Raw genomic sequence first — 121,487 nt, forward strand, 5'->3', positions numbered from 1 at the left:
ATAATCTGCGACAACCTCGCGCGGGCTAACGGCGAGCACGGTCCGCTTCCGCCCATGCAGCTGGGTGACCTGACGGTGCGCTTCGCTACCATCAACAGCCAGCCAACGATACGTCTGAACACTCCGTCCGGACGGTTGACCCTGTCCGCACCGACGGTGCGCTTCCTATACGGATTGCGGCACTGCGTCCAGCGCGTGATCGCCACGATGATCGACGTCGTCGGACGCGCCGAGGCTAAACTTCGCGCCTTCAGGCACACCGCCGCGGGTATGGAAGATCCTTCCAGCGCTCTCAGGGCCATAAGCGGCAGCGCGGACTTCGACCGGAACGATCTGCTCGATTGCGAACTGCTGGTTATGGTTTTTGGTAATTTTTGAGTTACACGCCGCGTACCAGCAGTCTCCATGCGCACATTATCTATTGTATTATAATATGTTATACATTTATATATATATATATATATATATATATATATATAATGCTAGCCACTGATACTACATAGATGTTATACAGATAGGTACAGGTAGGGGAGGTGAAGAGGTCCAAAGCGATAAAAAGACGCAATCTGATCGGAAAAAATACTTTAATTAACGTGAAAAATGTGTTTACATACAGAACAATATATGTTCTGTATGTAAACACATTTTTCCGCCGCCACGGATCATCGAATGTCACAAGTGTCAAGTAATCGAGGCGCGAGGGTTGCACGGATCGGTCTATGACAAGGCTACGCAGACGTAGACGTGTGATCGGCGATCTCCGCTGTTCCGACGTGCGAAGATGCGAGATTTGGTCTTCAACGAACGCATGAGCCCTCTCGAGGAGGACGTCAACGACATTCTCGGGGACGTCCACGACATTCTTGGGGACGATACTCCGGAAGAGACCGGGCCCGGGAGCGTTCAGCGAATCTCGGTAGTGCGTTTTCTGCGTGACCGCGAGATCGGTGTATGTCGAACCGGCGAACGTTCCACGAGGCAGGGAGTCGTGATTCAAAAGAGGAGCGTCGTGGACTGGCCGTATCACGTGCGAAGGGCACTGTACACGCGGATGCTGAGAGAGTGCAAGGACGCGGCAACAGGGACGCGAAGATCATGGGACTGGCGGTACTACACGGAGGACATCGCCTACAACGTCGAGGACAGGGAGGTAGCGCTGTGCGTCACGATTCCCGCCGGTCTCGGGCAGTTGTGCGAACTGACGGTGATGGACGGCCTATATCGAACGACCTATACCTCATAATCGATGGCGAGGAGTGAATCATGAAATGTCGATAGCGGAAAGACAATATTATAACGAACGGGCAAAGCGGGAGGAGGAACGGACACAGTTACAAAGTGAACTGGCGAAGTACGAGGGCGTCCCGTTCTATGCAGAGCGGTTGAAGGCGATGAACGAGGACGTTAACGACATAGAACGTCATTGCTCGACGTGCGAGCGACGGACGTGCGCGTGCTCCGAGGTGTAAAAACGCTCTCCGTCGCGCGAGGACGATGTCTCCATGTGCACGCGCACATTATCTGTTATATTATGTTATACATTATATATATATATATATATGTTCTCTATGTAAACACATTAATCACGTTAATTAAAGTATTTTTTCCGATCAAATTGTGTCTTTTTATCGCGTTGAACCTCCTCACCTCCCCTCCCTGTACCTATCTATATAACATCTATGTAGTATCAGTGGCTAGCATTATAGAGAGTAATACGATAGACGCCGTATCCGCAAAATTAGCGATGGTATCACCTGACCTTGCACGTGTTCGTGCAGGCCCAAGCGTATATAAGAGTAGTGCTGATGTTGCACTATGTAATGTGCTGCTGTTGCACTATGAGTTTCGAGCCACGTTCCGAGACAAAACGATGACACGATACCTGACCTTGAACATGTTCGTGCAGGTCCAAGCGTATATAAAATTGTGCTGATGATGCAATAGGTAACAATAGCGCTGTACCACATGTAACAATATACGACCCCCCCTGCTGATTCATCCCTCCGATGTAAACATGATACCCCTGCTGAGTCAGCACCCCCTCCCCCCTGCTGACTCATCCGTGACCTTGAACATCCCCCTCCCCCTGCTGACTGAGCTCCCTCCCCCTCCCCCCTCGTTGCCCCATGAGTCATAACCGGCCCTCTATATCTACTCATTAGAAAATGTTTTTGGGACGATACGGAGCCACAATAGACGTAATATTAATCCTACATGTACAAATTTTGAATCTTCATTCAAAACACTATTAATTAACAACTTAACGGGTAAACGTACTGTAGGTGGTAATTGTGAAATTGATAACGGAAAAGCATTATTTTCATTGCAACACTTTGTTGAAAATAGTGTTGAAATATTAAATTCAACTGCATCAAATATGGATACAGATACAGAAGAAATAGCAGAAATTGATAATATATCCGTAAATGCAAGCAGCATTTGTACTAATAATCACGAAGCTATTATTAATAAGTTGTTATCTATGCAGCCTTTTAATACTTGCTCTTCTTGCAAAGAAGCTATGTTACTTAAAGAAATGGAATTTACTGTAATTAATGGTTGTACTACATGGAAGAATATGTCATCTGTATGTTTTCGTACTCATGATGTATCCCAAAAATTAGGTGCTATTATTAAAGAAAAAGTTGATTTTTCATTTTTTAATTGTGCAGAACATAAGCAGGAGTTTTACAATAGTTTTTTACAAGTAATAATAGAACATTTTTCTATTCCTCAATGGTGTTCGAATATTAATAAAATACTTAGAGGTAAAAATATCAGGAAACCGCAAAATATTATAGAACACCAAGCTGTACAATACTATCATATGAGATATAAAAAACATCATTGTGCATTGTAATAATTTTTTCACTTTTCGTTTATTACTTTTATACTTATATATAGATTAACATACTTATATTATGCTTTTATTTACATTTTACAGTTATATTAAGTTGTTTTTGAAGTAATTAAATATTTTTGTATGCATTATTAAATGCGTTGCCTACATTACATTGCGAGGTTCGTCATTCGTCCAAACCGATCGAAAAGACAAATGTTTGCATAATTGTGTACAGTTATATATCTGAAAAATAAAAGCGAAACATCGTGTACTGTCTTGCAAGAGACAAAATGTATGTTAGAAATATAAAATTAAAAGAGAATTGTTGTCTTTGAAATGTTTCAATTATTTAAATAGTAACATTTAGTATATGATTATGATATTAGATTTAATCATTATCTTGCTATTGTATTTTGTCAATAATTTAATTCTGTTACTTTGATACTAAATTTATTTTTTTATATTAATTATTAATGAATATAATTTTTTAATGAATATATCTTATAATTCCAGGTTCTGTAACTTTTCATATTTAGTCTAATTTTAATAATATTAAACTAAAAATATCTTATATATGTATATATAATAATATACATGATATTATATGTATAAGATATTTTTAGTTTAATATTATTAAAATTAGACTAAATATAAAAATTTATAGAATCTGGAATTTTGAGATATATTTATTAAGAAGTTATATTCATTAATAAATAATATAAGAAAATTAATTTAGTATCAAAGTAACAGATTTAAATTATTGACAAAATTTATTTCCTAATTTTTTTACATAATTCTACTTACCTTCAGACACATTACCGACCACTCCCAAGTTTACATTGTAGTACCGAAAAAGTGGTCTATTAACCTACGCGGCGCTGAAACATTATCCTTACTTTTTAACACGGGAGTTTCCTTCCCCTGCATGTATGTGCGTGCTACACGGCTGCTCGCTTGTACGTGTATCTCTTCCACAGGCTGCAGCGTGCTGTACCGGGCATCTCAGTCTCTGCCTGATTGGCTCGACGGAGGGTGGTTGGAGATGTCCGCTCCGAATGATGTAAGTATATGCGTCATTTAGCATATTTAATATGCGTAATTTTATAATATATTATAACTATTGTTTTAATGTGTGTTGTAATGTTATTTTGTTGCAGATGAACCAAACAGAAACGATGGCGACGGCATCGGTGATGCCTCTCGCACTGATGCCGACGGCGGTCCCGGCGACAGCCCCGGTGATGGCTCTGGCGACGGTGCCGGGGCAGCCCCGACAACGGCACTGGTGACGACCCTGGCGACGGTGCCAACGACGGTCCCGGCAACAGCACCGGCGACGGCCTCGACAATGGCACCGGTGACGACCCTGGCGACGGTGCCGGCAACGACACCGGCGGTGGTACCGGCGACGATCCTGGCGACGGGCCCGATGACAGCACCGGCGACGGCCCCGACAATGGCACCGGTGACGAACCTGGCGACGGTGCCGGCAACGACACCGGCGGTGGTACCGGCGACGATCCTGGCGACGGCCCCGATGACGGCTCCGATGACAGCCCCGGTGACGGTCCCGGCAACGGCCTCGACAATGATCCCGGAGACAGCCCCAGCAACAAGTCCACAACCAATGTTATTAACTGTAAATATAAAAATTATTCTATTTTATGTTTACAATTTCTTAATACTTCGATAGTCGCGTACATAATCGCGCGTTACGACGCATCTGTGACAACGGCCGATAGTGTTCATACGTCGCGGAATGTTTTGTGAAAATCTTGCTTTTATTAATGCCGCTCGTTCGGCCTCGGCGACGGCACCGTCGACAGGGTGCAGCAAACGAGCGGCGTTAAGAAAAGCGAGAATTTCACAAAACATTCCGCGATTTTATGTATGAGCACTACTAGCCGTTGTCACACATGCGATTATGTCCAGCTATCAAAGTGTTAAGAAAATTTAGCAGCCCGACAATCGGTTATTGGTGTGTATCGTATGTCACCTGTCGCTTCACCTAAAATATGTAATAAGTAAGCCGTTTTGCATCTCTCCTGAGACCAACTTGTTCTCGCGCACTCATTCGCCTTCATTCGTTTTCGTTAATTACTCAACCATTGCAAATTGTACAAAATGATACTTTTCTTGTCTTTTCTTGTTAATTGACCCAATTTACCTTTACCTTCCGACTGGATCCTTTTGTTTGAGACATCCTGCATATATCTACGAAAGCATATTTTTTCATACGCGTAATACATATAATATTTATTTTTTGTTACAGGCAGAGAATATACAATTCATGATTCAAGATGCAGTGTCACGACTTTGTGCACGAGGTCGAGGTCGAGGCCGGGGACGAAGCCGAGGCCGGGGCCGGGGCCGAGGATTTTCTGGGGGGGGGGGACATCAATATATTTTATAATAACAAAAAATAAACCTATCTATGTGTTACAAAATATATATATAATAAAAAAACAATTATGAAAATATGCAATATTTTTATATTTATTTATTTTGCCTACATGACCCATTTCATCCTATCCCTCGTATATAAGTTAAGTGTAACGCTCACGTTAACGTAGTGATAAAAATTAATAGTAATCATTAGTAGTAATTAACGATACAACGAATTAACGAAACAACAACCATAAAAATATTTAAAAGGGATTTATATAAAAGGGATTATTTCTTAGGTATAAATTGCCAAATATTTACGGAGCATACATGTTGAACATTTTTACGCACAAACATTAAACATGTTAATTTATTGTCTGCAATCTCAGTTAGATATACAATTTTTACACATATATACAAATATTGTATAATATATAACGTATATTGCTTCATTATCTGTTTCGCATTCGGTGCTGCATTTCTCAATGCGAAAATTATCGGCGCAGTACTACGCACACGCACCAAACGAAGATTTTATCGACAGCGTCGGTAAATAGGTGTAAGGCTAAATAGTTCCAAAATCGAAAATGGGCGTAAAGTGCTGCAATCAGTCTGGTAAAACGGTATCAAGTAAAACGGCCGCCTGGCCGCTCTCAGGTTTCTCTCTGTTCAAGTTATGTCTTTCCATGGCGATGGCGTTATTGTATGCGTGCGCCGCAGCTACTACATTCCTTATTGGTTAGTGTGTGTACTACATCGCTCCCGTATGCGCATACGTTACTGCGCAATCTTTTTGGCTTGTGATTGGTGTTTACACATCGTGTGATAACAAACGGCGCGCGGTTGATTGCATCAGACAATCGTCGTCAGATCAGACTTTGTTTCGATCTCATGTGAACGTGATGTACCGTGCGTTATTCGTGACAACGTATATTTCTATCTATCTCCCGTGTTCATCTAGCTTATTATATCAACTCGCGTTGGTGTTTTCGTGCGTCAAATATTCGTATTGATTGATTATAACGACCTGTTTTTTGCGTTTCTTACGAGTGTGCTGTCTCCCGCTATTTCGGGTATCCACGTGCTTTCCTCTAGGACTCTACGACTCTACGTTCTTGCATAATGAAAGTAAAAAAATATTATAAAATCACTAATGTACTTTTGCGTACTTTTTTGTACAATAAATATTTTATTCAAGGTGCTAAAGACACACACGCACACACGAACCCACGAAATCACAAGGAAAAAAAGGAATAATATGAAGAGAATAATTAAGAGAGTTAACATTCGGTTTAGCAGCGCCAAATTTTTTAAATACAATATATTAAAAGTGATCGCTACCTTACTATTATTATCTCCTTTATTTTTTCTGATAGAACCTTTTGTTTGATTTTTTTGGACATAACATTTTAATATCAAAAAGTAATATAATATATAGATAGAAAAAGTAATATAATATATAAATTAATATAAATAAATATTCATTTTTACAGTTGGCATAATTTGTTGAAGAATATCAGGCATAATCGTCGTCGGACTTTGTCTCCAGTTGTCTGCAATGTCGATCCTGTACCGTGCGTCAAGTATTCGTATTGATGATAATATAACAACGGACTATTCTTTGCGTATGAGAGTGTCCTGCCTCCCGCAATTCGGGGTATCCACGTGCTTTCCTCTATGACTCTACGTTCTTGCATATTGAAGGTAAGAAAACATTATAAAATTACTAATGTACTTTTGCGTACTTTTTCGTAAAATAAATATTTTTTTCAAAGAACTTGGCTGCTAAAGACGCACACATACACATACATACGCATACGCACCAAATCACAAGAGAAAGAAGAAATAATATTATAAGACAATTAACATTCGGTTTAGCAACTAAATTTTGAATAAAATAGTTATTTATATTAAAAGTTATATGCTTTATTATTATCTCTTTTATTTTTTCTGATAAAATCTTGTGTTCGGTTTTTTGGATATAATATTTTGCAGGTATTAACTAATTAAAAATATAATGCCGCGACGTAGAAAACCAGAGGAAAACATAAGTAAATCGCATTTATTTTATTGCGCAAAAAAAGAAACAATCCGAGAATTAGAAACTATTGAGTTTCAATCGAAACAAAGTTCAGCTATAACGAAATCGGAAGATGAAACCTCTATAGAAATGATTACTAATTTTCCTTTTGTGAATGACAAAAATTACAATCAAACAGAATCAAATATCCAAGAATTATATAACGAAGACGTTAATAATGATACAATGGATCTCGATACGGAATATCAATATGATAGTAACGTTAATTCTGAAATAAATACATTCAGTATGGATGTAAATGTCGATGTTCATGTCGATGATATAGAAAATTCAGATGGATGGCTTGCTAAACAATTTCAACTAAAAATAAAAAACTGGGCTAAGGAGTTTAGAGTAGCTCATAACTGCTTGAATTCATTGTTAGTTATTTTAAATAAATATACGGAAATAAAATTTCCTAAAGATTCTCGAACGCTTTTGGGAACGCCGAAACAACGCGTATAGAAAATACAGGACATGGACAATACTGCCATATAGGATTGATAAAAGCTGTAGAAGAAATAGTAAAGAAACGGCGAAAAGCTAGTCAAAAAATTGATGATGTCAAGTTATTTATAAATATTGATGGTGCACCTATAGGAAATTCTACCGAAAAGGGATTGTGGCCTATATTATGCACTGATGATACAGAATTATGTCAAGTTAAAGTGATAGAAATTTATTATAGCGCAGGCAAGCCTGAAAATGCTAATGACTACTTAAGAGCTTTTACTGATGAAGCAGTAACTCTTGTAAGAAACGGTTATCAGTTTGATGGTCAAATAATTAAAGTAACCATTAGTGCATTTATATGCGATTCACCGGCGAAAGCTTTCATTTTAAATGTTAAGCATTATACTGGTTACAACAGTTACACTAAATGCACTATTGAAGAGAATTATATAAGAAATCAAACGTGTTTCCCCACATTAAATTATGCTTCATTGAGACAAGATGATAAGTTTAAAAATTTTGATTATGAAGATTATCAACATGGAGAAACTATTTTGAAAAAAATACCAAATTTGAACTTAGTATCAAACATTGCATTGGATAGTATGCATCTTGTTTATCTTGGCGTAAGAAGAAGGCTTATTATATTGTGGATGCAAAATGGACCACTCAATGTACGACTTTCATATATGCAAGTAATAGAAATTTCAAATAAACTTAAAGATTTTATGAAAATCCTGCCAGACGGATTTGCAAAAAGATCTAGACCCTTAAAATATTGGAAACAGTGGAAAGCTATTGACAAGGAAGGTATCCCAGGTGTCCCTCTCCGATTTTAATGAAACTTGGTGGGTTTGTAGAGGGGGTCAAAATATTCGATCGGTGTTTTTTTTTATTGGCAACGAAACATGTTTAAGGGGTGAAATCAACCCTCGAAAATCGATGAAATTTTCGTTTTTCGGCTATAACTTCTGAACGAAGCATGATAGTGCAATTTTGTAAATATAACATACAAAATACATAACATATACAAAATGTACAGAATTGCGAAAGCTATCTACCGACATAAAACTTAATTTTTTTGAATAAAAACCTTTTTGCATAAAAAAATACAAGTTCTAGAACTCAACTTTTTATTTTTCCACTAATAAACATGAAATTTGTTCTAGTGGAGAGTTTTTATTTATAAGAAAACGTGTAATAATGCATTTTTGTTCCTACATGTTAGAAAAAATCGAAAATATATTTTAACTATGCATGAGTAGCGAACTTGCAAGCTGCAGTGGCGCCGCACGCCGATCATGTTGCGCGTATTATCATTAGCGAATACGAATTCGCTGTGTGCATTAGTTGCATGATGGTCAAGCTATTAAACGGTGAAATATTCGAAAAGGCGAAAAAAATTAAACCAAGATATAGAGTAATTGAAAGTCAATACGCAATAACGTGTTAGAAAAAAGAGTTTGCGAAGTCTACAGAGTTTTAAGTTTTTACGGACTAAACGAAAAACATATTAACAGGAAATCTTTTCTTCGCCAGGGAGTTCTAAATTTCAGATGCATATTTTAATCGCGACATTGGCAATATCTGATGATCGGATATAAAAAAAATATATTCGACCATCAGATATTGCCAGTGCCAGTGTCGCGATTAAAATATGCATCTGAAAAACATATTATTATGCCATAGTGAATTCCGCCGTGATGAATGTCTTTATTGGCCACCTATAGCTTTATTGCGTATTGAATTTCAATTACTCTATATCTTGTTTTAATTTTTTTCGCCTTTTCGAATGTTCCACCGTTTAATAACTTGACCATCACGCAACTAATGCACACAGCGAATTCGTATTCGCTAATGATAATACGCGCAACATGGTCGGCGTGCGGCGCCACTGCAGCTTGCAAGTTCGCTACTCAAGCATAGTTAAAATATATTTTCGATTTTTTCTAACATGTAAGAACAAAAATGCATTATTACACGTTTTCTTATAACTAAAACCTCTCCAATAGAAAAAATTTCATGTTTATTAGTGGAAAAATAAAAAAGTTGAGTTCTAGAACTCGTATTTTTTATGCAAAACAAGTTTTTTATGCAAAAAAATTAAGTTTTATGTCGGTAGATAGCTTTCGAAATTCTGTACATTTTGTATATTCACAAAATTGCGCTATCATGCTTCGTTCAGAAGTTATAGCCGAAAAACGAAAATTTCATCGATTTTCGAGGGTTGATTTCACCCCTTAAACATGTTTCGTTGCCAATAAAAAAAAACACCGATCGAATATTTTGACCCCCTCTACAAACCCACCAAGTTTCATTAAAATCGGAGAGGGACACCTGGGATACCTTCCTTGTGAGTATCGACATTTTTTATTTTATTTGGGACCTGTACTTTTGAAACATATTTTGCCATCAAATGTATATAAACATTTCTTAATGCTTCATATAGCTATCACAATACTTAATAATCCTTCTTTGATATTATTGGAATATAATTTGTCTTTAGCAGATAAACTGTTACGTAAATTTGTTCTAAAATGTTTTGATATTTATGGACCTGAAAATGTAACATACAATATCCATAATCTAATACACCTGACTGATGAAGTAAGATTCTTTAAAAATACTTTAGATTCATTTAGCTCATTTATATTTGAAAGTTACATCTGTTCTTTAAAAAGATTGCTACGTAAAGGTGAAACTCCTTTACAACAAATTGCACGTAGACTTGAAGAATTTGATGATCAGGATTTAGATGACGTTTCAATAAAAAGTATTTATTCTATGCAATTTGAAAAATGTCATTACGGAAATGAGTTCATAAATCTGCGTAAATATGATGCTCAATATATGGTTTTAAGGACACCTAAATATTTAATCAATTGCATGGATAATAAAAATGATTGTGTTTTATTGAAAGATGGTTCAGTTATTAATGTATGTAGTTTTGCTACATATAATTCTACAGCATATGTTATAGGGAGAAAATTAGAACCTGAAGAAACTCTATATGATAAACCAGTTTTATCAAATTCTTTAGATATTAAAGTTATGAAAGATACATCTTATCTCTGTAATGAATGACTTTGTAGTGATATGGTAGCAAAGATGTTTAAAATACCATTAGAAGGTCGTACAGTAGTGTTTCCCATTTTGTATACATATGAAAGCAATTAAGCCGTATTAACTTATATATGGTATTTGATTACAAAATTTTATTACTCGAACTGATATTGTTGAGATCATATTGAATGAAAATATTACGTATCAAGAGACACGGTAGTGTCTCGCGCCAAGTATACGCGCAGCGAGACCGACCGTGTACTATTACGCGACGCGACGTTTTCAGAGACGCTTCGATTATTGGATCTCAGTAACGGCTGATCCGATCAACTTCTAAGTAGGCTCAATGGATAGCTTGCGGTCGAATTATGCAATAAAAGTGTTTTCATTTTTCTCCTATGTACCCTACGAGCGGAGATATTGCGATGCAAAGTCTGAAATTGGCAAATTTTCGATTAAGAAACGTCGTCGTCATCATTATTGTCATCGTCGTTTGTACAGTACAGTTTTGCTCCGATAGGTGGCAGCAGCGCCGATCTCATGCGTTGGTATATCCGTGTGACTCACACATAACGATCATATGTAGAGGCTCTACATTAGAAAACTCTAACTTATCGACCCGACCGTCATGTATAAGTCGCACGGATATACACGGACAGCATCTCCGCCGGTCGGTGTACGACAAGTGTACGACGCGATGTAGTGCAAGAAGTTGGAGTGAGAAAAGATATATTTGCGAGAGAACGAGTGAGTGAGAGAGCGAGTTAATGAGAGAGCGAGAGGGCGAGTGAGTGAGAGAGCAAGAGAACGAGAGGACGAGGGAGGGAGGGAGGGAGGGAGGGAGGGAGTGAGAGAGCGAGAAGAGAAGAGGACGAGGGAGAGAGAGCGCGAGTGAATGAGAAAGCGAGAGAGCGAGTGAGTGAGAGAATGAGAGAGCGAGTGAGTGAGAGAATGAGAGAGCGAGTGAGCGAGAGGGCGAGAGATCGAGAGAGAGAACGACTGATGAGAGAGCGAGAGAGCGAGAGGGCGAAAAAGCAAGTGAATGAGAGAATGAGAGGGCGAATAAACGAGAGAGCGAGAGGGCAATTCGATATATGTATCGATATTAGATTTACAATCGTTTATTTACTCAAAAATACATTTGTTATTACTTAATTGCAATAGAATAAAATAAACCATGTACGCATTTACAATCATTGCTGTCAATAAAGTAATCCCGATAATAATCTATTAAAGCATATATCAGCATCGCTGTTTATTTGATAATTACATCGGTATACAATTATACATATTGTATAACACATCGTAGCAGAACTTTAAAAGGCGCATTAGCACAGTAAGTGCAAAAGTAAGCCATGTAATATATATATTTAACCGAGACCACTTGCCGAGAAACGCTAACGTGTTCGATAAGTAAAATAAGCAAAAGTCAAAAATATTTCGATATAATATCGAGTCTCCTACAAATACGATATTAAAAATGCCTAAGTGATGATCCTTTGAAATAATTATCAAAAGTATACGAGTTACTCAAAAGAATAAAGTTTACTGAAAGTTTTTGTTTACTGAAATTTAGCGTAACTGTGTATGTATATATAATGTAATGTGTACATATATTACATTTTACATTCTCTGTGTTGCGAATCTCATCTACCGTGCCGTTTGCTTCGATGAATTTCGGAGTAAACACGTATCAATATCAAATCGGTCGCTTACGTAGCGAGTTCGACCCAGCGCGTCTTGCGTGGCCCTTTTTTGGAGCTCTACGAGGCTGTCTCTGATTGGCAAGGAACGACAGTCGATCGATTCCGCCAATTAGCAGCCGCCGCGAGAAATCGCGATCGGGATCGCGACTCGCGCGTGCCGTCGTAAAATCAGTGGGAGCAACGAGTCTTGCGAGAGCGGAACGAACGCATACTGTGCTGGTCCATCGTACGATATCACGTTGTCCGTAATAAAGTTGTGCCAAACAATCTGGAAGAACATTCACTCTGACCGACACCCGATCCAGCTACTCTAAAATATTCCTGTGTTCGCGTGAGCATCGAAGGCGCGTGGACACTCTGCTTTCTGCTTAGCATGCTCGATATCATCTTCAGTTACTGATTGGCCTCTTTTGGACACACGCGTCTTCCGAAAGTCGGCGAAAAATGACCGACACGCTCGAATGGATTGCGGATTGCGCGCTGGATCGGGATTGGGGCGATTTAGGCACACCACTCGACATCGCTTTGTACATAGCTGACGCTTGGGATACATTAATCGTGTCGCCGGCTAACTTTCGGTTTCCCCTTTCTTCGTCTTGACGTGTATGCAATCGCTGAATTTCGTCTTCCGTTTCGCATCGAGAACAATCATGATGAATGACAGCGCGAATGAACGTTCACTTGTCAAGCTTTCAGTGTTTCTGGAATAAAAAAATCGTCCGGTCGATAGGATCTACGACAACTCGAAGCCGGTGTTGCTGGTGACGGCGTAACGCAACTTCTCCCGCAGCGTGCTCTTCTTTTGGTAATTCGGCAGCTTGAAGCACGTCGACGAAGTCGGTAGTCGGTTCTGCGGATCCTTCTTGCGAATCGTGAAGAATCCGCGAATCACGCTGCCTGGTTTGCAAAGATTTCGAATAAGTTTAATCAGGAAAATGAGTTACGTTCGAGAAAAAAGCAATCGAGAAACTAGTCGGAAGAACGTTGAAAACTCTTTCTCATTCAAAAAGTTAATACTTGATAAATTTGATGATAAAAAGGTCCAAATTGAGAATATAAGAAAATTAAGAAATTTAGAAGAAATGTGGAAAAAATTCGCTCATTGTTTTATTGTGAAAGTTATTTTTAAAAATTCTTTATGATAATCGTACCTATCGTATCTCCAGTGTCCTCGTCGTCGCAGACTTCCACGCATCGTATGGAGAAGGGTGGTTCAAGATGTGCGAAGCCCAACAACGGCGATTTAGAGCAACTCGTCACAAATTGTTATCGCGAAAAAAGTTAACAGTAGAATGATTTTTATAAGGTCGTCAAATGAAGAAATTACTACTTGATCTTATCATCGATCGTACCTTGAGGAACAAGCCTCTTTCCTCTTCCGTAAAGTCCTTTTCCAGGATGTCCCATAACCAACACACCACTCGGTGACTGTCATGAAAGCCGCCGTAATATTGCGTGTGCCTTCGTAGGTCTCGCAGGTCTAAAGGAACGTTGTCTCCCGAGATTAATTTCTGTAGCTGCAAAGCGCAACGCGCATGATCAATTAAACGCTAATTAAATTAATTAAATATAAAAATTAAATAAAAAATAATTAACCGCTAGTTGAATTAAAAATATTATCCTCAGATTATTATTATTCAAATCAATGATTTCGTTTTTAATTTCTCTCTGTTTAACATGATGATCTGCCAATGTAATCGTGCATTACATCGCGAATGAGAGCGAATGAAAATTTCTTGAGTTTCTCACCTCAGGCGTGGAGAACAACGACAGCCACTCGGAATTGATGATCGAGCGGAATCCTTTGATGAAGGCGGTCGTTTGTTCCTTGATCTGATGGTACATTCTGTAGTGCGCCATGTGATGGATATACTGGATCTTGTTCTGATTGGTGACCGCCGTGGTGCGCCCGCCGGGGATGAGCTCGTGCGTGGCCAGTTTGCCGAGCACGTCCTCGTCGAGCGAGAACGTCAGCTCCAACTGCCGGATATCGCCCTTATAATGTTTTACCAAGGTCAGACTGCGGTAAAGATCGCGATCTAACGAGGCGAGCTCGTCCAGCCAGCTGTATAACGCGCCACCCGTCTGTCCGGAAAAATTGCGACACGAAGAACGATGCGAAAGGCACATCCACAACGATGCCCTAGAAAATAATGACAGATATCATTGGATCATTGTAAAAGCAACAGTTTTATGTGAAATTGTATATGAAAATAATGTCTGTTGTACACATGTAATGTACTTATTATCTTATTACATTAGTACTTACTCTTTTAATTCGGATGATTTGTCGTACATGTAGTGCAAATCAGATAATTTGATTTCAATGTCTAACCCCTAGTCACCAGACAGGGATTGGCATCAACGATATTTTCAGTAATATTTTCAGCTTTGATTAACAATTATTTTGATAATCAGTAATCAACTTCGAGAAATTTATTATTAATTGATTAATCAGTAATCAAGATCAACAATATTTTAATTGCTCGGTTAATCAGTAATCAAAATGAACAATTTCTTAATTACTCGATTAATCAGTAATCAAAATAAACAATTTTTCAATTACTCCAGTAATCAGTAATCAAACAGTAATTATAGTATAAAATATTTTTGTTACTTGAGTAATCAGCAATCAGAACGTAATAATTTTAATTATTTGATTAATCAGTAATCAGACCGAAAAATTTTTCAATTATTTCATCACTCAGTAATCAGTGTCAGATGTTTCTTGATTATTTAGTTGATTTTTTTCTGGATTATTTTCTTGATTATTTAAGTAGTTATCAGCGTACAGCACCAATTCCATACAGAAAAAAATGAAATTAACGCAATATTTTTTTAATAAAAGTAGTTGAAGTAGGATTTTTTATGACTGATAAAAAAATAATTTAAATAGTGAAATTTTTCTGTTTTCAACAAATATGTAATGAATGAAAAAGTCTTCGTTTATGTAAAACATTGTCGCGGAATTCAGTGATTTCCATGAGTTTCCATGAGAGTAGTACCTAAAGCAAATGTTCAGTGAATAGTATATATAGAAATATCATCAAATTGATGAAAACTAACAGTGGCAATATCAAGTATGTTTTATTTTTAATTCTTGAAGGTACAGTTTGCTTTTGAAAGTACTCTTTTTTCAAAGTTTTCATCTGTGAGACGATTGAATTTCGCAATATTAAACAGTGTGGGGAAACTAAACATTCTTTCGACTGGAGCTGAAGATGGTAACAAAGTATTAAATTTAAGAAATGCTGATTTGATGATAGGATAGGCATGCAAAATCGATAAATCATTTTTCTTCTCTTGACAAAAACGTTGAAACTCGATTTCATACGCAGTAATTCCTAAAGTTATTTCAATATGTGATTGATCTTCGTTTTCAGTATCAAAATCAAACCTATCATTACTGATGTCTATCTGTGTGAAATTTTGTGATGGAAGATGATAACATGACGCTATTCCATTTTTTATAGCAGTCATTGCATTGTCCTGAGCCGTTTTATTTAAGCATTTCAACCATCTTATTTTGAATTTCGGATGAACTGTCGCTGCTACAGCTGCTTGCTTTCCTTCCTCGACAACTTCGAACAAATTCGAAAATCTACAATGAAAGAAAAAAACATATTTTATTTTAAGTTACTGAAATATAAACATAAATTAATTTTTTCTAAATTAATATTTAAAATTTATTCTGACAATTAAAATTATTTAATTTTACTTTTTCGCATCTGTAGATTTATTCGATATTATAGATAATATAATTAATGCAATCAAACTTACTAGAGAAAAATTTGAAATTGTAACTTTACAATATTGTTTTAAAGTATTTTTAAGAAACAACATCTATTGTTACAAAAAATTTATTGTAGAAATAAATTTTTTTACCTTTTTTCCAAACTCGTTATTAATAGATTAACCAATGCTGTACAATAAATTAGATCTGCATTGATTATTTTCTGCAATTTATTTTTAGCAGAAATAATTGTTGGTAGCAAGTAACCATAGCTAACGTCAACGTCACCCTGAAGAATATCAAGTGCTTCTGCAATTGGCTCAGTGCATTTGACATACTCCTCTATAAATCTGTAGAATTAATAACATATTAACAAATCAGTTGAAAGTTTTACTTAGCATGTATTCCAAATTGTGTATATTACATAAAATCGCTCGTTGTTAAAGGATCTACAATATCCAATTGACAATATAAGATCAAAAGTTTGTCTTTCAATTTTATAAGTTGTTTAAAACAGTCGAACAACGAATTTCATCGCGTAGCAACGGGTCGTTTTAAGGCTTCTCCCAAAGTTTCGACCACTCTCTCATATTTTTTTGGAGATCTTATCAAGTTCCATAAACTCGTGCATTTCTTGATTATATCATTGTACAACAATTTAATATTTTCCAGTGAATTGATACCATTTAAGATATCAGTTGTTGCAACTAAATGCAGAGTGTGGCTAGCACATCTTTGATGAGGAGGTAATAACGGAGAAACAATTCTTTCAAAAGACACTGCTTCCATAGACTGATGTTCATTTTGATCTTGTTCTCCATATACTTCGATGTAGTCTAAAACATATTCCGTAATCATTTATCGATAATTATTGATGTCGTTAACTATTGTTGCGCAGCTTTTTGTAGATATAAAATCCGAGCATCGATAGTTGTCGGTAGACGTAATATAGGGGCTGTACACTATTGAAAAACTTTGGAAATTATAGGACGGAAGATTTTTGAATTTTTTGTAAGTTGTTAAAATTTCAAATTTTTACGGAGGTTTCTGTAAAAAGTAAATTTTCACACAAAGTTGCTTTCGAATTTTGATGACTTAGAATTTTCAATATATGTTTAAAATTAAACAAAAATACAAAAACTAAAAGGTTTAGACTTAGACTTAGACTTTCTAATATCAAATAACAATAGAATTGACTAATAAAAGGATTATACAAAAAGGAGATACAAAATTTGGTGCACACAATATTTTTTAATACCAATCTTAAATCTTCATAAATAACGAACGTTTTGGCTTCACTTCGAGCCTTTTGACCATTTTTGAGCGTAATATTATAAAACGCAAAAAGTTTATCCTCTCATAACCCTTTTTTAAAATTCTATTACTATATCTATCTATCAATGTCTTTATTGTTTGCATGTAAGTGTATATACAAAAATTCTTAATTGACTCACCTTCATAAAACAAAGAATCATCTAAATGAACTCCAAAATTTTGGAAAGCTTTGACGAAATTGGAACCATTATCCGTTACAGTGGCTATCAACTTCTCACTAGTAATTTCATAGTTTGAATGAATTTCATTCAAAATATTGGCAATTCTGTCATGTGTGTGGCTTCCGGAAAATCGTTTGCAGGCAATGGCATATGAAATTCTTTTGACAGACTGTGCATCAATCTGAATGTAAACGCAAGACGAGTTCTAAATGAAATGACCACTATTGCAGATGTTGAATTGATAATTCAATTAAAAAATTTTGAAATCATTAAAAAGTTTTATTTATTTGTTGTTGGAAATACTTTGAAAAAAACCTCTTTCTGACATTAGGAAAAATACAATCTAAAAAATCTCCTAGTCACATTTAAGATTGTGATGATCCTTAATTTACTTTTTAAATTAAGAAAAGAGCAGTTTTTATTTAAATTTTTGAGCAATAAATATCTGTTTATTTAAATTTGGTATATTAATAACATAAATTCTACAATAATTACCCAATGAACAGTCACACCAATGAATCGACGACTGTGGCTACTCCAGATATCTGCTGTCGTGCATACATGTTTGGTGTTTAAAATTTCATGTTTTATACTTTTCATTTTATTATTATATGATTCCTCAATTCTACGCAATAATGTGCGAGCAGATAAATGGTGTAGTTGTTTGCCATTTTTACGAATATTCATATCTGTAATGCACATTTATGCTTGAAATTCACTATTTCTCTAGATACAGAAGCATTAAATTTGATTAAAAAGAACTTGACATCGAATAAGCTCTGCACAAGGTATTTGTTCAGCTACTACACAATTTTCTTTGGTAATATTGTAAATGGAAATAAGATATGAAAAGTTTCATTAATTAAAGTGGAGCCCATAAGGAAAAATTATATATTATCCAAACTTATTATTAGAATCAAAATTTAATCAAAATTTTTGAAAACGTATTGATTTCTATTATGAAGTATTTTCATGGAATCTTTGCAAAGTAATCTTTTTCTCACGAAAATTTATTCAGATTTCTTTACATGTACACCTTTCCTTTCACTACTATTAATACGAAAAACTTTCTTCTATTTAAAACTTTACAACCTGTAGACCCACTGTCTACAAATAGATTATTTTTCTATAACCAATTTCAATCGAATTTCACATTTCTGTTATAAAGTATTGTAAATTCCAAAAAATCAACTTTACAAGATCAAAATTTTTCTTTATATTTAATTGAATTACATTAGAAGTTATCATCATTATAGATCAAACTTACCATCAAAAATTTTCCGGAATGCTGGTAAATCTACTGTATTATATGGCACAAAACTATCTAAAATAAAGTTTGTAACATTGTCTTCGAATTCTTTTTGAGAAAAATCACAATAGGTTCTTCGAGGTTTATTATCCTGAGAATTGTGAAGACGTTGCCTTTTAGTTAAACAGTAATTCTCAAATTCCGTCAATTTTTGACTATGTACTCCCTGAAAACAGTATAAAAAGCATTTATTTGTTAGATTTTTAGCACGTTGACTGTCCCCATAAGGAATTTTACTGTACTATTGAACAAATTTAAAAAGAAATCACTCTTATCAAAATAATTATCAAATTAATTAAAATAATTAGTTTAAAACATCCTACCTTCAAATGAGTTTTAAAATTAGGTGAGGAGTTTAAACTTCCACATATGACAGAATGTTTGTTAAATTCTACTTTACACAGCTGACATATGCCGTAAACTTTCCCAGTAGAGGACGATTTAGATAAATCAGGAGTAAACCATGTACCATCTAAATATGCTCGTTTATTATATTCTTCTTCCAAACTTGTTTTCTCAATGGATGCTGCAAATGAACTATTTATTCCAAAATTCGTAGATGCCATTTCTGTTTCAGAATCATTTGAAACAATGGACATTCTAGAATTATTGTCGTCATCGTTCATATTGGAAGAACTATCGGGTGATATTCTGTATAAAATAAAGTAAATCAAATTTTAGAAACGTTCGTCGAAACGTTATTACATTAAGAAAAAACATTACTAAGATATTTCTTTCTCGACTCATTTTTCTAGTTTTCTCTCCAAAAGAAATTATGTTATTAATTATTTCATATTATCATAGCTGAATAAATACAAACACGTAGATTAACACTTACACTCAGTTAAATATCCAATCTTCTTCAACAGTGTTCTCTTTTTACTTCAAAATTTTCAGAAATTCCTAGAAATTTTCCGAAAGTTTTGAAAATGTACTAAATATTCACTGACTTCACTCGCACTGGAATTCACTCATTCACTGACGATCGACAACTCAAGTAGTAGTTACGCAGTGTCGCTTGACTGTCAATATTTACTGAATGAGAAGCAAAAGAACTTGCTCTTAACATATGTGTGTGTATGTATGTTTACGAAGGATACCGAACAAAAGTTTCATATGCTCCAGAATTTAAGGTGTGTGTGTGTGTGTGTGTTTTGTATTGTTGCGTCCTCGCTGTTTGTATTGAATTCTTTCTCGCCTATTAATTATTAAAAAAATTTGTAATGATGTATAGCAATGTTTATGGCCAAGCTCGGCAAGAAATGCACTCCGCGGCCGATTTTCAATTCGCTCCTCCTGCCGCTGCTCCCCTTACCTCAGCGTCCCGCGCGCAGCCTACGAGCCGCTCGAGGCTCAGGAACGTATGACTCGCGTACATTTCCAATAGTTTTCCACATCACCCGTGAGGTACTATTGTTGACGCGTTTTTTTAAGTGGTATCCCCAGTAGGCCTAATCCACTGATGTTTCATCAATACAAATTTGACAGAATTGACAGCTGCTGTTTTCACGTTCCTAAGAAATAATAAATAAAATTGTCAATATAACCGCACTGACAGCCACTATGACATTCTGATATTCGCAACACGAAGTTCAAATCACACGAAGTTCGAGCAGCAATCATTAGCGGCGAGAGTCTTTGTATTTTCCTTTTATCAATTCATACTTGATGATGGATAATCAAAAGTATATTCAAGAATTTGATAGATCGTGGGAAATTAATTATTTTTTAAATTATATTTCCAATCGTACGATTTGTTTACTTTGTGGTTTCGAGCCTTCAATAATAAAAAAGTTTGTAATAGATAGACATTTCAGACGTTGTCACTCGGTACAATACTCCAATTATTCAGATACAGAAAAATTGAATATCATCGAAGCGTTAAAATTAGTTTATCAGGACGATGTAGTATCTTCTCCTCCTGAAAATTCTTCTGAAAAACCTCTATTAGCTTCTTATGCTATTTCCTTACTTATAGGACAAAATTCAAAACCATTTACTGACGGTACTTTCATAAAAAACTGTATCATCGAAGCAGTAAAATCTTTCGGTAATTCATTAACAATCGATGAAGCAATGAGCATTCCGCTCAGTGCAAAAACTATAACGTCAAGAATTACTGACATCAGTAAATTCTATACAGGAAAAGTTGAAAAATCTTTTAATATCGTGTACGTATTTTTCTTTATGCATTGATGAGAGCACCGACATTCGGCACATAAGTCAATTGAGTATTTTTATTCGAATCGTTCAAAACGATTTCTCATGTGTCGAGGAGCTTTTAGATTTCGTCCCGTTACATGGCACAACAACGGGTCTGGATATTTTTTTAGCTGTCGAAGGAGCGCTTAAAAAATTTGACATTGATCTTAGTAAATGTTCTTCGATTACAACTGATGGCGCAAAAGCTATGATAGGTTCAAAAATAGGATTTGCCGGCCAATTAAAGCAGCGAAACTTTAATATTCCCGTTATTCATTGTATAATACACCAGGAAGCACTTAGTGGCAAAGTCGTAAAATTGTCAACAGCAATGGAAACAGTAACCAAAATAATTAATACAATTAAAGGTGGACAGAAATTTCTCATGCATAGAAAATTTCAATTATTTCTTACTGAACATAAGGCTATTCATACAGATGTCCCTCTCCATTGTCCATCACGTTGGCTTAGTGCTGCAAAATGTTTAGAAAGGTTTTTTACGATAAGAAAAGAGATCTTCCTTTTCTTGCAAGAAATGAATAACTCCAAATTTCAGGAATATATATCTCTTTTAGAAGATGTTACATTTCTTTCCGAACTTGCTTTTATTACAGACATGACTAATCAACTTAGGCTTCTCAATTTAAAACTGCAAAGACAGAATCAAAATATTTCCCAATTAGTTAGTCATGTCGATTCTTTCCGAAGGAAATTACAATTATTCAAAACTCATTTAAATAATGACATTTTTCATTTTTTTCCTTCTTGCCAGATTCTTCTCGAAGAATACGGCAGTAGCTGTAATTTCAAACAATATATTTCTATTGTAGATTCTCTTATAACAGAATTTGATACACGTTTTACTTGTTTTGAAAAACTTAGAACCGAATTAATTCTTTTCAAAAATCCCCTTACAGCACCAATCGAAGAACAGCATCTTGACTTGCAAGATGAATTGTGTGATCTACACAATGATATTTCTCTTAAAACGGTTAAAGAAACCGGTGTTGATTTTTATAAAATTTTATCACACTCATCATACCCTAAGCTTCGTAATTTCGGACTTCGAATTTATTCCATGTTTGGATTCACATATTTATGTGAGACTTCATTCTCAAAAATGAAATTCATAAAAAATGAAAAACGTTCTTCTCTAAGCGACAATTCTTTACCGCGTCTTATGCGGCTTGCTACGTCTAATATAGACATTGATGTTCCTTCTCTCGTATCTAAAAAATCTCGAAAGTCGTCTGATCAATAGGAATAATTTTTATTTTATTACTTTATTTTGTTATTTATTATTTAAATATTCTGTTTTAGTTAGGTAGTTAGTTAATGGGTCGCTTTAGTCATCAGTGGATTAGGCCTACTGGGGATACCACTTAAAAAAACGCGTCAACAATAGTACCTCACAGGTGATGTGGAAAACTATTGGAAATATACGCGAGTCATACGTTCCTGAGCCTCGAGCGGCTCGTAGGCTGCGCGCGGGACGTTGAGGTAAGGGGAACAGCGGCAGGCGGAGCGAATTGAAAATCGGCCGCGGAGTGCATTTCTTGCCGAGCTTGAGTTTATGGTATGCAATTATAATTAATGTTCACATGAATTAGATGTAGATAAGAGTTTATTTTGTTATCATTCAAGAATTTCAATAAATAGTTGATCTTAAAATCTCAAGTCAGAATTTACTGCATAATTCATAGCCCTCAATTCATAATGCATAATTAATAATGAATACTTTTGTTGTTATCTCCCACAACTATAATTACAAATTATAATTAGCACTCATCAATTTGATGATAAGTATTTCTGTATACACTATTCACTGAATGTTTGCTTTAGGTACTGCACTCCTAGAAACAATCACTGAATTCCGCGATATTTTTTTACATAAACGAAAACTTTTTCATTCAGATTACATATTTGTTGAAAACAGAAAAATTTGACTATTTAAATTATTTTTTTATCAGTCATAAAAAATCCTACTTCAACTAATTTTATTAGAAAAATATTGCGTTGAATTTATATTTTTCTGTATATAATTGCTGCTGTACGCTGATGACTTAAATAATCAAGATACTTAAATAATCAAGAAAATAATCCAGAAAAAAATCAACTAAATAATCAAAATTATTACGTTCTAATTACTGATTAATCAAGTAACAAAAATATTTTATACTATATTACTGATTAATCGAATAATTAAAAAATTTTTCACTTTGATTACTGATTACTGGAGTAATTGAAAAATTGTTTATTGTGATTACTGATTAATCGAGTAATTGAGAAATTGTTGTTTTTGATTACTGATTAACCGAGCAATTGAAAAATTGCTTATCTTAATTATTGATTAATCAATTAATCGGAAATTATTTTTTCCTGTTAAATAAATAATTAAATACTCAAGTAATATTAATTTATTATTAATATTTTGCCGATTCCTGTCACCAGATCGTTCACCTGACAAAGAGACTTCTTCAGGACGTTTCCAAGTAATTTTGTAATCGGCTGTAGAGATGACGTGGTAGAAGTTTGTTATTCCCAAGACTAAAGAGAACAAGGAGAACAAAACCGAAATCTTTAATTCTACAGGAAATATAATACAAAGAAGAGGAATTCTTCTTTACCTTAGTAAACAAGTAATTTCTTTAGCGCGATATAGACATAAACATAATCAGGATGGGCAAACTCTTGTGGAACAATTTGCATCAGCGTTAGTAATGTCATCTGCCATGTACGATTTTAATAATCAAACTTGATTTTGATTAAAAATTTGATCTGCGATAATAATTTACTGATTTATGTGCGATACAAATAATTTTTCATAAATAAAACATTATCAGAACTTTTTATATTCTAAGAATATAGATTTATAATTGTAGCGGCTGGGCGCCTGCAGAGCGGCAGCCACCGCTACACACACGCTAGCCAGCAAGCAGCGCGAGGCCACTCACGCGGCGTAGTTCCGCGAGCGCCGCTAGGCGTCGCACGCCAGCGGTCCTTACTCGCGCGCAAGAGTCAGCCGGCGCGGTATATAAGACCGCGCGGCAGAGTCTCGAGCATCTTCTTCGACTCGCTTACGAGTCTACGAGTCGGAGCGCTGCCCAAACCAGAGTACGGAGCGAAAACCTACGAGACCATTACGGCCGATAGTCCACCGCAGACCAAGTATTCCGGCGATAGCAGTACCAACTCTCGTCGACCAGCCACAACCAGGACGAAACGTATCGGCAATATCCATCAGTCCACCGGAGGTAGCGGTAGCAGCAGCACCTCTGCGCCGAAAGGCAAAGATCCGAGCCATCTCAGCTGTCCAGATACCAGCGGCTCGACTACCACTACAACGGCAGCAGGCTCCAGCGCCAGTAGCTGACACATTTCCAGCACTCCCGACCGAGATCTTTCCGGCGGACAGCACATCTCCACCATCAGTGGACAGAAGGTCTCCAACACCAGCAGCCGGAGCATCATCTCCGGTGCTAGCAACTGAGGCGCCATCAACACCGGTGTCAACTTCACCACCGGTAGCCGGGGCCTCCGGCAGTTTCTCCGAGGACGAACCAAGACCGAGGATCTGCGAGAACTTCCTACCGTGGACTCTGCAGGAAATTCACCTGTCTCCACCTCGGCGAACACGTCCACCCAGGAACACCCTGGACCCGTGGGACATCCGAGTTCGCCGCCTCACCAGCCCTCGGTTGAGGAGAAGCTCGACAACACCGTCACCGAGAAATCGGCCAACATCCGCCGATAAGGAGAACGTCGCGACCCAGACCAACATCTCGTGGATCGACGTATCCAGCAACGAGTCTCCTTCGCCGCCGCGAGATAAGTGGGACCCTATTCTCGTCACCCTGACGAAGCCCCACATATCGTATAGAGAAAGACGCCTGGATTAACATCCGTCCACCAGGGGGCACACCATCGCCTCCAGCCGCGCCAGCGGCCACTAAACTTCCACAACACCAGCGCCGCCACCGGTGCAGTCTCCTATAAGAGAGGCTACCCGACGACGAGCAGCAGCAGTCAGCGGCAGCCAACGCTCCTGACAACTCAGCCCCTGCAGAAGACACAGCGCAGCTCGCCGTTGCGGAGCATGCCACGCGCATTACCACGACGTGGAATCATCGCAGACAACCATTGCCAACTGTATCAACTTTACTTAGAATATAATAATAAAGAATAGATTGTTATATTCATCGCCTCATTCTCTTCTCCGAGCGAACCGACCAACCATTTTCCCACAATAATTATTGTAATGCATTCAGTTCTTTTTATATTGTAAGAATATAGTTTATACTCACCCGAAATAATGTTGATCCACCTGATAGGACAATATACAAATGATGGCACAGATCGGACTTCTGAAGAACGTTAGTTGCGACGGTAGGTCCCACGGTTTGCTGAAATTAAATAGACAGAAATTTAATATAATTCATGCACTTTTTAAGAATACTGGAACATATTTCTAACGAACATGTATAAACTATAATATAGTATAGCTAAATTAAATATGAAGAATATTGCGGAATACTTACGTCTTCTTTGCGGTGCGCCATTCTTTGGCTGATGGCAGAGAACGCGACGTAAGCGCTTACGTCGGACGTAGTCGCAACGTAGTTCAAGGCAGAAAAAAACCATATATCATATACGCCATATACGTTTACGTTTTTCTCTGCCTTGAACTACGTTACGACTACGTCCGACATAAGCGCTTACGTCGCGTTCTCTGCCATCAACCAAAGAATGACGCACCGCAAAGAAGACGTAAGTATTCCGCAATATTCTTCATATTTAATTTAGCTATACTATATTATAGTTTATACATGAAAATATATAATTTTTTTTCCAGATGATAATAGACAAGGATCTCTTCTCGGAGAAATTTCCCCAAGAGGATCCCGCGGTCGCGGGTACCGTTGCCACGGATCCCTCCATCGCGGGTCCCACGCCCGCGAGTCGCGTCGCCGCGGGTCCCTCCGTCGCGGGTCGCCCTACCCAAAGGAGCTTCGCTGCACGACATGTAACAAAGGGTGTTCGTCCTCCCGTCGTACGACAACTCTTTCGCACGGGTCCCGTCGCCGCGGATCCCGTCGCCGTGAATCCTATTGCCGCGGAATGTCGATTCTGTTATCGCAGAGGATGCCGTCGCAGAGGGTCCCCCCGTCGTAGAAGAGGTCGATCCCGATGAAAGAAACGAACGAGGTAATATTTTAAAATTAATTAAGTGTCGGCTCGGTAAATCTACCGATTAGCGTACCCACCTCCTATCACCTTGTTCTTGATATATATTATAGAGGTCTCCTCTCTGAGTAATATTGTGCAAGTTTTAACCGTCGGTCGTTGTTTAATAAAAAGTTATTAACAAAAGAAGTTGAATGATTTTGCACGAATTTTCAGCTGTCTACGCGAACCAAGAACATAATATTGACATATACAGGGTGAGCCATTTTAAGAAACGCATTGATTTTTCTCGAAAACCAAATCTTGTATCGAAAAATGTTTCAGACAAAAGTCGTTTGGTTCGAAGGGGGCAAAATGATAGCATTATCGATTTAATTGTAGATGGCGCCACTTTAGAGATTTCATCATGGCGGCCATTTTTTTAAATGGAAGTTGATTTTTCTCTCTAAGTGAAAGTTGTAGCTGATAATGAGACGAATACAACTTTTACTCACGCGGAATAATGTTGATCCACCTGACAGGACAATATACAAATGATGGCACAGATCGGACTTCTGAAGAACGTTAGTTGCGACGGTAGGTCCCACGCTTTGCTGAAATTAAATAGACAGAAATGTAATATAATTCATGCACTTTTTAAGAATACTGGAACATATTTTTGCAAAAAGTTTTTTGTTTTTTGCAATTGGACCATTTTTCAGTGAGTTACAGCGTTTCAAAGTAAACTGTTTTATAATTTAAGTATACACATAAACCAAATCTTGTATCGAAAAATGTTCTTACAAAAGTTTTATGACTTCAAGGGGGACATAAGATGCTGCCACTGATTTGAACTTGGGTGCACCTGTCAAGGTTATGTGAAGGTTAACTTTTTTTTTAATGGATCTCTTTATTTCTCATTATACAGTCTTGTAGCTTACCTCGAGAGCTTTTCAAAACGCTATAATAAAGTATTTTGTCGTTAAATATTATTCGAGTTATGAGAACTAAAACCGTTTCTCGAAAGTAAAATTCCACAAAGATTGTATATAAGTCGCTAAGCCAAACCGCGAATTAATTCTGTCGTATTGCGGCATACTGAGAGGAAGCTCTGCTACTCTATGGCGTGATAAGTTAGATATACGTTAAAGTTTCTTCTCTGTTCATATTTTCATTTCTTAACTATAATATTATCAGTAACATATTTTTTACGATAGTAGACATGGGTGATTATACTCCTAAAGAAATCGTCGATATGTTAGTAGTTTTCGGAGAATGTTTTGGCAATTACCGTGAAGCTGCGAGACTTTACTGAAATCGGTATCCAAACAGACGACATCCAACTAATACCGTCATTCGGAGGCTTAAGATAAGAGCCGAACAGGGTCAGTTGACTCATCGTCATGCTAAACGTGATTATGATGTTGATGATGTACGTGTTCTGGCTGTCGTAGCGGCTGTTCATATTGATCTTCATATTAGTACGCGCCAAATAGCTAGACAAACAGGTATACCTCAGAGAACGATTGTGAGAATTTAGAGGAAAAAGAAGCATCATCCATACCATATCACATTAACGCAGGCTCTAACTCCAAATGACATGCGACAACGTGTACTGTTTTGTCAATGGGCTAGACAGATGATTGCGCATGATGCAGATTTCTTTAAATACGTTCTATTCTCTGATGAATCGACATTTAAAAATACCGGAGAATTAAATACACATAATTGTCATTACTGGTCGGATGTCAATCCTTATTGGCATAGGCAAGTTAATAATCAACATCGTTGGAGTGTAGTTTGGTGTGTAGTAGTTTGGTGTGGAATTGTCAACAGTTAACTAATTGGTCCTTATTTTTTTCATCAGAATGTGACCGGACATAGCTTTCTATAGTTATTAAGAGACCACTTACCCACTTTACTTGAAAAAGTCGATTTGGAGACAAGGCGAAGAATGTGGATCAGATAGATGGTGCGCTACCACATTTCGCACGAAACATAAGACATTTTCTGGATCAAAACTTCAACGGTAGGTGGATCGGACGGGGTGGTCCAACTGCATGGTATCCTCGGTCACCAGATTTGACTTCATCTGATTTTTACTTGTGGGGATACGTGAAAAATTTGGTGTTCGAACGGGAACCGACGACAAGGGAAGACATGATCGAACGAATTCGAATGGCTTGTAGAGCAATACTAAGGGCTGTCTTACTTCGAACGGTCGAACACTTCGCAAAGAGAATCAGGTTATGCATTCGAGCCAACGGGGATAACTTTGAACAGCTTTTCCGATAGATGCTGAGAAACAGTTAATCAAGCACCCAGAATCGCGAGAGGCTAGGGGACTCGCGTAACTCAAGCACCCCGAATTGCGAGGCTAGGGGACTCGCGTAAATCAAGCACCCCGAATCGCGAGAGGCTAGGGGACTCGCGTTAATCAAGCACTCCGAAGGGAACAGAAACCTACTACGTCCACGCCGTTGTTCCTGGGTAGCGCTAAAAGTAGGATAGTTGATAGAACGGTACACTTTGGATAATGCAAATGCCGGCAGTACTATAACATGTAGTTCGCATAACTCGAATAATATTTAACGACAAAATACTTTATTATAGCGTTTTGAAAAGCTCTCGAGGTAAGCTACAAGACTGTATAATGAGAAATAAAGAGATCCATTAAAAAAAAAGTTAACCTTCACATAACCTTGACAGGTGCACCCAAGGTCAAATCAGTGGCAGCATCTTATGTCCCCCTTGAAGTCATAAAACTTTTGTAAGAACATTTTTCGATACAAGATTTGGTTTATGTGTATACTTAAATTATAAAACAGTTTACTTTGAAACGCTGTAACTCACTGAAAAATGGTCCAATTGCAAAAAACAAAAAACTTTTTGCAAAAATATGTTCCAGTATTCTTAAAAAGTGCATGAATTATATTACATTTCTGTCTATTTAATTTCAGCAAAGCGTGGGACCTACCGTCGCAACTAACGTTCTTCAGAAGTCCGATCTGTGCCATCATTTGTATATTGTCCTGTCAGGTGGATCAACATTATTCCGCGTGAGTAAAAGTTGTATTCGTCTCATTATCAGCTACAACTTTCACTTAGAGAGAAAAATCAACTTCCATTTAAAAAAATGGCCGCCATGATGAAATCTCTAAAGTGGCGCCATCTACAATTAAATCGATAATGCTATCATTTTGCCCCCTTCGAACCAAACGACTTTTGTCTGAAACATTTTTCGATACAAGATTTGGTTTTCGAGAAAAATCAATGCGTTTCTTAAAATGGCTCACCCTGTATATTTTGGTTAGAGATATATCTACAAAATCGAAGATTATTTGGGAAGAAATAGTAAATGTTAATAAAATATTTCATGCTTTAACATGGTTAAAACATAACAATCCTATTTATAAGCATCAAGCGACGCGGCAGCGTCGCGACGCCAAATACATAAAAAATAAGTTTCCGAGCAATGAGCATCACTGCATATACGTCGAGCGTTGCCAAATGCATTGCATAAACGTCGAGCGCTACCGCAAAGCTTATCTGGAATTCATGTCATTTGACAGGTCACATAAACTTATGATTAAAATATTTCAGGAACTAAAACCGATATCAAAAATCTAATGGCACTTTTATTATATAATATGAATGCAAGCTTTCGATTGCGACCAATTTGAATAAGATTGATGCAGTCAATCCTTAGTCTATTGTAATCATATATTATAACTACGAAGTTCCGTTTTCCATTTCCAGACTCACGTACATATGTTCGCACATACACATGCAAAGCGATTTTGTCCCTCAAGCTTGTGTTCACACATGCGTTCATACATGCACGATTTAATTTATTATATAAATTATGAAAATTTAAGATATATTTTGGAACATTTACTCATAGAACGAAACTGAGGAAGAAAGTGGGAGGGAGAAACGACGTTGAACAACGACGACGACGACGTTGCACAACGACGACGACGACGTTGCACGACGACGACGACGACAACGACGACGACAACGACGACGACAACGACGACGACGACGAAGACGTTGCACGACGACGACGACGACGACGTTGCACGACGACGACGACGACGACGACGTTGCACGACGACGACGACGACGACGTTGCACGACGACGACGACGACGTTGCACGACGACGACGACGACGACGACGACGTTGCACGACGATGACGACGACGACGACGTTGTATGACGATATCCAATCCAATAAGAACATTTTAAGGATTAATATGACGAGAGAGTGAGAAGGTGAACAAGTGGGAGAGCGAGAGGACGAGAGAGCGAAAAAGCGAGAGAGTAAGAAAGCGAGAGGGCAAAAGAGCGGAAGAACGAGAGAGCGAAAAAGCGAGAAAGAGAGCGAAAGCGAGAATGAGAGAGTGAGAGTGAGAGAGTGAGAGAGAGCGACATATAATACTATATATAATATATATGCATATATATGTGCATATATACAGATTATCGATTTTTTAATTGTTCAATCGCTAATCACGATTGAAGTCGCGATTACTCGATATTACTTGATGACTTCGCGACGCTATTGCGTCGCTTGATCAATAATTACGTGTTGCTACGCAATGAATTTCTTTTGCTGTGAGTGCAGTTGTATCCTCACATTGACAAGCTAATATACAATTTGTCGCAAGCATCCGTCTTCAACATGGAAAGGAAAGAAAGCGCAGATGTAAGTATTGTTACTACTCATAATAGTTTATTTAACAACATTCCTGATTGTTCTAATTATTTTAAACATTACAATAATAATACTGTTATTTTAAATCGCAGATGATTTTGGATGACTTAGAAGATGACTTTGATCTGCAGTTTACTCAAGAAAAGGATCAAATGAGTCCCGTCTCCACATCCGTGAAAGATAAGCGCAATTCCTCAATCACAGCTTCCGTTACAAGTCCCGTCACAGCTTCCGTGAAAAATACACGCAATCCCTCCGTCGCAGCTTCCAGTGCCGCCGCTCATGTCACCGCTGGATTCGTCGCCGCCAGCCCGGTTGCCGCTGCTTGCGTTGCTTCACCTTCCCTTGCCGCCGCCGGTCGCATCGCTCGCGGTCCTCTCGCAACTCGTCGTGTTGCTACCGATCCCGTGCCTGCCAATTCTGTTGAGATAAGACACGGTACTAACTTAAGTATTTAATTAGTTGTTTTAATTCGAATTTAGTTAAAGATCTATACTTTATGCTTTATTAAAAGATATAGTATACTTTATCTAGTATACATAAATTTTATGGTTTTAAAAGATCATATACTTTTCGTAATATATAATCTTTTAAAAACTTCAAATTTATATATACTAGACATTTTTCATAATACTTACGTGTATATTTTCCTTCGCATAATTATAAAATATATATTCGTTTTTATCAATTATAGATTTACAGACCAAGAGGGAATCCAGTAGTACTGCAGAGGCGCCAGGAGCAGTTTATGCAGTTTTTATACAAATTGTCGGCAGCTCCATATACTTGGGGCAGGCGCGGAAGGTACACGTACTCACACAGGAACAGGAATGCAACAGAGGATGGGGAAAAACGAATTGGAAAAGAATAAAAAAATGTGTTCAATACTTAATTTAAATGTAAATGTTATTACTTTAATGTTATACCTTTAATTACTATTATTATTATGTTATAAATATTATTATAATACCTTTAATTATTATTATGATATTGTAAATGTTATTATGTTATAATTTTATTAAAATATAAAACTAAAAACATTCCTAGTTATTATAATTGAGAGCGTAAGACAGACAGAGAGAGAGAGAGAGAGAGAGAGAGGGGAGAGAGGGAGAGGGAGAGGGAGAGGGAGAGGGAGAAAGACTAATAGTTGATGATGATAACTTGAAAACAATGAAAACAGCAGTAAAAGCACTGATATTTGACGACGACTTTATAGATTCAGTAAAAGATAATATTGAGCTTTTTGAACCAATATGTAATTTAATAAACTTTGCACAAAAATATGATTCATCGCTTGCAGAGGTAGTACATTTTTGGTTAACTATTTGCTTGCCAGCGAAATTTTTTGATTTTCAATCTGTATTACAACGTCGAAAAGAAATGGCTCTTAATATTTATGCACTGTTGCGTATTATTTGCATTCTAAATATCATGATGATGCAGGTGAAACATTGTCGACTGAACAATTAAAAAATATACATAGGGGAGACCGGGGCTCGTTGGCACAAGAGGCAAGTTGGCATTGCGTTCAATTAATGTATTTGTGGCAAAAAGAACTATAAGAAAGTTACTTCAAAATAACTCTTTCATGACGTAGATACTTTTCTCAAAGTTTCATTTAAATCAAAAAAGTATTATAATAAAAACAAGGAACATTCTGATTCAAGAGCAGCCAAGTAAAGGACCCCGCACATTTTATAGGAAAAAATCGGGCCCGGTCAAATTGGCTGAAATTGAAATATGTTGTAGTTTAGGTGATGCTGATTAAAAGTTTCCTTAGGCAAAAACGTCAAAAATCAAAAATATAAAAGATACGACGACTTAAAGTGAGCAAATTGGAGTTTAAAAAATTTTTGAACATGTACATAAATATTAAAAAAATATATTAATGTGATTTCATACGTACAATTAGTTAAAGAACATGTAAATACAGGTAACACATACGTATTTTTAATGCAGAGTGATTTAAATAAGATTTTCAAGCTTTAACGGTTTTCTGCGAAAGTAGCGTAGCACCCTCAACAGTGACAAATTAAATGGAGCATGTAGCGACAATTGTAGCGTAATCCATTTCGAGTACACGTAATTCTCGACTGATTTATGCATTTAAATGAGAGATATCACTTACGGAGGCATTGCTCTGCCGCAATAAAGAATATAAAAAGTTCATTCTTATTTGATCTATTATTTATGTTTCTTATATATTCAATTTGATAAACGCCGTGTATATTTATAAGTGCTACTCGTATTTATAATTACATTTGTAATTTGAAAGGCTACATCTATAATAATTTGCATTTTGCATAAGCATATGTTGAAAATTTTACGCGTGATTTATTTTTCAAATGTAATCCAATATTGTTACCACACGAAAAGAAGTATTGTATCATATAATTGGCAACATAGAACGTATAAGAAAAATTACATATTCTACAATGAGAGAATATTGATGCCATGGCTGCAAATAACAAAGGATGTGCTCTGGTGGTGCGGTGGCAAGAACTTGGTTGGTATTGAACGTAGGGATCAACTGACACAGGAAAATAGGGACGAAAGCCGTTTTAGTCACAATAATCCAAGCGTATCAGAAGACATCTCGAAATTTGTCCTTTGGGACAATTTCATTATAAGTGGCCATAGGTGCGTTATTTAGATCGAATATTATTTATTATGATGCTTCTCCTTTTTTCCTATGATAAATTATTTGATCATACTCTTTGCAGCGATGGCAGTATAATATATTGGTCGGATACGTTATGCACAACCAGACCTCGTTTCCTGACGTCAGTAAACAATGTTCATCCGTCATTTTACATCTATGCCATAGATGCAACATCGCGGAATGTCATTTCAGTTTCGTGTAATATGATAAAGGTGAGGTTTAAATAATTTCCATACAATATAATGATAAGGTAAACTGTAAAATCCGTTCTTCTTTAGATTCAGGAGAATATAAGTACGTTAGCCGAACAGTTAGACGAACAGTTAGCAAACGATTACAGTACATCTGGGGTTTCTATACGTATTAAGGATAAAGTGCAATCGCTCGTAATTGATCCCACGGAGACGAAATTCGCCGTTGGATCAGAAGGATGGTTTTTTTTTGGGGGGGGGGGGGCTAAAAAGAGGGAAGTGTGTCGGCTCTTCATCTTCGCGGTCCTTATATCCTCAGCCGGGGGAAGTTTTAATTACGAGTAACGATTCCGCGAATTAGCCCTCTATCGTCGTTTTGTGGTGTTATCTCGCGGGGATGTTTGTGATTACGCCTCGCTCCGCATAGTGGTCGACTGGCTGCCCGTTGTTAGGCGCGGAGTCGCCACACACTCCAAAACTCCAATAGAGTGACTTTATTCACTTTAAGATAAAAAGTGAAGAGTTTCACTCTTATTTTTAAAGTGAAGACATAAGCGCTCCAAACTTCGCTGTGTTTAGAGTGAAATTGCCTTGCCATTTCCCGGTTCTGCGTGTTCAGAAGGTTTTAGGTTAGAATACCACATAGGCTGCGTTCAGAAGACAAAGCTGATTAGTGAGCTCTCAGTGATTTTTCATTACAATATATTGGTTTCTGCACTTGGATCCGACGAAGATCTAAAGGCAAGAACTAATTAGATTAAAAAATCACTGAGTGTTCACTGATTAGCTTTCCCAGCAAACGCAAAATATAACTATTATATATCTCAGAAGTAACACGTAATATAACAAGTGTTATACATTAGTAATGTTGAGGCTACATAATGTCCTTTTATAACTGTAATATTACTTTGTTTTAAAACTTTATTATAATTGTGTTATTTACTGGTTATAATAATATAACAGCAATATAAATTGCACATAACATGTAATATTACAAATGCTATATTATTATTACTTTGATGTTATATAACGTGTTATGTAGAGATGTTATATTCATGTTATATTATATATATTATAACATGAATATAACATATATATTTAAAGTGTTTTTCGCTGGTTCTTTCGATCGTGTCAGTATGTTGTTGCGTGTTATAGAAGTGCTCTCTTTATTCAAGGTAATCCTTAATTTTTGACAGCAACATTGATTAAAAATAAGTATTATTATAAAGATTAAATATTTGTTCATATATTTTTGCTAGTATTCTTTAACTTATTGCAGTTAATCATTGTGCGGGATCCAATTTTCGTGTTCGGATTCCGGCACTGACTGCTGATTCCGTTCGGAAGAGAACGTGCGACGTGAAAAGTGACCACTTGGTGATCACGGCAAGGACTGGGGCGTGTGACAGGAGTTCACTAATTCCGCGGAATGTTCGTTTAACAAGTTTATTGTAACACAGTCAAATAAAATGAACAAAAAGTCAGTCACGGATTGTCTCGAGAGAACGCGAATCTACGTGAACGTATAGTCCGTCGAAGATATCGAGCGGAGATCGTGAACGCGCGTATCCGCTAATGTTGAATAACGCGACGTTGTTCCACGGATGCACTCCGAACTCGATCTCGAGAAATTCGAACGATTTAAAGTGCGGCCGAACTTGGGCGAAATAGATGTGTACTGTCTGCGACAACGATTGGTTAGCGAACGAGGCTGAATCTTATCTGGATTTGTTCTCGATGTGCGATCGACAGCGACGTCTCTTGTTTGTCGCCTTCGGTGGAGAAAAATAGGCATACACGACCAAACAAGCGATCTCTTTCGTCTCTGTCCATCGCACGTAATGATTTAAGCCGTGCGAGCGAGATCGTCGGGGTTCGCGCCCGTACGAGGTCAATTTTCGATCGCGAACGACGCAAATATTGTGAGATCTGGATAACGCGCGACAAACATCTTGTGCTCGATTTGCCACGCAAGACTCGACGAAATTTTAATCGAAGTCTAATTACAGAAATGGTTTGACTGTGGTCCGAATCCCGAACAATCATCTATGCATATGTAAAATGGTGTAAGTTATGGTGCACTAGGTTATGTATGCAAAAGTCGCATTGCAAGAATACAATGTCGGATCATTTTCACTTCTACGGAACATTTAGAAATGCTTATCGTTATCAAATGTACGAAACTCTAAAGATGATTGATAATGAAATTATTTTTAAATGTCTCGTAGAAGTGGAAATTACTCGGCGTTGCATTCTTGCAATGCGACTTTTGCATCTACTACACCATTTTACATATGCATAGATTAACTGCAATAAGTTAAAGAATACTGGTAAAACTATATGGACAAATATTTAGTTGTCTTTATAATATAATAATATTTATTGTTTATAATACCTGTTATATTTTGAATACTTTTAATTAACACTTTACTGTTAGAAAGGATTACCTTAGACAAAGAGAGCGCCTCCATAACACACAACAATACCCTATGTATATAAATATTTTAATGTTTCGAGTGCAAAATATAATATATAATTAAATATTTATATTTTTCCTTTGTTATTTCTATAATAGTTAAAAGTTTAATTCTGAAGTTATCTCAATGTAACTTGTAATAACAAAGTTGAGGTATATAACAAGATGTAATAACATGTTATAAACGTGTTATACTCATGTAACATAACGATTATGTTACACGTTACTTTCATGTTATACAGGGTGGGGCAATAACTATTACCACCTTAAATATCTTCTAATTTATAAGGTCCAGAGGAAAATTTATGTAATCAAAATTATACGGTACGAAGGGGGCTAACATATGGCGATAATAATTTTTGTCCTGGTGGAGGCGCTTCGAAGATATCAAGGTCAACTTCATTTTTTTTAATGGGTTCGGTATGTTTTTTTCCATAATTTTATAGAGGAGCTTAAAACAAGTACGGAACTCATGACACAAAATTATTGAACAAGATTAAATGTAAATGAAAACGATAAAAAATACATTTTTTTAAATGAAACTATGTTATTTTATTACGTACGTAAGTTATGCAACAAGTGCACAGGCACAGGGCCCAGAACGAAGGGGGGCCCTGAAATAGAACTGACAAAGAATTCTTAAATATAATTTCACATTTTTTAAGTTTGAATTTAGCAAATTTTAAATTTATTTAATAGTTTAGTGATTAGTCATTGTGTCGATTAATGCCAGGACGTCGTCGACGCACTTTGATCACCAACATCTGAATGACTTAATTGCTACAGATTATAAACTACATACAGATTGTTAACAAAACTTCTAGTGACGTCATGTTTTAGTTTCTGACAAATCGGCTGCAGATCTCGCTATTAAGTATAACAAAGATTAAAATGTGTATGAATTTACAAATGAAATTGAAAGCTTTAAGTTTGAAGCCTCGACATTAATACAAAACCTTAAAACTGCAACTTCAATTGATTTTACAGGCTCTTCACCACTTTAGATTAATTGAGTCATATCCAAATATCAACGTTGCTCTCCGAATATTTCTCACTCTTCCCGTTTCTATTGCTTCATGTGAGAGAAGTTTTAGCAAATTAAAATTAATAAAAAATTATTTACGATCAACTATGGGACAAGAACGATTATCCAGTCTTTCCATACTGTCAATTGAACATAATATCGTTAAAGATATTAATTATGATGATGTAATCGATGAATTTGCTGAAATGAAAGCCAGAAAAGTGCAATTACATTAAATATTTTTATTAATAACTATATGTGATTTGTTTTATTATTTTATTATTTCTCCCCCCTAAAAAAATAATGGCCCAAAAATAAAACCTTGCACAGGGCACATGAAAAGTTAGTTACGGCACTGTGTAACAGTTATATACCCGTGTTTGCTGGGCACATTTCGTTTATTTCGCGTTATTCTTACCGGACACGTCCAATCGTGCTGTTATTGCCATTTCGTACGTAACATTACATAAAGAACATGGAAATACAGGTAACACATACGTATTTTTACTGCAGAGTGACATAAATAAGATTTTCAAGGTTTAACGTCTTTCTACATTTATAATACCATTATAAATGTAGCGGCTGGGCGCCTGCAGAACGGCAGTCGCCGCTAATAGAACGCCTGCAGAACGGCAACCGCCGCTGCATACACGCTAGCCGGCGTGCAGTGTGAGACCGCTCACGCGGCGTAGTTCTGCGAGCGCCGCTAGGCGTCGCAGCGCCAGCTCCCTTACTCGCGCGCAAGAGTCACCCGGCGCGGTACATAAGACCGCGCGGCGGGACCCTGAGCACTTCTTCGACTTGCTCTCCATCACGAGCACACGAGTCGAAACGCTGCCTGAAGTACAGCACGGAGCGAAAGTCAACAAGATCACGAAGGCCGATAGTCCACTGCAGGCCAAATAACTCAGCAGTCGCAGTACCCACTCCTGTTGATAACCCGCAGCTAGGACGGAGCATTACAGCCGTATCCACCATACCACCAGAGCCGTTAGCCGCACCAGCACCTCGGCGAAAGGCAACCATTCGAGGAGTTACAGCAGTACAAATTCCTGCAACACGACTACCTCTGCGACGACTACGGTTTCCAACGAATTACGGGATAAACTGTGTTCTGCACCGATCTTGCAATACCCAAATTTCAATTAACCATTTGTAATAACAACCGATGCATCTGGATATGGGCACGATTACGATTTCTGAGGCCCCTCGATTTGACCGTTGATTCTTCATCTATCGGCCATTACAAAGCGAATTTGAAGAGTGACAAAAGTTGATTTTCCGCTTAATTTTTGAGTAAACACGTTATTAAAATTGTAAAGATCGCAAAAGGTTTTACTGTACATCGGCGAAAATATTGATTTGAGGAAAAAAAGTTGTAAGCAAAAAATGAAATCACTAAAAAAACCCTATAAAAAAGGTTATATGCATTTTTTTTATAAACCTATTATTTTGCCTGTTATGTAAAAAATAACAATTTTAATACATTTAAGTGCGTAAAACACGAATTTGAAAGTTAAAATCGTCGCTTTCAACTAGAAAAAAAAGTTACAAAGTGTTAAAAAGTGATAGTTTCGGGGTAAGAAAATCTGTCATACCGACAGTCTACTAGTCTACAGGCGTAGTACACACTGACCGAGCATGCGCGGTTTTCAGCCCGCCGGAGCTAGTGTAACAGATTTTACCAAACAGATTTTGATCACCTGCTACATACACGGCACGGATCCCGGTAAGGAGCTCTTCTTCATATTTACCAAAATTTATTTCAATGGAAAAATACCAACCCTTTATAAGTTAAAATGGTAAACAATGATTGATTGATCGCCAGGAAGATTAATAATATGAAGTATTGTATTGACCACACTGGCAAATAATTTATTGATGACCAAGCGCAACGTTTCGGCCGAATACAAATAATTATAGTAATTATTTGTATTCTGCGCTTGAGATGGGCTGGAATCTCGGCCGAAACGTTGCGCTTGGTCATCAATAAATTATTTGCCAGTGTGGTCAATACAATACTTCATATTATTAAAATGGTAAAACTGCTGTTTAGGGGACCCACCTCCAATGACCTTGACCTTGACATATGTTATAGAGAACACCTTCCTGAGTGACCTACACAACATATGTCAAGGTCAAGGTCATCGGAGGTGGGTCTCCTAAACAGCAGTTTTACTGTTAAAATTACTATTTTCTAACACAACAGCCAAAATAAATCGTTTATGTAAAAAATGCATATAACTTTTTTTGTAGAGTTTTTCAGTGGTTTCATTTTTTGCCTAAAACTTTTTTCCTCAAATCAATATTTTCGGAGATATACAGTAAAAACTTTTGCGATCTTTACTATATAAATAATGTTTTTACTCGGAAACTAAGCGGAAAATCGACTTTTGTCACTCTTCAAATTCACTTTGTAATGGCCCATAGATGAAGAATCAACGGTCAAATCGGGGCGCCTCAGAAATCGTAATCTCCCCTGGATATGCAATAGGAGCTATATATTAAGTCAGGGCAAAATTGGTTCTGATTTACCTATAGCCTATGCATCGCGAGTGCTTAATGACGCAGAAACGAGATATTCATGTACCGAACGGGAACTACTAGCTCTAATTTATGCTGTAAAACATTTTCAAACATATATTTATGGTCGTAAATTTATCTTGTTATGGACCATTATAAGCCTTTGGTATGGCTGAACTCAGTAGCTGACCCAACCTCACGCTTGATGCGATGGCGATTAAAACTAGCCGAGTACGACTACGAAATTAAGTACAAGCAGGGCAAGAAGAATAGAAATGCAGACGCATTATCTAGGAACCTGCACGAGGAAATACACCATTTATATCCCATGGAATCAAAACGTTTTCGTTCCACATCAGAAGAAACATCGCGACAAGATAAAAAACGAAACGTTACCAACTCAAGACCAAAAAGACAGTTCGCACCTGGAACCAGTGGATCCGGGAATCCCGCACCGTTCAAGAAAACAAAAATCAAGAGCATATTTAGCGAAGAAATTACAAGTGATACTACCATACCATACGATACAGGGGAAAGTGACATAGATCGTCCATATAAGAGGAAACATCAGAGTACCTCCTATACCGACGAGCGATTCCCACTCAAAACAAGGAAGAAAAAGAAAAAGAAAACAAACTCTTCAACCGAAAACATAAATCGCAGTAACGCTAACGAATGGAATTCACCACATCGAGAATATGAACAGATGGAGCAGGATTCACCATCAACAAACAGCTTCGAGATACAACGTGATATACCAGTCACTGCACAAGTACATGCACCACCTGGGAAAAGCATTCAGGATATGGACATCGAAGAAGAAGTATCTGAAAGCGAACCACATACCATGAGTGTTTAGGAGTACAAAATAACAGAACAATTAAGATACCGAGAACCAAGAAGTTGTAATGATTCTACAAGTGATAGCGATTCCAATGATTCCAGCGCGATATTTCCCTTTCCCAGATATCCTGCAAGGATAATTCCATTCCATATTCCACAGAAAAGAAAAGAAGAAGAACCACGACAATCAACCAGTTTACAAAAAGGGAATTTCAAAAATCGCAGGTGAAACATAAGCCAATAAGCAAACAAGTTTCGCAATCAAAACAAGAAAAACCACCAAGAATCAAGCATACCGAGGATGCCCCAGTGAATATTCTAGATTCAAGAGACCACATATGGATGAAAAATATACATGTAATTTATTTTATGGATACAAGAGGAAATCCGATCAATGAGATAGGCAAAGAATTAGTGCAGCAAAAAATATGTCGTAAACCCAACAATTTTAAAGGTACGCTTGGAAGTGTCATAGTATCAGGAGGGCGCAAGCGATACACTTTCGGAATCGTCATTAAACTGACACCAGTATCTATGATACAAGAGGAAACGTTATTACAAGGTTTCAAAAATCTCAAAAAAGAAATGACACGATTAAAAATATTACAAGCTAGCATGTCGGAAAACAAAAGCCAACTTGGTGTACCATGGTTCAAAATACGTAATGTCCTGCGACTCGTATTTTTAAGAACGGCTATTCAAATAACTATATTTAAAGGAACTGTGTATACCGGAACCAGATGATAGATTACGGATTATTCAAGAATGCCATGAATCGAGTATCGGAGGACACAAGGGGATTTCAAAAACACTAGCGCGTATCAGGCATAAGTACTATTGAGACAATATGAAGTCACAAGTACAAGTGATCAGTACATGTAGAGAGTGTCAACGAAGAAAATTGATTCGTGTGAAAACCAGGCAACCGATGGTTCTCATCGATATATCTGCAAACGCTTTTGATAAAGTGGCAATGGATATTCTTGGACCACTACCTGTGACAAATAATAGTAATGAATATATACTGACAATACAGGATCAACTCACAAAGTATTCCATCGCCGTGCCAATTCCACAAGCGACTTCTGAGGAGATTGCAAAAGCTTTCACTAGACACTTTATTTGCCAATTTGGAAGCCCAAAGGCTATACTAACAGATCAAGGATCAAACTTCCAAAGCTCTATGATGAAGAAAGAACCACCGCAAAAAATGCCCGTTTTTCCGTCCTCGATTTTTCAAATGAATTTTATGCCAAATGATAGCTCATGATGAGACATTAATCACAGAAAAATTTTGCGATGAGCATATGATTGGTTTCAGAAATATTCAGAGGGTCAAAGTGGTTACCACCTACTGAGAAAGTATGACACTATCAACACTGTATAGCATGAATTTTGGTTGACTTTTTTCGAAACGTAGTACCTATGTGTTCTTTGAGTTGCTGATTACGAATCTGATGTCAGATTTCAAAAATTCAAGATGGCGGATATAAAATATAAAAAAATTAATTTCTCCAAAAATTGTTATCTAAGCGGATTCAGGATCGCAAACGAGTCGCACAGGAGAGCGCGATCCTGAACACGCTTAGGTAACAATTTTTGGAGAACTTAATTTCTTTACATTTTAAATCCGCCATATTGGATCCGCCATCTTGAATTTTTGAAATCTGACATCAGATTCGTAATCAGCAACTCAAAGAACACATAGGTACTACGTTTCGAAAAAAGTCAACCAAAATTCATGCTATACAGTGTTGATAGTGTCATACTTTCTCCGTAGGTGGTAACCACTTTGACCCTCTGAATATTTCTGAAACCAATCATATGCTCATCGCAAAATTTTTCTGTGATTAATGTCTCATCATGAGCTATTATTTGGCATAAAATTTATTTGAAAAATCGAGGACGGAAAAACGGGCATTTTTTGCGGTGGTTCTTTGATTTCGAATTTGCAATCCCAAAATACAGGATAGTTTATTTTATAATATTCATCAAATACCTCAATCCAAGACAGGTCCATTACAGTAGGAACGCGTTTTTACAAGAAAACCAAAAAATATTAATTTTAAGAAAAATTGGCTTAATCCTTAGCTAGCACACTTCACCAGAATCACATAGCTGGCACACTGGGCCGTTTCAGACCCTAACCACTAAAATGCTTGCTGCGAGGAAGCTATTGATTGTTTTCACTTGAAAAATTCCAAGATAGTCTTCGAATGTTGTTTTAACAAATGTCCATAGGGTATTTTGATAAAATGTAATATTTAGTATGAAAAAATTGGAGAACGTAGAAAAAACCAAAAATGACTATTTTCACTCAAAAATTCATAACTCTTCCATTTTTGCATATTAAGAGCTAAAAATTTAACTTGACATTCTTAAGATACAACACTTTAAGGAAAAAAATGGTTTGATAGTGGTCGTTTCAAAAAAGGTATTTATTTGGAGAGTCGAAGAGAGACGAATTTCAGCCAAAAAAGTACTACTTATTTTTTCAAAATATACTTGTTTATTTATTAGATATAAGTAAATTGTACTCAATTAATATAAAAAAATGAATAAATAATATAAAAAAGGACTATATATAAAAGGATATAATCGTAAAAAATATAAAAATAATAATATATAATAATCAGAATCTTCTTCAGAGTGTTCAGAATCATTTCTAGTATCTTCATCAGAGGGATTTTCGTCCAAATTATCCTCACGATCCTCCTCGAGTAGCTGCTGGCGTATGGGTCGAGGCCGTAACTGATACGCCATCTAATAAAACCGAAATAATATTATACGCTCTTGAAAAAAAAATTAAACATCGTACAACATGATGATCTTACCTTTTTCTATATACTAATGACGAAAACCAATGAAAAAAATTCAGAAAAAATATCTTCAAATAATTATAGCTGGCACACTGGGGTCCCTGATGACCCCGGTCCGTTTCACTCGACTGTCACAGCTACAGTAACACTTTTAGGATTACGCTCTGTACTCCAGGAGGAAGAGCGTTCCTCGTTCTAACAAGAGATGGTACCACGAGTACCATTTTTCGTACTATAGGGGGGCTTAAATTGGAGCTGAACTAGGCTGGGGCGTTTAAGACCCCACAGTGCCAGCTAAGGGTTAAGTTTGATGAAATATTTTAGGTACTTGTAGTGAGATACTCATTGAACAAATATCCGTGCAGAACTTCCTGGCACAAGTTGGCGGCAGTCATATATTCGATTTCTAATTTAGACTTTGTTCGAATTTTTGATATTTTCCGTTCAAACAGTAATATTAATATTGTTTAAATATTAAAACTGTGTACGAATTGTTTTTATATTGTATATTCCGCACATGCTCCTCTTTAAAATAAGCTTTGTTTTTTTAAAATCGGACAATAATTGTGTTTATGACATTTATTTGAAACCAACCTAAAATACAACATGATTTAACGTACATAAAAGGTGTTCATTTTTAACCACCAAACCTTTGTTCCATTTTGAAAAAAACATTATTAACACTAATTTCAAGCTTTACTTGACCTAATAACTATTATTATTGATGCAAATTTGAATTTCTGAAATTCATCATTTTCTATGAATATGTCCGCTTTTTTCGTCGTTCAGCCCACTGTGTGTCGTCGTCGTTGTCGTCGTCGTCGTCATCGACGTTGTCGTGCACCGTTGTCGTCTTCGTCGACGTGGTGCAACGTCCTCGTCGTCGTCGTCGTCGTCGTTGTCGTCGTGGTGCAACGTCGTCGTCGTCGTCATTGTCGTCGTGGTGCAACGTCGTCGTCGTCGTCGTCTCGCTCTCTCGCCCTCTCGCTCTTTCTTATTGGATTAGATGTTGTCTGTGCACGAACCGAATTTATTGATTCGGAATTATGCACGTTGCGCCGTTTTCGTTCTGATATGAACGTACACGAGAAGCGTGATCATTCGCGATCACTAAAAGGATTGTAGGCGGTTGACAGGGTGCACTACTCGTCTTGGTTGTTCTTGATTAAACAACACGTTTATTCGTCACAGAACAGTCAACAAAACACAATTAACGACGCAGTTCCAGAGTTTATCGAGAAACAAGTATGGTCATCTTTCAGCGTCGGTCCGTAGATCGTACCGGGCAGAGCTCGTCCTTTGATAACCGGCAGCGACTACGGTCTGGTCGGGTCCGACGGAACACGCCGATCGAGTTCGGAAAGGTTGCAGCGGCGAATTATTCCGGTGATAACCAAACGAAGCCAATCCGATATACGGCGCGAAATGGCCGGAAGTTTAAGAAGGTGGCCGACGATGGGCGATAATGTTGCAAACGTGCGAGCAGCGTCGATCCGTTAGCGAACAAGGCGGAATCGACAGTGCCTGTGTCGTGCCGAGCGACCGGCCGAGACATGCCGTATTTGTCTAAATCTGACGAAGACAGTGTGAGGAATAACAACCAAGCCGAACTAGATGCGGTGGTAAGGCTGTGGTCTCTGTCGATCTTACGGCAATCCTTAAGACCTGTGCGAGCGAGATCGGCGGTTCTATGCTCTCACGAGGTCAAAGCCGATCAACACGTAATGAACGCGTCGACCAGATAGGAACATATGATCAATAAGTGGTGATATCGATTTCGATAGCCAGATTTGAGAATTTTACATAACGACGATAAGCTAATGCGCGTTAGACCTAGTTGTTCGATTCCGAACATATGTCGTACATCAGATGCAGTGTGAATTTTTCATAATCTAACGCGCCTATGTGAACGCATCTTGACGAACAAACGCGCTTTGCTTGTGTGCGTGCGAGCATACGTACGTGAGTTTGAACCTGGAGAAAAAGGAAAACGAAACGTCACAATTCTAGCATACGATTACAATATCTCAGGATGGACGGTACCAATCTTATTCGAATTGGTTGCAATCGGTAGCTTGCATCCACATTATATTATAAAAGTGCTGTTAGATGTTTAAATGAGCGGAAGATTGATAGATAGAGAAAACAAGAGAGCGAGAGATGAAAGAGCGAGAGATGAAGGAATGAACGATGAAGGAGCGAGCGATGAAGGAGCGAGCGATGACGGAGCGAGCGATGAAGGAGCGAGCGATGAAAGAGCGTGAGAGCAAGAGAGCGAAAGATTGATAGATCGAGAGAACGAGAGAGTCGTTTGTAGTTGTTTGTAGTACTTTTCGTTTCATTTGTAGTTGAACCGAGATCTCTCAACAAATGACAAAGCTGTGGTTCCTGAGATATTTTAATCGAAAGTTTGTGTGACGTGAAATTCCGGATAAGCTACTTGATAGCGCGCGACGTCTATGCAGTGACTCTCATTGCTCGGAACCTTGTTCTTTATGTACTTGGCGTCGCGACGCTACCGCGTCGCTTGATTTGGCAGTTCTCTTTACATAGCTGCTCTTTTAAATCATGCCAGAGCGCATATTTTGCGCGTTATTAATAAAATATTTTTACTTCGAATTTAATTTAGCATGTGTTACGAATTTAATTACTTCGATTGAAGAAAGATCGGAAAATTGAACCGAAAATTTGATAGTTTTTAACACATTGAACGAGAGATCTATATCGAACATAGTAATTATGATTTTTTTCTCTGGAAAAATTCGATTTCTGCGGAATTACATGAATGACGTAAAGCGCAGATATCGTATCGCGTAGAAATGCAATTTTGCGTTATACCGTCATAATTTGCATCGGCCGTACGTGTCATTAAGCAGGTGAAAAAGATTGATTTCAGTCGGGTTTGAGAGAAGATGTGATATCGCGTACCGCGCGGTAACACCCAGCGCTACGCTTTACCTCGCGTAATACATACACATTGTGACGTAGTCACACGTCCGCAACGCGAGCCGCCGAATTCCGCTTTCCCACCGCGACGGCTTCCCGCAACACGCCGCCGAGCTCCGCGCCACCGAAGAAACAGTATATAAGCGCGACGGGCGAAAAGACCGACACCCCTTCTCGACCAGAGTTCTTCGGCTCTGGTCTCCGGAGCCCGCGTATTGAACGGCAATTCCTCCAAGCCCGCATAGTGAGCAGCGATATCCTGGCCTAAGCCCGCGCACTGAGTGGCAAAACCACCCAGAAGCCTGCGCATTGAGCGGCAGCTATCCTACTCGCATCCTGCACGCTGATGCCACGGATCGCGCATTAGTCTATAAGTCCGCGTTATGTTCCGCCGTCCGCCGCTAGTCTGTAAGTCCACCGCTAGTCTGTAAGTCCGCGTTAGTCTGTAAGTCGGCCGCTAGTCTACAGTGCGTGGCAAAAGTTCCGAAACGGTCAATTATCTCAGAAAATATTGATATACGAAACAAAAAGTTTAAAATGCTATTTATAAAAATCAAAACTAAATATGAAATCAATAGTTAACTAGCCAAGTACCTCGAAGCAATTCAGTTTGAGTATTTTATCCAAATGTTTTCCATGCATACTCTCTTATCACATGACGACATTAAAGTACTTGGCGTGCCGGGGTCGCATTAAAAACATGTTGTCCTACCTATAATCTGTACTTTACATGTAAATTATTTCTATCGACTAAGTAATGAAAAGGGATGTTCATAATTACTTTCCTAGTCTGTATAACTGTAAATGTGTTTATTGTAATACTCCCAACTAAAAAGATTTGTGAGTTATTATTGAAAATCAAGATACATGATATAGTAGGAATCAGGCACGATTACGATTTCTGAGGCCCGATTCAGACTCGATTTGACGACGGTTTTTGATAGTACTTTTACCGCTGAATAAATAAGTATATAGGTGTTATAGTGCTAACTGCTTTCGTTTATGAGATATTCGGTGTTAAAAATGATTATGAAGGTTAGAAAATCTGTTATCGATGGATAAACTTATACGATTTCTTTCGATCTGATGGTTTCTAATAGTACATTTAACGCTGAATAAAAAATTATATAACTATAAAGGGGCTAACTGCTTTGGTTTTCAAGATATGAAATTGTGCTAAATGTTTACTTTGACCCCGTCCTCTTAATTTAATTTAAAGTTCACTCTAATAAGAATCAAAATTAGATGTAGGATAAATATTGCTTCTTCTCGCAAACATGCGTGGATGCAGTGTGTTCCACCCCCCTGCGGGGGGGACTCCACTTCCGAAAAATCTAATCTAACCCAACCCAACCCTGTTTTTTTATTTAAAATCTAAATTAGACTTCCGAATAGCCCCCCCCCTCCGATTGTTATGAAATTTTTAGGATATATAGAGGTAGAGATGAGGAAGGTGTGGGTGGAAGGATTTTTTGCGGAAACGCCTCCTAGCGAAGAAATTAACAAAAAAAGGTTTAATGATTTTGCACGAATTTCCAGCTGTCTACGCAAATCAAAACCTTGACCCTGACATATGTTGTCAAAGTCAATGTCCTGAGTGACCTTCAGAAGGTTTTAGGTGGCAGTCATTGTTTATTAAAAAGTTATTAACATAAAAGTTTAATGAGCATAATTGTATGATACCATATACGTATACGAAAGAGTAGAGTTGATGGAATTTTAGCTTTAAATCAGAAATAGGTTTGGGTTAGGTTATATTTTCCGAAACTGGAGCCCCGAACACATACGCTCGTTTTTCAGCCCGCTTCGCGGGAGGGCGGAGAGAGGGGCGAGTCTCCTCCCCCCGGCCGGGACTAGTGTAACAGATTTCACCGTACAGATTTTGACCACCTGGTACACGGCACGGACCCCGGCCGTGGGGAGGGGCATCCCTTTTTCCCTGAGCGGTGTGTGCGTGGATGTCTCCTCGCGCACACACTCACGCACGAGCACACCTTACATTGTGTTAAATCAAGCGACGCGGTAGCGTCGCGACGCCAAGTACATAATCAAAAATAAGGTTCCGAACAATGAGTCACTGTATAATATCGAGTGTTACCAATTTCATTGCATAAACATCGCGCGCTACCAAGTAGCTTATCTGGAATTCATGCCATTTGACAGGTCATATCAACTTATGATTAAAATATCTCAGGAATTAAAGCCGTAATCAAAAATCTAACGGCACTTGTATAATAAAATGTGAATGCGAGCTTTCGATCGCGACCAGTTCGAATAAGATTGGTGCAGTCAATCCTGAGATATTATAATCGTACGTTAGAATTGTGACGTTCCGTTTTCCGTATTCTGGTTCAGACTCACGTACATATGTTCGCACATACACATGCAAAGCGATTTTGTCCCTCAAGCTGCTGTTCACACATGCATGATTTAATTTATTATGAATTAAAAATGATTTTAATAATATATGGGAAATGTTTTATTTTACAATAAAGATATAAATCGCAAATACTATAAAAAATGTGATACATAGGAAATGTTTTATTTCACGATAAAGACATAAATTGCAAATAATTGCAAGCAACATCATCGACGACGACGACGATGACGTTGCACCACGTCGACGACGACGACGACGTTGCACCACGTCGACGACGACGACAACAATGACGAAGACGTTGCACCACGTCGACGACGACGACAACGATGACGAAGACGTTGCATCACGTCGATGACGACGACGACGACGACGATGACGTTGATGTGGTGCAACATCATCGTCGTCGATGTCGATGTGATGCAACGTCGTCGTCGTTGTTGTCGCCGTCATCGACGTGGTGCAACGTCATATTAGTTAGTGAGAAAGGGATTGACTGCACCAATACCACGAATTTCATTGCATAACGTCGAGCGCTACCACATTCATTGCATAAAATTATAAAACTCGTAAAAATGATTTATGTGAAAGTAAAGTTATATTGTTAAAGTTATAATAAAAAATATTGTAAATCACATAGAGAAATTTTGTTAGCAAAACAGAAAAAAGTATAAAATATATAAAAATAATTTACATTATATAAAAATAAAAAAAGATTATTCTTAATAAAACTTATTACAAATTGCATCGGAACGATGTACGTGTTAGCATGCAAAATAATTGATAATAAAACATAAAAAGAAATTATGTAATACTAATTATGTTCAAAAGAATGTAAAACTAAAATATAGTCAAATTTTTAAAATTTCCAAAAAAGAGTGAGATCCCTAAAAAACCTTTTTTAAAAAAAGAAAAAATATATACGCCAAGTACATAAAAACTCCCAACTTGTCAAAACTCAAAACTAAATATGAAATCAATAATTAACTAGCCAAGTGTCTAGAAGCAGTTTGAGTATTTTACCCAAACGTTTTCCATGCATTCTCTCTTATCGCATGACGACATTGAAGTAGTCTACTTGGCGTGCCCGTATCGCAGTGGTCATGTATTCTTGTAAATTTGTACAATATCTTGATTTGTATTGTATCTTGTATCTTCATGATTTTCAATAATGACTCGCAAATGATTTTGTGTCTCTTATAGGTAGGACAGGACGTTTTAATGTGATTCGGGCACGCCAAGTACAAGCACGTGATCCCTTACATAAGTGAACTGCCAGTGCGGTCCACGCACGCCAGTCTCGCTCACCCTCTGATACTCTCAATCCTATCAACAGCACTAGCGATTAAAGAAGTAATTATCGAGAATCACTGGAACTAGATGCCGAAAACGAGACGAGGAGGAAAGAAGCACCGTGCGCGACGCCTGCTTCAAAACCTTTCCAAGTTTCTTTACGAAACACCAAGAAGAAAGATTTAAAATCAAAGAGTGTTATGTTTTCCTTAATTTTATTTATTTAATTATCATTTGTGCATTAAATATTATATATTTTATGTCGTTAAATATGCATTAAATATTATATATGTTATTATGTATCTATGTGATTATATACACATTTATTAGGTTGGTGCAAATGAAATGGCCGTTTTTGAATTTGAACTTTAAAGCTTTATTTGACAAACTTAATACTTACTATATTAATCAAAATAGTCTCTATCTATTTCAATGCATTTGTTCCAACGTGATACAAGTATATCAATACAATGTTTAAAAAAATCTGAAGAACGAGAGCCGATGAACTCATGGAATGCATCTTTTACACGCTTTTCTTCTTGGAAAACTTTTCTAGTTAGAAACCCATCCAAATGTTTGAACAAATGATAATCAGTCGGTGAAATATCTGGAGAATAAGGAGGATGAGGGAGAACTTCGATGTTTAACTCGGATAATTTTTTTATGGTCTTTTTTGCAACGTGTGGCCTAGCATTATCGTGAAGTAACAATACACCATGTCTATTGACCAATGCCGGCTGTTGAGCGCACAGGTTTGCATACATAACGTCAATTTCCTGACAGTACTTATCAGCGTTTATAGCCTCACCTTGTTTGTTAAATGAATAATGCACAATTCCCTTACTTGACCACCATACTGAAACCATAATCTTTTTGGGATGAAGGTTCGGCTTTGGCATACGTTTTGGAGGCTCATTCACATTCAGCCACTGTGCAGATCGTCGACGGTTATCATATAATATCCATTTTTCATCGCACGTCACAATTCTGTGCAATATTCCATCATTATTATGCCGGGAAAGCAAAGAAATGCAGGTTTCTAAACGTCTTATTTTGTCTCTCTCCGTCAATTCATGGGGAACCCATTTATCCAACTTCTTCACTTTTCCCAGCCTTCGTAAATGTCTGACGACAATTGAGTGATGAACATTGAGCCTTTCTGCAACCTCTCGAACTGTTAATGTCGGATCCACTTCGATCATGTCCTTTAAAATAGTGTCATCAATGACGAAAGGTGCATGTCCACGAGGCAAATTGTCAAGGTTTGTGTCTCCAGATCGAAACTTTTCAAACCAACGCCTCGTTCTTCTTTCATTCGCGGAACCTTCGCCGAAAGCCGTATTAATATTTCGCGTTGCCAGGGCCGCACTATGACCGAGTTTGAACTCGTACAAAGAAATTATTCGAATTTCCTTATTTTCCATCTTGACATAAACATGAATTTCAACAACCACTATCCTACTAAAAAAGTCAGATTATGTATACAAATTCACGCGCGGGAAATGTACTTTTGATATAGTATACATACAGCGCTGTCGGCGCGGAAGAAAGGTGAACTAGGTGAGAAGTTTAAAATAAGAAAAATGGCCATTTCATTTGCACCAACCTAATACTTTAAATAAAAAAAATATATATTTATATATTATAAAACTAATTTGTTTTCAAACATGTTTATTTCATCTAAATAAATACATTATATTATTTCTTTTTAATATTGCATTTCTATCATCCATTTCATTTCCATTTCCATTGTCATTATTATTTAACTCATGTTCGTTAACAATTATTTCATGTTCTTCTATATCTACCTCGCCTCTGTTTATCATAAAATTATGTAAAATACATACAGCAGCAATCATTTTCTGCCCTAGTTCAAAATTACTTATATCTAAGTAATAAAGTCTACGAAATTTACATTTTAGCAAAGCAAAAGTTCTTTCTATTATACTACGAATTTTTGCTAATTTCATATTATAAATAATTTGCAATCTTGTCAGATGACCCGTGTCTCTAAATGGTGTCATTAAATTTGGCAGCAAAGGATATGCTGCATCCCCAATTAAATGTAAATTCATTGTTAATAATGGATTTTCCGCATTTGTTATTTGTCCATATAAAGTACTACGTCTAAATACGTGAGCATCGTGCATGCGTCCTGGCAGTCCAACACATAAATTTATAAAACGTGCCTTGTGGTCACACACACCTAAAAAATAAAAACTTTTACATATTTTAAAAGTATTGTTTTACAAATATTAAAATAAACCTATAAACAGGAAATTTATGACAAATATGTTCAGTGACTACTGACCTTGTAAAATAATTGAATGAGATCCCTTCCTATTATAATAATCATTTGCATTATGTGGTGGTACCTTACATAGTATGTGACATCCACCAATTGCACCCACAACGTCTGGGAACCCACGTGAACGTTGTTCAAAAATCTGAAAATATTGTACATGTAAGAATTGTTATTTTACATTATGAGAGCATTAAATATTTTAAAATATTATAAATTTTTACGGTAGATGAGATTCTGCAGCGTTATCTATCTGGCCATACAATATAATTGGGCATTAAGTGCACTAATGTATTTGTAATTTCTTTTAATATATTATGACCCGTACTTTTTCCAAAGTCAAATCTATCTCCAACTGCGAGACAACTTTCCTGCTTAGCTAAAAGCCAAATAGTGAATAGGATCTTTTTTCTTAGTGGTGCTAGATGGTTTGGATTTGGTGCCATGGCATTACCAATTATAATTTCTAATTCCTATATATAACATACAGAGTATTTATAATAAATATTAAAATACACACATTATAACTATAATTTAACTCTTTATTCTACCAATTTTCTCTAGCAGATAGATTTACATACCTCTATAGCTCTTGCAGACATTCTAAAATGTTCCTTAAAAATATTATCATTGTATAATGGAATTATTTCTTCATAATAATTTCTATTTTTTTGACGAACACCACGTCTTTGTACATGGAAATCATGTAATGGTTCCTGCAATTCTTCTACTAAGTGTTCTACAATGTTTTCATTTATAGCATCGTTATCTAATAATGCTAGAATAATTAAATTGTTTCTATCCATTATTTTATCTGAAGTTTGCACGTTGTACAAGGTTATGTTTCTACACACAGGTTATGGCTGTACACACTTCACGCACTGATCGCACTATCCAATAAGTGGTCGTTCAGGAGACATCTCTGCCGTTCTGCGCTCAATGAGCGCTCACTCAACAGTTGAGTGATCAGTGGTGTCTTCTGAACGCAGCCAATATCAACATGATCAATCGGGATCGTGGCCAATATCAACGTGGTCAATCGGGACCGTGGTCAATATCAACGTGGTCAATCGTGACCGTGGTCAATCGGGACCGTGGTCAATCGGAACCGTGGTCAATCTCAACGTGGTCAATCGGGACCATGGTCAATCAACGTGGCCAAACGGGTGCCACTCTTCCAGAAGTAAGCGTTTCTGACCCTATGTTCATAGGATATTTTCTGTTTGTTTAGGTCCCTGGAGTGTATTCCCAAAGTTTGTACAGACCTTTCAGATACACCCTGTATATATGATTTAGAATAATTTGAGTATATACAGAATTTCGACCAGGTTTTTGGTAATCTTGACCACTGTGCATCGGTACGATTCCACATGGGTTCAAGGAAGTCTATGTTTTGACTTTTCACGTTGTTGAACCAATGCAGAATCGTACCAATTACTCGACAGTGTTAGCGTGGGGCGAGTAATGCATCTGGTGGGTGTGTCCGATAGAATCTGTGTCCGATCGGAACTGTGTCCGGTGGAAACTGTATGTGTCCGATAGAATCTGTGTCCGACGGAAACTGTGTCCGATAGAATCTGTGTCCGATGGAAACTGTATGTGTCCGATAGAATCTGTGTCCGATCAGACCTGTGTCCGATGGAAACTGTATGTATTCGATAGAATCTGTGTCCAATCGGAACTGTGTCCGATCGGAACTGTGTCCGATCGGAAATGTGTCCGATCGGAACTGTGTCCGATCGGAAATGTGTCCGATTGAAACTGTGTCCGATCGAAACTGTGTCCGATCGGAAAATATCGTCGTGTCCGATGAGTAATGTGCGTAATCGGGACTCACTCGAATCAGACATAAACGTAACAGAGTGCGGCACTACTGTAATAGGATAATCACTGTTTCCCTCGTTGAATTAGTTGAACTGATACACTAATAATTTAATATGTGTACTAGTATTAAAAAAAATCAAGTCATTATGTGAAATAATTAAAGTTCGTTCAGAGTTTAACAATGATTTAGTGATGTAGTAATATAATTTTGTATTTCCAACACAAATTGATATTAGTAGTGAACTAATATAAATACAAGAAATCTTATTACGTAGGCTGCTGGAAAAGTTTCTGCAATCTAGTACTTCCAGTGGCGCCAACGTTCTGCTAATATCATATCCGCAAAATTAGACGTTTCTAACCTATAATTCAATTGACAGTTTGTACCCAGCCAACTAGTTTTATTTGCACAATATTTTAAAAGAAGTTATTTTGTGAGAAAATGGAAATTTCACGTGAAAATTTTCGGGCAATGAGTTTTTACAATTACAAATGTAGTCTAACTCCGGAACAATGTATCGATCGACTTCATTTGGCTTTTGGGGATGAAACACCATCCAATAGGATTGTTTATAATTGGTTTGCCGAATTCCAGCGTGGACGCACCTTTCTTAGTGACGAATTTCGTGAAGGTCGTCCATCCGCGTCTGTTGTTGCCACTAATGTTGATGCTGTGCGTGAAATGTGTTACGTCACGCCGGGTCAGTGCCACGAGAGGGCGAGTCTGGCCGTAGACGGGACACGATCACTATTACGGGTCGCGGAGTCGCGAAACTCTACCCGGGGATACCCGCGATCAAGGTTATTCGCGAGGAAGACGCGTCTACTGGTCGGTCGAGGGTGAGGCCCTACCCATGTAATCACCTTGAAAACGAATCACAGTTGGGTCAGGTAGTTCGTAAATGCTCTCACCGGTATCCCGTAGTTGTTCAATGAGTTCGAGATAGTTGTCCGAGCAATTGTCGTAAGTGTAAAACGGGGCGTATGTTGCGAGATTCGTGCGACACAATTCGCACGTAGGGACGTGACGGTTAAATCCGACGTACAAGTCGTGTTTCGAAATACGCGTGAAATATTGTCTCTCAGGGTAAGGGATTTCGCTAAAATTATTGAGGCACCTTTCGCAAATCAGGATTCGACTGAAATCAAGCAAATACGCGGTGTATTTCATGCACGAGACAACTGCAGTTCGACGTTGATATTCGACAACTGGGTTCACGAGCTGGGTGGAACCGTTTCGTCGTATAATTCCACGGCACATTGCACGATGTTCTCCTATGGTCCCTTTCGCTTATGGATTTCGACAAACAATTCTATTAACAATCCACTAAATTGATTGTAACGATAGGTAATTAACTCTAGCTTTCTCCTTTGAATTAGGTAAACAATTCCATTAGCGACTAATTGTCATTCCTTTCTCCTTGATTTCAGACACGGTTCCATTAAAATTTCATTAGGTTGGTTATGATACAAGTAATTAGCTCTGCCTTTCACACTTCCAGTTTAGACAAATGATTTCGTTAATAATCAAGTATGGTTCCCTTCACTTGTAATGATCGGTTAATAATATTCTAATACTAAAATGGAGTAAAAAGAATAACAAAAATAATATTTTGGTATTAAAACGACAAATATATATATAATTCTAGTAGGAATGAAATCATGCTGCGACAGTAATTTTACTTACTAGAATGTTCCTGATTGTTCTCGATCCAGCTCTGCACCTTGCTTTCTTGCGCCAGTCTATTGTAATGGTTTCGTCGAGGGTCATCCTCGGGGATGTCTTGGCACAGCGGATATCGTACTTTGTGCGAGATCGGGGTTAACCTCGTTGACCACGTGTCCTCTTCTCCTTTGCTCTTATTTACGTTCCTAATTATACTCACTCGGTAGGTGCACGCGGAATTACTAATCACTCGCGGTTTTACGGGTCGCGCTACAGCGGAATTATTATTATTATCGCAACGCGGCTGTATGCTTTCGGACGGTACACGTGTCTGAAATAGTTCTTCGTATTCAGGATCGATAGCAAGGTTCGACACCGTAATATGAGGAAATATTGGCACTTGGTGTTTCGTAAAGGAACTTGAAAAGGTTTTGAAGCAGGCGTCGCGCAAGGTGCTTCTTTCCTCCTCGTCTCGTTTTCGGCATCTAGTTCCAGTGATTCTCGATAATTACTTCTTTAATCGCTAGTGCTGTTGATAGGATTGAGGGTATCAGAGGGTGAGCGAGACTGGCGTGCGTGGACCGCACTGGCAGTTCACTTATGTAAGGGATCACGTTTAACAATGTCCACGTGCGAGGACCGCACTGTCGAGATCGTAGAACGTGTCGGAGAAGGAACGTCACTAGAGTTATCCACACTGTGCGTTGGTTCGTCGGGATTGCACTAGTTACGATTACACTTATGGTTTAGTTTACGCGTAGGGATCGGTTGGTTGAAAGGTATGCGTTAATAAGACGCTGAGTTAACACACAAAAGGTATATTCTAATAATAAAAGGTTTACAATTACAATGTAGTGTAACTTCTAGAAATAAACTAAAACTGAATAAGACGATATTGAAATAAACTAAGTTTGAATAGGACGATATAGAAATAAACTAAGTTCAATGAGACAATAAAAATAAACTAAGTTTAGAGTGGCAAGATATAGAATTAGACTAAGTTCGAATTAAAATTAGAAGCAGAGGTTCGAGACTCGGAGGGAACTACTCGTCCGGAGTCGTAGTTAAGAGTGACGGGAAGTAATGCTGCACTGAGGTCCCTCGATTCGGCGGCCTGCCGTTTGGTGGTGGGGCGTGAGTTTTCCTCCTTCCCCGGTACGGCCGGTTGGTGGTGGGGCCTTCGGGTCCTCCCCTTCTGCGGATTGGAATGACTGTCTAGGCGATCAGGGTGGGAGTCAGGCCGACAAAATGGCGTATCGGCTGCGATTGCCGATGCCGAGAGACGTCGCGCGTGTGACTCGGCGCATTAAAGTTCTATTTGCGAGGAAAAATGATAGCCGGATTTTCGCGGGACGTCACACACATTAAATTAAATCAAATATACAATAATCAATTTTATTATTTGTTTATTACCAGTGCCAGAAACTGTGAACGGTACATGAATAGAGGGAATGGCTCGTAAGCACACAAGCTTACACAAAAGCATGTCCGTGTGCGCTCGGAACGTCGAGCAAAGTAGAAGAAAAATAAACATAAGACTTTCTGTCTGTCTTACTCTCGCTCACGAGACTGTATCATTGGCGATACGAAGTACCGCGAACGAGAGTAAGAGACAGAAAGTCATATGTATTGTTTACTACCGCCCCAAGCTCCCCTCCACTACTACTGTGCCTGCCGTGCGTCGTTTCTGGCACACATTTGTTTCTGGAGCGTTGAACGGTTGAAGTGATCGGATGCGGAAAACATTTCATCATGAGACGTAAGTGTATTACAATTTATACATACATATATATATATATATATATATATATATCTTAGTATCTCTCTGTCTCTTTATTCTGTCGATATGATTTATTTATTACACATTTATAAAATATAAACATATTGTTACAGGAAGAAGCGAAACATTGAAGACGCCGAGGACGACAACGACGGCGACGGCGATGACGCCGTCAACAGCGACAACAGCGACGACGGCGACGGCAATGACGACGATGACGCCGTCAATGGCGACGACGGCGGCAAGAGTCCGAGACCCGGTGAAAGAAGTAAGCGATATTGTTTGTAGCACATACTTACGCACGCACGCATACGCACATACTCATGCACGCACACGTGCCACGCGCGCGCGCGCACACACACATTTATGTATATAAGTATGTGTACTGTGCAGTGTGCGGGCGAGCACATAAGTGCACACAAACATATGCATAAAATCTAATTATAGTAAGCTTTTATTTATTTTCAGCGCAATCGTTACGTGGTACGGCGTGCCAAGAAACAGAGGTGGCCCAATGCAGCGATGCAAAACAAGGGCCCACCTCCACGTACATCAGTGCAGCAGTATACTCATTGCACTCATTGTACACATTGTACGCAGGCGCCATCGCCATCACCATCACCATCACCATCTATGCCCCCCGTACCCCATACGGTACCTGCACCCCATGTATCGGCGTACGTGGCCGTGCCGGTACCACCGCCAATACCACCCACCCAAGTATCTGCCCGGAATGCCCGCGCAACCACCAGCATATGGATACGCCGCGCCGTCACCAGCACATATTTATATGCCTCGACCACCCACGGCACCATTTTATCCGTCCTATTATTATTATAAACTATAAATAATTATTATAAAAAGTCATTTGTATAAAGATTCCGAGCCAAAAAATAAAGAAAAATATATATGTATATACAGGGTGAGTTTTTTTAACTTGAAACTGCAAAATATCTCGTAAAGTCTAAACAATACGGGAAAATGTTTCAGACTAAAGTTTTATAACTTCGAGGGGGACATAGAAAGGTACCATTGTTTTGACCTTGAATAGTTGTTTGAAGGTTACGTGAAGGTCACCTTCAATTTTTTAAATTGAAACCCCAATTTTTTATTGCAGATTCTGATTCTCTGTCGAAAAGTAAGTAACTTTTGTCCGAAACATTTTTTAAAAACGCTCTCCTTATCCCGAAACTCAGTTCCAACCTTTGGCGGACCGATGATAATAACTCGCTTCATAACAGATACTGAACTTTCTTTTAGTATTTTACTGTTTACCATCAGCATGTGCGTGCGTGCGTGCGTGTGTTTGTGTGTATGCGTGCGCGCGAGCGTGCGTATGCGTGTGTTCTACATCCAGCCAACTAAGGCAAGATCGACCACTAATCCGGCCGGTTAAGGGGGTATTCTAGTGTAAAAGTGGAATTTGTATGCTATTTTGGTGAATTTTTTTTTAAAAAGTATAAGGTTTTTTGAGGCAGGGTTTTCCCTGCTTATTCATACATATTTGGTGTATGTTTCCAAATTTTTGTATTAGACAATAACTATAAATAAGCGCTGCACATGATATTAAATAAGAACATGAAAAAAAAAGTTGGTCCATGGTTCCCATGATTTCAGCTGTTCTGCTCATCTGAAACAAAAAAACCAAAGAGATTCTTAATTAGTATGAGTGTGGCTATAGCAGGTACCAGAATGAAAAAAAAATGTTGAAAATTTAAAACATGACTTCATTGAGAAAATTAAGTTTCGATTTGTGCCATTTTTTTCACCATTGAAGGGCTGTAGAAATTCCAAAAAACAATATTTCGACTTTATTGTGGTAGGGGCTATAGCCACACATATACTGAAGATGTGTGCAAAAGCCTGAGTCAATTGATTAACTGGTTTTTGAGATATCATGGGAACCAATTTGAAAAACATGGTTTCGAGAAAAACACGTTTAAAGTTTTTCATACTGATTACATAGAGATAATGTTACTTACGATCAATCGGCTAGTCCAGGGCCATACAGGGGACATTCCTCTTGTTCGTAGAAGTCCTGCAGAGCTGATCTCTCTTCCCTGCGATTCATTCTCTGATCTCGAGAGAAGTTAGTGGAGCGCCGCTCCGAGCGGGTGATACGAGCTTCGTTCCGGGAGTTTGCGTACATCACCGCTTGCTGACCAATACTAACTCCCATCACGTTCATAAATTTGAAAATTGGCATAAATCCTTTATTGAAAATTATAACTGCCAGGAATGTTGCTATTTCAACAACTTTCACGCCAGCATGGAGATGTTTTGGAGCAAAAGTCCAAATCAATGAATTTAGAGATTCATTGTACTATATAACCTGTACTATACAAAGGCTCCAATTCAAATGTACGACCTTCAAAGAATAACGATCTTCCGACCCTACCTAAAATACTAACAAAATGCTCTGTTGTGTGCCGCGCGGTCCAACCGCCGAGCGCGCGCCAGAGGTTATTTTCTATTAGGTGCTATTACTTTGTTAATTTTGCGAATCGGGCTAAATCTTCTCGCAGACATATTTTCCATACCATATACTTGCAAAATATGCCTAAAAAAATTCGATTTTTCTGACATGCTGCACTAGAATACCCCCTTAAGGCAAGATCGGTGGTTGGTCTGGCCAGTGAAAGCAAGATCGGTGGTTGATCCGGCTAGTGAAGACAACTCCAAAAGTACTTAACGAAAAAACATTTTCCATTTCAGTATCTGTTATGAAGCGAGTTATTATCATTAGTCTGCCAAAGATTGGACCTGAGTTTTCGGGATAAGGAGGGTGTTTTTAAAACAAATGTTTCAGACAAAAGTTACTTACTTTTTGATAGAGAATCAGAATCTGCAATAAACAATTGGGGTTTCAATTTAAAAAATTGAAGGTGACCTTCACGTGACCTTCAAACAACTATTCAAGGTCAAAACAATGGTACCATCCTATGTCCCCCTCGATGTCATAAAATTTTAGTCCGAAACATTTTCCCGTATCGTTTAAACTTTACGAGATATTTTGCAGTCTCAAGTTAAAAACCTCACCCTGTATATGTTACATCTTTTTTCAAATATTATCTACCTTCTCTCTCTCTTTCTCTTTCGCTATCTGTCTCTGTTTCTCTACTTATGGTATTCTTTCACTGTTATTCATGTCGTTTTGATTCTTTCTCCTTTCTCGTTTCTTTGTACATAAGAAGAAATATTATGCCTGTATGCATTATTCTTTGATATGTATAGTAAAAATGAAATGTTTCGAAGAGTGTTACAAGATGTCATTATTGTGTTATTCATTATTTACGATGAATCTTGAGTTTTCTAAATTTTCAGTTTGACCTACTTTCTTATGTCTGCATAGGAGTCATCCAAGATACTTGACCTCTCGGATTTCGCCCAACCTTTTATACTTTGTATTGGGTCGTCCGGAAAGTTCGTGCCGATTTTGAAGGAAAATTCAAAGGCAACATTTTTTTATGTCAATAAATATTTATTGACTTATGTATGCACCGTTTTGTTTCACAACTTTTGTCCATCTTTCACGCAACTGGAAGATTCCATTCTCCCAGAACTTCTTAGGTTTCTCGGCGAAAAACTCCTCAAGGTGGTTTTTTATGTCGATCAAAGAGTTGAAGTTCTTGCCGCTAAGAGAATTTTGCACAGACCTAAATAAGTGAAAGTTTGAAGGTGCAATGTCTGGTGAATACGGTGGGTGAGGTAGCACATCCCAGCCAAACTCCAACAATTTTTGTCGGGTAGTCAAAGAAACATGAGGTCTGGCATTGTCCTGATGGAACACGACGCCCTTCCTATTAGCTAATTCTGGACGTTTTTTCTGAATCGCTGCCTTTAATTCGTCCAGTTGCGAGCAGTACTTATCTGCATTTATCGTTTGATTGTGTGGTAGGAGCTCATAATGTAGGATTCCTTTCCAATCCCACCAGACACAGAGCATGACTTTTTTTGGATGAAGGCCGGCTTTCGGAGTGGTTAATGCTGGTTCATTTCGCTTACCCCAGGATCTTTTTTGTTCTACATTGTTGTAAATGATCCATTTTTCGTCATCCGTCACTAATTGCTTCAAAAATGGTACGTTTTCGTTGCGCTTGTACAGCGAGTCGCATATGGAAATGCGATCCATTAAATTTTTTCGGCCAAATTATGCGGAACCCATACATCATAGCGACTTACGTAACCAAGCTTCACTATATGATCGTGGACAGTGGTTTTAGATATTTTCAGTATCTCTGCTAATTCACGTGTCGTGTAGCGCGGGTTATTCTCGATCAGTGTCTTGATTTGGTCATCATCAGTAGTAGAGGGTCTGCCTGAGCGTTCTTGGTCTTTAAGGTTAAAATCACCAGCTCTAAACTTAGCGAACCACTTACATACGGTTCTTTCAGCTAAAGCGCCTTCTCCGTAAACAGAACATATCGAATTTGTTGCTTGTGAGGCATTTTTGCCTTTCCGGTAATAGAAAAGCATCAAGTGTCTAAAATGTTCTTTGTTTTCTTCCATCTTCAAAAGAGTACAAAACTGACACGAATCAATTTATCTCAAACAACTTTTTTCCTAAAGATGCGTTGAAATGTCACCTTTAAGCATATGTATATAACTCGTATGTTTTCAATAGCATTGATATATTCAGACATGTTCCAACGCCATCTATTAAAATCAGATCTATCCGAATATGATTATATAAAGATATGTTTTAGTTTTTAGAATTATATTATATAAATATGATTATATATAAAGATATATGTTTTATGTTTTAGAATTATATTCGGATATATCTGATTATATGTCACAACAGATATATTACATCAAATATGAGTATATAAAAATAACATCATATCGCGCCAAACGGCGGAGATTATTATAAATAATCATATAAAATTAGATATGTCACCTCACATCTTTTCGGATGTAATTATGTACACTTACATCTGACTAAGTTATGTCCAGTTTTTCTTGCGTACACACACACGCACATACAATTTGCAGTGTAACGATAATGCTAAGCAAATATATCGTATGTATAATGTTCATGTTCAATTACAATTTCCAACTGTTTTATTTTTCCAGCAAAGTAATTCCATTTTTACAATTACAGTGTAAAAGTATGCGAATAAACATAATAATTGCATTTGGCGTAACGTATTTATAAAGAACTCATTTCATTACATAGTTTAAAAAAAAGAAAAAATTTGGCAACAGCAGAATTTGAACGAGCGACGTCCAGTGTTCTAGTTTGGCGCCTTCTTCGCCGGCTACACTTGCTATTTGCAAGTCGTTTCTACGGAATTGGTCTAATATAGTACATAGTAAACTTTAAAGTGTAGAACTAATAAACTATTGTGCTCATTGACAAAAGTTGTATAAGTTTGTTAGTGAAAGGAGTAAATTACAAAGTATAAAAGGTTGGGCGAAATCCGAGAGGTCAAGTATCTTGGATGACTCCTATGCAGACATAAGAAAGTAGGTCAAACTGAAAATTTAGAAAACTCAAGATTCATCGTAAATAATGAATAACACAATAATGACAATACGAGTGTGTCTATCCTTCAAGTCGATTATCCTTATGGCGCGCCGGAACTAGCGAACTATATATAATTACGCGAAATAACGAGACTCCAATTTTATGTAACATAATAATAATGTATTAAATATTTTACACTTCACATATACTCATTTTGTAAGCGGTTTCGATGTTGGGTAAAAGCGTGGTGACGAGAGCTCGGACACAAAAGGCGATGTCGTTATGTAAAATTGAATTTACGGAAAATAAAACATTACATTTTTAACAAGAGAATAATTCGTTAAATCAATATAAAAACCACGCAACATGTTAAATCAATAATGACATAATCCGTCTAAAAGTCAGAAGTTATTGCGATTGAAAACTGATTTGAAATTGGCGTGATTGGCGCGTGCACGGCTCCAGCACGAGTCGCTAACTCGCCACATCCTATCCTATCGCAGCGCCATCTCTCGGAAAAGTGAGCAATTAATCTTGCTCGTTTTACTCTTCGTCACAACTACACATACGCGCCTAGTTACTAAATTTTCATAAACACTAATCTTTTTTATTACGCTTCCAAATTCACTTCTAAAGGCATCCTTATATTCTTTCATCCTATTCCGAGTTGAGAGCTACCCTATTTTGCACATACGAAATGTACAATTTTTGTAGTCAGACAATAAGCCGAGAAGATAATTCGTTTTAAAACTTTTTCTCGTTTTTCACATAAACTCCATTGGTCCCGTATTCATTACTGCTTATACTTTAATCGTGGAAAAGAATTTTTCATTCAATGCAATCAATAAAAAGAATAGTGTTTATGAATTTTTGTGTGTATGGTTAGTTCCCTAGCAACTCCAGGATCCTCTTAAGGGGCATGACCACCTTGACACTTTCAAAAAATCGAAATTTTTTTGCTTAAATGATAGTTTATAGTCTTAGAAATAATACCTAATTGATCTAAGTTCGAAATTTCAAACCAAAATAAGTTTTGGAGTCGATTTAGTGAAGCGCGTCGCTGCGCGGTCGGTAGACCTTAAGAGGCTCTGAGCTCGTCAGGTACTAAAACGCCTTTTATATCTTTTGAGAACCCTTACTTGGCGGACAAGAGACTTCGGTATGTAATTATAGATGGAATAGTATCTGTCCCGCCTAATTTTATGTACATGAGTCACTGGCATCAATGTAGTTGTGCCTACAGACGCCAAACGACGCTCACCTTGTGGTGTTCGTATAGCAACAGTTTTTCTCTTGTACTTTTGCAATAATGGAAAATAATAAGAAAGTATATGCCAGAAAAAAAGGCTCTAAATACAGTTCTGGACGCTCGGCGCGTTGAGATAGCAGAGCGCTCGATGACAGATGCAGCTAAAGAGGCTCGAACAACCGCAATATCGCAAAGGAAAGAGGCAGAAGAGACTGATGTCACCCTGGAAGGCCAACTGTATGGTGCAGACATTGCAGAGTAAAGGTTAATATCCCATTTTTTAATTTTATTCACGAGAAATCGTTAAGCAAAACTTTAAAACCGTTTTTCTCAAAACGACATGTTTAAAATCGGCGTGCAACGTAACTTCTATTGTACAATTTTCATCCGATTCACTTGAAATTTTCAGAGAATCTTCTTTTTATAATTATCTGTGGAAGTACGTACAGATTTTACGCTAAGTTAAAAACTTTTTATTTTACAGACAACTTTTTAACAAAAGTTTAGGGTCAAAATTGGAACTTTTTCTTCAGATGTTCACCATTTCCACAAAAATCAATATTTCTAAATATCCCTATGTACTTCCACAGTAAATCTTATGTAGAAAACAAAAATGGTTGGTTTTTTGTTCCAGATCAAACGGTTTAAGAGGAATTGTGCACGCCGATTGGACTCTCGCCAAAAAAGCACGGAACGTGAGACGGCTCCAGCGTCGCCACTATATTGAAAAAAAATATAAAAAAAATTTTCTTGTATTCTTTAAAACATGTAGAATTAATGCTTTAAAACAGATTTTTTATTTCCTTTATAATTTCTCCTCCAAAAAATGCCAAAGATACCTATAATTTTCAAGCGTCCAAGGTGGTCATGCCCCTTAAGAATAGAATCAGACAATTCACATTTTGCCGCTTTATTCATATATTTAGTAATATACCAAGTAAGTATTGATGACTTCTCCAATACATTGTATATCCATATTTCCTTCCCATGCAGTAAAGAGAATAGGATTATAATCATTTATGTTGACTTCATCATCTTTTCGAGGAAGATCATAAAGTCTGCTTCTCTGTTTTAAATGTTTTCTACCTGCTATCGAAGTTGCGACATCTCTTATATTTAATGTTTCTGTAACAGGACAAGGAAATCCAAAACGACATATACGAGTAACTTTACGGCCGGTATTCATAGTCGGATCTTATATTTAAGATCGTCTTAAGTTTATCTGCAGATGTTGTATAGATCATTTCATTGGCTACGGAGTATCTGAAGATACACTTAAGACGGTCTTAAATATAAGATCCGACTATGAATACAGGCCTACGTCCTACTTTTTTAGAACGACGCCAATAATCATTATGTTTATGTCGCTGATGTGTATTAACACGTCTACAGGGTGTCCCAGACCTAACGTAACAGCGGTTAATGGTAGATACCTGAGGTGATTCTGAGATGAATTTTCCTCTTGCAAAATGTCGAGGGTGGCGTATATAATAATAGTGAAATATTTTCATTCGGCATTTTACAATTTATATGTTGTAAAATAAATTTGGAAATTTCTTCAATAGAAGATTTACCAAGAATCGGTGCATTTTTTATCCAAATTAACAAATGAAAATGTTGTATGCCTCTACCTTGGTATTCTCGTCGCCAAAAGTAATAAGCGACTTCTCTGATCGGATGATCTTTGGAACAAATAAAATCAAGCATTGCGTGAAACATATTGTCGAAAAATCTCGATGTTGATACAGGATCTCTGGCCACAAGTACACTGGTGCATAACGAAGAATCACACTATCCATTTACTTCCCGAATGTATTCACCTAACTCTTCCCACAACCATTCAGCGGGACTTAATGTTAAAAACCATGTCGCAGGTCCATAATGTTGAGTCATACAATTTAAATCACTTCTTAGTCTGTACCAGTATTGTTCCGTATTTCTTAGTATGGAAAATATTGTACTTAAATTAGATTCTAACAGATCTTTCGACATTGCCTCTAAATATTCCGCAGCTGTGTAACGATCTCGTGGATTAGTTACCTTCATTTTATGATAAATTCCACGACTTAATTGACGATTATTCGCATCATTCAATAAATAAAATAAATATTGTTGATTCAATCTATATTGTGGATGTTTTGACTGCAAACGACATTTAATAAATTCATGACTATGAAGTTTGACCTGTCTATTTTCGTGCTGTCCATTAACACCAAAACAATATAAATTTGGAAAACACAATAAATCCAAATATTTTTCACGAATGTCCAAAGGTAAATCGCGTACTCTTTTCATTTGATACAAGTCTGTCCTGGATTTATTTATTTTTCTTTCATATAAGGGATATATAGTGTGTTGCTCATAATAACCATCATTTTCATCACTATCAGTAACCGGAGTTAATAATGCTTGACGCTGATCTACTGTAGTTTCTAGATTTTCCGGTGATTGTACTTGAAGTTTAGGATTATTATTTTCATCCAATTCAGTTTCTACATTATTTTCAATATTTTCAATAGTTTCTTGCATAGATTCTATCTCTTGTATTTGAAATTCCAAATTATTCAATTTCTCCAAATTTAAATCATTGTAAGCATTTGGCAATATTATATGGGAATATAAATGATTATTGTCTTTTAATCACGTCAAAGCATTAAATAATTTTTTAACATCTACTATTTCTTCCCATATAATTTTTGACTTTGTGGGAACTGCTCTAACTAAAATATATAATTCGTGATTTGTATTTATTGGATCAGTATTGGTACATAATTTATTCAATGTTTCCTGTAAAGGAAGTGGTAAATGAAATGTTCTATCTTTGACTTTCTGTACCATTTGTCTTTGAGGTATTTTTTTCTTAATAACTGTTTCCATTTTAAGAACAGTTTGAAATGCTTTAGCTCTTTGTACAAGAATTTTTTCAAATGTATTGAGAAATGATATTACTTCAGACACATGATTTGTAATAAGATTATTTAAAATACAATATGCTGGCATTAATCCTTGATAAAATTTTCTTTGGCAATAATCACATATATACTGCGGATTAATTTTTTGTTTTGTTACATGTGCCATTAAATCTCTCCAAACTGGAATGTTTTCCAATTCTGCTTTAACTTTGCTTTAACTACATTAGAAACATTCCTTTTATAGCAAAATCTTTCATATGATACACAAACATATCGCGGTGTGTCCATTGTACGTTTCTTTAAGTCGTTAAACGCCTTCTTATATTTTGAAATGATATCATCATCACTCAGAATTGTATCGCTTTGCTGATGTTTGCATAAATCTGCTTTTTCTTGTGCTAAAGTTACAATTTTATTTAAAGTATCCCAATCGCCACAAATTAATGCTGTATCAAGATGTAACATCTTTTGATATAGATTTCCAAGTTGATAAATTAAACGCTTAATATTTCTTACTTTTGGAAAATGTGGCGATAATAATTGATATAGTATTATCGTTATCTTCGCCAAATATGTTAGAATTTCATAAATAATTTTGATGACAAGACTCGTTGACCAATATTGGCTGAACTTTATTTTAAGTTATATACATCAACGTTTCGACTCACGGTTGTGGTCCTTTTCAAGTAATCTAAATTACAAATACAATAAACAAAGGTAATTATTTAGACAATTAGAACGGAACTTTATAAGAAAACGGTTATTCACTTACTTATGAACTCTGATAAATCAAGACATGACAACTAACCAACGCTGAATGTTAGCACGCAGTCAACGTCAAAATGTACAAATATCAAGTTATTATTTAAGATCACAAAGTAATGTCTATAAGGTGTCAAATAATGTCAAGACATCCGAGTTACTTCCATCAAGAGAGAAAGCTGATAGAAGACTAGCTTCAAACTCGAAAAATAAGATACACTATATGTTATGTATGATGTTGTGATACACATTGGGGAGATTATCTGTGTCTTTCTGTTTATTGATCGAATTGTTGTGCTTCTTTATGTAGAACATCTCCGCCACTTCTCGTTTCTTATTATTTCTCTCCTGATGCAAAATAATCGGATTTGACCAGTCAAAATCGTGATTATTATCTAAACGGTGTTTACTGACCACCGATTGGTCATCCGCGCGTTTTCTAATGTCTACATTATGCTCATTTATTTGGGTTTTCAAATGCCTTTTCGTTTGTTCCACATAACGTGCGTCGCAATCAGAACAATTGATTTTGTAAACTACGTCCGTCTTTCGTGCATCCAACAAACCGTTTTTCCCCCTCCTTATCAAGCAATCTAACTTTTTAGGTACCGTATAACTAACTTTAAAGCCACAACTTGTAAGAATTCTTTTTACGTCATCACTCAAATACTTAATATAAGGAATTGTTATAAATTTTCTGTTAATGTCTGTCTCTCGATAAACATTGCGAGTCTCATTGTGTTTAATTTGTTTAATTCTTTTATCGATCTGTTTGTTGACCACACACAACGGGTAACCATTGCTTAACAGGATGTCAGAGACGACGTCGATGTTAGACGCGTGAAAACGTTCGTTCGACAACAATAGAGCTCTATCCACCAAGCTCGTAATGACACTCATTTTATACTTGTATGGATGATTCGAAAAGAAACTAGTATATCTACCCGAAAACGTGGGCTTCCTAAACCAATTCGTAATCAGACTCACCTTCTCTAATTATCAAAACGTCAAGAAAGTTAATACAATTACATTCTTCCATTTCAAAAGTAAATTTTAATCTTGGGTGATAACTGTTAAAAATACTAACAAAAGTGTATCATTTATTTTTTCTTTTGGTAAAATCATAATAATATCGTCAACGTATCTGTAAAATAAAGTCAAGTTAAACCCCAATAATTCTAAGCAATAGTCTCAAGATCATCCATAACAATATCTGCAAGACTTGGTGACAAAAGTGATCCCATGGGGGTACCGAAAATCTGTTCATAAATCTTATCATCAAAAACAAAACTCGTTGAGTTAAGAATTAACTCTATTACATATATAAACTGGCTCAAACTGAAACTAGTAAATTCCTTGATAAAGATCCATCTCTTTTCATAATAATTGAATTGGAAGAAACATCGCTTTGCAAAGAGTATAATCAATATAACAACTCTGCGTATGGCCCATTTTCATATCTGAAGTCTTTATTATACATTTATAAATATTTTGTATCAGTTTTGGTAAATTTTTCAAAGTACATGTGTATTAACAGTTTCAAGAAATTTTTGGTATCGTTCAATTAAAATTGGATCATTAATTTTACATAAAGTACTACATGACCACGATTTCTTTGCTTGTGCTGGTATTAATAGTAACATATTTACTACTTATCCTTTCATATTCATTGCCAAAGCCTCCGATAAAGTTTCCTTGTAATAAATAGATTCCAAAAAATAATTTTCTGATGATGCAGTGTGTCTAGATATCCCACATAACGCATAAAATTTGTCTTCAATTGCAGAACATTCAGCAACACATGTCAGACATGTTTCAGATTTCTTTTTGAGTGAAACCAAACATTTGTTCATATTGAGTAAATAACTATCTCTAATATGCATACACCAACGCACAATTTTTTCGGCTTCTAAATCTTTTTCGATCTTACCTTTAATATCAAGTTTTTCTGAAATAATTTTAACAAATGTATATAAAGACCCACAAATTTTTATAGAATTTTTTAAGCGAAACTTCTGTTTTCTGTTATAGTGAGTTTCATTCTTTGAAATGTGTATTATATTATATTATATTATATTATATTAAATATGTGTCTTTGATTAATCTATCTGTTTTATATTTATAAAACATGACAAGAAATTGTTTTCTACTAACTACTTCAAATAACATTATTTTTTAATAATATTCGTAGAAAAATTATTATGATTTTTTATAGTACATTTTGCATTTTTTTTTTGCTTTTTTCTCTTATAATATTGTTTGTTATAATACCACTTGTGAGACAATTTTTTTGTCTCTCTCGTTCGCGCTGCACGTTTATAGAATAAGATTCACGCTTTTGTACCCGCCGTTTCATACAATTTTTCTTATATTGATACCGCTGTTTAGCGCGATTGTTTTGTATGTTCTGTTTATAACGATGAAGTTGTCTAGTGCGATTGCTTTTTATATTTTGAACATATTGACGCTGCTTTTTAGCGCGATTATTTTCTATATCCTCTTCATATCGCTGTCGTTTCTTAACACGATTATTTTCTATATTCTCTTCATATCGCTGTCTTTTCTTAGCATGATTTTGTTCTATATCCTCTTCATATCGCTGTCGTTACTTAGCACGATTATTTTCTACATCTTTTTGGTATCGATTGTTACTTCCCGGCCCGTCTCGTTTTTCTTTTGAGGAAATAACGGATATGGCAGGGGCTGGCCGTTATTATCGGAGTTTTACGCTCGATGGATACCCCACGACCTAGGATTGTCTTTCTGGTTGGTCACGTGAAATCGGGAATTCGGTGTGGCGGTGCAGTGAAATTGCGATTATGGTGTAATTACCACTAGTTATTATATTGCGAAGCTCGTTAGTAGTGCGCCCGAGCAAGAAATGTGTTAATGTATCTGAACATATGTCACACGATCCTTCGCGAATTTTCTTATAAAAACCCAATAATTTGGAACACCCGGCGCATTCAAGGTATGGAGGGGCGCAATTTGGGTTTAACAATATACAGTGTCGGCTAACAAAATTAAGATCTGTGAAGTTTAATACGGTATCCGATGCAATACAATCGCTGCAAGAAATAGTTCTATTTTCTTTCAATTCAAAATAATATTCCTGCAAACACCAAGACTCGTAACGGAGGGTATTTACAATCGAACTTCGTTCGAATGGATTCATTGGGGAATTATTACCGATGTGCCCACCGTATACGATCCGGCTGCACGATTTGACCTGACTGGGATTCGTTAGCAGATAGCGGTAAGGGAGTCCTGCTACACTCGTGACATTCGTGAGCTGATCGAGTGACGCTAAGTGCACAATTGCAATTTCCACAGATAACATTGCAAGGAAAGGTGCGAATGCTCAATAAATTATTATAAATGAAATAATAAATCTCGTGTTCTCCACTATTAACTATGCAAAGAGCACACAAATAATTACGATTCAAAATATCGCGGTAAGCGTAAACTTCCCGGCAATAAATACCGCTCAATAGTTGGGTTAAAGGTCGTATTCTAATATAATCCATAACTTATCATCATCATTCTGATTTGTAAATGTCAATACAATGTAGTAAGCAACAACCTTTTAAATTCGTCTTTATTCTATTCGATCCACAAAATATATGTGTTTGAATATTTTCGCTTTTCGACTTCTCAATCTCGTTACTTTTAAACTGTAAAAGTGAAAAAAAAAGGAAACTCAGGGTGAAAGTGACCCTTTTGATACTCGAGACTTTCCAGACCCGCCGGAGGTCATAAACTTTCCAACTCGTAAACCTCCACGACCCTTGAAGAAAAAGGGTCGAACCCTTACGCAGGTACCAATTTTCTGTTAGCTTTCCAACGTTGAAGCAAAACAGTCACTACGAAATATTCGTGTCGAATAAAACTATTTTATAATTTTACCAAATTGAACTAACTATTATTTACTCTTTATTTTAAATATTTAACTTCCTTAACATAATTTAAATCAAAATGATTATTATCAACTTAACTTTAAATCTGTAATCAATGCTATCAAAATAATTTACCTTCATAAAATAATTTTATTAACATTAAAATGCTTTACTTGACTTTCATAACTAAATATAATCAATAATAATATTGTTCGTTAATGGATGTTATTAAGTTTATTCGTTCACTTTCGTAAATACTGGTAATGAAATTGTTAATTAATTTTCAATAATAATTATTGTTAATAATAAAATCATTCACCTACCTTTCTCAGCCACTGGTTGTCCGGTTAGACCCCAGGATTCTCCGGTTGTCAGCAAACAGCTCGTTCGCCTGATGCAATCTTCAGGTGGCTCGTTCCAATACTCACTCGAATAGTTATATTTATACCGCGCACTACTGACTTGTGTAATAATAAATCGAGGGGTTCTAGGTTCTCGTAAATAATCACAAAATTATAATTAAAAATAAGTATAATTGGTAATTCAAACAGTTATGATGAATACACAAATTATAAACGCTATTATTACAATGGTTATAATTGTGGTCTGCTAAAGATACGTGTAAACTAAACTAAATCTGAACTAGAAATTGAAATTCAACTTAATAAGACCCCGGAGGGATGGAAAAAGTTAGGAATAGAAGTTAACGGTACCGCGTCCCGAACACAAGTGTCTGAATCGGCGGAGCATTGCTCCTGCATGGCCTGAGTGTGGAGGGGGGCTGACGTCACAGTCGGTGCCCCTTCCACTCTGATTCTTATTCCTTCTCTCTTCGCTATTACGCTATTACGCAACATATGCTTAACGTTATTTATTGTAAAGTGTATTGATAATATTACGATGCATATCTTACCATTTACGTGTATTACCTGTGACAATATAGTAATTAAAGGTGACCAAATTTGTGGATGATTTATTTATACTATAAAGTTCGAAAATTTGACGGGGACGTCACATCTCTCTGTGATAAATAAATCAAGTTTTATTGCTGTTGTTCCCATTAACTTATTTATCTAACATGTCTTGTTATAACTTTAATAATAAATCATAGCAGCCGCAGTAATTATAGCTTAGGCGTAATTTCGAATGTATTATACATATCATTTTAAGTATTATATTAGATAAAAGGCATATGCGCTTTTTTCCTTTAAATACGAGAAGTACTAAATTATTTTCGACCGTTCTGAGTTATCTTTAAATTAATATTTCGTTCATGTTAAAAATAGAATTGTGGAATTCTTAGACTTTTCAGTAATTATATTCTCTTCAATATTGTTATGAGAACTCCGTAATCGTTTTCAACATAACGAATTCAATATTATAGTTTACAAACTCGAAACTCGGTCAAAATGATTTAGTACTTGCTGTGTAAAGGTCACTTTACCCAATCTATATAATTCACTCGACGAATGAAGGATATAATTTCATTAATGCTATTTATATTTTTTGTACGGTATATTAGATGAATTATTTATTTATTTATTTATTTATAGATGTACTTCTAATATATTTTAAACGTTCTCTTTTTAATAAGCTTTCTGTTCCGAATTCTGTTCTGAATTACATCTGATATACATCGCGTGTAAAATGGCTTTATAATAATTATAATGTTCTCTATGCATTGTCTTTTTCTATTTGTTCTATTCTTTATATCTATCTATCTATCTAACTATGCTTTCTATCTTTTTTCTATTTATCTTTTCTTCCATCCTTTCTTTCTATCTATCCTCTCTACCTATCCTATTCTGTCCACATTATTTGGAAATGCAAAAATTATTTTCTTTAATATTACATCAATTTTTATTATTGCAATATTAGGAAAAGAAATGTTTTGCATTTCCTCCTGATGGAAGAGACCATGATCACCTTCTCGCGGTTTCTGTTGAGTAACAATTTCTTCCTTTACTTTTAATACATATGTATTTGCTATTAACAACGTAAAAAGTATATACTAACAGAATACTTTTTACAAAACAAATAACATTTTAGTTAATTTAAAAGTAATTTGTAAATTACTTTATAAATCTATTTTTCTTTTAACAATAATAAGTATACTTATAATTAATAGTTTTATACTTTTAAATTAATGACGCAACTTTTTTGTGCAAAAGGCGTACATATTGACCAAGAGCTAATATTGGATTTCTATTACTTATTTATTCTATTATTCTATTATTCATTAATTATCATTAATCTTTCTGTTCTCTTCACTCTTTACTTATTATATATATTGTTGTACAGAACATATTTATTATACATTTTATTTGAACGATTATTAATAAAATAAATACGATGAGAGAGAGAGTGAGAAAGAGAGAGAGAGAGATTGAATGACAAGATATGCTAAAGAAGCCTAGACTGATTTTGCGAGCGACGGCGAAGTCTGCTGTCAGCCCGCTATAGCTATATTACGCTTGTCTACTGCCCCGAAGTTGGCCGAAGCGCGGCGCGCTCACGTACACGGTTGCTTGCTTGTATTGTACGTTGCCGCATTTCGCCAGCAATTCTGTCGGTAGTTGTCAAGTCTGTCGGTGGTGTCGCTAGCGGACGGTCGCTGTAACGAGAGCTAGTGAAAAAATAGTTCACTAGCAACTCCAGGATCGCCTTAATCGCCGAATAATTAACCGGTAGTGATTAACAGTGATGAACCGATAGAGGCATTCGTAAATTCTATCGATCAAGTGTGTGAATAAATCCGTGAAAGTGTTGATACGTGGTACAATTTATAAAAGACGTATCCAGAAAATTTCTGATTGATTACTGTGATTGTGCGTAATGTGTATTTCTTTCTTTGAATAATTTTCAGTCGCCGAATGATTTATCGGTAGCGACTAGCAATAATAAATCGATAGATTCGTTTATCACTCAAGTGCGTCAGTAAATCCGAGTGCGCATTGATACGTGATGACAATTTATGACAAAAAAGATTTCTGGCTTATTACTTCGGTGTGGATTTGTAACTGGATTTGTGGATGGAAACGTGAAGTGCGATCTTATCCATGGTGAAATTATTCATCCGTCAAGCTACAATTCGTCAAGTATGAGAACATCGAACATCTGTGCAGGTGAGTGTGCGTGTGCGTGTGTGTGTGGTGTGTGAATGTATCACATGTATGTATTTAGGTATCGTGTGTGCAGTGATCAGCTGAGCGCCCCGCGTAAGCGCCGCGGTAAGTCGCGAGAAGGCGGTCACTATTGCGAGTATCCGCGAATACGTTAGTTCAGTTCGATATATGCTTCTCTTGCGACGATCATTCCGTGAACACGTGTAACGGTCGGATCAGAGGATCGCACCTCCTAGGCGTAGCCGACCTCGAAGTCGCTGTCGCGACACGGACGCGATTATCAAAAATTGGCTCAGAGGCCGAGTACCTCCTAGGTGTTGCCAATAGTGAACGAAGAGATCTGTGTAATCGTTCAATGCGCACATTTATAGTGAGACAAATAAACGTTTATACGAAACAGCAATGTTTATTTTAATCAGTAAACATTGAAACGATACAGAGTGTTGTTTCTGGCAGCATTCGACGCGGCTCAAAAATCCCCGTCGAATGGGCCTTGAATGAACCCTCTAGAACGGTCCGTTCGCGAGATATCGCGTAAAAATCATTTATAAAGAAAATTGCGAATATCTCGGAAACTATGAGAGAAGTAAAGTCAAGACGATTCAACATGATTGCCCTATTCTAAACATATGTTTATATGTTATATGTTATAAACATATGTTTAGAAATATATATTTAGAATATGTCAAAACTTACGACAAAATGTTGCTTGGGTTTTACATGGTTTACAAAATACAGACAATGTTTCGTGTTATGCAAATGCAGCATTACAATGTCTAATGCATTTAAGTCCTATTAGAAAACAATCGGTGAAGTGTAATAAATCAGATGTTTTAAGAATGTTGATGCATCGATATGAAAATGGAATGTGCAATTTGAATACATATGCAGTACGGCAATATTTAGGAGAACCGTTTTCAATAAATGTAAAACGTGATGTGTTTGAGTTTCTTACAATCCTGTTCACTAAATATGATTGTATAAGACAACTGGTAGAGCATCAAGTAACTTCTACTAGTCGATGTAAATCTTGTGATTATACAAAGGAATTTACTTGTAACGATGTAGTTATTTCAATACCTATTAACAATTTGGGAAAAAAAGCTATACTCTTAATGATTTATTAAATGTTACAGTTTCTCATTGGTGTGAATCTGATGGGTCATGCGAACAGTGTACGGGAAATGATATTTTGTTTAAGAACGAATTAACAGTAACGAAAGATATAGTTATTATTCGTTTAGTATTATTTTCATCTCAAGATGATAAAATGGTGAAAGCAATACGTAAATTTAATATATGTACTATTCCTACAACTAAAGTTTTAATAGCTAGACAAACGTATAAGCTTATGAATGCTATATTTCATAGTGGTTTATGTATTGAGGATGGTCATTACACGAGTATATGTAGAGAAGGAATGTCTAGTAATTGGACTGAAGCTGATGATGCACAAATTAAAAAAAGACAATGGCCTAGAGGTGCTAAAGATATTTATATATTATTCTTACAAAAACTTGATAGTACATAAAGTATATATCAGCTCCCGTATATATACAAGGATCGCTTTGCGCCCATATATATACAAGGATACAAGGTCGCTTTGTGCCCATACAGGGTTGGTGAGAGTAAAAGAAGTGTTGCATAGTTGCAAAATTATACTGTAATAAAGTAAGTAACTAATAATTTAGTGCGAAATATCATTTTGCTGATAATAAATGTTATTAATGCCGTTAATAAAACGAAGAAAAAAAGAACTCTATAAAAGTAATGTTATCACAACAAAATTACCTTTTTAAAAAAGGTACAAAAAAGGCGCCAAGTATACGCGCACGAAGAAAAAAAGAACTCTACAAAAGTAATGATATCAAACCATTGCGCCAACTATAAAAATGGGTATTTATGCAAATCAGATAATCTATTATTTTATTATTATGTATACAACATCCTATTCCAATCCAAGAGAGAGAGAGAGAAAGAGAGAGAGAGAGAGAGAGAGAGAGAGAGAGAAAGAGAGAGAGAGAGAGAGAGAGAGAGAGAGAGAGAGAGAGAGAGAGAGAGAGAGAGAACATACACCTACTATTATGCCCAGTTTCTTCATACCTCTTAATAGCTATCTTCCAGATAACTAAAAATTTGTTTTCTTTATTGAAACCTCTGATTACGTATTTAACGGATAGCTATTTTTCATACTACTCACTTTTGACACAAAGTGTCTAGAATGTTATAAATTACCATATTCTGTCAGGTTACAAAGGTGAAGAAATTGGGCCTTAAACGATGAAAGAGAGAAAAGCATTTTTCGTATTACTCGGTCTAGCAGCGCCAAGTTTTTTGCACTAACTAAATATTATTTTTTTTACATTTTGTACTGTAACCTCTTTTATTCTTTTCTATTACGTTTTCTATTCCTTCCATTAGAATTCAAACAAATTAAAATCCAAGTGATAAATGAAAGCTACTACCACTTGGATTGGAAGAGGAAGAGTGACAATAAAAAGATATGTATCACTTTTTATTTTTAAAAAGTAGTACAACAAAAGTTTTTTAAATAGTACAATAATTAATTTTTGTGAAAAAATACTATAATAATATTTAAAGAGAATTAAAACAACGTTTGGATTGGAATAGGATGTTGTATACATAATAATAAAATAATAGATTTTCTGATTTGCATAAATACCCATTTTTATAGTTGGCGCAATGGTTTGATATCATTACTTTTGTAGAGTTCTTTTTTTCTTCGTGCGCGTATACTTGGCGCCTTTTTTGTACCTTTTTTAAAAAGGTAATTTTGTTGTGATAACATTACTTTTATAGAGTTCTTTTTTTCTTCGTTTTATTAACGGCATTAATAACATTTATTATCAGCAAAATGATATTACAACTGTAATATTTTCTTAATCTTGACAACTGTTCTTAAATTAGGTGTTCGAATTGGTGTCCATTAACATTAATACAATGATGTAATCTATTAATAAATGACGAAACAGCATTCTAAATTGTTTCTGAACTAAGTCTATTGCACGTTTCGAGAATTCGATCTTTCATATTTTCTACCGTTGTGGGTGGCTCGCAATACACTGTATTTTTCAATGTACCCCACAAGAAATAATCCATTGGCGTTAGATCTGGTGAACGTGGTGGCCATAAAAATTCCCCATCACGACCTATCCATCGATGTGGAAATTGTCTATGCAATGCTTCCCTTGACACTCGTGCGTAATGTGCAGGACAACCATCATGCATGTACCACATTCCTAAACGAATATTTAATGGTACATTTTCTAATAACGCTGGTAAGATCTCTGTTATAAAAGTTGCGTATTTTTGTCCCGTTAATTGTCCTTCAATAAAGTATGGTCCAATTACTTGATTACCGAGTATGCCACACCATACATTAATGCTCCAGCGTCGTTGGTGATCAATTTCTCTCATCCAGTGAGGATTTTCTGGTGCCCAGTAGTGCATATTTCTTAAATTAACTTGTCTGTGATTGGTAAACGTAGCTTCATCCGTAAATAAAACACGTTGTAAAAAACAATCATTATTTTGCATTTGATGCAGAAACCACTGGCAAAATCGAATACGGTTTTCAAAGTCTGTTCCATGTAATTCTTGGTGAAGTGATAGATGATACGGATGAAACTTGTGAGCGTGAAGAATTCGGAGTATACTTCGTTGACTAATTCCAGACTGTAATGCAGTCTCTCGTGTACCACATGCGGATTGTGCATTATGTTTGCTAAGACAGCAACGGTATTTTCTTCACTGGTAGCAGTTTTCATACGATTACGCTTAGCAACGTTAAAACTACCAGTTTCTCGAAGAGATTGACACAGTCTGTGAAATGTCCATCGAGATGGTTGCTCTCGTTCAGGATATTTTTTAGCATACATAATTTTAGCTCTTGTTACATTTTCACCACACGTACCATAAATCAGAAGCATATCTACCTTTTCAATACTAGTAAATTTCATTTCTGCGATACTATGATACAGATCGACAGTAATCATTCATACTGAATTGAATAACATGGATGAGAATCGCTTACTCGTGTTGATAAACATTATTTATCGTGTGAAGACATTATCCTGAGATTACATCATTGTATTAATGTTGATGGACACCAATTGAAACACCTAATTTAAGAACAGTTGTCAAGATTAGGAAAATATTACAGTTGTAATATTAATGAGCTATTATTAATAACAATAAACTAATAATAAGTTATTTGCCACTGGCATACATATTATTCATTTTATTACATTCAGTATAAGATATTAAATCTTCAACTCCTTGTTACTTTCTGTTTTCTTGAATGTCTCAAAAAATATGATGCAAACAAAAAAATGTTTCAAACAAAAATTGTTTAAATTAATTAGCAGAATAAAATAATATAACAAAAAATTGGGTGTTTCATTTAAAAAAATTAAGTTGACCTTGAAACTTTTTAAACGCCTCCACTTATAAAAAAAACTTACACACTATGTAATGACCCCCTCGAAGTCATGCAACTTTTATATGTAACAATTTTTCGTACAACTTATAATTTACAACATGTACAATAACTCTTTTTCTTCGTCAATCAATATATATCAATTACAAAATAATAAAACAAATAGTTTTATTTATTTGACCATATATTGGCAATAGTTTAATTAAACCCTTACAACGTTTCAACCAGGATTCTGGTCCTTTTCAAGTAATACAATACTTCTCCTGACACCATGTTTTGGTCAATAGTGTGATTCAACGTGTACAATAACTCTTTTTCTTCGCCAATCAATATATATCAATTACAAAATAATTTTATTTTTATTATTTTGTAATTGATATATATTGATTGGCGAAGAAAAAGAGTTATTGTACACGTTGAATCACACTATTGACCAAAACATGGTGTCAGGAGAAGTATTGTATTACTTGAAAAGGACCAGAATCCTGGTTGAAACGTTGTAAGGGTTTAATTAAACTATTGCCAATATATGGTCGAATAAATAAAACTATTTGTTTCATTATTTTGTAATTGATATAATTTACAAGTTTTTCGAGGTGTGCAAGTTAGGTGCCTCACCCTGTATATATTTTTATTATTTTATTACAATTTTTTTTTTATGCATTCTCCTCTTCCTCTTCCTCATATATACATACTAATTATACATACTTATATTATTTCATATCTTAAAATATAAAAATATGTTCTCTTTAACATTATATTTCAACTGTCACTCGTGTTCCGCTCGCGTATTACCACTGGTATTGTTCAATGTTTTTTTTATTACATGCATATCGGACACATGTTGCACGGCAGTATCATTAGCAGCAGATCATGGCAGTTCGAACAATAGTGCCATTCCACGTCGTTATGCATGGCGATTACGTGCTTTTGCACGGCGTACATTTCTCCGGGTTGTCCGTCCGCCAGCGTGATCATGCACGGGGTACACAGGAGTACACTACCACCGGTAGTGTAATAGAAATATATGGCGCACACTTTCGTACGTCCGAGAGCGAGGAGTTGAGCGTTAGGCACTGTCTTCTCGGTATTATCCTCACGGTACTCCCTCGGATCACTGTGGTAAGCGCTTTCGTCCGATACCGCTTCTTCGCTATCTTCATCCAATAAATGTTCGAAATTATTGTCCACTTCCATTTCTATGTTTTTGCACACACACAACTTTGTCTCTCTCACTAAGTAGTATTATTTCATTGTTCCTCATCTACAAATACAATATGTTCATTAGTTAGGCACATACATATTTTACACATGACACTCTTTAAGTGTTTCCTCACCTGAAGAGATGGCGATGAGTGGCATGTTGTGCGCGTTCTGATTGGATTATTCTTCAGAGCATCCTACGAAATAAATAATTATTAAGGTGAAGAACAAGAGCGGCTTCCTCTTGTAATAATTGTTATTTACTATTACCTCTTTCTCGCAGATTTTCGTTTCGTCGCAGAAACTCGCCGATGTGATTCCCCGCGTCTTCCTCTTCATGGTCGAAGCATACTCGCGTTTCCATAATGTTATTGATGATTGCAATCAATCGTCTATCATTGGCACAATGTCCGAGCAGCACTATTACACTCAACATTGTGTTCGTGCACAATCCCGCGAAACATCGAAATACATAATAATTATCTTTATCATTGTCCGATAATTTACACAAATACTCGGATGCCTCTATTCGACCATTCAAGTTACCACCCACGATAAAAAATTTTCGTAACGTTTCGCGAAGCACCATGTCACTGCGGCAACGATTAACAATTAACGAAGGTCTGAACAGTGGAGAGATCGGAGCAAAACTACCTTTTGGAAAGGGTACGCGACATCTTCGCGGACCACGCGATGAGGAGATTATCATGGTACACGTGCCACTTTCGGAAGGGGTACGTGACATCTTCGCGGACCGCGCGATGAGGAGATTATCATGGTACACGTACATTATGCACGTGCATACTTACTCCTCTTATTGTTACTTACGTCTAAAGAGCAGAGAGATTACGTTCCTCTTATTGTTACTTCGCTTATGTCTACAGAGTACAGAGAGAATAAACTAAACCCACACATAGCAACCGGACGTCGGCGCTCGCGTTGTGGAATATTCTCTGCATGCATTTTTTTCACCGCGAACGTGTCATCTTTAATCATCCTTTAACATCCACTTATCTAATTTCATAGCAGCCGGACGTCGGCGCTCGCGTTTTATCACCGCGAAACACGTCGCGACGTGTACAGCGAAGAGGGTATCGGTTACGTCGCGCACGTGGCGCACGTGCATCCTCCCCCTCGCCCCCTCCCGCGGGTTAGGTCAGCAACAAACTGTCACGATCCCTGCGGGTTGGGTTCGCGAAAACCCCCTTGGTTAGGTTAGGTGAGCAAAACTGTCACGGTCCTCCTCCCCCCCTCCCACATTAGGTCCGCGAAAACCTCCTCCCGCGTGTTGGACCAGCAAATACTGTCACGTGTGGGTTAGGTCAGCAGTTCTCCCCCCTCCCGCAACCCCCACGCCGTGCGACGTCGTGCCCCCTCCCCCCGCTGACTCAGCCCCCCCAGGTCCCTGGGTTAGAATCAGCCCCCCTAACCTACTTATAGGCATACAAATACTTTGTCTAATACTTTTCCGGATTGTGTCAAAGAATATTGAGCAGTATATGAATGCGTTATTTTATTTAAATCGCCTAAGAAAAGTTCAACTGTTTTTTCACCCGTATGTATGTACGTTCTTGAGACATATTACTCACCTCTCTTAAGCTAGCCGGACCAAATCAGCAAAATCGAATGCAACCTAATGGATTATTTAATACCTATTTTGAACTATTTTGTACCACTAAAAACAATTTTGTACCCCGTGCCATTTTAGAAAAAATCGTGGCGCTGCTGACTTAATATAAAGCTAGCAGGACCAAAAGAAAAACACTTAGTAGAATCGAATGCGACCTAGTGGATTATTTAGTACCCATTTTGTACTATTTTGTACCACCAAAAACAATTTTGTATCCCATGCCAGTTTAGAAAAAATCGTGGCGCTGCTAACTTAATATAAAGCTAGCAGAACCAAAAAAATAAAATAAAATAAAACAAGGCAGAGTAAAAGTACAGAAAAGGGGATCCCCCTTCAATAACCTTGACCTTGACATATGTTGTCAAGGTCACCCTCCTGAGTGACCTTCAAGAGGTTTTAGCCGTCGCTCATTGTTTATTAAAAAGTTATTAACAAAAAAGTTTAATGATTTCGCACGAATTTTTAGCTGTCCACGTGAAGCAAGAACATGATATTGACATATCTTACAAAGGTCACTTTTCCGAATAACCCGCACTAGGTTTTAGTCGTCGATCGTTGTTTATGAAAAAGTTATTAACAAAAGAAGTTTCGAAAATATAGTAGGTATTTTGAATATTGAAAGATATAAACGACGAATATGTATATGAACGAAGAAAGGAAAGTCATTTAAAGCAGTGAATTGTTAATATATAGAATAGTTTCTTTTAATATAAGTACAAAGTATTCTTCACTTTAACCAAAAGCACAAACAGTTAAATACAAAGTATTGTCTGCTTTAACCTAACCTAACCTAACCTAACCTAACCTTAGCGGGGAAGGAGCGAAGCGTATGTGTTCTGGGCTCCAGTTTCGGCAAATAGAACCGGATTAGGTTAGGTTAGGTTGAATTTCTGCAAATTTATCCTATTAATAATAATATTGCTGAATACAGTATATGAATCTGAAATATTTATTATTTTTCTTTCTCTTTGTTCTTCTTTTGTTAATAACTTCTTAACAAAGAACGAGCGACGGGTAAAACCTTGTGCGTGCTACTCGGGGAAGTGACCTTTGTAATATATGTCAAATTCAAGTCCTTACTTCGTGTGAAAAGTAGGACATCTATACAAAACCACTAAACTTATTTTGTTAATAACTTTTTAACGAACAACGAGCGACGGCTAAAACCTCTTGAAGGTCACTCAGGAGGGTGGCCTTGACAACATATGTCAAGGTCAAGGTCATTGGAGGGGAGTCCCCTTTTCTGAATTTTTACCCAAGGTAGATACAATTAGGATTGAATCTGTACTAATTTGTACCATCCAAAAAAATTTAATATATTCATCCTTTCTGCTTTAAACAACTCCCAATTGAATTCATCTCTATTAAATTTAAGAATAAAGTACTCTTTTTTTAAGAGTACATTTGCCCTTGCAGTGCTCCAAAATAGGTGGTTTTTCCGGAATTGTTTTTTCTTAAACTATAAACCTAATCGATATTTCATTTATATAGGCTTGTTATATGAACATTGTACTACATTTATGAATTTTTTAAAAGACATTTATTGAAACACGCGCCCGTAAAAGTATTTGTCGCAAGCAGCCTCAGAACACTTTTCTTTTGATGGTGACCATCCTAACTCGTCTTCAAGTGGTCTGAAACAAAAAATTCAAAGTGACATATAATCTTCACACATGTGGCTATCATATGAACTAGAATAAAGCGAAAAGAAAAATTAGAAGTTAAAAAACTAGCGTTCCGAAAAATAAAGATCGAGTTTTCGACAAAAATTGGCCATATTTTTTACAATAACAAAAAAGTACAAACTGTAATAAAATAATCCTATTTCAGACGAGAAAGAGACTTGTGTTTTATATTCCCTGCAAATTTGAAGTCAATCGGACTATCCGTTTTCAAGATATCATGGTCGCCAGGTGAAAAAATGTTGTTTTGAGAAAAACGCGTTTAAAGATTTAAGTACAGTGAACTATAAAATTTTAAATACTTACAACTGTTTGATGCTAATCAGCTATTCCAGGGCCATATAATAAGCCTTCCTCTTCTTCATAAAAAGCTTGTAATGCCGCTTCTTTTTCTTTTTGTGCCAATCGAGCTTCCTTGGTCGCTTGAGCGGACGCTCTCTCAGCTGTGGTCAACCGCTGGCTGTTGCGATGCTCGGCAAATAATTTTGCTTGCCAATAATTTTGCGATACAATTGTGATACCCATTGTTTTAAGGATAGAATTAAAGCCTTCGAAGCAAAGATCGAGAGAGCTAAACACAACTGAATTCACCGGTCGCTCTTGAATTCTTACACACAGAAATACACATATATACACAAATACAGATAGGATGGTATAGCATTATACTATCCTGTTTACATCTTATCATGTTTACAGACCTTTTTAAACCGATCTAACCTGATCCAGTATAGTTTTGAAAAGAAGGGTCCGTCCTACGCGCTACCTGCCTCGCTACTTGCGTCTGTGTCACATAACGGTCGCTAACTTTCAAAATTGTTCGAGTTTTGACTTAATATTTTAAGGATACATTCTTAAGACCTCTATCTTTTAAAATATGTAAAAAACAAAAAATCGATTTTTTTGACCCAACAAGGGCAAATGTACCCTTAATTAGCAGAATCAGATACTTATATACTTGATACTGACTCGTGTGACATCCTGTGATGTTTGATAACCTTAAAAATGTTATTTTTGCTTATTTAACGTATTTATGAATTAATCGCTAGAATCACGAAATAAATTACCAACATATTGCTAATATTATAACTTACCATTGACACTTACCGTCAACCACAGTATGTCATAAGTTCGTTACCAACAGACATATATTCACATAAGATAGGTTACCGGCAATTACATATTCCCTACTTAACCAATTACCGACCTTCGTTTAAATACTAACTATTATATCAAACATCTTACTATTTTATTTTATCAATCATTATTAATGTTGCTAATCAATAGTTAAGAAGGAAAAAGGAAAAATCCAAAAAAACACATAAACAAGTAAAACCAATACAATATACTAACATTTAGAATCATAGTTATTACCTAAGTTACGTAGTAGCCTTTTATGAACGGGAATAGATACACATATATATATATATATATATATATATATATATATAAAAGAATGAATAAACCATAAAAACATGCATAAAAATTGGAAAACCACTAAAAAGCCATTGTAGCGCGTTATGATACATTAATTACAATAATTTTCGGATATTTCATAACATTAGCTATTAGACACACTATATATACAGGGTGTTTCACACAAGGGTAAAAACCTTTCGCTCCCAGGTAGATAACGTCAGATCGAATTAAAATGTCCTAAACCATTTTGCGATCTGCGCAATAGTTAACGAGTTATTAAGTATTAAAAATCGCGGTATTAGTCCGGCCTACCGGCGAATCAGTGCGCGCGAGCCAGAGCGGGGCGGGGTAGGCGGGAATAATAGGATGAGCCGCTCGCGCGAGTCGCGGCGCGACGCGATATTGGGTATCGGATTACAGCAGCAAGCGAGACAACGCGTGGAAAATAATTGTTACATATTTCTTTTTGTGATGTACACGCAAGTTTTATTTATTAATATTAATAATGTTAATTAATATGGTTATTAATTAATATTATTAATATTAATAAATAAAACTTGTGTGTACATCACAAAAAGAAATACGTAACAACACTTTCTCGGCAACTCGCGCGCGTGAATGAGATGATGAGAAATTATTGTATGATTACTAATTATTTACCATATTGATTAATATTATTCACCATAGTATTATTTAATATTTTCGTGCTATCTTTTCCACACCACTTTGCAGTAGATAGCATGGTGCGTTTTTTTAAAGTGGTTTCCCCAATAGGCCTAATCCACTCTAACTAATTAATGTAAGAATTGTTCGAAGTGCCGTCCTCCTTCTCATACACAGATTTCGGCTCTTCGAGTAATATTGCGCGTCGCACGATGCACCATGTCCGGCGTGATGGTATCGAAGGCCGCAACAATAGCTTCACGAACTTCTTGTTCCGTACCATCACGTCGGTCCTCTATCGCAGTTTTAATGTACCCCCATACAAAATAATCGAGTACATTTAAATCAGGCGACCGTACCGGCCAGATGATTGGGCCAACTCGACCCATCCACCTGTCCGGAAAACGCGCGTCTAAAAGATTCCGTACTTGCCTGCTAAAATGTGCAGGAGCTCCATCGTGTTGAAAAATCAACTCCGCCCGTACGTCGAGAGGGACATCTTCAAGAAGAGCTGGAAGTTGATTTGCGAGGAACTCTGCGTATAATTGCCCGGTTAGCCTGGGCGGAAGGAAGTATGGACAGATCTGAGAATTATCAAGAAACGTTAGTAGATAAGTGCGGAAGAAAATTAGCTGAAATACAAGGTGCACTCACCACTTGATCTCCAATCATGCCGGCCTAAACATTTATGACCCAACGGCGCTGAAATGCGCCTTGTCGAACAGCGTGCGGATTTTCTTCTTCCCAACGTACGAAGTTGTGAGAGTTAAACACCCCGTTCGGTGTGAAGGTGGCCTCGTCCGTCCACAGGATGCGGTCGGGGAAAGAAATATTCCGCCGACACTGCGCGAGGAACCCTACATGCATTTTATTGAGAATTAACACGAATGCACAACAAATACTGTAAATGTTAAATAAGAGTAACGAAAATACCTTCACAGAAGAAGATGCGCGGTTGTGCATCTCCGGGAAGAAGTTGCTGCACACGTTGATAGTGGTAAGGTCTTAGACCACTACGCCGTAATGTACGATGCACCAAACTGTTGGAAATTCCAAGTGCACCAGCAACGCGACGCACGCTGTTTCTGGGATTTCGTTCGAATTCCCATAAAATCCGTTCTTCTGTACGAACGTCGTGACGCATTACTGCACCGGGTCATACGCGATTTGGAACGACGGATCCGGTTTCCCGTAATCGCTGGATACAGCGCGTAAGTGTTACGTACGACGGATGTACACGGTCAGGAAATCTTTCCGCGTAAAGACGTACCGCGGCATTTCCGTTTTCACCCGCCATCCCATACGTTATCACCATATTGGTGTATTCCCTCGCGGAGAACTGGGCCATCATGCAACAATAGCTCGATTTGTCTCGTACGGAATCAAATCGTGCACTGCAGTGTAAGCGTCGAAGACGAGAACGGCGACATAAACAATTGACGATCGCAAACAGTCGACAAAAGCCGCCAGTGCAGGAAGAAAGACATTCCGTACCTGCGGTTCAATTTTTTAACTACACAAACAAGGTTTTTACCCTTGTGTGAAACACCCTGTATACATAAATAATTTAGGGCGTCCTTATAACAATATATTTTATGTACACCGTTGCATTAAGGAGATCAATTAGATATAGGAGCATTTTAAATTTTTTGAATACAATAAAATTTTGTTATAAACAAACAAATTTTATAATAACAATCACATTTATAATAAATTCAGTTATACGATTATATAGTCGTTTGTGAGTATAACAAAACATATAGGAACATTTAAGGGCATTTGTTATGAAAAAACCATTAGTCATTGTTTATAACAATTGAAGGAATGAAGTTAGATGAATAAAAAGTATGTAATAATCATTCATGGACCATATCAAGGAATCGTACGACTTTGAAATTGTGAAATTGTTGAAATTTTAATTTGTTAACTAAGCGATGAAAATCTTAACCATTGAGAAATAATTTTTTATAACTATATAGCGATATTGTGGGTAATAAGAGGAACCCAACGGTACCATCAAATTTATGAAAAACCCATTAATTTAGAAATGACCAACAACTTTCGTTGAGCACCATTTTTCGTCAGTCTGATGGTACCTGTTGAAAAATTTTCGTTTTAACATTATTACTTTACGAGATATTGCAAAAATTGAAAAGTTACTATTCATTAAACAAATATATATTATTTTTCAATACGTTTGGTGTAAAAGATTTTAATAAATTATCAGTAGTTCAAAAGTTATATGAATTTAAACAAATTAAGTTAAAATCAGTTAATTAATAAATAATTAACTACGAATAACAAAAAACCAATGCGTAAAGCATATAAATCATTTAATATAAGCATTTGATTATTATACTATTAGTTATTAGCTCGCTGTGGCATTATAGTTCATTATTCATTTAATAAGAGTAATTATTTAAATATACCATCATTAATATTCATATAACATTTAGTTAATCAGTTAAAATATATGAATGATTATTAATTTGTAGAATAAAGAACATTATAATAATGCGTTAAATTGTAAATTTAAGCATTTAGTTATTTCATATGGATTGTAGCGTTTACAACATTTCGTACGCTTTGTAACGTTTTGAACGCTTCGTAATGTTTTGAATAATTCGTAACGTTTTGAACACTTTAAAGTGGTTGGGGGCTTCATACGCTTTGTAACATTAAGTTGCTAATTTGTGGAGTAAGAAACATTTATAATGCATTAAATTGCAATGCTATTTTAATATTACTTGTACTAGATCGCTATTGAATTATTAATTCATTATTTTATTTAGTGGAAGGTATTATACTGACTAGCATTTATATAACAACTAATCAATAGGTTAAGGTATATGAATAATTATTAAAAGGAAACGCTACAATAGTGCGTTAAAGTATAATACATAAAGTTACTTTAACATTAATTAACTGAATGCATTAAATTATTATCCAGAGGTACAAGAGACCTTATAAATAATTAATGCATAAGGTTAAATTAATAACTTTAATATTTCATTTGTTGAGATTGAATAATACAGTGGACGAAGTGTTAATTGAAGATTATTTCATTGACAGGAAATATCATTTATAACTTAGTATCATTATTGGTTGATTCGTACTACTACCATTTAAGGTTTTACTTCTTTACTTGCTATGTGCTCCTGTTACTAATACTTTATATTTCTTCATATTTTTAATATTAAGGGGATCCTGGAGGTGCTAGTGAACTATTTTTTCACTAGCTCTCGTAACAGCTAGAGTCCTAAATAATCAGAGAAGCGCAATCGTTACCCCCTCCATGCTTCTCATGGTCGCCATGTTGGGCCCACAGCTGTCCATATGTACACAAACGCAGTTTGTCTATTTCGTGCAAGGTTACAGCCTACTGTCACTAAAAGGAATTCCAATAAGTAACAAAGAAAATGTTGACAAATCTAATTATTGTGTCACTGTTTAGATATATTTAGGATAACTTTTATAATCATATATTTTATATCATAGGCCTTGTTTACACCCAGCCGTCCAATCCCGATTCACTTCACTCCAAAGTGAATCGGGATTGGACGGTTGGGTATAAACAAGGCCATAGTTGTAATATTTTCTTTAAAATAAATGACAATCGTACATAATTTGTTTAGTACTATTTTATTTATATCAGTCTTGTTACAACATAAATATTTATTCTTATCATAATATAAATACATAATATATATTTGTTAACAGTTGTTTCAAAGCTATTATGAAATCGGAAATAACGTTTCGACAGCTTAGAGATACTCTAAAAACAATAACGAATGTTAAAATTATAAACTTCATGGTCGAACAACTGCAGTATGTATGGGATGGAACACATATACCAACCTGCCACAATATCACTCACAAAATAATAACTCGATTTGTTACAATGAGATTTAAAATGTATGGTTTGCATCAGAATCAGTTTTCCCAAGAAAATAAAAAGTGCACCTACAATAGTAAGACCATGGCTATGCATGCCATTCTTCAATGAAAGAAAACACATGACAAAATATTATATGACAAAATCGACTATGTTCATATAATATTTTGTCATGTGTTTTCTTTCATTGAAGAATGGCATGCATAGCCATGGTCTTACTATTGTAGGTGCACTTTTTATTTTCTTGGGAAAACTGCTTCTGATGCAAACCATACATTTTAAATCTCATTGTAACAAATCGAGTTATTATTTTGTGAGTGATATTGTGGCAGGTTGGTATATGTGTTCCATCCCATACATACTGCAGTTGTTCGACCATGAAGTTTATAATTTTAACATTCGTTATTGTTTTTAGAGTATCTCTAAGCTGTCGAAACGTTATTTCCGATTTCATAATAGCTTTGAAACAACTGTCAGACACTTTATATAAAGTATTATCTTTATAACTATGTAAATTAGTAACAAAGTCATATGGATGGTTATTAGGACCTTGCCACAATACAGCATTAAAACAAATATCACAGATATTGCAATTTTTTGTAATACTACATATCACAGCCCCCAGCTATATCATAAATGATTGGCCATTCCCACTTATCTAACAAGTTTAAATGAAAATCTTGAAGTTTAGGTACATGAATAGCTGAGGCTTCCATGAATGTCTCAATCTCTTTTTCTTGGCATTTTGCAAGTGCGAATTGTTGTGACACGTGTAAGAAATTACCTGTAATCATCTCTACTTCATTCTCTGAAATGTCAGCGTCATAATTGCTTAATTTGGAGCAAGAAGAAATTTGTGTCATAGTGATGAGTTTTAAATTTTGCTTTACTTGCAATGCATTCGGGGTAGGCGTTTTAAAACGGATTAGCGAAAATAAATTTTCCAAGCAATCCTGTGTAAAGCGTCCAGTCAGAACAAACTTATAATCCCGTTTGTTTAGAAGAAAATCTTGCAGGTGCAAAATGCTCTCAGTGGCCATGATGACACCAGACTGCATTGGTTTCCAATGTCCCTTTTCCCCAATACTCATTTTTTGAAAAATATTAAGAGTCTTTTTAAGATGATGTATTGCTTTGTTATAATCTTCGATATTTTTTTTACTAAGAACTAAGGATCTCTTTCGGTTTGTTATGAGGGCAAACCATTGGCTGACGAGATTAATAAAAAATGCTGTAGTTTCAATAACAGAATTATTAGTACTTTTGGCTAAAAGTCAATCCAGCCTCAGTTCTTGAATTGAAAACTGCTCGTGTAGTAGAAACTTTCATTTTATTATATTAATTTTCACAGTGCAAGTTATTTTTAAGTCTAAAGGCGATCTTTAGTTCACAGTTATTCTTATGGTTTACAAGTTTATCCAAATGTTGCATTTCAACTAATGGATGACAAAGATTTTCAGACTCACAAATATCTTGAGAAAAACTGATAATTTTATTGCTTTCCAGCATAGAATTAATATTTTTGAAAACATGTATACAGGATCTGGAATAAAAAATAATTTATCTTTTGTCCTAATTGGATGTTGAATAGAAACATTTATATGATGTCTTGAGCAACCGACGTTAAAAGCATTCCACATAGCTCTATTATCTGTACCAATATCACTGGATTACTGCGTGAACTTGGAAACCAATGCTTTCTGATTTTTCGATAATATTTAGGATGATATTTTTTAATGCTGAACCAGTTGGATTTACTTCGCTTTGCTTATATTTTATATCAATAGATTTAGTAAAGTAATAGGCCACGGTGTATTTCCAACGAGTTGTTAAACCTGCCAGTAGAATTACTAAAACTTTAGTAGCTATTCCAGAATGCGTAGGAAAAGTACAAGTTCCAATAAACTTTTGAGTAGATGGATCAAACATCTCAGCAGCCTTGATGGCCATTTCATCCATTACTATTACACAGTCTTTTTCTTGGAGTTGCAATTGTTTTACTTCATATTCTAGCATATTGAATACCTCTTCAAGAATATTACTCTCAAATTGTACATGTTGTAACTTACTCTGAAGAGTTCGTATACTAGGATAAATTGGAAGGTGTTTTAAAAAAGCCATATAACCATGAATTCCCCATTTGAACTTTAATTCTAAAGCATCCCTTATTGTTGGAAGACTCCATTTTAAACCATGATTGGATTTCCTAGTCAAAGCCCGAATCTGATCTGGTCGTAATTTTGTCGATACAGCTGCATGACTTTTGAAAATTTTGTAATCTTTTTAAACGTATTTTCTCTGCCGTGTACTGTTTTTTTAGTTTCTTTATACAGTTTAGTTATATTTTAGACACTCATATTTGTTGCAGCAACTTGTTTCTGAAGTCTTTCAATGATAATATTCTTTTCTTCCAATTCTTTGAGTAATAATTCTACTGTTTCTGACTGGGCACGGAGTTCTGCAATTTCTTCTTGACTTTCCTTTGCATTTTCTGACTGGGCACGGAATTCTGCAATTTCTTCTTGACTTTCGCGTTCTTCTGTAGTAGGTGCATCCAACTAAAACAGAATGCACGTATAAAATGTATATTACATTTATATACAAACCTACAATAATTTTATATAAACCTGCAAATAGTGATAACAATGCATCTGTACCTGAACACTGTGACTATTTCCGTCATCAGAGTTTTGTACCACCGATGATTCTATGTTTAAAAATGGATGTTCAGTCGATGGTACTGAACAATTTGTATCATTACTATATCTTATTTCTGTGTCATTGTATACGATTTGTTTTTGTACCTTCTTGAAGAGTGTGGTGGTCTGAAAAAAGTGGAAAATATATTATTTTCACAAAAAGTAACTATTTTAGCACAAAAGTTGATAACTTACTTTATTATAGATTAAGCCGTGTGTATGATCATCATATGTATTGTGGCGATTGCATCGCCGCAGACCCAGAAATTAGAAAGACGCGACCCAACGTATCATGATACACATATACACGCACATATACATACGCGTACATACGGGTACAGAGACAACAACAGAAGTCGAGACTGGCGAGCAAACAAGCAGAAGTTCATTCGACCGGTATATCTCAGCGAGAGCGGGCGCGTTCAACGGATGTATTCGGAATTGAGATTTACAATAAATTTCGGACGGACTCTCAACGCAAAATTAACATTTTCTTCTTTTGTTACACCCGGACACATTATTCTCCTGACACACAAAACACAGATAACCAAAGTGGTGACCCCGACGTGATCTCATCGAGGAAACCGTCCGCGACAAAGACATTATTTTTTATCATTTTTGTTGACGACCATTTTCTTTTTTTATTATTTTTCGTGACGGACAAAACCGGTCGACGCGAGTCAGATATTATTTTATTTACGGGACTATAATTTTATTCGAACTGACGACCCGTGGAAAATAAGTGACCAGTGCCCTCGTGACGTGATATCGCATCCATGGTGGTTACGCGCGAACAAAGCGCAGTGGTCCAGCAGGCCGTGGAGCAGCAGCGACAGCAGGCAGAGCGGGAGACTCAATCGCTCGATCAGCAGGGACCATTGCTGCAATTCGCAATGCCGGTGCAACCAGCGGCAGTGGAACAGCCGCCGGGCCTCCTGATGCCTGGCCCCGAGGTGAGCCGTGTAGGAATGAGAATGCCGGAATTCACGCCGGCGGATCCGGAGCTGTGGTTCAGCATCGTGGACCGTAGTTTTCAGGCCGCCGGAATTACAACCGACGCAACAAAATTCGGTTACGCGTTGACGGCAATCGGTCCACGCCATACAACAGAAGTCCGCGATATAATTATGAATCCGCCTGCCGAACGTGCGTACGAGGTGCTAAAGACCGAGCTTATTAAACGTCTCAGCTTGTCACAGGAGCATAAGACGCGGAGGCTCCTCGAGCACGAAGAGATAGGCGATAGGAAGCCATCGCAGTTCCTTCGACACCTTCGTATCCTCGCCGGGAACGTGGTTGGCGACAGAGTTTTACACACAGTTTGGTTGAGTCGATTACCGACGTACATCCAGCCGCATTTAGTGACGCGAATGACTGATTCGAACGATCAATTGGCGGACATCGCTGATGCGATCGTAGAGGCAACTCGGGCGCCGGCATCTCAGGTAGCCGAAACGGCGCATCAGCCAGCACCACTGGGAGTGAGCGATCCCGTTTCTCTCGAGGCGAAAATGGAGATACGATTGGCACAGATGAGACTCGCGCTGCAACAGGAGATGACGGAACAGCTGAATGCCATACGGAGATCGATCGAGGCCATAGGAGACAGCAGACCCCACAGGGAGCGTAGTCGCGAGAGGAGTTACTCGCACTCGCGGACATGCGTCGGATGGATCTTGCTGGTACCATTGGAAATTCGGGTCGCAAGCCCGTCGTTGCGAGGCACCCTGTTCCGTGCAGCCGGGAAACGGACAGTCCGGTCGTCAGTAGCGGCGAACGAATCGGGACCGTGGACTCGCCGCCTTTTCGTGACGGACGCGGAGTCGAATATTAGTTTTTTGATCGACACGGGCGCGGACCTCTGCGTGCTCCCTCGGAGGCTGGTTCGAGGGCCACGTCAGAGGTCCACCTACGAACTCTCCGCGGCAAATGGAACTGTTATTCATACGTACGGGACACAGGCATTGACATTGGACCTTGGCCTACGCAGAACTTTTTCGTGGCGTTTTGTGATCGCGGATGTCTCGAAACCGATAATCGGCGCTGACTTTCTTGCGCACTACTGACTTTTGGTCGATGTACGAAATTCGCGTTTGGTTGACCAGATCACGAACTTAACCGCACCCGGGCGTTGTGTGCAGTGCAGCGCTCTCAGCATAAAAACGGTTACCGGAGCTACACAGTACCATAAGTTGTTGGAGCAGTTTCCGGATATCACACGGCCGGAAGGACGTCCTCGGGAGATCAAGCACCTCACGCAGCATTATATTGAGACTACACCGGGACCGCCTGTCGTGTGCAAGCCGCGCAGACTGGCGCCGGATCGCTTGACGGTGGCGAAAAAGGAGTTCAGGAAGATGGTGGAGCTTGGAGTAGCACGACCGTCCAAGAGTTGTTGGTCTTCGCCTTTGCATTTGGTACCGAAGAAAGGCGAGGAATGGAGACCGTGCGGTGACTACCGGGCGTTGAACGCACGCACGGTGCCGGATTGTTATCCCGTGCGTCACATTCAGGATTTTGCGCAGAACCTCCAAGGAAAGACGATTTTCACTACTCTCGATCTGGTCCGAGCATACCACCAAATCCCGGTGGCAGAGAATGACATACCGAAAACCGCCATAACGACGCCATTCGGCATGTTTGAATTTCCATACATGTCGTTTGGATTGCGGAACGCGGCACAGACTTTCCAACGTTTTATCGACGAGGTACTGCGCGATCTCGATTTTTGTTATCCATATATAGACGATATCATTGTAGCATCATCAACACCGGAAGAGCATGTGGAGCACCTGCGCGCGCTGTTCAGCAGGCTACAAGAGTATGGAGTAGTTATCAACCCCACGAAGTGTGTGTTCGGACGAGCAGAGGTAGTGTTCCTGGGCTATTTGGTGTCCGGAGAAGGGACTCGACCGCTGCCAGAACGAGTGACGTCGATCCAGGGTTATCCGATGCCGAAGACAGCTAAAGATCTCCGGAGGTACCTCGGCATGGTAAATTTCTATAGACGATTTCTGCCGAGAACTGCTGAAATATTAGCACCTCTTAACGATCTACTGCAGGGCAACCCGAAAGGAAAGGCGCCGTTGGAGTGGACGCCGCAAGCACGAAGGGCGTTTGATGCAACCAAAGAGACGTTAGCGGGAGCGGCTCTTTTGGCGCATCCGAAGGTCGGTGCAGAACTCGCACTATTTACGGATGCGTCCGACCACAGCATCGGAGCAGCGCTTCAGCAAAAGAGAGACGGCGGCTGGGAACCATTGGCGTTTCATTCAAAAAAACTGAGCCCGGCCGAGACTAAATATAGCGCCTATGATAGAGAGCTGTTGGCGGTGTACCTGGCGGTAAAGCATTTCAGACACATGTTGGAAGCACGAAACTTCACCATTTACACGGACCACAAACCGCTGATTTTTGCGTTCCGCCAGAAGCCAGAAAAATGCACTCCACGGCAGTTTCGCCACTTGGATCTGATTGGACAATTTACAACGGACATCCGGCACGTAACAGGCGAACAAAATATCGTGGCAGATACACTGTCGCGAGTAGAGGAAATTAAGTCACCTCTGGACTACGCTGCTTTGGCGGAGTCACAGAGGGACGACGAGGAACTGGAGGACTACCGGAATCGAGAGACTGGTCTGCGACTAGAGAAAGTGAGGATCCCCGGAACGAACTTCGACGTATTTTGTGACACGGCAACGACGACGCCACGACCATTCCTGACGAGGCCCTTCCGACGAGCTGCTTTCGACTCGGTGCATAACTTGGCGCACCCAGGGATTAAATCGACGGGCAGGCTGGTGGCGCAGCGCTACGTCTGGCCGTCGATGAACGCTGACTGCCGAGTATGGGCGCGAACTTGTGTGCCATGCCAGAAATCTAAAATATCGCGGCATGTCTCAGCACCGCTCGGAAGATTCGTCGCTCCGTCAAGCAGATTCGAGCATGTGCATCTTGATATTATATTGATGCCCGTTTCAAAAGGAAAACGATACTGTCTGACGTGTGTGGACAGGTTCACGAGATGGCCAGAGGCATTCCCCATGCGAGACCAGGAGGCAGAGACGGTAGCAAAGGCTTTCTACCGGGGCTGGATATGCAGATTCGGAGCGCCATTACGAGTGACTACGGACCAAGGGCGCCAGTTCGAGTCCAGGCTGTTCCGGCAGCTAAACGAACTTACCGGTACACAGCACCTGAGAACGACCGCATACCACCCGCAGGCGAACGGTATGGTCAAACGTTTCCATCGGCAATTGAAAGCGGCAATCAGATGTCACGGAAGCAGCCGGTGGACGGAGGTGTTGCCTACGGTGCTGCTAGGAATCCGGGCAGCTTGGAAAGACGATCTGCAGGCAACCACGGCAGAACTGGTATACGGACAGACAGTGAGGCTCCCAGGACAATTTCTGAGTCGGCAGATGATGTCCGATGAGGACAACGCCGCTGACTTTGTCAGAACGCTCTGTGGCCACTTCGAGGAGATACGTCCGGTTGACGGTACCCGGCACCGGGGAACGTCGACCATTCGTCTATAAAGACCTAGCAACGACCGAGCAGGTATTCGTTCGGCATGACGGGCCGAAAATTATGTTACAGGCACCATATGATGGACCGTATACAGTAGTCAGACGAGGAGATAAGGTGTTTGTTGTTCTCATTCAAAGCAAGGAGGTGAACATTACCGTGGATCGTTTGAAGCCCGCTTATATATTAGTAGAGACCGAGGACGCAGCAGGGCATCACACGGAGGACAACAGCCTTGAAAAGCCTGTAAACACGGTACCTCTTCAAGAGCGCAACGGCGAGAGAAGAACGGCGTCGGGGAGAAGAGTTCGATTCCCCGATCGCTTTCAGGCGGGCCTATGACGAGCATACGCGAACAATATTCATTATTTATTATTTATTATTGTTTAGTGTTATTTATTGTTATTTATTATTATTCATTTACATTTTTACAAAATTGACATGTTATACGAGCAGCCCGGCGACGACATATATATATATTTATTTATTTCATTTTATTTTATGTATATCGACGGAATTTTAGACAACTCTTGACTCAACTGACTCTCGAGCACGTAACGTTGTAACGAAGACGATTGGCAGATGTTATGAAGCAACTTGACATAGCCGGCATTTAAATCGTTCGCATTAAATGACTCACGATGAGGCGTACTGTGGATAGCCAGCGAAACGTGTTATTCTTTTAGCTTTCTTTTCTCTCTATCGGCGGATTTCTTTCGTGCGTCATAGTGGTTGCATGTGCCCGTTATGTATCGTGCTATCAGCATAGCACTGGCAGGGGGGTATTGTGGCGATTGCATCGCCGCAGACCCAGAAATTAGAAAGACGCGACCCAACGTATCATGATACACATATACACGCACATATACATACGCGTACATACGGGTACAGAGACAACAACAGAAGTCGAGACTGGCGAGCAAACAAGCAGAAGTTCATTCGACCGGTATATCTCAGTGAGAGCGGGCGCGTTCAACGGGTGTATTCGGAATTGAGATTTACAATAAATTTCGGACGGACTCTCAACGCAAAATTAACATTTTCTTCTTTTGTTACACCCGGACACATTATTCTCCTGACACACAAAACACAGATAACCAAAGTATGATTCTTTTGGTTTTCTTATTAATATTTGTTATGTCTTGAAAAGGTTGTGTATTTTGTCGGAATCTTCGTACAAGTTTTATGTTATAAAGATTCTCGCCATCTTCAATTTGTTTAGGTTGCAAGGAGGGAATGGCACATGTTTTAAGCCTTCGATTTTCCTGCCTTGTGTGCACATAATCCTCAGGAACAAAATGTAACTGTGACAAGAACAGGAACAAAATGTAAACGTGACAAGAACTTAAAAGTACATGATAAACAAACACATGGGAGGGGGGGGAATATTTCAACGAAAATTTATAAATTATAAAATAAATTATAAAATACCTCACACACTCTGCTATTAGATTTCAGATTCCAACCAGGCCTGTTCAGAGTAGTCCAAAAAACCCAAGCATTTTGCTGTTCCACATGTTTTGGAAATCCATGCATACATACTCCTTGACCTTCTGTTATTTTACAACCGAATACTTCACACACTCTGATCATGTTGATTCATATTCATAGGATAATGCTTCATTAGTCACGGAATATTGATTTCTGCAAAGATGATAAATTTAATAAGTATATAATCATATGTAATGATAAAATTCTCATTCGACACATTAAACAGTAAATAGCAATAGTATAGGTTATGGTATGATCTAAATCTAACTTACGCAACATGTATATCTAAGATATCTGAAAAACGTCTCAAGGATATCTAAAATGTATTTTATTGGAAAAAAATATTATAACTATAATTTTTGTTCACTTACGGTACGCCGGTTGCGGTTAGTTTCCCAACAGAAAGTATTACGGGCTCAACATGGTGGTCAGCCAATCAGCAAGTGAGACGCCGATTGCGCTTCTCTGATTATTTAAGACTCTAGTAACAGCGACTAGAGACACTAGAAGTAAGAGTCTGGACAATCTTTGGTTTTGAAGCAAAATGGCGTCGACAGTTACCGACTGTGGAGAGTAGGATACGTTCAGTTATTCACTGGCAGTCACAGAGATTGACGAAATTGATATTATACCACGTGTAAGTAACTATTATACCATGAATTAAATGTAATGTTAATATTAAATGAACTCGTTATATTGTGACGTCCTGGCGTCCACCTCACACCCATTTTTAATTTTTTTATTTGCAATATTAATTATTAATGTATAACCGCTGATAGTTATTTTTGAGCGCCATCAATAATTACCATTTTTGCTTCACTACTTATTATTAACCACAAGCTTACGTACAGTAGTCTGTTATTAACCTAACCAAGAATATTATTTACTTAGCAACCTAACCGACACATTTATTATGTTAAAAGCTTTAGCTTGATACTAGTTTTAATATAAAAATATATGAAGTAATAATATTAACATATATAAAGGGAAAGGAAAATATTAAAAGCACAAAAACAATATAAATGTATAACTTAGTTATTATGCTTTATGATAGATTTATTTAATGAATATAGTCACGTATATATATATATATTATCTGAAACGTAAAAACACAAAAACATACATAAAATCAGTAAAATATATAAAAACAGTTTTATATGTTCAAGCAGTTAAATAAAATAATTTTGAAACATTTATCATTAATAATTTGATAGATTTATAATATAATATTACGAGATTGGTAATATTTAAGATTGTTTGAATTGTAATACCATGAAGGTTTTTGTAGGTGTAGCAAAACCATTGAGCTACTTAATATTGTTTATTATATAGAAAGTATTAATGTGAGTTGTAATAATTGAAAGAATTGGTTTGGAAATATATCTTATTATATGGTTATATGGCCATTAATAAGTATTACAAATTTGGCTTAATACATTTGGGTTATTGACAGGATAAAATATTTAATTATTTTTTATAACAAAGAAACAAATGGATTTGAAATGGATTTTATTATACTATAGTAAAGTCCTTTGCAACTAGGTAATTTTCGTTAAAACCAATAGGGTCGGTTATTATAAAAAAACGGGAAAAATCAATTAGTTATTTAAGACAAGAGTAAAAATAATGCCGGCGGAATTGAGTTTTATTAAGTGACGGTGTAGCTTTGATAGTTATTATAATTTACGGAGACATTTGGTGTTGATTGTTGTACAAGGATATAAGTTGTCATTAATAACAATTAAAAAGGTAAATTTTGGAATTAATTTTATTATACAATGAAATAGTTTTTGTGAGTGTAGTAAATTGTATTACCACATTTGAAATGATTTATCGTATAAAAAATTAAAGATTATTTTATTAACATAAAAGGAGAAACATTTTATAAGTAAAAGAATGTAGAATATTTGTCTACAATCTTAGTCAAAAAGAAGTACGTATTTAAAGTTACGAAATTCAATAAAATTTTACTAAATTTTTTGGGTCTAAAATTTGAACCGTAAGGAAATAATTTGTTATAATTATATTGAAGCATCTAGGTCATAAGAGGAAACTAATAGGGACCTCAGATTTTGAAAATAATCATTTTTACGGAAGTGACCAACAACTTTTGGGAATCATCATTTTTAGCTAGGCTGATGGTACCTGTGATGAAATTTTTCTTATCGCACCACGGGATCATTGAGAAACCACCAAAATTGCAAAGTCACTATTTGTTAAACAAATCAGCGTTATTTTTCAATATTTATAGTGTAGAAAGTTTTAATGAAATATTAATAGTTTAGAAGTTACAAAGTTGAAAACAATTAAAGTCAAAATCAATTAGTGAACAATTTAATATAAAAGGAAATAAGGTGTTTAACCCAAAAATATTAAGAAAAGAATAAATCGTTAATTAATTATGAATAAAAGTATATTACACATGGTATTACTTTCATAGTAAGGATTATTGAATTTATTTAATGGAATATTTTATGTTTCTGAGCATTACTTTAAGTATATAATTATTACGCATTTAATCCGTTAATAATTAAGTATATTAACAACACCATATACGAACACACTTATATATGTGCATATAACCCATAAAAGAATTATTGGTTATTTAAGATTTTATGAATTAATTAAGACTAATATTGTATTGGAACAATAATTTTATAAGGTTTAATTATAATATTAAACCCGGCACACCAATAGTTGCTTTATTACTAATTTTATAATAACCAAAGAATAGACGTGCAAGTACATACACGTGTATATCTATATATATAGGTATCCCTATATATATAAGACAATTATTGGTTGAGTGAGATTTTATAAGTTTATTAGAATGGAATCTTGAAATAATAATTTTAGATGATTTAATTACATTATTAAAGGCTCATGATACCAATAATTGATTTCACAATAATTTACGATGATTATTATTTAACTGAGTGCGTTATATTATTAAGTAGACGTATGCAAGGTCTTATAATAATTCATGCATAAGACTAGGAGCATATAAAATGCATATGTCAAGCGTTATAATTTTAAGAAATAAATTTGTGAGCATTACAGAATTATTTGAATATTAATTTGAATAAGACAGTGAACATAGCGTTAAGTAACAAAGGAATGAAGATTTAAATTCACGAAGGAATATTATTTCATGATGACTAATTGTAAAAGACGGTGACTTGTCGGCACCTGATTGAAATAATAATCCAAGACCGCTGTCTTAATCAAAGGTTGAATAGATATATCGAGCAAGACATATCGGCAGGAAGTTGCAGCTGCCATTTGATTCGGAGAAACTCCGGTTGATTAAAAAGCATAACAGATGAGCGATAATTCTGTACTGAGAATTTCATGTTGAACTTACGCGTCAAAATACGTTTATCTTTTGTAAGCGTTGAGCTCACCGTTGAGTTCATCGTCCCCACTAGACGCACCGTGAGACCAATCCCACCACTTAAGTTTTCGATCCCACCATAAGAAGCTTCGGAAACGAAGAACCAATGAGTTAAGTGGGCAGAGTCTCCCTACTATTTTAGTTTTTGCTTTAACCGTAGTGTCCCCACGCATCATAATTTTCGAGTATATAACGTGATGCAGCAGCCAGAGAATCACCTTTGGTGGACTAGACATTATAATTATTATTACTTTACATCTTTTCATTAGGACTACTATTGGAGTCGCTAGCTAGCGTAAATTCGCTAACTAAGCGTAAAATATAACGTAGAGCCAGTGAAGTTTGAGTTATTACCAAAGTCTGATTGACTTATTCTTGTGCTGCTACATCATCAAGTGCTTCCTGACCTGAGGGTTAGATTTGTGCGAACGCTTGTGAGTAGATTTATTTAATTATTTTATACTCGCTGCTCTTATGGAACGTTATACTTGTACTCCATATACATACTACACATTTTGACAGATTTATAAAGTTTCAATACATTATTATATTTACAGTTACTTAATATTTTCGAATTATAATTAGTTGTGAAACAATTACTGGCCTGAGGGTTCAGATTTATATGACATTTGCGAATAAAATTATTTCAAGTAACACATATATTCATATTGTAACCAACTTCTATATTACACTTGATTTTAGTAATAAACTTTTGATTAATTTGATTGTTCATTAAATATACCCTTCAATTATTATTGTTTAATCATTGAGAATAATGTTAATGGTACAACAGTTGCAATTAACCATAATTTAACTTTAACTTTTGTTCAGAATCGCTCGCCAGCGTAAATTCGCAGCGAAGCGTCATCCTATATTGAATATATAGTGCATGAATGCATTAATTATATCAATTTATTTGTGCGAGGCATACCCATTTATTTCAATTATATTAAAAGCGTTAAATCGCTTTTTCCCTTTGAATACCATTAACAGCGACATCATTCGCTGCGATTTATCCTTTGAAAACATTCGAGGGCGAACATTCGCCTCCATACCTGTCATATACCACGGCGTGTATAGCCGCCATTTTCTCATCCTTTAGCTCGGTATACGAACATATATGCCTCATTACACAATTAAGTCGTATTTAATATTTAAGTGAATTAAAATCAAATCATACCATTATTTGAAGGATAATTCGATTATAAACATTAATTTAACATTTGCATTACAAGTTTATTACATTTGGGTATTTAAATCAAGTAAGCATGGTAAAAAGTTCGACTCACACTAGTGACAATAGTACGACTTACGCTAGTGACAATTACGCTAGTGACAATTACGCTAGTGACAATATTAAGGAATTGCTGACTTACCATAAGGCAGTGCACGGTGAATTAATAATTTTAATTATGGTTACAGTATATCACTAACAAGATTTAAGTTTAATAAATTGCGTAATTTTCGTTTATTGTATTGTTAAGCACGAACATAGATTCATTCGTCTACCAATTCCTTATGTATACTACGTCTGACCATTTCATTATATATTCCACCTGATACATTTAATTTGGTCACAGGAGGTATATCTTATTGAATTAACGAATAAAGCATTACGAAATTATGAATAACAGTTAATAACGAATTAGAATCTATATTAATTTGTTTTAAATCATTATTTTATTCTTCAACTCCATCACCGTGTATGAGCATAAAAGTGCTCGTCTCCTTACCTTGTGTTACATTCCACTTATAAAGAAAGGCATAGTAACCTGCCTACTTTTCTTTTGAGATATTTTATTTTATTCAATCCTTTGCATATGAGCAATATTATTGCCCATCCTTTTCATTTTTCCATTAGTAAGAGCGAAGTGACGCCTTATTTCCATATTATACTACTGTCACACACTACACAGCGACATTACGCTATGATTTTCTTTTCAATATTTTCCTATTTTTATACCATAATTTTGTTGAAGAATTAAAAGAGATAATAATTTAAATTCAGTTTTCATTTATTAGATAATAGGGAGATACCAAGTTACAATCAATATTGGTTACAATATTTTCCTTTTGACAATCACGATTTCATCACCGTAAGAGTTAATCGCAAGCTCTCTCCATTCCCGGGTAAAGTCGGTGTATGCAGATTGACCCATAATCAAAAGAGAGCACCTGAAATCAAATCACCTGAGGGATAGATTTGGGACAGGTACCTGATCGTCTACATTCTCACTTCCCCGGACGTGACAATATAATGTCAGCGGTTATATTTTGTCCAGAATTTCTAAGACGAATGTTATTTGCATTAATTGGTTAGAATCTGCAGGATCAAAAACGTATGATCCTACTATAAAATTTTCCAAATTAGTACAGCTTAAGTGTTATAGGACAAATACATTATTTTTTGTCAACAATGCAACATTTAATTATTTTTACCAGATGGAAGTCATCTTTCGACGATACATTCCATATTTAAAAAATGTTAACTATGACTTGATTACATTTTTCATTGATAAAATGGCACATCTGCACTGTAATGTACTTAAATCCTGTCATAATATTTCAGATGTAATAATAAAACGCTTTAGATTTAGGATTAAAATAGAATGCGCAAAAGGGCGTTTAAAAACACCTGTATTTAATAGCTTAACAATGGCAAGGCATTCTATTGTTAAATAAACATATTATTTTATGTTGTTAGTAGTATGTTATTTATTTCTCAAATCCAAACCTTGCCACGCGCTCATGGTGTATGAAGTGATGTGATAGCATTGATTGGTTCCGCCATTTTGCTTCAAAGCAATCTACGGCCAATGAAAACTTTGACAAGATTGTCCAGACTCTTACTTCTAGTGTCTCTAACAGCGACCGTCCGCTAGCGACACCACCGACAGACTTGAGAATTGCCGACATGTCGGGAAGACGTGAATAATGTTGGGAGACTTCTCACAGTCCAGTTGACGTTCCAAATGCTTCAAAACATTATTTCGATAATATACGGTAATGCTTCGGTGTGCGGTAATGCACGCAGTGTCATTTCCTTTTTGTTATAACGAAAAGTTGCAACGAGAAGTACAAGAAATGACACGACATGTAAAACAAATGTTTTATATATACATATGTATAAACGTACGTATATATACATATATGTAATATACTAATTATTAGGTTGGTCAAAAAGTCTTTTCGTATTTTATGTAAAAAGGAAACACTTGTTTTTCACAAAACGCACTTTTATTGTAATCATCAATATAGTCTCCGCCTCGTCTAATGACCTCCTCCCATCGATCTACAAGCTTGAAAATTCCCTCCTTGAAAAAGGCACTAGTCTTGGAATTAAAGAAAAAATCCAACTCTCTTTAGACTTTGTCTGCCGAAGCGATTTTTTTTCCGTTAAGAAAATTTTGCAGGGATCTAAAAAGATGATAGTCGGATGGCGCGAGGTCAGGAGAGTATGGTGGGTGCTCGAGAAGTTCCCAATTAAGCTCTCCGATTTTTCTCAACGTGAGGGCACTCACATGAGGACAAGCGTTGTCCTGGTGGAAGAGGATACCTTTACGATTGACAAGTTGGGGTCGGAGTTCCTTGAGTTTTGTCTGAACTCTTTCCAATTGCTGACAGTAGAGGTCCGTATTGATAGTTTGATCTCTTGGTAGGAGCTCATAGTAGATAATTCCGCGTACATCCCACCACACACTTAACATGATCTTCTGCCCGTGGATATTCCGCTTTGGAGTCCTCTGAGCTGAACTTCCGAACTCACACCAACTTCGTTTTCGTACCACATTATCATAAAAGATCCATTTTTCGTCGCACGTAATTAATCGATCAAGAAAAGGTTCGTTGCGATGTCGGTTGAGTAGTGTAACGCACTTGAAGATGCGATCAAGCTTATTCCTCTCGCTCAATGCATGCGGTACCCACTTGTTTAATTTTGACACAAAGCCAAGTTGGTGGAGGCTGTTGATGATGGTTCCGTGAGATACTCCGAATTCTGCCTCGAGCTCGCGAGTGGTAATATCCGGAGTTTCTTTGACTCTGCTTCGTAAGCGCGCTTTGTCGATGACCGAAGGCCTTCCGGACCTGGGCTCATCCTCCAGGTTAAAATCACCATTTCGAAATTTTTCAAACCAAAATTGGCATGACCTAACGGTAATCACATCTTGTCCAAAAACTTCACATAAATTTCGATGGGTTTGAGACGCATTCGTGCCCCTTTTAAACTCATACAACAAAATTGGCCTAATTTGCTGTTTTGAAAGCTCCATTTTGCGATTTTTTTATAACCTCACAATAGCTCACAGGCGCTCTACGTCTGCAACAGTTTGTACAGCGAGATTAGGTGAATTTAAAACAATCACCCTTTCCCCTCCCTTTTATGGTTTGCTTTGAATGCAGGCGCGCAAAGTAGAGCGCCTCAAAATACGAAAAGACTTTTTGACCAAACTGATACATATCGTTTAGTGATATATATCACAACATAATTACTTTGAAAAAAGTAATTACAATCCAATATACAGCACATGTGCATATGCACATTGCAATAACATTTTTGTTTCATAAAAGTATTATTTTGTAGTTTCTCGTATATGAAAATTTTATAGCAGGATATAAAATCAAAAACCAAATTCACCGAAACATCGCTACAATATTTGTGTCAAAATCTAGAGCCATATTACTTAATTAAAGTGATTGTGAATGCGGCAGAATACTTTGAATTATTTTTAATAACGCAGAATGTCTGTCAATTTTGAATAAATGTGATGGGAGCGTATAAAGATAGAAACTAAATAAATTTAAAAGACACTAATAGTATTTATTAAAATGTAGTCTGGAAAATAATTCATGTTGCAATAAAGCTTGCTGTATAATATACAAGCATATTTTGATGTAGATAATATTATTTTTATCAACGTGATGCAACTGGTCTTGTAACTGAGCATACCGCATTTGTAACGGGCGTTCTCGTTCTGTTTGTCTGTTCACGTCTTTCATGATTGCGTTTATTTTTCTTGGAACGGCCGCCTCGTTTGCCAAAATTTAAATGTTGACAAATCCCAATGTGCTTACTGTATGTGTTCTTCAAGTTTATACAGCTGTTTTGTCAGGACCTGTGTTATGGTCTGTTTAAAAAACAATATTATAATTAAATAATATTTTAATATTTTTTTATAAAAAAAGAGACAAAAAAGCGCCAAGTATAAAAGCGCCCAAAGTATACGTCCCTCTATAAAAGGAATGATATGAAAACATTACGCCAACTATAAAAATATGTAAAATGTAAATCTGTATGGAAGAGTAAACATTCTACTTGTAAATGTGATTATAAATATGTGTTATCAGATAACTTTTACTAATTCTTGAAGATGCGGACAATCAGGATATATATTAAATATAAAATTTATAAAATATTTGAAAAGAAAAGAGTAAGAAAAAAGGCAATTTCTTTACTGCACATTAGAAGAAAACAGAAAAATTCTAAACTAGTACAGCAATAGGAAATAGACTTATTGATTCGGTTAGCAGCGCCAAGTATTATATATATATATAATTATATATATGATAAATGTATATATATATATGTTATATAAAAATAACATACACCTTTTAGTGACATATGTAAAATATTAATAAAATTTTTGAAATAGAATGGACCCCTCCAACGTCCATTCTCGTGAGACGCAACCAATATATTTTTTCGTCTCTCCGATTGCTCATACGAGGCATGTGAGCAGTAAGGCATTTATTGCATCGAGCAATAATGTATTACTATGCATCTATAACATAAAGTCAATGCCACGTATGTGATGCCTTTGAAAATGACGTGATGTGTAAACATATTTCAAGTCGGAAAAGTGTCAGTTTGTTACGTCGTACAATAGCAACAATGACGTCTCATGCCGACATTTTCACGTCTTTCGAAATCGCATCTGACTTTATTTTTTATGTCAGCCCAGGAATTACCGCATCTGGCTTTTTTGTACATGCCAGCTAACGAATTGATCGCATCTGGCTTTGTTGTACAGTTTTAATGTTGGGAAAAGCGTCAGTTCCTTACTTTGTAAAATAGTAAGAAAATGACGTCTCATGCGTTTCATGTCATTGGAATATTTTTCCTCGCATGGATCTTTTTCCAACGCTACAGCAGTAGCAAAGGCGGCAGCATAAATACCACAACTCGTACTATCCGGTTGTGTTTGCACCTTTTCAAAAATTATATCGCTCACGTTTATTAGTGGGAAACATTTACGAATATAATCTTTTTCTTTTCCTGCTAATTTGTTATATGTACAGCCGGGTATGCTGTCATACACATGCAGTTTGGAACCGTCAAAGAAAATGCACCGTCAATGATCGGTACAATTCCTTCTAATTATTTGAATGCTCATGCCGCTATTACTAGCGTCAATGAGCTGAGGAGATTCCAGGTACTGCACGCTTCGTGTCTCGAAAGGAGACGTCTCTCTGACGATGCGTAAAAATGCATCTAAAGATTCATCAGTCACTTTGCTGTGCATAGATAAAATATTCTGCTCCAGCAAAGAGAGAGGAACATTTGTCTCGTCGAGAGTGTTTTTAATAATTCTTGCATCTTCTTCAGTTAATTCTCCGTTGTTCGAATAACTGATAACGATGCAATCATCTTCTTGCTCCTCACAATGAGAAACAGCAGATGATGTTACTGGACTAATCTGTTCAGCAATTTCATCTTTGAAGAAGATTTTTCGATCAACTACTGAACTTTTTGTCCTTTTACATGCATCTAAGTTCTTTAGTTTCAAGTGTGTACTGCGGATCTCTTATTGGCAAGTGCCTATTGTGGCGACTGTCCAATATCTCCGGCAGCATGCTTTTATTATAGAAACGTATTAGCAAAGGTAGCATTTGATTTTTCCAAAACACTTCATCTCTGCCAATACGCACCATTTTGAAACTTTTTGGCGTCCACATAACAAAGATGCAATAATCTCTCCGTGTGATATTTAATTGACCTTAAACCTGGTAAAAGAATCGGTGTTTCCGATTCATTTCATCAGGATTCTTTTGGTCAAACACGGTTTTGAATTGAGGCAATTTCTGTAAAGCCTCATCAGCTGTCAAATTCTCAGCTGAGAAAGGACACTTAATCTCCACGAGACCGTCTTCGTCAATAATACCGTCAGGAGAAGCGCCCAAGCATGGATATTAATCATAAATAAATAATCCACACGGCGTAATGTCCTTTTTTAATTTTGCAGCAATTTGTTTCCTTGCGACTTCCTCCATCTCGCGTCCATATTTCATTGCAACGTTCTCGATGGAGGGAGGAAACAAAATGCTTTTTACTGTCGCTGCGCAAGACGTTGTTGGTCTCATGCGACAAACGATGCCAAAATTGGATGCCGTCAACATTAGACGTCTCAATGATTGCCACAATTCGCAATCACTTTGACCTCTCGTCTGGCATTCAATTTCGACACGATTATTTGCATTTTCTAATAATTTTGCAGCATGATGCTGCTGCAATTGCTCAAATACGTGAGGTGGAAGATCTGGCTTTTGCGAATGTGGACCGTAATGAGAATCTGGTCCAACATCTCGCTTAAACCTTTTCCTGTCATGCACCTCTGTGCGTTCTTTATTTCTGGCAATTTTTAATTGTCGTCGTTTTTCTAAATCGGCGACAACAGCAGAAACATCCTTACACATGCTTTTATGGAGCTCTGTAAGGACTTGTGTATTATATTGCACAACACTTCCCGCAATTCGAGCGTTATAAGAACTTCGTTTACCGAAATGAATGCGCTTACCACCAATTTCCTTGCAGATTATCGAATTGAACAATTCTGCAGGATTGTTTGTTACATTCAATAACAAACTATCAGCGCAAGTACTCAGGAATCTAATAACACTGTCAATCTTTTCAAACAGACCGCAGTGTTTCAGAGACGGTACATAATTATTCACATTATCGCACAGATCTTGGTATACACCACGTTCTCTGCATCTCTTATGCTCACCAAAGATATGGCTAGGAATATTTAAAATGTCTGTTTGTAATTCCAAAGCCTTCTTATGCTGAGCTTGCGTTCCGCGTCTTCGTACAGTGGCTAGTCGCAACACTTCTTTGCGCATTGCCAAAATGTTATTATCCACAACCTTTCGTAGCTGTACAAAGTCACGCTTCCTATGCATCGTCTTCGGCGCAGTCGTTCGTGCTACAGCCTTCAGCTTTTTGCATAGGTTGCGAAGTAAATGGTTGGTGCATTCTATTTTTTGCACCACGACATTCATCTCGCGGTACGGTGCATTATGCCTGATTGAATTATATACACTACTGTCGCCGTCGGCAATCAGTATTTTGTATATTACTCCATGCATTTTAAGGCTACTCTGAAAACTTTCCACAATGGCATCACTCTCCATTTTTGTCGAGCTTGCATTATGGTCAAAGTTTTTGTAACACTTGTGCTTCCGTGCCTTGAGACCTCGGTGCTCCGCCATGTCGCACAGTGCGCAATATTTGTTACGAATACCTACGAAGAGTACCTTTCCCGTGCGGTAACTAATTATAGCACCGATACCAGAAGATGAGTCATAGACAGAGCCGTACGACCTCTTCATCCAACTACCATCCGCAACGACGGTTATGTATGGAATGCCATTTATAGTTTCATTCCTTTCAATTGCGAGTCGTTTTTCCTCCTCGCCTGCCATTTTCATGCTTTGCATGGCAGTTTGCAGGAAATCGTCGACTAAAGTATTTCGACGATCAATGTATGTCTTTTCAAACATACAAGGAATGCTTACAGCCGCACAAAACTCTTCAAGTTGGGCGTAACCAATTCCCATTGTAATGGTACCTGCTGCAGCAGCTGTATATATAATATCTAATACATGCGATTCCGTGGGTTCTGACCAGATGGTGTCTTCATAATGGCACATTTGGCAGTTGAAGAACAACTGCGTCTTTAACCCACGGCGATAAGAATCTATGAGTTTCCAATCTTTAAATTGGCACTCGATTCCTCGCACATGATTATCGAAGGTTCTCTGGATTTCATTCCACATAAAAGAAATGTCGACAATGCGACGGCCTTCAGACAGGTTTTCCTGGATACGATGGGGATCCAGGTTGCCACTTTCGACAACAAAATCGTTGTCATCTTCGCGAGGCGTCACAGTGCGGCCTTCAGGCAGGCTTTCCTGGATACAATTTGTATCCAGAGAGCCATTTTCAATAATTAAATCGTCGCCGACAATGCGGCAGCCTGCAGGCAGGCTTTCCTGGATACAATTTGTATCCAGGCTGCCACTTTCAACAACAGAATCGTTATCTTCGTGAGGCTTCACAATGCAGCCTGCACGCGGGCTTTCCTGGATACTATTTGTATCCAGGCTGCCACTTTCGACAACAGAATCGTCATCTTCGCAAAGTTCGACATTATTATCCAACATACCTGTTTCTGACTCCACGTACTTATGCAGATCTACTTCAGATTCCATTTTGTCGTTTAATTCGACGTCTGTAATGGAATCCATGCATGCATAGCTAGTATCCATTTGCCTAGTATTCGTGAAGTCATAATTTTCCTTCATCGCCCTCTTCAGTTGTCAACTGCAAAGAAAATTAAATAGATTATTATTCATGTCTCTAAAACAATAAAGGAAGATGCAGATGTGTGTGTGTGTGTGTGTGTATGTTTAGCACATTTCTTATATCATATATACATATACATATGTAACGATGCATCCCCCTGCATCGTAATATTTCCGGCCGACTATCCGCCCGATGCCGCCCGCTCGAACACCCGGCAGGCGAGGACCAGGCGCTAAGCGCCAAATAATATTTTCGTATGTACTCCGCCGGAGAAGGTGACGTCATGTCATATTTTTCCCGTAGTGTTTTCCAACCGCTAATCCGACGCCGGCGCCCCCGGTAGGCAAGGGAAGCGGTATAAAAGAGCTGTAAATCGCGGAGGAAAGACATTCCGTTCCGATACGACGCTCTGATCTGGTCTTCGCTCCGAAGTCCCGATCACCGTCGTTATCCGACACCGATTCCAGATCCTAGTTTCCGAAACGATCTCAGGTCCAAACACGGGGGTTGAGCGTTCTCAGCCTCCGCTAAGGGTTCTTAGCGAGACGACCGCTCCAATCCTTGCCACCGATTCTCTCGACCGCACACCGTCCGAGGGGTCAAGCGTACTTGGTCTCCACCGAGCGTTCTCGGCGACGGTCCGTTCAGAGAAACCGGTGCGCACCTGTCACATACCGTATTCGTGCCCGGGGGTGAAGCGTTCTCCGCCTCCGTCGAGCGTTCTCGACCACGATACCCGGTAAGACGAACATCCGTCTATCGTCACTACACCGAGCGCGGGGTGAAGCGTTCTTCGCCTCCGCCAAGTATTCTTGGTCCGGTCGGTGTACGAATTACACCCGCCCTTACGGCGGGCCAAGATTCCACGCGGGACCTATCCACCAGCGTATGAGCATCCGCGGCACGCGTTACAACAACACAGGGGGGCAGGTGTCATCCTCACGCCGCGACAATAACCACGCCCTGCGAATCAACCGAAACCGCGAACGCGAACGCGTCGAGCCGCGTCGATAGGCGAACTGATAAACCCAAGCAAGGCACCGTCGGACAAGACGGTGCCGTCCACTGTACATAGGCCTGTAAATAAATCTATTTGTCGTAATTCACAATTGTCGTATTACTACTTGTCGTATTGCTAAGTGTCGTATGGAAACCCCGTTCCTTCACTGCCCGCGACCTGACCAGCGAACCCAGATCCGGCGAGCTATCTGTGCATAAACACAGCGGGAAAACAAACAGGTCGTTTTATAGTTCTGAGATATGTGTAAAACGGAACTCAGGTGGTCGCCCACAAAAAGAATTCGGATCGTGTAGTGAACGAAGCAAGAGGAGGAAAGTAAATAAAATATGTGACGAAAATGACACTGAACTTTTAGTGTATGCAGCCCAGCATAGTTTGCGTTTAGACGGAAAACAGGAAGAGGCAAAATTAATTAAACAAGCGATAATGACACACCTTCACGCTGTAAAAGAATAAATGAGGCTAGGAGTGCTTCCAAGAACAGTACAAGCGTTATTGTTTATACGCCTGCAGAAGCATTAGCTTTAATAATTGAAAGTGGATTAACGAAGAGTTCGTACCAACTTATTCGAACGCAAGCAAAATCTCACGGTGCAAATATATATCCGTCTTATAAGAAAATACGTGAAGCTAAAGCTAAGTGTTATCCACCGAAAGAATCCATTCACACCACAGAAATAGGATCTGAAATCACATTGCAGGCATTGCTAGATATCACTGTTCGTCGCATAATTGAACTGCAATCAGAGGTTTTAAGTGAACACGGTATGTTAAATAATTTACACTTAATATCTAAATGGGGTTGCGATGGAAGCAAGCAGTGGTCACTCAATTTATAAGCAAGTTTACACAGATTTTTCTCAACGATCAGATAGCGATTTATTTATGACATGTTTAGTGCCTCTTCAACTTTACGCTCTTTCCGATGGAAAAAAATTTTATGGCAAAATCAAAAACCTTCCTCCACCTGATATTGCAGAGCAATAAAATTTGAATTCATTAAAGAAACTGCAGAAATTATACGAATGGAAAAGGCAAAAATGGAAAGACAAATTAAAGAATTACTTCCATCAGAAACAGAATTCCAGATTTGCCTCATCTAACTGTCTATCATGATCTGTGCATGACAATGATTGATGGAAAGACCTTCAATGCATTAACAAATACAAATTCAGCACAGAAATGTAATATGTGTGGTGCTACTCCTGTGAACATGAATAACATCGACGAAATCTTGAAGAGAGAAATTAATAAAAGCGTGTGCGAATTTGGTCTTTCGACTCTTCATGCTTATATCCGATTTTTTTAATGGTTGTATCATGTCTCCATCAGATTAGATACAAAGACATGGCAGAAACGAAAAGACATGAAGGAACAGATAGATGCTAGTGAAGCGCGCATCAAGAATCGTTTCCATTCCGAAATGGGTTTGCCTGTTGGCATAATTATTCAAGGAAAAGGCACGACTCACGATGGAAACACGGCTCGTCGATTTTTTGAAAATCCGAGTAAATCTGCCGATATAACGGGAATACATGAAGTAATTATTTCTAGATGTGGTATCATTTTAAAAACTTTATCCTGTGGATACGCTGTTAATGCGAATGCATTCAAAGATTACGCATTGGACACTGCGCGCTTGTACGTGAAGGAGTATCCATGGTATCCGATGCCGGCATCAGTGCACAAAATACTTATCCACGGTTCAGATGTCATTTCGGTATCCTTGCTTCCTATTGGAATGTTGAGTGAAGAAGCCCAAGAATCACGGAACAAAGATTTCAGAGCATTCCGTGAGAGATTCACACGTAAAATATCAAGAGTTGCGACGAATGAAGATATAATGCACGTCTTCTTGATATCCTCAGATCCCATCATATCGTCCTATAGATCACTTCCTCGAAAGAAAGAAGGATGTCTGAGTCTACATGTTATTTCTCTTCTTCATAATCTAGAAAGCAATGAAGGTATTAATAATTCAGACGATGACGAATAAAGGTGAGTCTCTATAAATATATTAAACATACGAACGGACATTAATGAACTTATAAATATTTCTTATATATTGATGATGCATAATATATGATTTCACATACCTTGGAAATATATGTATGCCAATGTATATCGTTGTTAAAGTTCCACGATGATCTGCGTTCTCCTGACTGTTAGGGTATTGTAGTTGCTTTGTAGTGTAAGGAATGGTATGGCAGTAAGATAAAGAATTCGTAAACATCGTGTCACGTCCGGGGAAGTGAGAATGTAGACGATCAGGTACCTGTCCCAAATCTATCCCTCAGGTGATTTGATTTCAGGTGCTCTCTTTTGATTATGGGTCAATCTGCATACACCGACTTTACCCGGGAATGGAGAGAGCTTGCGATTAACTCTTACGGTGATGAAATTGTGATTGTCAAAAGGAAACTATTGTAATCAATATTGATTGTAACTTGATATCTCTCTATTATTTAATAAATGAAAAATGAATTTAAATTATTATCTCCTTTATTTCTTCAACAAAATTATGGTATAAGAATAGGAAAATATTGAAAAGAACTTCACAGCGTAATGTCGCTGTGTAGTGTATGACAGTGGTATAATATGAAAATAAGGGCGCACTTCGCTCTTACTAATGAAAAAATGAAAAGGATGAGCAATAATAATGCTCATATGCAAAGGATTGAATAAAATAAAATATCTCAAAAGAAAAGTAGGCAGGTTACTATGCCTTTCTTTATAAGTGGAATGTAACACAAGGTAAGGAGACGAGCACTTTTATGCTCATACACGGTGATAGAGTAGAAGAATAAAATAGTGATTTAAAACAAATTAATATTGATTCTAATTCGTTATTAATTATTATTCATAATTTCGTAATGCTTTATTTGTTAATTCAATAAGATATACCTCCTGTGACCAAATTGAATGTATCAGGTGGAATATATAATGAAATGGTCAGACGTAGTATACATAAGGAATTGGTCAGACGAATGAATCTATGTTCGTGCTTAACAATACAATAAACGAAAATTATGTAATTTATTAAACTTAAATCTTGTTAGTGATATACTGTAACCACAATTAAAGTTATTAATTCACCGTGCACTGCCTTATGGTAAGCCAGCACTTCCTTAATATTGTCACTAGCGTAAGTCGTACTATTGTCACTAGTGTGAGTCGAACTTTTTACCATGCTCACTTGATTTAAGTACACATATGTAATAAACTTGTAATGCAAATGTTAAATTAATGTTTATAATCGAATTATCCTTCAAATACTGGTATGAATTGATTTTAATTCACTTAAATATTAAATGCGACTTAATTGTGTAATGAGGCATATATGTTCTTATACCGAGCTAAAGCATGAGAAAATGGCGGCTATACACGCCGTGGTATATGACAGGTATGGAAGCGAATGTTCGCCCTCGAATGTTTTCAAAGGATAAATCACAGCGAATGAAGTCGCTGTTAATGGTATTCAAAAGGGAAAAAGCGAATTAACGCTTTTAATATAATTGAAATAAATGGGTATGCTTCGCACAAATAAATTGAAATAATTAATGCATTCATGTACTATATATTCAATATAGGATGACGCTTCGCTGCGAATTTACGCTGGCGAGCGATTCTGAACAAAAGTTAAAGTTAAATTATGGTTAATTGCAACTGTTGTACCACTAACATTATTCTCAATGATTAAACAATAATAATTGAAGGGTATATTTAATGAACAATCAAATTAATCAAAAGTTTATTACTAAAATCAAGTGTAATATAGAAGTTGGTTACAATATGAATATATGTGTTACTTGAAATAATTTTATTCGCAAATGTCATATAAATCTGAACCCTCAGGCAAGTAATTGTTTCTCAAGTAATTATAAATCAGAAATATTAAGTAACTGTAAGTGTAATAATGTATTGAAGCTTTATAAATCTGTCAAAATGTGTAGTATGTATATGGAGTACAAGTATAACGTTCCATAAGAGCAGCGAGTATAAAATAATTAAATAAATCTACTCACAAGCGTTCGCACAGATCTAACCCTCAGGTCAGGAAGCACTTGATGATGTAGCAGCAAAAGAATAAGTCAATCAGACTTCGGTAATAACTCGAACTTCACTGGCTCTACGTTATATTTTACGCTTAGTTAGCGAATTTACGCTAGCTAGCGACTCCAATAGTAGTCGTAATTAAAAGATGTAAAGTAATAATAATTATAATGTCTGTTTCTCTGGCTGCTGCACCACGTTATATACTTGAAAATTATGATGCGTGGGGACAGGGTCCCTGTAGCTCGAGAAGGGATTACAATAAGTGGGGACGCTACGGTTAAAGCAAAAACTGAAATAGTAGGGAGACTCTGCCCACTTAACTCATTGGTTCTTCGTTTCCGAAGCTTCTTATGGTGGGATCGAAAACTTAAGTGGTGGGATTGGTCTCACGGTGCGTCTAGTGGGGACGATGAACTCAACGGTGAGCTCAACGCTTACAAAAGATAAACGTATTTTGACGCGTAAGTTCAACATGAAATTCTCAGTACAGAATTATCGCTCATCTGTTATGCTTTTTAATCAACCGGAGTTTCTCCGAATCAAATGGCAGCTGCAACTTCCTGCCGATATGTCTTGCTCGAGATATCTATTCAACCTTTGATTAAGACAGCGGTCTTGGATTATTATTTCAATCAGGTGTCGACAAGTCACCGTCTTTTACAATTAGTCATCATGAAATAATATTCCGTTGTAAATTTAAATCTTTATTCCTTTGTTACTTAACGTTGTGTTCACTGTCTTATTCAAATTAATATTTAAATAATTCTGTAATGCTCACAAATTTAATCCTTAAAATTATAACGCTTGACATATGCATTTTATATGCTCGTAGTCTTATGCATGAATTATTATAAGACCCTGCATACGTCTACTTAATAATATAACGCACTTAGTGAAATAATAATCATTATGAATTATTGTAAAATCAATTATTGGTATCATGAGCCTTTAATAATGTAATTAAATCATCTAAAATTATTTTTTCAATATACCATTCTAATAAACTTATAAAATCTCACTCAACCAATAATTGTCTTATAGTTATAGGGATACCTATATATATAGATATACACGTGTATGTACTTGCACGTCTATTCTTTGGTTATTATAAAATTAGTAATAAAGCAACTATTGGTGTGCCGGGTTTAATATTATAATTAAACCATATAAAATTATTATTCCAATACAATATTAGTCTTAATTTATTCATAAAATCTTAAATAACCAATAATTGTTTTATGGGTTATACGCACCTATATAAGTGTGTTCGTATATGGTGTTGTTAATATACTTAATTATTAACGGATTAAATGCGTAATAATTATATACTTAAAGTAATGCTCAGTAACATAAAATATTCCTTTAAATAAATTCAATAATCCTTACTATGAATGTAATACCATGTGTAATATACTTTTATTCATAATTAATTAAAGATTTATTCTTTTCTTAATATTTTTGGGTTAAACATTTTATTTCCTTTTATATTAAATTGTTCACTAATTGATTTTGACTTTAATTGTTTTTAATTTTGTAACTTCTAAACTATTAATATTTCATTAAAACTTTCTACACTATAAATATTGAAAAATAACGCTGATTTGTTTAACAAATAGTGACTTTGCAATTTTTGTGGTTTCTCAATGATCCCGTGGTGCGATAAGGAAAATTTCATCAAAGGTACCATCAGCCTGGCTAAAAATGATGATTCCCAAAAGTTGTTGGTCACTTCCGTAAAAATGATTATTTTCAAAATCTGAGGTCCCTATTAGTTTCCTTTTATGACCTAGATGCTTCAATATAATTATAACAAATTATTTCCTTACGGTTCAAATTTTAGACCCAAAAAATTTAGTAAAATTTTATTGCAATTTCGTAACTTTAAATACGTACTTCTTTTTGACTAAGATTGTAGACAAATATTCTACATTCTTTTACTCATAAAATGTTTCTCCTTTTATGTTAATAAAATAATCTTTAATTTTTTATACGATAAATCACTTCAATTGTGGTAATACAATTTACTACACTCACAAAAACTATTTCATTGTATAATAAAATTAATTCCAAAATTTACTCTTTTAATTGTTATTAATGACAACTTATGACCTTGTACAACAATCAACACCAAATGTCTCCGTAAATTATAATAACTATCAAAGCTACACCGTCACTTAATAAAACTCAATTCCGCCGGCATTATTTTTACTCTTGTCTTAAATAACTAATTGATTTTTCCCGTTTTTATATAATAACCGACCTATTGGTTTTACCGAAAATTACCTACTTGCAAAGGACTTTACTATAGTATAATAAAATCCCTTTCAAATTAATTTGTTTCTTTATTATAAAAAATAATTTAATATTTTATCCTGTCAAGAACCCAAATGTATTAAGCCAAATTTGTAATACTTATCAATGGCTATATAACCATATAATAAGATATATTTTTAAACCAATTCTTTCAATTATTACAACTAACATTAATATTTTTTATATAATAAGCAATATTAAGTAGCTCAATGGATTTGCTACACCTACAAAAAACTTCATGGTATTACAATGCAAACGATCTTAAATATTATCAATCTCGTAATATTATATTATAAATCTATCAAATTATTAATGATAAATGTTTCAAAATTATTTTATTTAACTGCTTGAACATATAAAACTGTTTTTATATATTTTACTGATTTTATGTATGTTTTTGTGTTTTTACGTTTTAGATAATATATATATATATACGTGACTATATTAATTAAATAAATCTATCATAAAGCATAATAACTAAGTTATACATATATATTGTTTTTGTGCTTTTAATATTTTCTTTTCCCTTTATATATGTTAATATTATTACTTCATATATTTTTATATTAAAACTAGTATCAAGCTAAAGCTTTTAACATAAATGTGTCGGTTAGGTTGCTAAGGAAATAATATTCTTGGTTAAGTTAATAACAGACTACTGTACGTAAGCCTGTGGTTAATAATAAGTAGTGAAGCAAAAATGGTAAGTATCAATGGCGCTCAAAAATTAACTATCAGCGGTTATACATTAATAATTAATATTGCAAATAAAAAAATAAAAAATGGGTGTGAGGTGGACGTCAGGACGTCACACATCGCCAATGTTAGAAACGAAAATCGATCTGAAATCTATAAACGTCCGAACACTCTGGCTCAAGACAGACTGACTCTTCGGCAGCGACTCTTAGGCAGCTATCGAAGCTATTAATTACTTTTTTGTCAGGATTACATCAAAGTGACGCGTCGCGAACTATCCAACGCACACACGTGTGACACGCTTCCTATTGTCATTAGATTTCTTTCTCTAACTCGTAAAGAACATATCTCTTTCTCTTACAGTAATACTGGCACTGACATTATACAGTATATATACGATTCAATCGAATAACTTTTCTTCTGCCAGTTACTACGAGTGTTGCAAATGATAAGAAATATTTTCAGATGCAACATGAGTTCATTGAAATTTCATTTGACAATAACAAACAGCATATATAATAAAGAAGAGGTTTTGTCCGCTCAAATGGAGCTTTGGTTCCACTGTGCGGCGGGCAGGCCGTCTAGTCGCTCCCCGCCGCCGTATAGTCGTTCGAAATGCTCCTGAACCGTCCGCCCCTGCACCTGGCAAAAGTCGGCCGGTCCCTGAACAACTTCTCTGACAGCCTTGCGGCGGTTCCTCCTGAACAGCGCCTGTATCCGCGCAGCTTCGCGTGTCCGGTCCCCCCGTCCTTCTCCCTGTGGGTTACGAGGACCGGCCGGTGCCGGTCCCCTCCGCGCCCCGACGTCGTTCCGCGCACAGGCGGCCGCCGTCCCCCCCCCGGAAATCCGCAGCGGCCTCCCCCGACCGTCCCGGGCGATCAGTGGCGCCGGTTGCCCCGGCGGCGGCCACGCTCGCCACGCCTCGCCCGAAGAACTCGGCAGCTCACACCGCCAAGTCCTCGAGTTCAGCGGGCGCAACGACGGCTTCGGCCAGCCGGGCGAGCTCGTCGCGCGCGGCCAAGTTCCGCTCCCTACGCCGCCCTTGAGCGGTTTCGGGCGCAGGCACGGCCGCGCGCAACGGCCCCCCCAGTCGCGCCTCCACGCGTCGCGGGCGACCTCGCCGGGGCTCCCGGCCCCGACCCGCCAGACAGCGCTCGCCGTCTTTACGAGCGCCCACGACAGACGCGGTCCCCCCCAGTCGACGCCCCATTACTCCGCGGACATCCACGGGAGCGGCCGGTGGTGCTATGTCAGAGTTCGCAGCACTCACCCGTGCAGGCCCCGCCACGGCCGCGCGGTCCCCCGACGATGCGGCCCCCCGACGCGCCTCCCCATTAACTATATTTATAGTGGCCACTTCCAAAGTTGGAGGGGCCACAGGAGATGAAACGTCCACCGCCGCTGAAGGCAGCGGTGGGAAACTGGCCGGCGTGTTAGGTGGAGGACTCGGCGACGTACGCAGC

General features: G+C 37.1%; 5 protein-coding genes and 1 pseudogene across 5 annotated transcripts; 1 reads left to right on the forward strand and 5 right to left on the reverse strand.

Moving 5' to 3' along the window:
- Nucleotides 1-11,928: 11,928 nt before the first annotated feature.
- On the reverse strand, nucleotides 11,929-73,099 carry LOC105280910 (ubiquitin-protein ligase E3B-like). The gene is made up of 5 exons (XM_026973725.1): nucleotides 72,492-73,099; nucleotides 25,574-25,672; nucleotides 14,279-14,672; nucleotides 13,681-14,046; nucleotides 11,929-13,426 (listed from the first exon to the last, which is right to left on the reverse strand). Exons 3-4 carry the CDS (start codon nucleotides 14,657-14,659, stop codon nucleotides 13,840-13,842), a joined length of 588 nt encoding a protein of 195 aa, XP_026829526.1. The 5' UTR covers nucleotides 14,660-14,672; nucleotides 25,574-25,672; nucleotides 72,492-73,099; the 3' UTR covers nucleotides 11,929-13,426; nucleotides 13,681-13,839.
- On the reverse strand, nucleotides 16,387-19,693 carry LOC105280908. Its single transcript, XM_026973803.1, has 4 exons — nucleotides 19,391-19,693; nucleotides 19,026-19,308; nucleotides 18,254-18,447; nucleotides 16,387-17,939 (listed from the first exon to the last, which is right to left on the reverse strand). Exons 1-4 carry the CDS (start codon nucleotides 19,691-19,693, stop codon nucleotides 17,526-17,528), a joined length of 1,194 nt encoding a protein of 397 aa, XP_026829604.1. The 3' UTR covers nucleotides 16,387-17,525.
- On the reverse strand, nucleotides 50,712-51,859 carry LOC113562927 (histone-lysine N-methyltransferase SETMAR-like). The gene has a single exon (XM_026973724.1). The coding sequence runs from the start codon at nucleotides 51,729-51,731 to the stop codon at nucleotides 50,712-50,714; it is 1,020 nt and encodes a 339-aa protein (XP_026829525.1). The 5' UTR covers nucleotides 51,732-51,859.
- On the reverse strand, nucleotides 51,956-52,902 carry LOC113562928 (annotated as a pseudogene).
- Nucleotides 53,751-66,040, forward strand: LOC113562953. Its single transcript, XM_026973804.1, has 5 exons — nucleotides 53,751-53,792; nucleotides 55,029-55,234; nucleotides 57,993-58,147; nucleotides 58,348-58,599; nucleotides 65,991-66,040. Exons 1-5 carry the CDS (start codon nucleotides 53,751-53,753, stop codon nucleotides 66,038-66,040), a joined length of 705 nt encoding a protein of 234 aa, XP_026829605.1.
- Nucleotides 73,100-98,537: 25,438 nt separating the features above from the next.
- Nucleotides 98,538-99,063, reverse strand: LOC105287209. The gene is made up of 2 exons (XM_011352719.2): nucleotides 98,902-99,063; nucleotides 98,538-98,774 (listed from the first exon to the last, which is right to left on the reverse strand). Exons 1-2 carry the CDS (start codon nucleotides 99,061-99,063, stop codon nucleotides 98,538-98,540), a joined length of 399 nt encoding a protein of 132 aa, XP_011351021.2.
- Between the last annotated feature and the right edge of the window lie 22,424 nt (nucleotides 99,064-121,487).

Source organism: Ooceraea biroi, chromosome 11, assembly GCF_003672135.1.
Source record: "Ooceraea biroi isolate clonal line C1 chromosome 11, Obir_v5.4, whole genome shotgun sequence".
Lineage (NCBI taxonomy): Eukaryota > Metazoa > Arthropoda > Insecta > Hymenoptera > Formicidae > Ooceraea > Ooceraea biroi.

Coding starts and splice junctions, on each gene's coding strand:
- LOC105280910 (XM_026973725.1), bottom strand. CDS start 14,659: ATGTGCCTTTCGCATCGTTCTTCGTGTCGCAATTTTTCCGGACAGACG. Junction 14,047..14,278: donor CGTTGTTCTCCACGCCTGAG/GTGAGAAACTCA, acceptor TGCGCTTTGCAG/CTACAGAAATTAATCTCGGG.
- LOC105280908 (XM_026973803.1), bottom strand. CDS start 19,693: ATGAACGATGACGACAATAATTCTAGAATGTCCATTGTTTCAAATGAT. Junction 19,309..19,390: donor ATTTTAAAACTCATTTGAAG/GTAGGATGTTTT, acceptor TTTGTTCAATAG/TACAGTAAAATTCCTTATGG. Junction 18,448..19,025: donor ATTCCGGAAAATTTTTGATG/GTAAGTTTGATC, acceptor TGTGCATTACAG/ATATGAATATTCGTAAAAAT.
- LOC113562927 (XM_026973724.1), bottom strand. CDS start 51,731: ATGGAAAATAAGGAAATTCGAATAATTTCTTTGTACGAGTTCAAACTC.
- LOC113562953 (XM_026973804.1), top strand. CDS start 53,751: ATGGTCAATCAACGTGGCCAAACGGGTGCCACTCTTCCAGAA. Junction 53,793..55,028: donor CGGGTGCCACTCTTCCAGAA/GTAAGCGTTTCT, acceptor GCCGAATTCCAG/CGTGGACGCACCTTTCTTAG. Junction 58,148..58,347: donor TCCGAGACCCGGTGAAAGAA/GTAAGCGATATT, acceptor ATTTATTTTCAG/CGCAATCGTTACGTGGTACG.
- LOC105287209 (XM_011352719.2), bottom strand. CDS start 99,063: ATGATCAGAGTGTGTGAAGTATTCGGTTGTAAAATAACAGAAGGTCAA. Junction 98,775..98,901: donor CTAATAGCAGAGTGTGTGAG/GTATTTTATAAT, acceptor TTCTTGTCACAG/TTACATTTTGTTCCTGAGGA.